This window comes from Phragmites australis, chromosome 15, assembly GCF_958298935.1.
Source record: "Phragmites australis chromosome 15, lpPhrAust1.1, whole genome shotgun sequence".
In the NCBI taxonomy this organism is placed as follows: domain Eukaryota; kingdom Viridiplantae; phylum Streptophyta; class Magnoliopsida; order Poales; family Poaceae; genus Phragmites; species Phragmites australis.
Window position 1 is genome coordinate 26608707 of NC_084935.1, and position 126245 is coordinate 26734951.

General features: G+C 42.4%; 8 protein-coding genes, 1 long non-coding RNA gene and 1 pseudogene across 10 annotated transcripts; 5 read left to right on the forward strand and 5 right to left on the reverse strand.

Annotated features, from left to right (window-relative positions):
* Positions 1-34232: 34232 nt before the first annotated feature.
* LOC133892254 (uncharacterized) lies at positions 34233-35078 on the forward strand. The gene is made up of 2 exons (XM_062332942.1): positions 34233-34415; positions 34494-35078. The coding sequence occupies exons 1-2, from the start codon at positions 34233-34235 to the stop codon at positions 35076-35078; spliced, it is 768 nt and encodes a 255-aa protein (XP_062188926.1).
* A 568-nt stretch (positions 35079-35646) lies between these two features.
* On the reverse strand, positions 35647-37182 carry LOC133892255 (uncharacterized). The gene is made up of 4 exons (XM_062332943.1): positions 36923-37182; positions 36469-36857; positions 36111-36372; positions 35647-35674 (listed from the first exon to the last, which is right to left on the reverse strand). The coding sequence occupies exons 1-4, from the start codon at positions 37180-37182 to the stop codon at positions 35647-35649; spliced, it is 939 nt and encodes a 312-aa protein (XP_062188927.1).
* A 454-nt stretch (positions 37183-37636) lies between these two features.
* Positions 37637-41229, reverse strand: LOC133893200 (pentatricopeptide repeat-containing protein At4g20740). Of its 2 annotated transcripts, none has more exons than XM_062334174.1 (2): positions 38875-41229; positions 37637-37971 (listed from the first exon to the last, which is right to left on the reverse strand). In XM_062334174.1, the coding sequence occupies exon 1, from the start codon at positions 41075-41077 to the stop codon at positions 38897-38899; it is 2181 nt and encodes a 726-aa protein (XP_062190158.1). In that variant the 5' UTR covers positions 41078-41229; the 3' UTR covers positions 37637-37971; positions 38875-38896. The 2 variants fall into 2 exon arrangements, with proteins under 2 accessions (XP_062190158.1, XP_062190157.1); XM_062334173.1 differs by having other exon boundaries at positions 37637-38010.
* Positions 41230-46127: 4898 nt separating this feature from the next.
* On the forward strand, positions 46128-47064 carry LOC133893202 (high molecular mass early light-inducible protein HV58, chloroplastic-like). The gene is made up of 2 exons (XM_062334176.1): positions 46128-46368; positions 46456-47064. The coding sequence occupies exons 1-2, from the start codon at positions 46243-46245 to the stop codon at positions 46921-46923; spliced, it is 594 nt and encodes a 197-aa protein (XP_062190160.1). The 5' UTR covers positions 46128-46242; the 3' UTR covers positions 46924-47064.
* A 761-nt stretch (positions 47065-47825) lies between these two features.
* Positions 47826-48544, forward strand: LOC133893203 (uncharacterized). The gene is made up of 2 exons (XR_009904454.1): positions 47826-48166; positions 48243-48544. It is a non-coding gene; the product is annotated as an uncharacterized LOC133893203 (long non-coding RNA).
* Positions 48545-49577: 1033 nt separating this feature from the next.
* LOC133893201 (heat stress transcription factor A-2b-like) lies at positions 49578-52319 on the reverse strand. Its single transcript, XM_062334175.1, has 3 exons — positions 52090-52319; positions 51364-51996; positions 49578-50873 (listed from the first exon to the last, which is right to left on the reverse strand). The coding sequence occupies exons 2-3, from the start codon at positions 51673-51675 to the stop codon at positions 50091-50093; spliced, it is 1095 nt and encodes a 364-aa protein (XP_062190159.1). The 5' UTR covers positions 51676-51996; positions 52090-52319; the 3' UTR covers positions 49578-50090.
* A 1746-nt stretch (positions 52320-54065) lies between these two features.
* LOC133893230 (ETO1-like protein 1) lies at positions 54066-59524 on the reverse strand. Its single transcript, XM_062334205.1, has 5 exons — positions 58726-59524; positions 56897-58609; positions 56511-56802; positions 55620-55929; positions 54066-54587 (listed from the first exon to the last, which is right to left on the reverse strand). Exons 1-5 carry the CDS (start codon positions 58854-58856, stop codon positions 54367-54369), a joined length of 2667 nt encoding a protein of 888 aa, XP_062190189.1. The 5' UTR covers positions 58857-59524; the 3' UTR covers positions 54066-54366.
* Positions 59525-80184: 20660 nt separating this feature from the next.
* Positions 80185-81758, forward strand: LOC133892554 (protein LIFEGUARD 4-like; annotated as a pseudogene).
* Positions 81759-82797: 1039 nt separating this feature from the next.
* On the reverse strand, positions 82798-92700 carry LOC133892553 (MMS19 nucleotide excision repair protein homolog). The gene is made up of 19 exons (XM_062333402.1): positions 92465-92700; positions 92083-92145; positions 91944-91998; positions 91279-91376; positions 89860-90018; positions 89707-89766; positions 88680-88868; positions 88500-88553; positions 88218-88304; positions 87388-88114; positions 86634-87009; positions 86472-86543; positions 86056-86158; positions 85061-85923; positions 84246-84321; positions 84021-84132; positions 83702-83778; positions 83530-83610; positions 82798-83243 (listed from the first exon to the last, which is right to left on the reverse strand). The coding sequence occupies exons 1-19, from the start codon at positions 92540-92542 to the stop codon at positions 83118-83120; spliced, it is 3456 nt and encodes a 1151-aa protein (XP_062189386.1). The 5' UTR covers positions 92543-92700; the 3' UTR covers positions 82798-83117.
* A 26101-nt stretch (positions 92701-118801) lies between these two features.
* Positions 118802-121267, forward strand: LOC133891998 (PHD finger-like domain-containing protein 5A). The gene is made up of 2 exons (XM_062332734.1): positions 118802-118951; positions 120661-121267. Exon 2 carries the CDS (start codon positions 120686-120688, stop codon positions 121016-121018), a length of 333 nt encoding a protein of 110 aa, XP_062188718.1. The 5' UTR covers positions 118802-118951; positions 120661-120685; the 3' UTR covers positions 121019-121267.
* The last annotated feature ends 4978 nt before the right edge of the window (positions 121268-126245 follow it).

Here is a 126245-nt window from a genome sequence, read left to right on the forward strand (position 1 = left end):
CACCTCTATTTATAGTGGCAAGAACGGGTTGCACTATACACACAGAGACGTCAAGACCCGATATCGCTGGGCGTGATGGTGAGGCCACCTCGGTCGTGCATCTCATCTAGCAGAAGTCGAGGAGTCACTGCGGCATTATGACCTGTCTAATCTCTATAAAGAGGAGCGCATAGTCATGATGACATGTCAAATCAAGGGTTGCGGTGAAAACGAGCACGAGAGGGAGTGGATTTTCAATGCTCACCCACCCGCCAGTTTGACGTCACTTGATGATCATGGAACGGTCACAACCGTAAGCTTGGGGACTAGTGCTCTCGAGCGTGTGGTCAAGAGTAATGTGTAGATCCTTACGCCCCTTTTCTGTCTTGGTTATCATATCGACCAGAAAGCCGGAGGTTACATCGCACATTTTTTATGCTTCTGCTCTACTCTCCACTCGATTCATTCATCGAGTAGAGAGCTGGGGGCTACATCATATAACTCCGATTCGATGCTTTTGCTTCACTCTTTTTCACTGGTTATCGCACCATTCAGAGAGCCAGAAGTCGCATTGTGTGAATACTTATGCTCCATCTTTTACTCGAATTCAGTCATTGAGCGAAGAGACAGGGGCCATGTCAAGTATATTTTGATACTACGGCTTTACTCTCTACTTTTATTATCACATCAAGCATAGAGTCAAGGGCTACACTGCATAGTTCTGATGCTACGACTTTACTCTTCACTCTATTCCATCATTGAGTAGATAGTCGAGAGCTATAACAACATATATCTTCAATGGTACATGTATATCATTTTTCTACTCTTAGATTGAGTAATTTTCTCCTCGACCACAGAGTCAGGAGCTACATAATAATACCATACTTTTGTAAATTTATATATTTTTTGCAAAAGTTTATCTGGCTTTGCATTGACTGCTTTGGATAATAGCTAGTAGAGGCATATGTCAGGTTGATGATGGACAACTACACCTAATAAAGCATAACGGCACAAGAGATTGTCAAACATCTCACACCTAACGGCTAAAAAAGGTTCTAAAGTTCTAGTCAATCCCATGTGTGCCCTCTGTCGAGTTCATGTCCGAACGCTGGTTAAACACGCAAGTTAGTGAAAGTTTGCAAAAGACCATCATGTTTTCTGTTTAGTTTTACACTAGTTCTTTTTCATTATTATTATGGTCTTCTTGAGTGTTCACTTGAGGGTTGCACATCAAATGACTTGTTTAGTTGATTTTTTAGATACCAATGGATATTTGATTAAAGTCTTAAAGGTGGTCCACACGCCTACGGATCAAGATTGTATCAACTCGTGCTAACTCTACTTCATCGATAAGGAAATAGTGACAATAGCATGTTAGATAGGCAAAATATCAGTAACATTTCATGGCTATCATCAAACAAAGGCATACCAAAAAGCTTACTGTTCGACTAAGGAGAAAGTTTTGTTGATATCCATTTACAAGAACGCCATTTGAAAAGTTTCGTTGATATCCATTTACAAGAACACCATTTGAAATTCCCCTCAAGAGTTTTTATGGTCCTGAAAATATCGTCTTGATAAGAAACTTCAAGCACGTCATAATTGTCCCGGTCGTAAGCTGAGTTCATTCGGTGGAAGCTGATAATTCGACTAGGGTTGGTAACTCCGTGTATTGATGGTACAACATCGAAGGTCACGCCCAACAGAATTGATCTTTCTATCACCCAAGGAACAACCTCCCATTCTAGTGGCTCCCAAATATCATTGTTGAACGCATGGAGGGAGATTGGCATCAATGCACTGTGCTCGGCTAGATTATCAATTTGTTTGCTAACCTTCAGGAAAAACATGCGAGATTTGACCAGGAGCAATCGAGAACCATTCAGACCAGGTTGCCAGATCTCAAACTTGGGTATCGACTGTTCCAATGTCGCCACAACTCCTGATGTATCCTCTGAAGCCACTCCATCCAGAAAATCCAAAATACGCCACCAAAACCTGCCACTAGAGATCTGAAACTACTGTGGTGGTCCGTTGATAAGATAAACATGCACTCCCTTTGTCATCTGAAGATGAAAGCATGACATCCTTGGCACAATGATGATGAATAATTTCCCATCCTGCGCACTGCAAACCCCTCCAGGTTCACCCAGAACGCATCATAGGAGAGAAATGGCAGATCATAGAACCATCGAGTCACCAGGTTAATTACCCTACCTTTGATCTGATGCCCTCACTCGATGACAATCAAGAGCCCATTCAAGTCCCCGATCATCTCCTAGTTATCACCGACTAAATCCCGGAGACGAAGATTGAAAACTACTTCACTTCCCAGGCGATGGACCTCCATCAAGCCATCCTCATGCATGAATGGTCCATTCAGGATCCAAGGAGTGAATTTCACCGTCCTACACACTTCACGCCATGGGGTGCAGACACAATGAAAGAAGGCGAAATCTTCTGGATGTCGTAGCTTGTTGGAGATAATGTCAAGCACCCCTAAGGGAAAAGTTGCCCAATCGGGGGTTTCCGTCATCAGATCTATAACACCCTAATTTTACTTTTGCAATTTCCTAAAATTTTCTAGGATTTAATTAAGGTTTAAACAAATAGAGTAGGTTAAAACCTATTTTCTATATTAAATCCAATTTTGACATAGGTTATATTTGTGTATATGCATTCATACTAGAATTAATCATCCAGGGTTTCCTTCGTTTTGTTTGGTTTTGATTTGAGGCTTATGATTTGAGTTAAATTTGCTTTTATTTGTTTTCTGAAGGTTTGGAGAAAAATGATTTGAGTTAGAACAAAGTCCCTCAGCCGTTTCCCACCTTCACGCTCGCCTTCGTCTTCGAGTCATGTCCGAGTGCTACATGAGTCCGCTGTCGCCTTGGAGTCCCAGACCGCACCGATCCTCTTTCACCCACCTATATAGGTCCCTGCCTCCTCCTCTTGTTTTCCCCAAGACAAATTTGCTGCCTCCCGAGCCAACTCACTGAGATCCAGAGCCGCTGATGCCATTGCCACCATCACCTCAATATACATCGTCGCGGCACTGTTCTATTGCCGCTTCGACCCATCCAAGCCGACCAACAGACCCGCTTGCCTTCCCTAAAGCTTGTGCCACCACCAATTTGAGTCCCTGGCCACCGGAACAGCCCCGCCGACATGATCCTGAGCACCTCTGTTTTCCCCGCTGTCACCGACACCCACCTGATGTCACTCTGCCCTCGGTAAGTATACAAACGAGATCCCCGTGAGATTTTCATCGTATTACGCCACTTGCCATCGCTACCGGCGAGCCGGAACACAATTCTAGCAAATCTCCAACGTGTGCGCCACCGCTCTCCCCTCGGCTCTACCGTGCCTGCTATCTGCTCCGACCGCCCCTCCTATGAGCCATAGGATCTATAGTGCATGGTCTTGATTAGATCCATTAGATACCCCTTCATCCACCAATAGGAAGTTGCCGTGTGTCAACATAAACACAGTTTGTAGTTTTGCCTCATCAGCAAGCCACCTCAGTGCCATGTCACCGCTTTAGCTGATGTGTCAGCCCAGTCACACCTAGTCAGCAGCCCAGTCAATGCTTGGGCAATAATTAAAAGTTTTCCATATAAAAATAATTCCAGTAATTCCATAACTAATGTAATTTTACAATTAGGCCCTAAACTCCTCTGTTTTTTTTACAAAAAGGCACCTATTCTTTCTCTTTTATTCAAAACTGGTTCTTTTCTTTTTCAGATTAAACCCTAAACTTGTTTTTAGCATATCTTTTTTGTCGTCGTTCCTTTTTAAGTAATTCATGCGTCGTTGGATTCGTTTTTTAAAGCTCCTGTTCTTAGTGTGTTTTGTTTGTGTGCTTTACCAGTAATTGTGCGATTAGACGTGAACACCCTAGATCAATTTGAGAAACGTCAAGACTGGGGAGCTAGAGTACACTGAGCAGCAGCAAGAAGAAGGTAAGTGTTCTTGATCATCTTGTACATATGTTCTAAATGTTTTGTTTTACAAATTGCATGCAGGGTCTAGTAATGTGATGGGTAGTCACCTATGTTAGGGTTTGCCCTAGTTTTTCCTTTACATCCCTTGAAGCCTAAGTGGTAGATGTATGAGTCTTTTGGGTAGAATTGCTTAGCCATACTTTCGGGATGTTGGGAAGTGTCATACACATGGTTAGTGGTCATATACATTGGTGATGGTGAATTTGGCATAGTAACATGGAACCTTAGGACTTGGCAAAGAGTTGGTAGGTTTATGATGGTAAGTGTGGTGGGCTTGTAGATTCGTTCCAAGCAGTTGTTCTCTTTGGTTAGGATGGTCATAACATCTGTTTTCTCCCTCTTTCTGCTGGTTATTACCCTATTAAGTAATGTTTGCCCAGGTGTCACATATAAGGACCAGTTCATGGATCGTCAACCCAAGAAATACCGTACCAAACACGAGGCCGATATGGGTAAAGCTTAGCATATCAATTAGACACCTAGCTGGCATTCGTTGGAGTACCAGGACCTAATTGATGGACCATGCTTCATAGTGATTTCCTGGTGGGCACCACTGGTGTGTGTTAAGTTTGTTGCAAACACGGCAATATGAATATCACGACTCGTGGATAAAAGTTGGACAACCTCTGCAGAGTGTAAAAACTATCATAACAGCCGTGTCCATGGTTATGGGAAACTTTGATCCTCACATGATTAGTTGGTCATGGTAATAGTTTGGCTATAGGTTGGTGATACTGGTGCTTGTTGGACAGTTATGGTTTGCAGGGTGGTCAGCCTTGGGTGATGCCTAGTTGTTGGGTTATTGGGTTACATTCACTTAATAACTGCTTAATTCTTTCAAATTACATTATTGCTTTCTTTATTTATATTTACGCAAATATACCATGAGTTAGCCTATTCTTGTTTTAAACCTACATATCATTATTTTCTCACACTTGCTAAGTACTTCATGTACTCACCCTTGCTATCTCCCACAATACATATACTGCTCAGTGGAGGACTTTGAAGATTTTCAAGACGACGATCCGATGTACTTGGAGCGTGTCTTCTGGTCGGTGCCTGTGGGGTAGCTTGGTCGCTAATGCTTTCGTCCCGCTACCATCGTTTAGCTTTGTAGTTTGGTTAATAGAGTTGCTTAGGTGAAGTCTTTTTGTAAGAGTTAAACGGTTGTAATTTAAAGTATTGTTTTTTTAACTTCACCTGTGATGTCTTTATGTGTGTTAAACTTCCTGGGCACACATAATCCACACTCGGTTTTGTCCGTTAAAACCGGGTGTGACAAGATCTAAGGAGAAAGGTGAAGTTTTTTAGTAGAATACAAACAATGGTGGATGAGTTCGAAGGGTGAAACTACAGAGGAAGCAATGGGGATAAGACAATGGCGCTCTCCCCTCAGATAATTAAATAGGTCTTACCTCAAGGTGAGATTAGGAAATCATTTCTGCTTCATACGAAAATTGTGATGCTTCGATTGGCGTGAAAGATAGGATGATGGCAACGTGTGAATCTCTGCATGCCCATCTGTATTCTACAAGCATTAAATGTTCCTATACCCGTTGTTTCAAACTTTGAAATGTTTTTTAACTCTACTCAGAGACGGATGTCAAGAAGTCGATATTATTGGACCTTATAGAGTCTCGAGTGCGGATAACAGCAGGGCGCTTGACCCAAAAGTGTTTCCACTCGATGCTCTATATAGAGCATCCTCTTGTTTGATTCTTTTGACTACAAGTCTGATCTATCATACTTGACCAAGCTTGGACTTGGCGGTACTTGAGTAGGCGCTTACAGAAATCCTCCCTGCTGAGTAGAGTTAGGGGGCTACTGTCAAACATTAAACTATGGGGTATATACGCATAAGGAGTATACCATATATAGACAGGGTATACCATGTGCATACTTTACAACTCCGGATATTACATAACCAAAATCTGCAGTATCTGATACTCCCGGAATCTAGAAGGTGCATAATAAGAAGGTCTCGATTGCTTACCCAACTCAAGAAGACTAGTATCCATAACATATTTATCTACTTGGGCGACAAGGAGAACACCCTATCGACTACGGATGGATAGGAGGTGGTACATCACCCCTATATAAGGCGGGGACCCAGATCCCCCAGGAGAGGCTCTCTTTTTTCCGGCAACTCAAGACAAGCATCAAGACCTTGACACAGGAGGAACTCAGTGACTTTAGCCCTAGGTTAGATTAGATCCGATCTACTCCTTATAATAGGTTAGCCACATTGCTTGTACTCGGGTGAATATATATACATAATCATCCACACAAGACGTAGGGTATTACTCTAATAGGAGGCCCAAACCTATATACATTGCGTGTGTCACGCTTCATGTTCGATTTCTGATCCACAAAGGTAACCCCATTATTTTCCGGACATACTATCAGGAACAAATCCTCGACAAAGTCAATGGCGGTACCTAGCAGCACATATTGACTCCTGAGCATACATAAAGAGCATACGACTGAACCTTGATATACGCATGTACCAATCCCTTTAACACACGATACCAGTCAAGCTCAACACGAGATTTGTGCCACCCTTGTGATAGCTCGACCATTCACTCGATCAACTAGTGGATTCGTCATGATTAATTGTTCAATCATATTGGTATATCCATGCACTTTCTCAATCCAACTACCTCGAGGGGCCTAATGATATCTCTCCCGTTATCTAGGAGGGGCAAATTCCATCTTGATCGCTCACATCCCATGACATGTTTCATAATATACCCGAAAGCAACCTTTATAACTACCTAGTTACATAGCGTTTGGAAGCCCCTAAGTGTGTTACTACACATTCTGGAATCAATGACGATCTCAGGTCAAAGGATTATGCAGGTACACCATTCGAGACCTCAAGTAATGGCACTTCATATAACTATCATAGGAGTGTCTTTAGGTGGGTATGTCCAACACCATATTCGCTAACATTTGTCCACATTATTGACTTGATATCTCCATATATATGATCTATGAAACATAATCACCAATCAATACATGTGCTGGTTGTGAATCATCATTGTTTCATATGATGATATGAAACAGGAACCATTTTAGAATGACATCAAACAATGAGTCTCATGAGCAAGTCACATACTTGTTAACCAATGTCTATAATGATCATTCAAGGAATAGAGTAACAAATTACTTGAGACAACACAAACATAGAAGTGATAAATTCATCCCCATGATTGCCTTTACGACATATCACCAAAACTTTCTTACTTACACTAGAGCCAGTCACATAGGTATCCAATACCTATTGCTCGATAGTGCACCTTCTTTCTGGCCATAGCATAAGACAAGCTAACGTATCCAATCCGATAGGTATCTAATACCAATTGCATATATTTACATCACTTCTCCATTCAATTCAAATGATGTATCCATGCCAAAGTACATGCTTGAAATTATGGTGGAACCAATGCACCCAGTGCTAGGGTAATAGGTCAACTATTGACAATTGATATCCATTGGATTGAACACATTGCAAACCACACATAAGTCAGAAACTAATTTTCTGATCCAAGCAATTCCAATGCGACTTCAAAATCGGTGGTGTACTTAACAATAGTTATAGAGTAGGAAATGGTTCTTGCATGGAACATTTCTAGCTCACCGTTCCATCATTTACATAAAACCAGATTCCATACCATGATTCCTTTGTTGGTTTGAAATCTAGCATCGATGTAACCATTTACAATGACATTTTCTTTCCTCCAAAAACCATGGTCACATCATCGTTCTTATCCAGTACTAGAGGATGATTTTTTTTTATGACTATCAATAGGACTTATGAATGATATCAGATTTCTCTGCTCATCAGGTGTCACAACACACTGAGTCTCTCAAAGATTGACACTACATGGCATTGGCAAGAAACCTTACGAACTATTTCAATATCTTGTCAATGTGTGTTCTTTGGCTTAATCTCCTTAGCCTTTAATGGGCATTTTATTCAGGATGTCATGCTCATCAGGTGTCATCATACACTAATTCTCACAAGTGTCAACACTTTGGCCTCCTTTTATCTATCTCTATAGGTCTTTATGCCCAATTTATATTGCATTTCCCACAACTTCATCTTGAAACCATCTCTTAATGAAGATTTGTGATACTTAATGTATTGGATTATCATCCCGATCAATAATATGTCATACATATTTATAGATCAGAAACACAAATGTGCTCCCACTAGTCTTGTTATTAACACAAGGTTCTTATTCACTCCTGATGGAGTCAAACTCATTTGACCACCTCATCAAAGTGAAAATTCCAACTTTGATATACTTGCCTCAATCCATAGATGAACTATCTAAGCTTGCATAGCTTCCTAGCATATTTTAGGATCATCAAAACCATTATGTTGTATCACATACATGGCTTGACTTAGGTTTCTATAAAGGAAAGCTATTTTGATGTCCATTTGCCATATCACAATATGCATGAAGTGCTAAGATGATCCCGATAGACTTTTAGCATTGTGCGACGGGCAATATGTTTCATCATGATCAATACTTTGAACTACCATGAAACTTCTCACCACCAATCGTACTATACAGACGCAAACATTTCCATCATTGTCTACCCTTTTTCCTTCAAACTCATTTACACTTAATAGTTTTTACACAATTAGGTGGATCAACCAAGTTCCAAACTTGGTTTTCTCGCATGGATTCTAATTCGGATCTCAAGCCACCTCTCAAAGTTTGGTCCCATCATTGCTTCTGTATAGTACTTGGGCTCATTATTGTTCAACAATAATATATAGCGTTGCTCTATGGTTAGGAACATAAACCCCTCAGGTGCACAACTGACCATTTCCGATCGACATGGGGCTGGTGTCTCCACAACATATTCTGCAACATCCAGTTGTGATTCAGTAGGAACTGAAACATTTTCTGATGGTTCCTAAATCTCTTCGAGTTGCACCATGCTCCCACTAATTTTCTTTAAGAGAAACTCTTTCTCTAGGAAAACACCATTTCAAGCGACAAACACTTTGCCTTCTTCCTGATTATAGAAATAATATGCTTTGGTATCCTAAGGATACCCCACAAAGAAGCACTTATCTGATTTGGGAATGAGCTTATTAGATGTCAAACGTTTTACATAGGCTACACAGCCCTAGATCTTAAGGAAAGACAACACGTAATACTTCATGGCCTATATCTCACATGGCCTCTCCTCTATAGACTTAGATGGAACCCTATTTAATGTGAAAGCAATAATTTCTAGAGCGTATCCTAGAAAGACAATGGAAGATCAAAGTGACTCAACATACACCGAACAATGTCCAAAAGTATGGTTCATCCGTTTAGACATCCATTTCACACAAGCATGTCGTGCGGAGTCAACTGTGAAACTATTTTGCATTGCTTTATATGACCATCAAATCAGGGCCCAAGTATTCATCTCCACAATCCAATCGCTGGAATGTAATTATTTTGCCCATATGATTTTGTACCTAATTCTGAAACTACTTGAACTTTTCAAAGGATTCAGATTTGTACCGAGAACCACTTTTAGCTATAGAGCTCCTCAGCCCGCATACATCTGTATGTACAAGAGATAATAACTCACTCTCCCTTTCTCCTAGACCAATGAAAAACAACTTAGTCCTCTTGGCAAGTAAACAAGATTCGCATATGTCAAATGATTCAAATCAAAAGAATATTGAAGACCATCTCTATGGAGCTTCTCCATGGGTCTCTTATTCATATGACACAAACAACAATGTCAAATAAAAGTGGGGCCAATCAATGTTATAGATTCACATATCCTCAAAATCCATTCACCAATGGATCATGACTGGACCAAGTTGCTAGAAAGCTAAACAATATTTGTCCGCAATCCTCTACTTCCAAAGCAGATTTTATGGCCATAGTCAAGTCAAGATAGGAATAACAATTATTCCATTCAAAACTCCAATGGTAATAATGAAGCTATAGTGCCAATCAGCCAACACAACAACCATTTGCTATATTGCTTATACATATATCAACTTCACATTTTGCCAAAAACTCAAGTTTGATTCTAGTATCAACTACCCAAGAGTTATAAGAGAAAATGGCAAGATCCAAGTCTATACCATTGGTGTCTAGGTCTAGAAGTCATACTTCCTTTCCTTTCTCGAGAACTTCCAAGTATTCCCGGTTTCCCTTTGAATTATCATCGTATGACTATGGCTCTTTAAGTGTTATGCCCCACTTTCTGAACATATAAATAAGTGAGGCTTTCATGATCAAGTATCATTTAGCCAAGCTTGGTTCTCCACAAAGCAATATGCCCTTCGATCATATTGAAGTCATATTCAATGTGAGGCAATGGACATAAAGTGAGTAATCATGGCGTTTCTTATAAACTCCATAAGTTACAAGATAGTATCTTTAAGCTAGTCCATCAGGACAAGAACCTCTAGAACACATCATATCCGTCATTGAGTGAGAACAATTCCCAATTCAATTTCATATCAATCGTTACAATTTAATCTGGAATTGTAAGGGGAGCTACTTCCAAAATCTACAACAAAAATATATGCAACACTTCAACACCATGTTTGTGTGTATCCTCCAATAAATAATTTATCAGAAGATACTCCCACTATAAGTTTTGAAATTGTTTCCCTCTAATGCCATACAATGAGACAAGATCCATATTCAACTAGGTTCTAGTGAGCTTTGACATCACTGCTAGAAACCTAGGTGACATAGGTAAGCAACACATTGCTAATCACATGTCTATGTGACTCTTGTTTGTTGGGTAGCATCCAATGCCTTGGCGCCCAACACCATGCCCCAAGCCTAAAACCATTTTGATAGCTTGTTAAGTAAACCAATACTATACATGTAGTCTGATATCCACCCTAACTGGTTAAGATAAATGATGGCACCTTGCTTTGGCTAACCTACCAAACAATGATCAAAACCTATGTAGGTGCAGCTAATGGAAGGGCATCAATTGCTCTTAATTTTTCTAAGGGAAGTTATTCCATCATGGTAATCATATCCATTGCATATAAAACATAAAGTAATAGTATGACAGGAACATAGATAAACATCACAGGCAATCATATTAACTATGACAAAGTATGACCCCTTCACATGATGATCTCCATCGCCACGGTCTTGTCCTCCAGGTCATCATGCTCCAAGTCTTCATAATAATGTGCTAGTATATCACACCTAATAGCACTAAATGAATTACATGAGAAAAATAAGCATCACAAGTTGGCACGCAAGCCATTATACAATAACATGATAGCCTTTAGCTGCAATTAACCATGACATGTGGGCCATGAAATTACACACATGCATCACATACATAATAAGGCCATACCAGTCACAACATTGTCTGCAAAAATAAGTTAAGCATAGAAATGAATTCTAATGTCGCAATGTCAACATGTTATTATAATGATCTATGCATGTACGCTACACAACTGTGGATCACTTTGAAAATCTCATCGAATTGATCATATCAAGCCGATTCTGAGTCATTCATAATGCCTCAATTTCCACTAGATCACTCATGTTGATCATCACGTGAGGTTATTTAGAAACGATGATAACACACACAACCTCAATATGTTGTTCTTCCAACCATGCAGCAATGCACGCTGTTATCCCGATGGTGATTCCAGCCGGTAGAGGCAAGTCGCACACGTGGCCATGGGGGAGATCGAGCTAATCTTTTTGGTCGTGTGATTCCATCGACTCACACCTCATTTTTTATCCCAAAATTACCAAACTGTGCATCGACCGATCCATCTCATGAACAATAATAGATCCTATCTATTACTACCATAAATCATCTATATGTGACCGATCTAGATCAAAAACTACGCATGTAGGCTCTAATACCACTGTTAGGGAATAGGTTGGCTACGCTAGCCTAAAAAAATCTACTGCATTCACCCGGGAAACCATGTAAGTAGAAGATCATAGATCATTACCACTTGACACACAGTGCAGTGGAAGAAGAGTTGAAGTAGACTGATCCAACATCGTGTGTGTCAAACTCCTCGAGCAGCTTCTAGATTAGATCCGCGACCAGCCCCGCATAGATGGTCACACTCCTTGACCAGCTCCGAGCAGGTGGTCACTCTCCTCGACCAGCCCCACGCAGGTGATCATGCTCCTCGACCAGCTCTGAGCAGGTGGTCGTGCTTCTCAACCAGTTCCTCGACCAGTTCTGACCATGGGCACCACGTCCTCAACCAGCTTTTCAACCACATAGAGTAAGTAGTCGATCATGTCGACCACGAATAGGAAATCTCGACCACATCTTAGATCATGATGAGGAAGTAGTCGAACCCGTCCAAGTGCCTTTATCACCGATCAGCACCGCAGCAATCGCAGCAATACCTCTACAGTATCTACACATACAGAGATGGAACACCGTACGCTAGTGTGCTAGCACCGCACCCCAGACTAGGGTTTCGTAGGGAGTTAGAGAAGAGGTGGCGGTCAGGGTTTTTGTGGCGAAATCAACTCTAGCGTCCATGGCCCCTGCCTCATCTTATACAGAGTACGCTGATAGGCCTTTAATCACATTAAATCCCATCATGACTCTAAACTCTAATAGACATTCAATCATATTAAATCTCTTACGCAAATACAATCTGCATACCCGATCGCCGCTAAGGCATATCACCAACATGCTCCCCCTAAATGTGTGCATACAAATGTTGAATACTTGTAAAATATATGCACTTGTTATTGATAACAATGGGGAGGGTACCCTATAGATTGGTTCCTGACACATAATGGATACCAATTGAAGAACTAGTATCATGTAAGTAACCTACAACTAATAAATCATGTAGGTTACACATAATATAGAGAGAAACACAAGCAAGCTATCATATGAAAAACATACACTAGGCATTGCAATAAATTGAATTTAGAGCATGCAATCCTAGACAAGGAAAAGTTACAAATTGAAAGAATTTTATATTTAGTACCTTTCACCTTTGGATGAGGATTTGAGTATATGATGATCATGATCTTTATCTATGCGCCCAATCTTTACACTTGGTTTCTTTGTTTGAATCTTCACTTCATCTTGTGAGCCAAGTCTCTGAATCCCCGAACCACGTGGACTTCAAGTCTTCTTTGAAACACAAACTAATTAGGGCCCCTTCATGTTGGTGATGACTTACTTGGACACCAAAATGGGTTGGTTCCACCTCCAGTCCTTTCTCCCAACAATGTGTGCAACCACTTTGTCATTATCCTTCTTCTTGAGCTTAAAGTGGTTGCTCATTGTCTTGATCTTGTAGTTAGGCTTGGTGTAGATGTGGGAGGTCTTATTGAAGAGGTTCTTCATCTTTTTCTTCTCCTTGGTCTCCTTCTTAATTTGCTTGCATTGGAAGGACTTGTGGCCTTCTTAATGTCACTTTAAGCATGTCACGGTGGACCCCTCCGTAAGCTTATTCACTATGCTATCACAGTTATCTTGAGGAGGTTGGATATGTCCTTTGCCCTTTAATCTTTCCAAATCTTCCTTGAGCTTCTTTACTTTTGCTTGAGCTCATCATTCTCTTGTGCAATGAGTTTATTTGATGGTTCTACAACAACATTCTCAACACATGTCTCATTATAAAGGGGTGAGCTAGATAAATTAATCAAATCATCATAAGAAGTAGAAGCATATATCTTAGGATTGAAATTAAATAGAGAGGTAGATTGTTTTAAAATAACCTTAGATTGATATTCAATGCACTCAAATTTTTTCTTAAGCTCTTCATGCTCCTTGTTTAGCAATTTAAATTTGCTCAACAATTGTTTATAATTGAAAACAAAGGTAGCATGAATGTCATTGAGAGCTTGAATCTCTTAAGTTTTTTAGATTATTTCTTTAAGTCTCTTTGTTTCTCATTGATCAAATCAAGAAATTCTTCATGGGTGGGAGAATCCTCATCAGATTCATCATCACTTACATCACTTATCATACCTTTGGCCATAAAGCACTTGAGGGATGATGGTTTGTGTGATGACGACTTGTGTGGTGATGACCTTAAGAAAGAGATTCTCTTGGATGAGTGGATGATGAGACTTCCATCACTTAAGTTTGACTCTTCATCTTCACTCACTCATCTTTCTATGCTTCCAAATGCTTTGGCTTTTCCCATTATCTCTCTCTTGTTCTTGATCTTCTTTTCCTTCTTGATATGATCAATTGTTTTGACCAAGTCCTTCTTTGGGATTGAATGATCAATCTTGGCATTGATCCTCTTCATGTTCTTCTCCAATTGTGAGATGAGCTTGGTGGCCTTAGGATCCATCTCCTCATCACTTAAGGTGATTCGCTCATCTTCTTCATCGCTCTCTTCATCTTGATCACCATCATTTTTGCTTGAGCTTGACTCTTGCTCTTGTCTCCTTATCTTTGCTTTCATATGTGAGCATGGTACTTGCTTGCTTGTGAGGGATAGGTTCTTGGCATCGGATAAAGTAGAAGTTTCAACCCACATGTTCATGGTCATCTCATGGGTGGTGATCTTGCTGAGAACTTGGCTTGGAGTCATCTTGCTCGTGTCATGGTTGTCGTAGATGATGGAGACAATTAGCTTGTACTTAGATAGAAGAGCTTGAAGTATTATTCTCACCACTTGAGCATCTTCAATTTGTGTCAAACCTAGCTCAATGATCTTATTGACAAGAATATTCAACCGTGAGTAAATATCATTAGTATTTTCCTGTAGAAGCTGTTTAATGCCATTGAGCTTAGTGAATAGAACATGATATTTCTCATTGCACACATCATTTGCCTTCTTGTATTTCAATGAGACTAGTCCAAATATCATGTGCATTGGTGAGAGAATAAACACTATTAAATGCATCAATGTATAAAGATAATAAAAAGATATTCTTTGGCAATGCATCTAATTGGTAGTGACACGTGGCCTCATCCATTCTTCAGTAACTCTACAAACATCTAAACATTTAGCTTGCAAATAACAAGTCATTAGAATTTTCCATCGGGGGAAATTAGTGTTGGTGACGTCCTAAGAGGGGCGGTGAATTAAGACAATTAGAAACTAATGGCTCAAAAAACTTCACAAGATAAACCTATCTCAATTTCTATTTAAATGTGATCTAGGTTTATCTAGTGTGTCTACTCTACCGCTCAAGAGGATTGCAACCTACTCTAGCAAGGTGAATTACAAATATGTAAATACAAAAACTTAAATAAGGTAGAAAGACTAACTCGGCACAACAGATTTTTATCCCGTGATATCGGTGGCACACAAGCCACCCCTAGTCCACGTTGGAGCACCACAAAGGATATGCTCCCGGTGCCAAGTCTCTTCCAGACACGACTCTTGAGCTACCAGGTCACCAAGACAAGGCCTTAAGCATGATGAGCCACCAAGGCACTAAGGCAAGATCTCACCACTAACCTCTCTTCCGGTCACTTGTACACCGTCTTCACTTTGAAGCTTTAGTCACAAAGACAAGAGCCTCCGTGTCCTCACACAATCTTCTTAACGCCGCTCCACACCAAGTCGAAGGGTCAACAAGTTACCGGTGAGTCACCAAGACTCCAATTCATCGATGTACCTCTCGGTACATGGTTGGATCACTCTTTGATCGACTCTCTAGTTTGCAGCACCTAGCAACACTTCTTTCTAGGCCTATAAACACTAATCACTCTCTAAACTTATGCTTAATCATCTTGGATGATCACTTTTATCACTTTAATGGCTTGGATATCTTCTCAAGTGTATATCTGCTTCTCTAGACTCCAGGAACTTCAAATGACTGAGTCGACGAGTATTTATAGCCTCAACTGTAGGATCTAGGAAACCGACTAGAAGGGGGTGAATAGACGATTTTAAAACTAATTGCTAAGCGATCAAGAAAACTTGCGGAAATAAACTAAAAATTACTAGAACAATAAGAAACAACTAAGAGTTATGTCAAGGTTTGCAATCCTAAGGTGACATGCAACAATTTATATTCTAGGAAGATAATTGCATAAGGTAAATTGCATGAAAGTAAATAGCTCAACAATAAAGGAAATAGCTCAAGAGATGACACTCGAAGTTTACCCCGTGGTATCGGTGATTTGTCGATCGCCCCTAATCCACGTTGAGGTGAGTTCAAGCTTCTAACTGCTTCTCTATCAAGTATCTAATTCTCACACGGAGAAAGGGCTCACACCGAGCAATTTGATCTTAAGACAGAATAGAGCAATGAACTACTCACTACCTTGATTCAACTAGAGTAGCACTTCACCACTCCGGCAAGGCATGCTCAAAGCCTCTCACAATCACTGTCGTGGCTCTTCACAATCTTTTTTGAAGGGCTCAACAGCACAACAACCTCCAAGCCATCTAGGAGGTGATAAACCTCCAAGAGTAACAAGTCGATGACGCTTGCCTGAAGGATCACTAGTGCCTCAATGCTCAAACTCTTTAAAGTTATGCACTAGATTCTCTCACAATCTCAAGTATACAATCACTAAGCCAAGAGAAGGAGAAAAGGAGGGCAAGAACTCAAATATATTACGTTGAAGTGCTAGAGAGCTCCCCTGAACCAGCTAAGTGACTATATATAGGCCACACTCCAAAATGTGACTGTTTCTATTGATTTGACACCTCTGCGACACTGGCGGTCAGACCACAATTCAACTAGTGGTCAGACTACCGGTCGTTCAACGGCTATAAAGTCATGATGATGACTTCTGACACAGGCTGGCGGTCAGACCGCCAACCCTCACAGTCAAACCGTGAGAAGGGAACAGAGTGTCAAAACTCTCTGTTCCCGGGCGGTCAGACTAGCCATGCCCAGCAATCAGACCGCGAGCAGACTCTGTTCCCAGGTGGTCAGACCGACCATGTCCGGCGGTCAGACCACCAGCAAGAGCAAAGGGTCTGAGCCCCTCTATTCCTTGGCAGTCAGATCGGGCCACACCACGGTCAGATCGGTATTGAGGTCCGAACACATCTCAAACATGGTTATACAACAGTCAGACCGACAAAGCACTTCGGTCAGACCGTGACACTTAAAACTTGAACAAAACAGCCTTTGCTATACAGTGGTTAGACCGGCCGTTCTAGTGGTCAAACCGCCACAACTTAGAAACACCCCAAAGGCTGTCTTTCTTTGGTTTCTCTCAAACTAAATTTCCCACTCTATATGAAATGCAAGTTTGAGCAATTGTGACATAATAAATGTCTCACGTAAATGCACATCAACTCCTCTTAATAGTACAACATGTATCCTATTAATTCGATCAATTTTCTTCTCTAATCTCCTTTGACTGGTAAAAGAAAATACCCTACAATTATACCTATTCCTTGAGCTAGCCATTTTCATGTTTTTCACACATGCTTCTTCTAACTTCGCAACACCTTTGTGGCTAACCTTTTCATAACTCAAATAAATATATTAGTCCACAAATTTCTTAATGTCATTAATTACCAAAACATGAATTAGGGGCCTAGATGCTTCATCAACCCTGTGGACTAGCCGTCATTCCAATGGCTCAAATTCTCTGTATATGCTAGATGTTCCGGTGTAGACAGATTGTGCTCACCCGGAAAATCCGCGCGTGTACACCTTCCAAAACTAGTCGTTGGAACTCCACTCAAAACCAATGTAAATATCGGATGTTCTGGTGTGTTCATTATCTCCATCACCAGACCTTTCAGCGTGTTCAATTGAGCTATCCCGCGCCTTTCTCAGTGCAAACTTCTCTGGTATTGCTTTGCTTCATCGTCGGACCCTCTGGCATGTTAAACTACACCAAATCGGACTTTGACATCTTCTCTGCAACAAATACTCCAGCGTATACTCCAGCATGCACACTTCAGTCACCAGACCTTCTGGCATCTAATTCTTTGATCTTCCCACTGTTGCAATCCTCTCCGGAACAATTGCTTTGACGTATACTCCGATGTGCATACTACTGATCGTCGGACCTTCCGGCGTGTACCATCCTTGAGCTTTAACTCAGAAATACTCCAGCATTCATTTCTCACATCACCGGATCATCTGGTGTATAAAAACAGCAGGCAAGAAAACACTCTAGTGTTCACAACTCGTCAACGCCGGGCCTTCCGGTGTAGTTATTTTTCCTGAAACTTCTCTAATTCAACCAAACTTTATCCCGGCTGTGGTGACTTCTTTATGTATTGCATCAATGAGACCTACTAACATATATTCCTGACAAACATGTTAGTTCCAGTGACTATATTGTCATTAATCACCAAAATCACAATCATGGCTTAATAGGATCATTTTTGCTACAAATGTTGGACGAATAACCAAAGTGAACTTTCACACTGTGCAACAACTCGTAGAATTCTTTTTTCTCCTTCTTGGAAAGAGTGATAGCTGCTTGTCGGTGTATCAGGAATCGGGGGTCCCCGAATCCCGAGGCCAAGCCAGCCATCCGACATGGTGCCATGCCACGGGGTCTCTCCTGCAAGATGAGAAAAGATCAAGTCCCGGGAGAATGCGCTCGGGGCCACAGTCAGTGGCCCCCGAGTACCCCAATTCCCCGATGATCCATGAAATCTAAGTACCGGGAAGAAAATGCTCGGGAAGGTATACGGTGGCCCCCGAGCACCCTAGTCCCCCGACGACCAGGAGAGTTAAGTACCGGGAGAAACATGCCCGGGGCCGCCGGCGGTGGCCCCTGAGCACCCAAGTATCCCGAGGAATCACCGAAGGAAGTTCCAGGAGAGAGTGCTCGGGGCTGCGTGCAGCAGCCCCCGAGCACTCGGTTCCCCGAGGATCCGTACAAGTGTGCCCGGGAGAGAGTGCTCGGGGAGGTGAACAGTACCCTCGAGCACTCGGTTCCCTGAGGGCAAGAAAGGGCGTTCTCGAGAGAGAGTGCTCGGGGAGGTGAACAGTACCCCCGAGCACTCAGTCCCCCGAGGACAAGAAAGGGCGTTCTCGGGAGAGAGTGCTCGGGGAGGTGAACAGTACCCCAGAGCACTCGGTACCCCGACGACCCAGAAAGTACCCTGGAGGAGGCCCCCGAGGGGCCCACCGATGAGGTGTCAACCAGTCAAAGGCCCGAGGCCACATTTAAAGAGCGTGCATGGCCTGTCACCTCCAACTGCTCCCGCCGCGCTCAGCGTCAGTTCCTGTCACGTTCTGGCAGAGAGGCATGGGGTTATTAATTGCACGGGTCCCGTCCCCTGCCATCCGGCCCGTCTCAGGATAACGTCGTAAGGACTAAGACGTTCCGTCTGCCACGCTGCTGTGGCAGGGGAACAAGACAGGGCGGGCATGCCTGGTCGCTCTACGGCTACCCGGTGGGCCCTCTCCATGGCGCCCGTTGCCAGGGCATTTATTGTGACGGATGACCGGGCGTGCGACGCATTTTCCACCCCCGGTCACTTCGCCCAGAGGAAATGATGACGCCCTTTCTATATATGGTGTCTCGGAACTCATGCCCCCCTTCCGTTCGGGGCACGTTGCGGCCGGCGGGTACTTAAAGCAGCCGGCGGTGCAAAAGAAGGGACGACGGTTGAGAGGCAACGGATAGACAAGAACACATCGCAAGAGAAACAACGGCAGAGAAGTGAGCAGCACGAGACAGGCCGAAGAACACAAAGCCTCAGGCTCTTAGATAGATCAAGATTCTTGTAACCAGCAACATCCTTGAGGGACTTCCTCAGGACAGTTATAGTATCCATACAGGAGTAGGGTATTACGCCCCCATGCGGCCCAAACCTGTCTAAATTCCGGTGCATTTACTTCTTCTTGCACTAGGTCAACACCCCCACCACCTGCCGTTGCATTCATTCCCATTTATTTCTCCGACAAACGTATTCAGGATCATCCCCTCGGCCGAATCTCTAAAAAGGGGTCTCTCGGGATCCCCGCGACTGGAGTTAATCCTCCGACACTGCTGATGTTAGGTGTTTTTCTTTGTCCGTATCATTTGCATGGAGCTCCAGCTTTAATCCCATTTCTTCAAGGTCAGCTCGTGCGTTCTCATGATCTTTTCCTTTTTCCCTTCATTTGGAACAATGTACAGATCAGACTCTAGCAAATATTCTTCTTTACATGTATGTTGTCAATAGAGTAGCGAACATGTAATTTTTTTCAATACTCTAGCTTGAATAGTATTGATTTCTTGTTCCACATTCCTTTTTGTTCTTCATCCTTCGAGGATTGTTTTTGCTTGACAAGGACAACATTGATATTCTTAAACTGATTATGGACATCTTCCCCGCTGAAATCCTTGGCGATAACACTTCCTCCCTTGTGACATCGAATTATTTGTCCATGTTTCGATACAAGTTATTCTTAGGAAGGAAATGTCGATGTCGTATGTACACTATTTTCTTTAAGTTGTTCAACCTCAAACTGCATGTGTCATCTAAGCAATGGAGGCAAGCTTCACCTTTTCTTTTGCTCTGACCTAACAACTTACGAACTACTAGCAAATCATTGACCTGACACCAGAGGAGGCGACCACGTGCGGCGGCCAGTCGGCGCAGAGGTGCGGACAACACAGCAATGGCGTATGTACATGCAGCGGCAAGACGGCAGACAGAGGCTCAGTGGTGGTGTGAAGGTCATCGTTGGTGCTAGATCTGCTCAGGGGACACTTTTGGCATGGCGGAAGCTGGTCCTGCAAAGCGGCAGCTGGTTTCGGTGCTGGGCGACATGGCCTTTGTGCCCAAATCGACGAGAATCAGCATCCTACGCTTGGTGCCCAGGGGTGAGGTCCTAGCTCAGGGTGCAGATGGCGGTGGTGACCAGTGGTAGCAGTGATGGCGGCTCATATCAGCTCTGGGATTGGACCTGCTGAGGTCGCGTGCTTGGTGGATCGGCACCAGGCCAGTCATGGATGATGTGGCGGCAACCAGAAGAAATCGCACGTGTGTTGGCATGGCGACTTGCAGCGGACTGCAACGGCTAGCCCTGCCTGGCAGTAGCTAGTATGGTGTGGGACAGCATCGATAACGGCACAAGGGGCAACGATGGCGTGTCGGCAAGAAGGCTTGCAGCGGACTGTGGCAGCTAGCCCTGGTTGGTAGTGGCTAGTTCGGTGTGGGACATCATCGCAAGACGACGCACGCAGCAACGATAGTGCGTCAGCATTTTGGCTATGTTTTGGCTCAGAGGCTGCGAGGGTGGATGTTATGGCAGTTGGTCCCGCAGGGCGGTGGTTGCTTTGGCATAGCAACCAAGAGGCCAAATCCACTCGGAGGTAGCGTCCAAGACGAGGGGAACGCGTATATGGTTGCAAATAGCGGCCGAGACGAGGGCGTGCACGCGGTGGTTTGTGGGCATGGCTTATGTTTGGCAGAGAGGTAGGCGGCAGCAAGGCAAGGACGTTGCTATGGGCGACCACGAGAAATGGCACGATGACTGTGGTGGGTCGCGGAGGCCAGCAGAGGTGCGATGTCGCTATGGCTTGCATGGCGTAGCGGCAAGCGGTCCTGCATTGTGGTGGCCACTTCGGTGCAAGATGACCTTCGTTCAGTGGCTTGAAGCGGCCAGTTTGATGCAGCCGGTGTACTCGGCGAGGACATGGACGGTTATGGCAGCCACACGCGTGTTGACATGGTGGCTTGCAATGGACTGTGGCATCTAGCCCTGCCTGGCAGCGGCTGGTATGGTGCGGGACAGCATCGATGACGGTGCAAGCGGCAGTGATGGTGCGTCAGCAAGAAGGCTTGCAGCGGGCTGTGGCAGCTAGCTTTGCATGGCAGTGGCTAGTTTGGTGCGGGATAGCATCGCAAGATGGCGCAAGCAACAACAATGGTGTGTCATCTTGCCGACTATGTGTTGGCACAGCGGCTGTGGCTCCCTCTTGATGGCGGTCGGTTTGGGGCTGTGTGCATACAGTGGTTGACCCTGGTCGGTAGCGGCGAGTTCGATGCGACACGACTCCCACTCAAGTGTCGATGGTGGAGGAGGCGGGAAGGCCAATGTTGCGGCTAGCCTCCTTCCATTGGAGCTGGTGGGGCACGGTGGCACGGCAGCGGTCGGTCACACATAGCGGCGGCCGATTTCGGAGAAAGACGTATGTGCCCGGCGATATGGAGAAGGAAGTCATGGTGGTTCGTTATAGTTATCGACGTGTGTTGTGATCCTTTTATCCAACCAGTCGAGTATAGTTGCTACAGTTATTTTTTTTAGTTGTTGCTTTTTTTTGTTGTTTTTCTTTTTCCTGATTATAGCTTTCTAGGGCTATACTTTTGTAATTATTTTCCTACTATATCAATAAAAACGGGCACTATCTGGTGCCGTTTGTTTCTAAAAAAAACACACGAAGAAATATGTAGCATCCTGATCGAGGGCATGGTGAACTGAGATATGAACAGCAGATATCTAATATGGATGCACATGCATGTTACTCCTACACAAGCACATGTCATGATAATTATGATACCTAATTTGGTATCACCACACAAATAAACAGGACTGCTAACCTCTCACACAGACTACATATATAGTACAATAATTTACAAAAACAATAGGCAATAAATAGCTGATCAACTAAATCCCGCATCTGATTGACTTTCTGTTGCCCTCCTGAATGCATCAAGTTTTCAAGGACCAATAATTTCTGTAACCAAAAGGTGTGGACTTGCACACCATGTACCTGTAGATATCACATGCATATGTATTGTACACATTCTCTTTCTCCAGTACAGTCACAGCTATATAACTGACAAAGGTGTCCACATTATTAATATTTGCAACAATTATATATGTGTATATATACATACGCATCATCACAAATCACACTACAAAAAAAGACCTTTCAATGACAGCTCCAAAGGACCCATCAGCAATGGTTTTGCATCTAGTAGTGATGGGTCGGCACTAAAAATCACACCCAAACACTGCTGATTGTACAACCGACACGTCTACCGCCGCCATCGCATCGACTCGTCCCCCCCCCCCCCACCCGATCGCTCAGCTCGCCGGCACAATCTTGCTTCATCCTGCACAAGAAAACGCGGGGCACAAAGGCCGCTGCCACACAACACGTCGACCACGCACTCCTAATGACGCGAATTGTGCCGAGGAACACTGTGGAGACGGCTGCGGGGAGCCAGCCACCGTAGACAGTGAGGTAGATCTGTATGAGGATGGCACTGCTGAGGCCGTTGTACCCCTTGAGCAGGCCGAGCACGCAAGTGCCTGCGAACGCGAGCGAGTTGATGCCGTTGTACCCTTTGAGTATCAGGGCCGTTTCAACCTGGCTCGATCATCAATCGAGCACGAAAAATTATGAACCGGTACTGATACTTTATCAGTACCAGTTTATACCTAATCGGTACTGATGACCTGGCTCAAATGACATATTCTGTTATAGTGTCATACATGTGCAATGCCAGCTACCATACGGATGACAGATTTCAATCCACGGGCGTGCGTCTCGCTTTCCTGATTGCTTGTGACCAAGGCCACCACCACTTCGTGTAAAACAAAAAAGAAAGAAGGAAATAAAAGACCACCACATTTGACCAGTAAAATTATCTTATTACCCCCATTTCGAGAGTCGTAATTCATCTGTTCAACGAGTAAAATAATAGTGTAATCATATTGTGAAATTTCCCACTCCCTGCATAATAGGGGTATAAGGTCTTTCCTCATTATTTCTTCTTCCTTAGACTTATTGCTTCCTTATAGCACTTACAGACAAATACTGTGAAATTGAGGGGAGTGCAATTTTTGGTGCACCGTATATGTCACCAATTCCGCACGCCGTTCATAACAGCCATGCACAATGCAAGGCTTAGCAATCTTTAAGAAGCCAGAAAATTGCAAAAGGAATTAATTGGAACTAAAAAGGCTGTCCATGAGTCAGATTATGATGCCCTATGCACATAATAGAATCATAGAGCTAATTTGAACACTGTTTTTTTTAATATGTGTAGATTATGTGTAGCAAATAGATTTCAGAAAGCCTAACAGAAAGGTGGTGGTTAGGGAGTTTGACAGTGACATAATGTATTGCACATTGGGACCACCACATTAGTTAGTTGTTACATCAATCTAGCTAGAGCTAACTAAGCAATCCTTCAACTTAACCACCAATATAAAAAACTGGCCAATCACATGATTTTGGATCCACTTCTATATAAGCTAGCCTCTCTCCCCAGCCTTCATCCCTCCTCATCTCTCTCTCTCTCTCTCTCTCTCTCTCTCTCTCTCTCTCTCTCTCTCTCTCTCTCTCTTCAATTGTTGTGGTGCATTCTCTAGGAGCTGAAGCTGCCAGCCTGATCTGATGACCATTAGTTACGTACGCAAGCTGATTAACATCAGATCATGCTGTGCAGTTTCATCTGCTCGTGGATGCACAGCAGATACTGCGGCCATGTGAGAGGGCGTAATTCGCAAATTTCTCGCAGCAGATTAATTATTTCATTATTTTCAGTAAAATTCTTGGAGTTTCAAGATATCGGAGGAACATCGATCGGAGAACCAAACAAACAAATCAATAATTGAAGGTGAAAGTTCACATAGCTGTAAGCAAGAGCTTTGTTCTTCTCCATTTCTTTTTCTCTTTACTTGCATTATTATCGATGCACCACTAGCTTCCCCAACTACTTTTCTTGCTTCTCCAATAAGATTTGCAGCTATATATGGGATCAGTAACTAGAGTGGAACCTGTTCTTGGTGTTGCAGAGGGTCTATTCTGATGCAAGGAAGGATACTCAATTGAGAAGTGAATTGATCTACATACTTTGTGACGGCTGGTCAACCAATATGAAGCTTGCAATTATTATATATCTATAGTGCACACTTATATTCATATGTGTTTGTGTATGCTTGCTACGTGAATCTAATATGGTTTTTCCTTTCTTTTTATCAATAAATTCAGTAATTTAATGCCACATATAAATATAAGTCATCCAATTTTTTTGAATTAAATAGAGGGGCTAATTAAATAACAATTGATTGATTAGTCGGTTGATTGGTGTGTACAACATTAGATTCTCTGTCCCTTTCTACGACAGCCGAAAGTTGGGTGTAGTCTCTTAATATCCAATAATGCCAGTCCTACTCAGTGGCGAAGGAGATCTGTGAGATTAGTTGTGTGTAAATAAACAAATAAATGGAGAGGAGAAAGATTGGTTGATGAGAAGAAGGAAAATATTGTGGCAACGGTAGCTCACGTGCTGCATACAGCTACTAACGACATGCAATTGTTTGTCATGTCGTAATAATCGTCGTCCATGTGATGAAATGAATGATTATGTGCGTTGATTTGATTTATATTGAAGTTGAAGAGAAAAATACATGAGAATTAATGCCATATCATCACCGTATTTTCCCCCATCGTCCGATCTCTATCGGATTGATGTAACGTACCTTTACTAGTAGACAACACACTAGTAGTTTTCTAGAGTCTACAGTAGTGGAACTTCTACTCTTTTCTCAGACCAAATAGCAAATACTCTTTGTTGAATTGTTAGGACTATAATATACTGCAAACACTGCAATATTAATAAGAAAGGTGAAAGTTCTACTTGGAAACATTACTTAGATAGCGCATCTTCACTTGTAGTATGTTCACCCGATACTATTTGACTTATTAACCAATTTCTCATTTTCAAAAAGGACGATATATACAAAATCCAAGTAGATGACTTATTAATTAACCAATTAAGCGGTGAGAAATGACACAGAGGGGTGACAATAAAAAAATGACTAGCTGGATTGTGAATTCTAATGGTTGCACTTCCTCCCTAAATTGTGAATTCTAGGGGTTGCACTTCCCCCCAAATTATAAGTCTTTTTTGAAACTTTTTTCCAAATTTAATTTCTATGGGAATTTATTTCTTTAATTTTTCATGGAACTTTTGCATTCTGAACGGGGCTTAATTAGGTAATCTTGTAAAAGCTTCCAAGAGCCCCAGGCATATGGTTAGTAGCAATCATATGCATATGATGAAGACATGTAACTTCGACGCACTACCGCCTTCATTCCACTTCGTTCACATTGATCTTTAGCATGTTTTAAGCTCTAAACTTTATAGCCATTTGCACGGTGTCCTCAAAGGATTTTTGTATGGAGCTGGACATAGTTTGATGTTTGCTTTCATCATGACACGAAAATCCAGTAGTAGCTTACAATGCGAGCATGCATCGTGAATGCTATGCTTGACCTTTGCCATATACATTTTCCCTATGCTCTTTCCTTACGTTGAGATATTCTTTCCTTGTGAGCATATGTAGCCTAGTCAAGAAAGCAAGAATGTTCTAGATTAATAAATCGTCTCTCTTTGCGGCAATTAGGAGTGCAAGGTTAGTCATCGCCTGCCCGTAAGACCGACGCTGATGGGTACAGTGAGCAAATTGAGCCGATTGAGTTAGTTGTTGCATTATATACACATGATGATGGTTCATTCTGGTGGGTTAGCACACGGTTGGTTAAAAGAGTTAAAAGTCTTTTCATAGGAACACCAGTACAACTCGCAGACGTACGTACACACTCACACAACACCTACTGAAGATCGGAGATATAGAGCTTAAAAATTAACAAAGTTCCAACATGCACCTCGCTATCGACGGGTAGTTGCCTATTATTGAAAGAAAATTTTACCTTAATAAAACACACAAAGAGCAAACATAGGGTTTCATCCCTAGTGGATAGGGATACGACCACCTCAATTAACCAAGCTTTAAGCTAAAGCTTAGTTCTCAAATGAGTTAAAAGTCTTGATCCCGGCTAACCCACCCGTCCGGTGTTTGGTAGGGCAAGGTCTTAGTCCACCATTTTTTGAGTATTCTAAAGCACAAACAGGTGCTTGTGCTCGCCACATAGCACACCTTAATTAGCTAGGCAAAGTATAGTTGTTCGTCGGAACCAAATGGGAGCCATGCAGTGTCAAGTAGGCCAATTAGCTTGCTGTAGCCTTTTATTAGTCCACTAGATTTGTCTTTGAGCCTTGCTAGCCGATGGGATCTCCTTGGAGCCTGATAGCAGCCAGGGCTAGTTTCAACAAGATTTAATTTCATCCCAAAAGTTTCGCAGTTCAGAGAGTTTATCCAAATTTCAGAAAGGTTTCATGTCCAAGTTCCAGAGAGGTTGCATGGTAGATTCGAGGAGATTCCGTCGCAACGTGATCCTGTTCTATAGACTCTTTGGCTTCTGTTGGCTAGATAGCGATGCCAATGCTGATAGCATGCATACAAGGGTGTTCGGTGAGATGACGGTGACGACTAACCTTTGCCCATTTGCGTCATTTTTGCTGACTCTAATGGACAAACTACCATTAAATTCACGGTGATCTGCCAAATCCAAGTGAAAAAAACTAGTAATAAATAATTAAATCCACGGTGATCTGCCAAATCCAAGTGAAAAAACTAGTAATAAATACATCAATTTCGACAGACACTCTACATTTATCTTTTAGTTGGCACACGTAGCATCATCCTATCACGAAATGCCATCCAAAATTGCATTGAACTCTTGATAGACTCAAGTAAAAAAAAACAGAGACAAGGAACAAATCCGAATAGTCGACATTTGTCCCAGGCTACAAACCGGGTCCCACTACGCGTACAACGATCAAACCACTCACATCACAATGCTCATCCTCGCAAATTATTGGTGAACAATCAAGAGGAATGTACACAAACATCCACAGAAACCTCTCAGCATCACGATGCATTAAAGGTTATACCAAAAGCTATACGCCAACATGTCACCATGTCCCACATGCGGCAGATCGGCCCCAACTTCGCTTCAAAACAGGCAGATAAATCACACTGCAAAAGACACAGATGTCTAGTATCTAAATTAGTGTCCCCAAGCATGTAAGGTTATATGTAGCAACAATGGTATGCCAATTGTTATGATGAGGGCAAGCTAAGGCTCATTTGCATGGATAGGATAAAACCATAGCATGTGTTCTTGGTGGTGATGACCTAGGAGTCCTATGCATTTGACCAACTTTAGATCAATGATCAAGTGGGGGAAAGGGCACTCTTTCCAATATGAAAAAACACCGATGGATAAAACTTTGGGTTCCTTACAGAAATTTCCAGTTACCTCTGCATCGACTTTGTAGTTAGGTTGCACATGGACCTCGCTTTGCTGTCGAGTGTCAACAGCCAGGACTGTTTTTCACATCATCCAGGGGATGCTCAAACTCTAGAGTTTTGCAAACAAGTAACCTGATATGAAGTTATAGAAGGTGTGAGAACCAGTGGGTAGCATGACGCTGTGGCAATACTTGCAACTACTATCCATTGATTAATTGGTAGTGCGAATCTTGCAAAAAGGATTTAATTTCCACATCCCTTCTTTGCAATTTCGACCTCACGACGACATAGCCCTGATGCTGCCCTTTATAATTGGAACGCTACCATTAGCATGGTTGTTACGCGGCGTGGCGAGACACGACGATCCATCATCTTCACAACTTTACAGCGTCATGACGCATGGCGTGACGACGTCATACACACGTGGTGAATAAATATATTATAATCTAGGATATTAACAAATAACAATGTAAATGTAGCTTAACAGTTATAATCTACTATATTAGAAAATGTAAATGTAACACAAAAGGCAAATAGCAATGTAAATGTAGCACAAAAGACATATAACTATCTCATCTCTCAAAGTTGTACTGTTGTGTCATTGTGTGCTAGTGTGTTTAAACTACTATTATGTGTAACTGCTTAGTGTGGTACTTTACTATACGTGCTACAGCTTAGACCATCTCCAACAGCTACCTTAAATTTTCATCCTCAAAAATACTATTACAGTATCCCCTATCACTATTACAGTATTTCTTATTTTTTTCATCTCCAACAACTACCCTATTTCTTACCTTCTACTACTCTTTTCCTCTCTCCGGACTCACAGGCAGCCTCTATCTACAGTATCGCTACAGTACCTCCAGTGTTTTCCTTCCTCCAGACCCACGGTCAGCTCTGTGAACAGTACTGATACAGTACTGCGGGTGCTACAGCGCTTCGTCTCTCTCCGCAACACTGTAGTAGCACTGTAGCGCACTGTAGCACTGGATACGAGATCTGTTAGAGTCGCTACAGTGGCCGCAAGTACTGTAGCACTGAAATCTGAAATTTTGGGGATTCCGTTGGAGTTAGCCTTAGAGTATAGCTACTGCCTACTCCCTGCTGTTATGTGTGCCTAGTGCAGCAGTGCTTGAGCTGTGTGCTACACTGCTACTAGCCTACTGCTACATGTCAATGTGTGCTTAGCTGCTTGACCTGTGTGCGTGCTAAGTGCTCAAGTGTGCTACACTGGTACTACTAGTGTGCGTGTGCTACTGGCATACTGCTACTATGCTAGTGTGCATGTGCTCATAGTGTGATACTGGCCTGTTGACTGCTAGTGTGCGTGAGAGTTGAAACAGGAAAAAAAACACAATAGAAGAGGAGCCGAGGAGCTACTCGATGGAGGGCGGCCGGCTCGGGAGATGTCAACTCGAGGGTGGGGGCCACCAGCGAGGGAGACACCGAGGGCGAGGCCGACGGAGGGCGAGGGCGGTCGGAGATCCGAGGCGGGGGCGGCGAACATAGCGGGTGCAGGGGCGGCGAACTTCCAGGCAAGGGCAGGCGGAGATCGACTGTCTCGCCTCCACCGCCGACGGCTCAGGCTAGGGTTCCTCAGTCCTTGCGAGCTCTTGATGGATGCAGATAGAATGGTGCGGGTGGATCCCTCAGTCCTTAACTGGATTACCAAGTAAGTCACCACCAATCTAACCTTCTATTACGCCCGCCACAGAGCCGCCATGTGCCACAAGACGCCATACAGGCGCCACGGGGACGTCATGGCGATATGGTGGACGCCATACACGACGGAGTTGTGGCGTCCCTGTGGTGACAAGGGGATTTCCGTCACAACGACATGTCATCGTTATGGCGACAATATCCTGACGCCATAACAACTATGACCATTAGCATCCTGAAAGAAGCTGAGAATGAGCTGTAATTCACCTCAGTGCCAGTGTGCCAGAAGGCCAGAATAGGGGTCAGGATCAAGGAAGCAGTTTTCTGTGACTGCTACCAAATACAATATGTTTTGTCCATATATCTAAGTGACTACAAATACCAAGTACAAAATTGTAACAGCCCAAGTTTTGTAATCCCAAAATCTTTGTCAAAAGAAATGGAATAAAGAAATAAATAGGGTTTTGAGGAAGGAAAACAAAAAGGAAACAAAACAAAAATCTTTCTCGGGCCCTCTCTCTTTTTCCTCCCTCAGCCCGCCCTCCCCTCTCTTGGTTCGGCCCAACCCAACCGACCCCCCTCTTCCCCCATCCTGGCAGCGCGCCGCTCTCCCTCTCTCTCATGCGTGCTCAGGCCCACATGCCAGGATCGTCCCCTACCTCATGCCACCCTCCTCTCTTTGTGCCACGACCGGCACCCCGCCTCAATTAACGCCGAAGAAAGGAAAAAAGATTTCGTGCGACCACTTGTATTCGCTGTTGAAGTCGGAGTACCGTGGCGAGGATTATGCGTTCTCCGGTGAGAACGCTGCCACGGGAAGACGTCACCGGAGCCATCCATCGTCGGATCACAGGTAGACACGTCCTTTGTCGTCCGATCACCGTTGCACGGCCGTGATTAGATCATGCGCATACTAGTTCGCCTTTTAGATCTCGTTTGTCCGATCTGAAACGCGTACCCTAGATTTAAATAGACTCGAGCCCAATTAGCTGCGCCACGCAAGCATGCCACACTAGCGTTTCATCCGACGTGGCCGCCTATTCAGCGCGGTTTTGCCTAGTCAACAGCCTTATCAGTCTAATGATGTCATCCTTGCACAATAAATCGGTTTTTCCATAGAAAAATAATTAAGATAATTATGTAAATTCGAAAAAAGGTTTTTATTTAATAGAAAATCTAAAAATGATTTAATAAATTATAAAAAGTGTTTTATCATTTACTAGCTAAATAAATATTTTTAATTCTTTTTATGTGTTTTAAATATCCTTTAGTGATAAAATAATTAGAATAAATTGTTTAATGTTTCAATAGGTTTTCTATAATGTTTTTATCATGGAAAAATAGTAAATAATTTAGAAAAGGGATATTCCTTAGTAAAATAATTTGGAATCATCTTTTTTAATTTTTTTATTGTTTCTTTAATTAAGAAAATTCCTTTTAAATTCCTAAAAATTGCTAGAAAATCTCAGAAATTTCTAGAAAATACCAAGAAAATTCCTACACTCTTCTTTCACTCTTTCCAATCCATATCTCCACTATCGCAACTCCAATCTAATCATTTCCTTGCCAATAATTCATCAAAAATCATAAAAATCATAAATTGAGTTGTTCTGGTGTATTTTTGTCTCTTTCTTGGTTATTGGTGTTTATTACCTTGCTTTCTTTTGCGATTAGACGCCGCCATCCCAGAAGAAGAATTTGTAGGTTTCCAGGACCAGGACTTCGAGGATCCCGCTGAACACTATTTTTTATATATATTGTAATATCCCCAGACTAAGACTATAAGGGGTTTCTTGCATATTATCGCATGTACATGTGTATATATACTGGCCTATAGCCTCTAGGGAATACAGGTTCTTATTTCTAACATAGTATATAGAGCCAAAATTTAGGGTTAGGGTTCCTCTTCTCCTTGCGTGTTGCAACTTCACGCGTCACTTCTTTCTAGCTACTGTTCATCTATAGTAATCGCCAGATTCGTCTTCCTCCACCATTTCTGCCCTTGCCGTTGTCTCTCCTCTCCGCATCTATTAGGATCTGCCCGCCAATCGCCGCCCACGGCCGAATCTGTAGGCCCCCACCAGATCCAGTCAGGGCCTCGGCAGCTTGGTTGTGATGTCTGTCGCCAGGCCTGCTATCCGCATCCACGCCCCACGCCGACCGGAGCTCCTGCGCCCGCCGTCCGCATCTCCGCCCCACACTAGCCGGAGTTCCCGTGCCCATCGTACGCATCTCCACCTTGCGCCGACCGGAGCTCCCACGGTGATAAAGTTGTAGTTTTTTTAACATGTATCAAAATAGTTGTAGGTTTTTGAAATATCACTAGAAAATATAGTTTTATGTAACATATGTCAATAGTTATAGGTTTTTAAAATTTACTCTTTTGTTAAAGTACATGACTTAAGTCTTGTTTTTGGATATAGAGATTCATACAACTTCTCAACATGGAGACCGTGCATATATTTTCGCTTTTCATCTATTTAAATGCATTTTATCTAAGAACTTCAACTGGATGGATGATGGATTGCTTCAGATAGGAGATTGTAGAACCAATAGCACAACTTATCTCCAGCTCTACCCATATCTTATATTTGGTCTAACGCACGTCATATCAATTCAGCCTTCTTAGACCGACTCCAACGGAGTCCGTATCCGGTGCAGCATCGAACTGTTGTGGCCGATTTGTGGTTCGGGGCGCCCGCAAACGACTCCAACGGAGTCCGTATCCGGTGCGACAGGGATGCGGGGTGGGGAAGACATTCGGCAAAGGGAGATGGCTCTGTAGGAAGCATTTTCGCGAGCGGATAGGAGAGGGGGCGGCTGCTCCCGCGAAGCTGCGGAAGGGGAGCTGGCGAGGCGGCGCGGCGGTGAGGAGGGCGGGTTGGGACTCCGGCGGAAGTGCGGAACATCAGGGACCTCGGCGGCGGTCCCTGCGGAGGAGGAGACGTCGGAAGCAGATCCGGTGGGGGCATTTGGATCTTCCCCGCCGTTTGTGATCTCGGCGACGGCACCAAGAACGACGTCGGCAGCAACGTAAGTTCTCGGGCCTCTAGATCCAGTACTTGCGATGGCCGACAGGGGGAGCATGGTCGTGTTGTCGGCGCTAGGGATTGGGTGGCAACCGGCCTGTAGAACCAAAGTTTGGGAGTAGATTGGGTATGAAGTAGCACACCATGAAGCTTGGTTCTAGCTGGGGTTCGTCGTCACAGATTGACAGATTGTAGGCTTCAATCCTGTGCTTGTGGGAGTAGAGCTTTGGTGTCCAGATCCATGTGTGCCTCGGTTGGACAAATTATGTAGCGGTGTGTCCGCATGAATCAAAGTATACTTGAGAGTATGGATTGTAGATTTGCAGTAGGCATTCAGAAAACTTTAGTTGTCACTCCTGTGCTTGTCAACGTATACTTCACAGTATGCAGTTTCTTTGTTGGTCATCTTTTATTTCGTTGCCAAATGATGTATATGAAGTACACTATGGTTGCAAACATGTACTTGGACGCCTTGGGATAGCATGCCATTGTTTCTGTTTTGTTTCCTTGGCAAGTTCAATATATGCAGTACGCATTGTTTGTGTTTAATTGCCTTGTGTCATGTTCCATATATGCAGTACTGTCCCTGAATGAAATGTTGTTCACTATGCTAGTTGCCCCTGCATACAACTCGTCACAGTGTTGACAACATGTATATGTAAATGGTCTACTTGTGCCACATAATTTATATGTTCTTCTTGTGTAGTGGTCAGTGACACATGCTCAGTCCATAAATTTGTTTGACATGCATGCTTTTGCTATGCTCATTGGTCAGTCCAAGTTATGGAAAGTGTAGCTGTACCTGTAACCTTGTACGATGCACATGTATGAGAACCACCAGCTGATTTGAAGGTACCCTTGCTGCAAAGGCATATGTTACAGTTGTGTATTAGTTCGTGCAACCATGTTATCATAGTCAACATCTCATTTTTTGCATTTTACATATATTGTCAGTATATGTGGCATCTTCTTCTCGCAGTGCACCTTTGCTCCTTAATCAACCTGCAAAATTACATGAAAGTGAAATGTACAGAATGTATGCATGATTGGTAGGTAATAATAATAGATTCTCAGTTTAGCCATCGCTCTCATTGGTTGTAGATGGACGCCGCTTCGCTTGCCGCTCTTGTCTCAAAAATGCAGGACCAAGTCGAACAAATGGCGACGGAACTGAAGAACGTCGTGAAAGACAACTTGAGTACGGAGAGCACCCCCGCTGATGTCGACCTGAACCGAGCTCTCCTTCAGGTCGAGAACATTGCAGGGGAATTGGAGATGCTCGTCTTCCAAGTGGAAGATGCGTTGCAGACCGGTGCCGACCGCAAGCAAGTGTTACCCACCAGCACTTTGGACGAGGAAGGGTCCGGTTCACAGGACGTCGACTGCAACGACATTGTTCCTGTGGATTGGAGCGCCGATGAGCTGTTGTGTGGAGATTCAGTGGACTCTATGTCTGTAGAATCCGATAGGTCGTGGCGTCTGCAGTGAAGTGCTTTATGTATATTGTTGTCCGGTTAGTGGTAATAAACATAGTGGGGAGCAACCAGAGTATGGGGGCTTTCTGGCAGAGGATCGAGTCATTTTTCCACGAGCACAAGGACTTCCCTAGCACTCGGAACAAGAAGTCTCTTCAGGGTAGGTGGACCTTCGTCAACGGCATGGTGCAGCGATTCTGCGGCCACTATGCTAAGGCCCTCCGTAATAAGAGGAGTGGGATGACAGAGGCAGACACGGTAAGCATCATTATTTTGAAATATGTAGTCTCAATTCATGCAATGCGTTCAATTAAATCTGATTTCATCCCATTTCAGATTGCTGCTGCATGTAAGATGTTCCAGGTAGTTGAGAAAAGGGAGTTCACATTGATGCCCTGCTGGGTCGAGTTACGTCACCATCCTAAATGGCAAACGGAGTCGTCTCGCAAGAAGCAGAAGACTGGGGCAGAGGGAACCCCGGTATCTACGCAGGAGGGAGAGTCCTCCCCCGGCTGCAACGAAGGTGAAGGGGCGACTGCCACGCATACCAGCGGGAGCAACCGGCAGAATTGGCTAGCAGGCCGCAACAAGGCCAAGGACCTCGCTCGCGGTTCGTCTTCATCTACCTCGATAACAAAACCAGTGCTTGAGATGTTTGACAGGCAAATTGCGGTGAAGGAGAAACTTGAGAAGGAACGAGCTAATCGCTTTGCAGAGATGTTGAGAATTGAGCAGCAGAGGTTGCGCCTTGAGGAGGAGCGTGTGCAGCTAGAAAAGGTCAAGGAGGAGAGGCAAAAGATCAGGGAGGAGAGGGAGATAATGAGCATGGACAGTTCGCAGATGGACGAGGACCAGCAGGCATATTACAGGAGCCTCCGCCGAAGCATAATTGCTGCTCGCCAAGCTGAATCTGCCCCCTGAGTCCTGTTGCCCATTTTTGCAAACTATGTATCCTTTATGTACTTTATGGTTGCTGTATTTGTTGAGGATAGAATTTTCCATCTACGGCATACTTTGTGTTCAATTCCATAGGACCTTGAACAATTTCTATGTTCTGCCTGTACTGAAACTGCTTCATACCTGGAAGTATGCATGTGCACTTGTTGCTATACCTGTATGCAGGTTTAATTCTGTACCTGGAAGTAGCTGCTGCCATTTTGCTGCTATACCTGTATGCAAGTTCAATTCTCGACCAAGTACCTGCTGTCATTTTGCTGCTATCATTTTGCTTCTATACGTGAATGCATGTGCACTTCTGGACCAAGTTGGAACTATCATTTTGCTACTGTACGTGTATGCATGTGCACTTCTGGACCGAGTTTGAACTAGCATTTTGCTGCTACCATTTTGCTGCTATACGTGTATGCATGTGCACTTCTGGACCAAGTAGCAGCCGTGGTGCTTGAACTATGTACGTACTGCGACGAGAAGCTGTGAAATGCAAGTGCTCAGGGATGTGTTTATGAGGGAGAATCTAACCATACATTGTTCACTTATTAAGTGTAGCTGAAAGTACCCTATGACAAAATAAAACCATGAAAGCCACATCAGAATCTACAATACCTGGACATAAATTTTTACACGATGAAATGCGACACATAACTACGTCGAACCATATTACATTTATTTAAGCACATTACACGATGGAAATAGGTCTACTGTCCTCCTTGCATCTGCCACAGGTGCTCCACTATGTCGTCACGGAGTTGATGATGCGTTGGTCGGCTTCTAATTTGCCCGTACCTTTCCATAAATGCTTGAAGTGGGGGGGGGGGGGGGGTTGGTTCGTGAGACGGCATCGCGTCCTCGCCCGAACCCTCGTAGACGTATTCGAGAGCCCCTCCCGGTCTCTCATCCTCGATTATCATGTTGTGCATGATAACACACGCTGTCATTACGTCGCTGAGGGTTTCTTGATCCCACAACCTCGCCGCTCCACGGACTATGGGAAACCTGGACTGCAACACTCCAAATGCCCGCTCAACATCCTTTCGTGCAGCCGCCTGCTGCACCATGAAGTGTTGACGCTTCCGGCCTACTGGAGCTGGTATGGGCTTCACAAATGTCGCCCACTCCGGATAGATCCCGTCTGCAAGATAGTACTCCATCATGTAATGGTGGCCATTAATAGAGTAGTGTACCTTGGGTGCTACTCCCCCAGCAAGGTTGTCAAGGAGATGAGACCGGTGCAGCACATTGATGTCGTTCAATGAACCTGGCATTCCGAAGAAGGCATGCCAAATCCATAGGTCCTACGACGCCACGGCCTCTAGAATGATAGTCGGTGCATTGACATGGCCCCTGAACGAACCGGACCACGCCGTGGGACAGTTCTTCCACCTCCAATGCATGCAATCGATGCTTCCAAGCATCCCGGGGAACCCTCGACGCTGGTTCATATCCAACAATCGAACAGTATCCTCCTCGTTCGGAGCCCGAAGGTACTCGTCACCGAACACCTCGACAATGGCACGCACGAAACGCCGCATGCTCTCGATGATGGTGCTCTCCCCTAGCCAGAGGCACTCGTCGAGAGAATCTGCAGGAGCATCGTAAGCTAATATACGGAAAGCGGCAGTTACTTTTTGCAGGGGTGACAGCCCAAGCTCTCCGGCAGCGTTCCTCCTTTGCTTGAACCACGAGTCATGGTCCTCAACCTCCCTCACAATCTTGCAGTGCAAATCGCGTTTCATCCTGAACCTGCACGGCAACGGATCAGTAGTACTTCATACATCGTCCGTACGTACACCAACGTACAGTGTTACCTGCGCCGAAAAATGTAGTCAGGGTACACTGCGGACTCAGCAAAGTAGTCGTTGTACAACCGATTGTGTCCCTCCAGCCGATTCCTAGGTATGCGCCGGTGCCCGGGGACGGAGCCGCCCCACGGCCCTCTGCGCGAAGCTTCAACGTCGGCATGCCATGCGGTAAGCGTCGCTAGGACCAACTCATCTTCCTCATCGGATGAATCGGTGGAGAAACATAACTCTCTCATGTACTGTTTCCATGCTGCACGAGGCTTCATTTCGTGGCTTGCAAATGAGAGGCCCTCTTGCACCTATATATAGTGCCCGACCGAACCTTCCAAGGGAAGGCACTTGTACTCCTTCCCTTACAAGCCACTTCATCGGAGGCTTCGGCCGCAAGCTTGCTTGTTCCTTGCTTTGCACGATTCCTTCTACTGCAAGACACCACAATTTATGTTGTTCGAAAACAATGATATCGTACTGCTTATTAACTGGACTACAATTGTAGACCATGACAAAATTGAATTATTTCGTACCAGTGAAACGGGATGCTACGTCGGCGGTTATGTCGGTCGGATGTTAAATATTGCAAAATAGGAAAGAGAAGATAGAGGATGAAATAAAGGAGATTCTGTTGGAGATGAAGGAAACAAGGGATGCTGCAATAGTGATAGGGGATGCTGTAATAGTATTTTAGAGGATGAAATTTTAAGGATTCTGTTAGAGATGGCCTTAAAATACTTTGTCCATGGGTTGGGTCATAAATTATAATCCCTCAAACCTAGCAGGAACTTGTTTTGCACATTACCTATAAGCTAAGTTTTTTACATACACTGCCATCACTGCATATTAGAGAACTTATAGACTCACACTGTTACGTGTTACTTAGTATTGTTGATGACTTGTGCTGGGAAGGGGCAATTTGCAGATCAGCAACAGTGAGGTGATGTGATCAGCCCATCCATCCGTGTCCCCAATGTCAGGTCCACCACTAGCTAGTCAATGCTTCAATATGCGGGGTCATTGAATGGACCTTTGCCCTCCCACAACCTTGTCAAGATACGGATCTTCAAAAACAACTGCCAATAATTATACAGTGCTAGGACCTAATTTGTAAAATAACACCAGGATCAGGCTACTAGGTACCATTGAAAGAGGCCATATCATCTTCGAGTCTATGATAATTTTAAATCAATACATATCTACCAGAATACCAGTTCTATCATGTGTGCAAACATAAACATACAGTAATCCACCATTATATCTACGATCTCGTCCAAATTTATGCGAAGTTAATATGCGCTTAACTTACCAGCATATCTGTAACATCTTAACATGAGTGATAAATATCGATACACACTTAATTCACCATTATGTATGCAACTTCACTATCCCTATGTTGGCTTCGATATTTCAAACAATTATGGCCCAAAGAAACCTAAATTACTAAGATATTGTAAAAATTTCTTAGAAAACCATAAGAATGTTCATTTTTTTTCTCTAGGGGAGAGAAGGGGAATAAACAAATTTTTGTAACCAACAAAGTGTCCCACGCAACATTAGTAATGAAGCAAGCCACCCTGGCTCATTGGACTTGCAAAAAATGCTTTTGAGAAGGTTGATGAAATGCATGTTTCTTTTGTTTTAATTGTTCTGTGATATTTGACTGTAGAGGACATGCTGATGAGCTAGGTTGAAATACAAATAACTCAACCTGGAATAAAAAGTATACTGACATCTACTATTGTTAGCCATATACTACTGTTGCAGGGAATCCTGGAATAAAGCAGATCTTGGAATTCTCAGAAGAGGTTAGACTAGTGGTTGCGCGGTTGTACTTACTAAGCAATGCAACATTAAACTTACAGGAAGTATGACATTGGTTCACATAAAACGCCATAAATTGAAAACATATATATGCATATAACTTTTAAACCTCACAAAATAGATGTGAGAGAGGCAGATTGTACCAAGTAACTGCATAAAGATTTTTCAATCAATTCTGCTTCTCCATTTCAATTTTGATTCAAGGTCGAAAAACTTCAATCCAGATATCACCAAGTCTGCGGTGACCTTCTTCAAGTGCTCATTCAGCATGTCCTCATACACAATAAATTTGGCTTCTGACAGAATCTTTCGATCTCTCATAATAGCGAATACCTTTCTTGCCTCAGTTGAACTTGCATACTTGCAGAAGCCATAGATGATAGCAGAATGTATTATCTCTTCCATTGAACAGCCTATGTCAATCATCTCATCCACCACTTTGATGACCTTCTCTGGGCTTTTTGATCTGCAAGCTTCGAGAATAGTCAAGGTGTATTTGAATTCAGTTGGCCCATTTTCTACATTTCCAAGACAATCTTTAACAAGTGAAATGGCTGCATTGACCTCCCCAATCTTGCAAAGACCTTTCACAAGAGCACAATAGGCTGAAATAGTTGGTATCCAATTTGCCTTCATCATGGAGTTATAGCATGAGCAGGCCTCTTCGACATTTCCTCCGTCCACAAAACATGGGATCATATGACAATATGTACATGAATCCGGCTTGTAGTCAACTGAACCTTGCATTTCTTCAAAAAGCAAAAGTGCTTTTTTACTCTCTTTGATCTTCAGCAGATTCTCAATAAGAATGTTATAAATGCCCACACTACAATATTGTTTGCGTCTCAAATCCTCGAAGACTTCCACAGCCTTCAATTCTCTACCGTCCATGCATGCAAAGAGCTTCAGAAAATCCACTAAAAATTCGATGGCAGGCAAGCCCAGCTCCACCAATTTGTCGACCAATCCAAAAAACATAACCATTTCACCCTTATCAGCATAACAAACTAGCAACGGTGAAATAGTCTCAGAGCTTGGCGTGAGCTCCTCCTGAAGCACAATCTGAAACATCTTATGCGCCTTATGCTCCCAACCTATCCCACACAGTCCACCAATGAGTGTGTTATAGATTCCCAGGTCAGCCCGGTAGCCAGCATCCACCATCTCCTTCAACACCCTACACCCATCCCCAACTCTCCCAGCGGCAACATACCCATCAATGAGCGATGCGTACACCATCCTGTCGACCAACAACCCTTTGCTCCTCATCTCCTTGAACAACTCTGCTGCCTCCTCCACCATCCCGGCCTTGCACAGGCCCCCAACCATCGTAGAATACGCCATTGAGTCTGGCTCCACCCCATCCGTCTCCATCTCCTCCCACACCCTGATGCAGCCATCCATATACCCCCTCCGCACCATTGTCTTCACCAGCGTGGTGTACACAAAGACGTCAGGCCGGCACACCTCTTTCCGCATCCTCCCAATCATCTCCAGGAGCCTCTCCGTCATCCCCGCCTGGGCCAGCACGCGCACCATGATCGCAAATGTCACCGGCATGGGCTGCACACCACCCTCTGACATTTCATCGAACAGCTTGAGTGCGTCCTCGACATGCCCCGCGGCGGCCAGCGCGCCAAGGACGCGGTTGCAGGCGTGTACCTGGGGCTGGACGTCGAACTCGTGGCGGAAGCGGCGGAGGGCGTTGAGCGCGCGGAGCGGGCGGCGTGCTGCCGTGTGGAGCCGAACGAGGAGGGTGAGCTGCGGGTGCGAAACGGGCTTGCCGTGCGCGCGCATGAGATCGGGGAGCTGGTCGGCGGCGGCGGGTAGGCCTGCGGCGGAGAGCAGCGAGGCGAGGGCGTGGAAGGCCGGGAAGCAGTGGCGGAAGCCCTTCTGGCGGCCGGCCCAGAGGAAGAACGGGAGCGCGAGCGGCGGCGGCGGCGGGGGCCGCGCGCTGAGGACCTCGGCTACGAGGGTGGGCGGCACACGGCGGAGCTTGGAGAGGTCGGCGACGACGGGCGGGCCCCAGCGTTGGTGGCGGCGTAGCGCGTCGAGGAGGAAGCGCGCGAGCGGGGAGAGGCGGCGGGCCGTGGCAGAGGCAGAAGGAGACGGCGGGGAGGGAGCTGAGGAGGAGGATGAGTGTGGGTCCCAGTCGGGGAGGCGGAAGGGGGTGGTGGTGGAGGATGAGGGAGAGGGCAGGGGTCGAGGGGTGGTAGCGCTGAGGTCAGCGAAGAGGCCGCAGCGGACGGTGGGGCGGTGCGGAGACGCGCGGCGGTGGCCGTGGTAGATCGTGTGCCTGCGGCGGCGGGAGCCGGCGGCCGGAGCGGGAGGGGAGGGGGAGGCCATGGCGCGGCGGTTGGAGGAAGCGCTGGTGGACTCGTAAAGATGTGAGCTCGAATTAGACCGGGCCGGGCCGCACGGATAGAGGGCTCGTAGGTCAACTCGTACTGGGCTGGGCCGTACGGATATGGGCTGGACTCTGGACCGTCCCACTTACATGTTACATGGGCCCGGAGTATCCTGTGTTCGTGTCGAACGACGTTTAAGAAAAATAGTATTATTGATTAAATTAAAGAGAGTCATTGATACCTTTAGTTAATTAATTTGAACCCCTACAACTTTATAACAATTACGTGTACAAGACCCCAGGGTTGGTAGACCATTTTGTGTTGGCTTGTATACAAGACCCAAGGGTTGTTAATTTGCAGGTGGCCGACGGTTTATGGTTTTTCTCTACAATTTCCTCAAATGGCCAAGGTTTTTTATATAATTTGGATATTTCCTGACGGTGGAAACAAATCACTAACATAACATTACCAACCAAGAATTATCGACAAAGGCCGATAAAAAAAAAAGAATTACCGACAAGGACATCTCTATACAAGAAATTTTATAACAAATGTACTAAATCGTCGAGCGAATCGTATAACAAATGTACTGCACCGTTGGACGCCACATCAAGAAATTTTATAACAAATGTAGTACATCGTGGGCCATTTAAATTTATAACTCTACAGAAAAGTCAGATATCGTGTAGTAGTTGGTAAGATCTACGAATTTCATGTTGGGACTTGGGAGCACCATTTCCACAAATCAATAGGAAAGAATGGCAGATTAAAAAAAAAAGCAAAGTAGCATTATAAGGCCACGCAGTAATTTATTAATTTTTGAGAGATTAAGTCCTAGTCCTTTTTTTACACTTTCAACTTTTTCTCTTTGTGTAAATAAAGCCCTTTTAGTTCATTCTTTGTACTACTTTTAGTCTCTCAAATATTCGGTTTTATTTGTTTGGACTTTTTATTATTTGAATTTGTATAATCAATTTTTCTAAAAAAATCTTGTTCACAGCTAAAGACATAACCATAAATTGTTGTTGAAATCTTAGAGTACACCATCCCGACAACACCGTTATATACACATCGGGAACAAGAAAGCTCGTAATATCAATCCGTTCCATAGATTGATAGGGGAGGATTGAGGAGTGGGTTAATCACAAAGTTTCGTGCATGTGCGGTAGCATGCAAAATTTGTGATTTAGTCGGGGATGCTAGTGCCCAGATGTCCGATCCGAACTTAGCGTAAGATAGTTCCTTGAAACACTGTTAAAGAATTTCTGTAACATCTAAAAGATATTTTTTAACATCGGAAATTAACTTTTGCAACATCGAAATATATACATAAAAAAGTAATTAGCGGATTCGAAAAAATTATCTATTTAGGTTAATTTTGTCGGATGATGTGTAAAACATTCTCGAATAACTTCTGTAACAAATTTTCATAACGTCTAAAAACATTAAATTTAAACGTCTGAAACATTAAAGATGCGAAAATATAGGAATTAACTCGAATGGATAATTTTTTTATCCGAATCTGTATACAAGAGACTTTAGGATGTAACATACAAAAATAACTATGACAATAAATTTTTATAGCGTCTGAAACATTGGAGATGCGAAATATAAGAATTAAATCGAATGGATAATTTTTTCGGTCTGAATCTGTACGAAAGAGATTCTAGAATACAGCATAAAAAAATAATTATGGCAACATATTTTCATAACGTAAACATTAACCTTTAACGTTTGAAATATTAAAGATAAAAAGTTAACTCAAATAGATTATATTTTTGAGTTCGAAGGACATGACCGGATCAGCAAAACATCCTATCGCTCCGGATGTAAGTAGGAAAGCATTTGTACTTGTGCGGCAGCATGAGAGACAACGATGAAGAGAGAGAGAGGTGATAAGGTTTATGGTTTTAGGGTAAAAAAAAATTAGGACCTTCTAAGTATGAGTCGGCCCTAAGAGGATGCATTTTTTGCTGTCCACACAGTAGACGCGCCCCAAAGAAGTTTCCAGCGATTATATTTTAGAAAATGTGTAAAAAAGAGCGCTACGACATGTGCAACCATTTTTCTTTTTTATAACTTCAGTACAACTCAAGATCCAGCGGTTGAAATCAATTGGACGACACTTATAAATGCATTAGATGGTTTAAATGCGTGATTTGTACTCGAGCTGTACTTAAATGGCTGTCCACGAAATATTTTTTATAAGAAAACAACCAATTCCGGATTACACACAGAGTAGAAAAACGACCGGTACGGTATTACACTGTGTGCAAGTGCACTTATTGCTGGGCTAGGTCGTTACGCAGTCCAAAGAAGTTTTCAGGCGATTTAAAGTTAAGCGAAGGTGTAAAAAAACGTAGTGGCACAGTGCACACCTCCTTTCCGTCGCTGGCGACACCCTACGAGCAGTGACGAATCACAATTTTTAGGTTGGGTATGCAAGATTGTGAGAGAGCGAACTAGTGAAGGGTAATTAGGTTAGTAGGTGACTAGGTGCGTTCATGCGTGTGCCGTGGACCGATGAGAGTATACGGAAGTAAGGATGGATCGACAGTAAACGTATAATAAAAAGCTAATGTTGTGAGTTTTAATTTAATTAGCTATGTATTACATATATCTAATATATACTATATATAATTGATTTTTTTTCAAAAAATAGGTATATAATTACATACCCATGCATAACGTAGGTCCGCCGTTGCCTGCGAGGTAGGGAATGGAAGGTGGCTGAAGGTCCAAAGCGGTGGCAGGTGAGGATGGAGGCGCTAGTGCTGATATGTAGTCTCCAACACCAACGATCGATGGATCAAGGCCTGCATTCTTCTCGTGTGGCAGCTCTGGTAGGTAGCAGCTTTAATTATCACGACAAACTTTGCACGATGATATTTAAGAGTGAACAAAACCGAAGAATTTAGATGTTAAAATCAACACAATCAGAGTTAGGGATTATAGTGCTACTTTTTATATATAAACTCCAAGATATCTCTCCTATTTAAAATATTTGCTAATTTCCTATTGTCGTGTGTGGTCTACCATCCGTCCATCCCACACGCTCGCGTCTCCTGCGTGGGCCCGCGTCCCGTGCCTCTACGTGCGCTCTCGTGCCCTCTAGCGCGCGTAGCACCCTCCCGGGCCCTGCCTCTTGAGCGCGCAGCGCCCCACAACATCCCCCATCCCGCCACATTTTTCGTCGCGTGCAAAGCACGGGCAAAAAACTAATATATTGCAAACAAAGTTAAGTGCAACGTCATATTTGGGAATTAGGACTTTCTAACCGGGGGAGGATCTTCAAGGCCGCGGGGCTCAAAGGCCCCCTACCCTCTGGTGTTCTATAGGGTGGAATGTGAGATAAAGCAAGAAGAAGGGAGAGAGTAAGAAGAGAGGAGTTGGAGAGGGAAGAAGAAGATGAGCCTCCTAATAGAGGTGGATATCGAGTTGGCTCGGCTCGGTTCGGTCGATCTTGTCATGTTAACAAGCTGGCTCGGCACAACTCGTTTTGGAACCGAGCTAAAAGTCAAGCTCAGCTCGGCCAAGCTCGTTATGTGGCTTGGCACAACTCGTTTAGGAACTGAGCTAAAAGTCAAGCTTGGTTCGACTTGAGCTTGCGAGCCAGACCACAGGGTCGCGAGATAGCACAATCAGATCATGAAAATCCTGGCATTAGTTATTCCATTTCCATGTATATACATCAAGGCGTCAGGGGTGGTCGGTGGCAGGCGACGAGATGTCGAGGACTTCAGGTTGATGTCAGGTACTGGAGGCAAGGGTGACTAGGGCAATTCCCCTAGCAGTTCATTATATGTCTGCCATTAGCTGTAACCACTATAAAGATAAAACAGACACATAGAGAAATCAGACGAAACAAGAAATGAGTGAACAAAATTGAAGAGTTTGGGATGCTAAAATCTGTTGAGAGATGACAGTAATCAACAATCGAATATATAGAATTTGTATGTTTCATTCATTGATATTCATGTATATTTATACATGATGGAAATATGCTCGTTGGGGAGACATTCCTTCCCAATGAGCATTAGGACAACCATAGTTCATTGTGGTTCTACGGTGAAGAGATCATCTGCAACAAAATCAACACAATCAGAGTTAGGGATTATAGTGCTACTTTTTCCTGTGTAAATTCCAAGATATATATTGCAAACGAAGTAAAGGGTAACATCACATTTGGGAATTGGGACATTGTAACCACTAGAAGGATCTCAAATGAGAGATATCAAATAGGGCAAGAAATGGAGAAATTTTCATACAATGATACGCATGAATGGTTTATTATTATCGTTCATTTACGTTGAGATTCGTATTGGAATATAGGTGAAGAAAAATCATAGGATAAGTAAAAATATCAACAGGTATATAAATATCAAAAGATAGAAATAGACGAACGAGATTGACATATATGCACAAGTGAATGTTACATTTCCTGAAGAGATGAGGCACTCTTCACGTCCATGGTGGAATGAATGCTGGAACGAGGTCATCGCCGGATCTGAGAACAAACGAGAAAGACGCCGGATGGCGGGCCGTCGCATGATCGAGGCCTGCAGGTACGTTCCAGAAGTCTCAGCCCCGTCCGGTTCGTTCGTGTTCAACCAAATCACACCTCGAGTAAAATCACAGTAGCCACACACATCGATCTCTTTTGGCTCTCCTGCTTGGCAACTTCCATCTCGACACTAACACTCGTACACGTACGTACGTACACGCATGCCCTCCCTGTCCCTGCGTGGTTCTGGAATCTTCTGCCACTTTCGGGCCAAGGAGCGAGCGAGCGAGAGAGCCAGCTCGTCCGCGCCTCTGCACGGCGGCCAGGCCGTCCACGTCGACGGCGACGCAGTCACCCAGCTCTCTGTGAACCCGCCTCCCTCCACGTAGCGCATGCAGATGTACCAGCCAGCCCTCGTACTCTCTCACCTGCGGTTCCATCAGCTCAATCCACGGCCGTGAACCTCCCGGCGACGTGGCCCCCGCCGCGGCCACCACCCTCCACCCCGTGATCGATCACGAGCTCGCTACCTATAAAGCCGCCACCCCCACTCGCAACCATCTCACCACAGCAAAACAGCAGCAGCAGCAGCGATCGAGCCACTTCCTGCAACGACTCGTCGATCTCTGCTTCACCCTTGCACGTAAACTCACTCTCCAATGGCGACAGCGGTGATGGCCTCCATGAGCTCCCTCGCCTTCACCAACGGCCGCCTCCCCGCCCGGCTCCCGGCGGCCGCGCTCGCGCCGCGCCGACGCGCCCTGGTCGTCAGGGCCCAGAGCGAGGTAAGCACTGATGACATGCCATCGAGTCACTGAACTGTTTGCTCTGCTTAGTTGTGCTAATAGTAGCTTGTGCCTGCGTATCTGCAGCCGGATGTTGAGCCAACGGAGGAGACGACCGCGGCAACCACCTCCTCCTCCTCGCCTTCTCCGACCCCAGCAGCGGCGCCCACCACCCCGACGCCCAAGCCCAAGGCGAAGGCGGCGAGCCCGGGGCTCTGGGACGCGCTGGCGTTCAGCGGCCCTGCTCCCGAGCGGATCAACGGGCGCCTCGCCATGGTCGGCTTCGTGTCCGCGCTCGCCGTCGAGGCGTCCCGCGGCGGCGGCCTCCTCTCGCAGGCCGGCAGCGGCTCCGGGCTGGCCTGGTTCGCGGCTACGGCTGCCGTGCTGTCCGTGGCGTCGCTGGTGCCGCTGCTGAAAGGGGAGAGCGCCGAGGCCAGGAGCGGCGGCGTCATGAGCGCCGACGCCGAGCTCTGGAACGGCCGCTTCGCCATGCTCGGGCTCGTCGCGCTCGCCGTCACCGAGTACATCACGGGCGCGCCGTTCGTCAACGTGTGAATACGTCGTAGCCTCGTAGCCCCTGCGTACGTTTGTACGTGTATGTATGTAATAGCTAAATTCGATACCTGGCATGTTCATAATGTCGTTCTTTGAAATACCTTAAGTGCTCAAAAGGCTGAATTATTTGAGATCTAGAAACATAGTCTTGCAAGATAGAATATTATATGCCAACCAAAAGACCAAATAGGATTAAAAGCATCTGATTTTTTAGTCAAGAATATATGTCTCGTGAGCAGATGGCTTTTTAAGCTGTTGAATGAGGAGGGGTGGCAATCGCTCCTTAGAAACAAATATTTGGGCACCAAAATCCTCACACAAGTGGAAGAAAAACAGAGAGAGTTACATTTCTGGTTAGACTCTAAAAATCAAAGGTGAATCCTAAAATAGAGAACCTTTGAAAACAAAGATGGTTGGCAAATAAGATTATTTGAGGATACATGGCCGGACAACAACTATTATATGCAGAAGGCAATGTAGCCGTCGCAAGGAAAGGAAGGGGCGGCAACGGCGGTAGCAATAGGGAAAGAATCAGATTAGGAGATAAGTTTTCCTCTTGCTTAAAGAAGGTTAAGTTTAGTAGGAAATATATTTGATTTGGTTAGAGATGAGATTGTGTTAGTTTCTAATTCAACATTAGTTAAGTTAGAAAAGTAAGATTTAGAGTTGATTTATTATTGTAAGATCCTCTATATGAGGATAGGTGATACTCATAAAAAAAAAGCAAGCAATTATAATCATGTTTCCTCCCTCTACCCCCCACTCTCTCAGCTTCCTGTTCCAACAGTACTACAACGGGGAGGCGACGGTAAGACTAATCATACCCTCTCGTCGACCATACCTACACTACAACATAATTAGTCATCTGTGTCGGCTCATCAGTATCGGTTAGGCTAGAACCGGCACTGATACCAATACCAGTTCTTAATACAAACCGACACTTATAGTACAATACCGGTTGTTAATAAGAACCGGCACTGAAACTTGCTCCGGACCCAAGAGTTTTATACAATCCCGTTTTGGCTCGTTTTGTTTACGTCCGGCTCACCACATCCACTCGTTATCCTCACGACCGACAGCCACTCGACCACACCCGTCCAGACCTCACTCTTATCTCTTCGTTCATCTAGCCTCTCTCTTGCTCTTCTCGTCACCGCCTCCATGGATCCCGTTAAGAGCTCGAGCCCGTCCAGACGACCAGACCTCACTCGTTCTCTTCATTCCACTCTCTTCACGTAGCGAGGTAAGCACCAAGTCAATTTGCTGGTCCGTTTTCGAGTTGTGTGTTCGTGTTTGTGACCACCATACGTACGTCGCAGTGAGTAAGCTGCTACGCTGCACACGCTATGACCCACGAACCAGGCAGTCGGTGGAGGGGTGCCGAAGGGCGTCACTTTCACGCCGCGGACAGAGCTAGAGCGCGCCGACAGGTAGAGCCGGAGAGTGGCCACGAGGAGTCACGCCGTGCCACAACGCTCTGAGACCGGTCGGGGACCGGTGGCTGCTCCAGGCCGGATGCCTGCTCCCGCTTCGTTTTGATTGTTTTCTTTGTGTTTGAGATGAGATGAGATGAGTTGATTTGTGCTTGTGTTTGTATGGATGAGATGAGTTAATTTGTGCTTATGTTCGTATGGATGTGATAAGTTGATTTGTGCTTATGTTCGTATGGATGATATAAGTCTATTTGAGTATGCGTGTGGCAGTGGTTGCGGCGAGAGCACCGCGTCGAGCGGCAATAGGAGTAGAGGAGGTTGACGGAGGAGCGCGGTGCGGTCAGAGCGGGCGCAACGGTGAGCGCGACGATTTCTGGTGCCCATGCATGGATGTGCACCCCCTTCCAGGCAGAGGCGGATGCGGAAGTGCATGGCCGCGCCGAGGGCTCGACTCAGGCTCCGCCATGGACGCACGTCAAGCTCCAGCCCGCGACGCTTGATGCATCCCTGCTTGCGGAGTTGCTTTTCCCCTGCTTGTAGGCGTCATCCGCGTGCTTCTTGTGTTGGAACTTGATCAAGAATGCTTCCGGCTGGTGGTTGGACACGGTCACTTCGCCACGACGGAGGTGAAACTCGGCGAGCTTCGCATCTCCGACCTCACGCGCACCCGCGCCGGGCGGGATGTGGTGCGCCCAGGGCAGTGCCCTCCCACTCCCTCAGCTCGCAGTCGACGTCGTAGGAGGCCGGAACGTAGATGGAGTCGTCGTTCGGTCGCGTGCGCGGATCACCGAGGCGTGACATTGTCGTGGACGCACGCGGCCGCGGCGGAGGCGGTGGCGTGGATGAGCTCGGCAGTCCACGAGGACACGCCGTGTTGGCTGTGCCGGCCTGATCAAGCCCTACTCGCCCTTGGTTTGTTTAACACGTCTTCAGGACCGTTGATTGCTACCAACAAATAATCAGAGATTGTTGATGGAATCCGTATTGAATTATTTTGGTACCATAAACCGATAATCAGTGTTAGTTCATATATGCTGGTTCAGGACACGACATATACAGCACTGAATGAGACATTTTTCTGAATTTGACATGTCGTTTATTTCACAAATTTTATTTGATTCCGTTCAGTATTTTTAAGCGAAACGCGGTATTTTACAAACAAATTGAAGATGCAGCCACTATCCAAACAAATCGACAGAATTGCACAAACATAATCGAAGATAAGAGGAGAAATAAGATGGATTGCACCTAGCAAAGCTGCTGTTACATTGAGATATTTTGAGTTCACCTACAAACTCTACACCTTTAACATCAGAATGCCAATACAACAAAGTATACACTGCACACATTAGTAAAGTACACAAACGACAATTAGGACAGCGCAGACCGAAACATGTAGGGATCAACAGTATTTCTCACTGTACATGCTGGCAGGCATAAAGCCCTAAACAACCAACAAATCACTTGTTGTATACAAGAGTGACGAAGGTGGCAAGCGGGAATCACTACAGTCAGTCAGATAAGATACACCTGCAGTTCTCCCCCGGACACCATGGGGGATGCCCGCGATTTTCATGGAAGAAGCCCTCCCCTTGACAAGGAATTCAGCAGGCATGAAAAGAACCCAAGTCGCGGAACAATTGCCATCTTGCTGACACATAGAACTCGGAAGCTGCAGATCCTGGTACGATGAACATGACAAAAAGTGATGGAAATGTGATACAGCGAAAGAAATTATTTCCTGGATGTCGGGCTATCTGATTTGAGATAACCCATCTTCTCGGATAGCACATCCATATCATCCTCGATAGCAGGGTTGTCGTTCTCCTCACCAAGTCCTTCATTCAGCAGTTCCTCCCAGAAATCTTCGTTCAACTCCCCCTGGGGCCTATTATGCTGCGGTTCAGAGGTACCAAGATCAATATCCCGTGGCTCAACCAGAACTTCAGCATCCAAAGCTGAATTCTCGAGATCAGTTGGAATCCCATCAACAAGGAATTCAACTGGCTCCTGGCGATCAAATAGAAGTGGTGAAGCTTGCTCTAGGCTGCTACTAGCACCCAAGTCATCAACTTCAGGTCCTTGGTCAATGCGACGCCTTCGTTTCTTTGAAATGGCTTCTTGGAGCTCCTTTCTCATCTCATTCTGGGACATCAGTTGCTTTAAGAACTCAGGATTCCGCATGACACGTGCCATGAACGCCATCATCTGCTGTTGCTTCTGTTCAGTCCCCTGTAGTCTATCCTCCATGGCTTTGAGATTTGCCTTTGTGTTCTGCTGTTCCTGCCTTAGCTTCACCACTTCTGCCAACAATAATTGCTTGTCTCTCTTCAGCCGGTCAATCTCTGTATCATAGCCAAAGTGCCCCACCTCAAGGTATGGCCCAAGGGACTGCTGGTTTGGAGCATTATGAGAAGGAGGTTTTCGGCGCCTAATGTTCTTCAGGAGATGCCTCTGTCCCCGTAAAAAACCCTCATTAGCAAATTCCCACCGATCAGGATCCACCTTCCTGAAACCCTGGATAGGCCAACAAACAACTTATCTGGCAAGGGCTAGCATAAAAAAAACCTCAATGCAAAAAGATGAGACTGGTTTATTGGCAGTGAAAAAGATGGTTGGTTTTTATTTAGATCACAACAATAATAGCTAAAATGTAATTACACAAAGTGCATCCTATATTTACCTCTTTAGGATATGTTCCAATTCACTTCGCACAGTTTCAGTTTGCATGGTTTTCAGTTCTTTCTTAAATTTATTTGTTAACTTTCTGCTTCAATATTCATCCTTCTCTATTTTTTTGAAGGCAAGTTAGAAACCAATCATTTGTTATCTCATTCAAAAGCAATCTCCAATGCGTAATTAATTCTCAATCCGACGACTTATGCAACAGTCGATAGCATCGCATTTGAGAGCTACAGGCGCAGGAAAAACAAGCCACATTCATCCTTCTTAACATCAAACATTATGGAGCTGAGCCGCATGCCTCAAGGGGGAAAATAGTACTTACATAGGTGTTGAGCTGCCTGACGAAGCTGGAGAAATTGCTGTGCTTGAAGTGCATGGGCAGCAGCACCATGGCGAAGGCGTGGGGATCCCACACCACGAAGCTGTTGTTGGTGGCGCTCCACGACACGATGTGGTCGGTGGTCGAGTCATCGACCATGTCATAGGTCTTGGTCAGGAACGGTGGCGGCCCCACGTCGTGCAGCCCCTCCATCGGTCTCGGTGCCGCAGCTGCGGACGGCCCATCCCCTGCCGCACCCGAGAAGCTTCCCTCCCCATGGCTCTCCTCCTTAACGGGGTTCGGCATTGGGTCCATACCCAAAATCTACAATAGTCCTAGCCAATAATCAACACTAGAATCTACAGTCTGATGCCAAAAATGGTCACAGGAAGCTCATTTGTAAGCCAAGAACTGTAACAAGAAGCTGCCCTCTTATGCAGGGCACACATACACACGAGCAGCTTCTGTGCGACAAGGGGGGGCTAGCATCTAGCATGGGCAGGGGGAACAAGATAAGGTGCAATTCGGCCAAGAACACCACACCATCTCCCCCACCCGCAAGTGCAGGTAAAAAAAGCAGGCGACAAACCGGGGACCAAAGCAACACGCCAGGAGGAAACCAGAGGCGCGGAGGACCTGAAACCAACACGAAGAAGTGAGCTTCAGCAGCCGAAACAGGAAACGGGGAGGAAAAACTTGGAGCGCAAAGGCGGGAGCTTTGGGCGAGACCTCGAAGCCGCGCCAAGACGGGATCTTTACGGCGCCCGGAGCAGCGGACGGGTGGTGGCCACGAGCGCGAGGAGGAGGGTAGTAGGGGGGGTGGGTAGGGGTGGCTATTTTGGGAAGGAAGGTTCTGGAAGGCGAGGGTCGTCGAGCGGCGGGGAAGGGGAGGCCGGGAGGGGAGAAAGACGAGGGTCGCTGCTTCAGGCCAGCGAGGCGAGGGGAGGGTGCAGCACGTGGCGAGACGGGCCACGGCCTGGGCCGCCAGGGACAGGTGTCGCCGTGCTCGTGTGGGTCCAGAGCTGTTTGCCCAAAACACTTCACTGCTGCAATAGTCGATAGTACTCGAAACATTCCGACTTTTTGCACGTTTTATTATTATTATTATTTGACGAAGATTAAATAAGCGAAGTTCGAAGTTTGATAAAATAATTAAAAATATCTTATTATTAATGAGCGTATTGTCTATTGTAAAAAAAAATCATCTGTACAAGATAAGTAGTGAATAAATATAGGGTTTGATATGTAATGAGTAAGAATATAACTATCTCTACTAATCACTCAAGGTAAGGCTTGATTCATTGTTTTTATATGGTACAGAAATCGCTCGTGGCGTGGTTAGTGCTCTATAAAGACCCAAGGCAAGGTACTCTCCGTTCGCAATATTTGTTATCTTAGTCGTCACTTTTGTCCCAAAGGATAAACAAGAAAAATCTAGTTACGTAGCTTTAGGGTCACTGCGTTGATGAGGTCCCGTGCTGTGATTTTTCTTTCTTTTTAATTTTTCTTTTTTGTTTATGTAAACCGTGCTGTGAAGTCTAGGGGCACAAAATTCATACTCCACGGCAAAGCTGAAACCACTGCAAAAGCTGAAACCAGCCACAAAACTACAACAGATGGCTTGCAAACTCTGTCCATTGTTATCGAGCTTATCATCGTAAACTCTAGTTTAACACTGGCATCAGCTAGACGGACTGAACCTGCTTAACAGTAGCATATACAGCACAACTGCACAAGGGATAACCTTACCGGGGTCAGCACGCCGTTGCCATCATTTTCAGCGTAAGCACAGGCTGCACAACACAGCAGCAAACGAATGGCTTAAAAGTGTCAATTTGTGAAACAGTAATGAGCAGCGCGTGACAGTAGCGTCAACGGTGCGATTCGCAGGCTTGCTTCGGATGATTTCACAAGAATCAATTGGCTCCCACCCACCCGCGTTCATCCTTCGGATGGAGAGAGAGTCTTATAGAGACTTGTTTTTAATAATAATTTTTTAGATAGTCTTAAGTGTTTATTGGCTATATTAGGAGGAGGGCATACTTATCGTTTATGGACTATAAAGACTTTGTGAATCTCTTCAGTAGTCGTGGGTGAGTATAGGTTGTATATCTAACGTGTGTATATGTATAAAATATGATATGTATTTAAATGTTATAGATATTGTATCTTGTACTTAGTATTGTGGTTTTAAAAAAGAATCAATTGGCTCATGGGACTTAAGGCTGCTGCATGGCCGGTCAAGCGGAGCATCGCCGGTAAATCAGCCGTCCCCATGGACTTAAGGCTAGTCTACACTTACTCGTATCTGAATCGGCTGTAAATCGTATCTAAGTCGGTTTCTAAAAATGTTATAGATATGACATGTCTACACATAATATACGACATGTCAAATTTTGCTATCAGCACTCATGTCAGAAGATCACATCTGTCAATGCACTTGTCTCCGATCTCCGAAGATCTATCTTGACAACAGGACAGCCACTTCCCTAACAGCTGTTCTGAAACTATGCTTGCACTATGCGCATGAAACCTGTATTCGTTTGCTTGTCAAACAAATGAAAAGAGCCAATGATTTTGTGATCATGCAGTGCTTTTCTCTGGAGAAAAAGACCTGAATAAGATGCATCATCACAACTTTTATATTATATGCCCTCAAAGTCACTGTAACAGCTCAAGGATAGACATTGAATAGAGAAAAAAAATGAGCGCAAAGTTTACTTTATGGAAACTGGATACAGAGATAGGGGCCCGAAAGTTCCAATATGCACGAAGAATTCCTTTTTCAGGAGACAGTTCAGTGGTTAGCCATTACTTTTACACAAGCCATGTGCATCAAGTGCTAAGCTCTTTACCCATGCTGGCTTTTAAAGAACTAGATACCCTTTTTCCTTCTTGCTGAAAACATCATATTACACTAACAAAAAATGACCAAAAAAAAAATGAATCTAGTCAAACCTACGTGGCATAAATCGTGGTATACAATACACAAGGCACCACAGTTCGTTAGGGTTCTTGGCTGTTCACACGTTTCTGAAGCTCTAGCATTTCTTGGTGATTCGGGTCCAAAGAGAGGGCGGCTCTACAATCACGAAGAGCACTGGGGACATCCCCAATATGTTCATAGAATGCCGCGCGGAGATGCAATAAGTGGAGATCAGCTTTGAATGAAATTGCTCTGCTGAGCTCTCCTATTGCCTCTTTCTCCTTGTGGCTATCCATCAGTACTGTGAATCAAAACCAACAAAATGCTTTAATTACATTAATCTGCTACGGAAAGCTGCACATGAAAAAAAGATGTGCCGTAAAGTATGGCAACAAAAAAGGGTTACAAATATGCAACTGTGACTGTGCAGTTAAGACTGTCAGTCCTATATCTCTGATATATTGGGAAATAATATTTGGAAGACCAGATAAGAATATGACTGCAAACGTGGAATGTGAACGGCGAGGGCTTTTTCACAGAGCAATAAGATGCGCAACTATCTACCATGTACTTGCACATGCGTACAAGTTTCACAAAGATGACTTCCTTACATCCGTGCATGTTTCCACTCTCAACAAAGGGTATATCATTCTACCATAATCTATTTAATTCCCGTCCACTGCACTGATTGAAGTGGCACAGCTGTGCAGGGTCCAAAAATTTAACATGAATCTATATATTCTGGCAAGAAGGTGCAGCGCAAATATGGAACATTGAACCTCAGTTAAAAGAACTTTATGTTAACATAAAATCTGCAAAGTGATATGATCCACGAAAATGGACAATTGTCTGTAGCCATAGTCCATGACTAAAGGAGATAGTTGAACATGACAACATAAATAAGGTAATCCAACAAGGCAAACAATGTATACAGTTTATTGAGCTTAAGACAAAGTTTCAGTATTTACAGTTTTACCTAAGGCCCTTGGCTGATCTATCTTTTCAAACATAAGACCAATGGATATAGTATTGGACATTTTAGGTAAGAAGCATAGTATTTCCATTTCAGTCGATATTTAAATAACTAACTCTGACAAAAAAAAGGTAAAGTAATGCCAGCTAAAAGTTATTCTAAAAAGATGACGGCTACAGAAAAATGTGAAGTGAAACAATAATTGTGCATGATCCTGCATCTTAAGGCATGATGTACTGGTTTTCAATGCAAAACCCAAATAGACATACAAATGACAAAATACAAGGTAGCCTAACATTGCAGTTAAAAAAAATTGGATGTTCTTCACAAACATGAAAACAGAATTCATTTTGGTCTAACCTGCTGCCCGATATCTGTATGGATAAATACGTAAAGGGTCCAATTGGGTGACAATTTGCAAATCTGTCATAGTTTGTTCTCGTTCACAATATTCCGAGCGCTTCTCATAAGCTGAAGCATTGTTTTTAGCTTTCTCAATCAACTTTGTCATTTCATCATATGCAGCTTCCTTGTTGTTCCTGAGAAAATGAATGCGAGCAAGACCTTGATGGGCCCTGGTGTGTCGAATCTTCAGTGCACTTGTATAGCAATCAGCTGCTGAGTCTAACTTCCCACAATCAACATAGACACCACCAAGGTTGTTCAAAGCCTGCAGGTAAAATAATGCACAGAGTGTTCAGGACCCGACATACCACAGTGAGCAATAGGGGCAGACTTGTTGGACCCGATACCAGCCACAAGTATGAATAAATCTCAGATACTGTTGGTACTGTAAAACATTGCACAACATTCTGGATGCTACTGTCTTGGTGGATCAATGTCAGCCAAGATGGAGGTAGAAATGTATTCCTTAGCCACACAAGTTCATGATTAAGTTTAGCAACACCTATCATGTTGTTTGAATTCTTGAAGTTCTATCTCTCTTTTTTTCACTGCATTGCAGTTATCACGCTTCACTACCAAGGATATAAATTATACTATCATATGATTGCCAGGAGGAAGATGTATTTGTGACAGCTATTGTAGATACTATAATACCTTTTCTCCCTCAACTCTCATTTCTCCATGGCAGCTAATACACCAGCAAGTGTCATGTTACATGCTTATATTGACTTCATTCAAAGCGTGTTTTGATTACTTAGTGTCTAACAAAGCATATAAAGTCTTAAAAAATTCACAGGAAGCATAATATCAGTAATCACTTTTGTGTGGGAATACAGCAGCACGAACCTGACCCTTCCGAAGCCGGTCTGAAGGGCACTTCAAAGCATCTTCAAGAAACAAGATAACAGTCGCAGAACAAGAAGGATCAACTCCTGAGTCAGCCAAAACGTAGGCTTTCAGAAAGAAAGCCTCAAATGACCTTTGAATAGAAATAGATTCTTCTGCTTTTTGTAGGGCCTCCTCACAGTGCCCAGTGTCATACAAAAGCCACCCCTCGTATACTAGCCGTTCATGCTCAGTTGCTGCATGTTGTCGTGCCAATTGCAAACTGCGCATTGCTGCTTCAGGACAGTTCAACCTGGAAGCCCAAATATTAAGCATCACCTGTTATTAAATTGGAGACCAAAACGACAATAACAGAATCCTCTGAGAGATATGCTAGTAGAAGTTACCTAAGGAGCAGCAAAGATTGCCTAAAGTACAGAACACCTTTTGCTGCATCTGACTCAAGCATCCTGTAGATCACTGAAAGCGAACCAATATCATCTACTGATGACCAGCGCTCGTACAGTTGGAGCCAACATTCAGCTGTATTCCACTGCTCGACATGTGCCTCCAGAAGTGTGCCTATTTTGGAAGCTGTGACACGTCCTTCCAACATCCTGTACTCAGGAGAAAGAGTAAGAATCGCATGGATATCACAGAGGGCAGAATTAAAGTCTTCAAGAGCCAAGTATAGACAAATCCGGAGCTCCAGGCACTCTAACGCTAGCTTGAAACCCAGGAGTCTGTTGATTTCCTCTAAGGCAAGTTTAGCATCTTTCTTTCTCATCAAGGATGCAGCTCGATACATGTAAGGGTAAGCAAGAGTAGGGTCCAGCTCGGTTGCTTTGTCAAGGTCTGCCAACTTTCTATCACCTTCAGAATACAAAGACCTCTCCAGATACATCCACCCTAGTGGCACACTTGATGTTATGACTGAACCAAGCTTCTCATAAGCCAAATCCTTTTTGCCTTGTATGCCAGCGATTCTAGCCAGACCAGCAATGGAGTACACATGACCAGCAGAGAAGGCAACCTCAAATTGGCGTTCAGCTTCATTATATTCCTTTCTCAAAAGTCTAATGCATCCGAGCTGATGAAAAGCTATTTGCTTCTGAGTAGGAGTAACTGCCAATTGAACTAGCTTCTCTGACAAGCATACAGTTGTCTCTGTCCTCGGATCAATGTTCATTGCAACTTCGCTAAGCAAGCAGTATAACAAAAAGGAGGCATGTCCAGCCATGATATGATGTTGCTGTGCAGTCGCATTCAAGAAGAGGCTAATTACTAACTCGTCAGTTAGACAATTGGGAAGGTCATGTAAAAGCATTTGCAAGCAAGAAGCAGCAAGAACTGGCGCATTTTCTTCAAATGCTAGTGCCATAAGCTCAACAGCATCCTGCCTTGATGAAACAAAAGAAGCCAGTTTCCTATCACAGGCATCTTTTAGCCTGTCACAACAAAATGTGTTTGAAAACACCAGGATCTCCAACAAGATTTCCAAAGGCAAATCCCCTATGCTATATGTAGAACTAAACTCAGAAATAGCTCTCATGCCCTCCAACGAAATACCATTCTCTGACAAATCAACAAGCTCAAGCTGGGACTCAGTGAATGGTCCATTAAGCATGGAGCGAAATGGGATTGACAAAGATGCAATCTTGCACCTATCACATGCCACCCTCCCATCCCGTATTTGAAAGGTCACCATGGAAGAAACTTGAGACGAGGAGCCCGCCTCACACGAACCAATTACCTCACAATTTCCCACGGGCATCTCGGAAGCAACATCAAGTGGCCCAAACTCTCGGCAGCACTTCCTACATGATGCAAGGACGTCAGATATGATCTCCTCCCCCCGCTTCTCGTATCGCAGCCACGCCCCAAATATGATCTTCTCATGCACGGTGCTTGCGCAGCGCCACGCGGAGTGCAGGCTCCTCTGGCGCAATTTCGCCTCCCCAAGGCCCCGAAACACCTGGGACTGGACCAAATACATCCCTGGCCACTCGCTTGGCGTGCATTGCTCGAGCTCCTCGTGGATCCTCGAAAGCACCTCGACATAATCCGAAGGCTTATACAACGGCACTACAGGCGGCTCAGCGATCTTTATGAGTGACTCACTGCACGTAGCAAGGAACTGAAGTTAATAAGGAAATGCAATTCGGCAGCATCACAGTGAATAGTTGAACTCAACTAAAGAATGAGGAAATGGTGGATTGGCGTTGAGCGGACTCACATGGAGGAAGGCGAGTAAGATGACTTGGGCAGCTTCCCCCGCCCCACCTGCAGCCATGACTGAGGGTTGAAGCCATAGCCATGGATGTGCTGCTCGTCGCACGGCGACTCCGACAGGAAGCTGCTCCTCATAGAGCACAGTAAGGAGAAGACCTCCCAAATCTCCACACTCAGATTTTCACACAATCACAGATACAAATCACGAACTAATGGCATAACCACACCAACCGCAAACCACGAGGAGGAAGCCAAGAACCTACAAATCAGAATCTATACAAATCCTAGCTAATCGGGGAAGAAGATGCCAAGAAGGTAGCAGGAAAAGATTGGAATTTGATGCCAAAGAGCCGCATTTCACAGCTCCACCCGACCACGGGAGCCAGAGCAAATCCGACGAAAATGCCCAAATGGCCCGCGAAATCGCGCGGAAACGGCCTCTCCGGACCGAATCTTGACCGGAAAGAAAATGCAGCCTCGAGTGCGCCCGCGAAGCCGCGCGCCGGATCAAATCAAGAACAGGGCAATGGCTGGGGCGAGGAGGGAGGGAGCAGGGAGCGTGGGGCCCACAGCCAGTGGCAACGGACGAGCTTGGATTCGGATCCTGCGAGAGCAGCTTCGTGGAGAGAATGGAGAGGAGGAAAGGAGAAAGACTGAAAGAGAGGAGAGAAAAGGAGAAAATTTCTTTCCTTTTTTCGTATTGGATGTGGAGAGGAATAAATAAAGTATGGTATTGGCCTTAGCCTAGCAGAGAAAATACTTTTTTTATTTGTGTAGGGTGCTTCTTTTCTGAAAAAAAAAAGATGTTGGGGCACATGAATCCATGTAGACACTGTGGAGTGCTAGTCTATTCCTCCCTACCTTACCTTAATGATGTGAAAGAAAAAGACACATTCTTGTTCAAATTTTTAGTAGGCAACGTGGACATTCGTCCGTATAGGTGGCCATGCCTGCTCGGTTTGGCCTGTCCTTGTCGTGCCGTGGCCATCGAGCCATACTCGCTAAGCACGATTAGCACACTATGTCATGTCATGACGGCACGGTTAGTCTCTAGCGTGGCTCAAGTATGATATGTGATATGTTGGACAGTTGTTGTGCCGTATCGACTCAGGCACAGTCAGTCGGTGTCATCTTGTGTTATTGTTCTCGAGCGGGGTTTGGAGGTAAATGAAAATGAAGCGTTGTCGGCGTTGTGCGAGTTCGTTATGGATGCTGAGGGCACCACGAAAGAGAGTAGCTGACACAATTATCACATATATGAGTAGTGGTGTAGCCGTGGGGAATAGGCGAATAGCTCTGATGGTGAAAGAACAAAGGGTGCAAGTAAGGAGTGGTCCGAGGTGGTCGCGAGTGTAGGCAGTGCTAGGAGACTAGCCATCGGTTCGCTGTATTGGTTGCACAAGGAGGGCGACGATACCGAGTTTGATGTTGGCAGCGATATGAGGATGAAGATGATGGTTGAGTGCTTCGGGATAATGATGTAGTTTGGACTAGGACCCTAGATTGATGGGCCTTCTCGAGAGCAAGGTAGATGTGGATGGGCCGAAGGTCTTCTTTCAGTAGGAGATGAGTGTTAGGTTGAGTTTGATGATCTACTAGTTGATATATTAGGCTACTGTGTTAGTTTCAGGCTAGGTCGTGCCATGCTGTTCATCATGCCATGTTTTCAAGCCCGGCACGGCTCGAGCCACGACATGACCATCAGCGTTTGTGCTATGTCGTGCTTTGGATCATGCCAAATTGTCGTGTCTTAGGCCGCCAAAAAAGACTCATCCCAAGTTTTAGCTATATTCGCCCATTAGTTCAAAATAGTATCCTTATGTTAGAATGCAGATAAGGATCACACTTTGTTCGAAACCAATACCATACTTTCACGTTCCAAATACATCTTAGGTGCATTTGTGGTTGTTCATTTAATGACTAAAGTAGCATAAGTGCAGTTATGAACATTCCATGCAACGTTGTCAATTTTTTGTGGATTTTTTTTCCACGAACGAGTACTAAAGTTGGTATTTGTTGGGATTTAAAATTCAGGTTCCATTTAATTGTTTTTTTGTTTTTTATGCTTTTAATGATTTATTGTTTTCTTTACTTTTTCCAAAAAATTAAAAATAAAATCATCTCACGTCTTATTTCCAAATCTGAACCCTCCTCGCCATGTCATTTGTAGTTGCCGCTACAGGTGCTGCCACTCCACTGGAGATGGTGTGGCCAAAAGGTATTGGCAAGTTTATCTTAAAAAAAAAGAAAATGAAAAGTTACTTAGTTTTTTATTTTTGAATTTACTAGAAAAGGGTTTGAATAAAAAAATATTGTATGTGTTAGCAAGTTTGGTAATTCGACTTGTGTAGAGGCAACTGCAATAACCACCTTTAGCCGTACATGTTTATGTCTGTTGCCCTGTTGTTCTGTTGCTGACCTACTGTACTGTGTCGCTATGTTCGTTGTTCTTGTTTAGTAGTCCTAATCAAAATTAAATATAAATGTTTTGGTCCATTGATGATGAAATGGGCGCTTAACCAACCCACTTCTATCATGACAATGTACATGAAAGCATATATGTCCGTAATATGTTCAATGTAAAATGCCGTGAAATTCTGATACTACTTCTCTCAAGGTTAATCGTAGAACTTTTTTTAGAAACCGATGGCTAATAATGTATCAATTTTGGAGAGCATGCCATTTTTTATTACTCGTAGCTTGCAGGAATATGAATTCCAAGCTAAACAATTCAATTCCCTCACAAATATTGGAAAATTCAAGCACATCAAGCAGAGATCTGAGAAAAAAAAACTATTCACCAGCAATAGTACAATGACCAACCAAATATATACTTCTTTTTGTCTACTTGTGCATGAATTGGTTGAGGTAGATGGACCTAGATTGGATTTATTGGGGTCACGAGAATGAGCACAAGTTTTTGGAGTTTTCAAGACCAGAGCAGAGGTTGATTGGAAGACGTGCCTGCATGGAGGGACGGGTAGCCCATGAAAGCTCTCCTGAACCTTCCCTCTTACATTTTTTTTTTGTCATAGATGAAGGAAAGAAAGAAGAAAAGATAATAAGAGAAGGAATAAAAAGAAGAAGAAAGAGATGGATGAGCTCCTATCTGGTTCCTCTGTATCCACCACTGCAATTCATGGATGGATGCATATCACCAAAAGTGTACAGCTAACAAAGTCCCAAGATTAATGAAGACGCTTTGTACAATGAACATGGTTGTTGAGCGTCATAAGGGCTGCCCATATGTGCGCGAAACAGGTGAAAGGTACCCAGGAGCGGGATGAGTGACTTGTCAGAAGGCATTTACTTAAGCACCCCATCTGGCACTTCAAATCATGAATCTTGAGTGTAATCCTGCATTTGCTTAAGCACCCCATCTGGCACTTCAAATCCTGAACCTTGAGTGTAATCCTGCATTTGCTTAAGCAATGAAGCTCTTGATCTCAAAGAAAAATGCTTATGGTACCGTCTTATGGTTTCGAAAAGAATTGGCGTGCAAATGTCCCGAGTAGTCCCTATGCTCCATATATACCAAAAGATCTCAGTTCAGCAACTGCAAATGTTGATGTATATATAAAGCTTTTCCAAGCTTTTTAGGTGCTTATAAAATGACTTGTTTGGTTAGACCGGATGGAAATTGACCTATTTCTTGGAGGGGTTATAGAAAAAATTCAATATTCTCTACTGTATAAAATACGATTTTATTTTCGCGTCACATCTTCTTTCTACTATCCTCTTATTTAATAAAAAACTCTAAAATTTAAATAATTTACTCACTTTTATCATCCAACATCATCCTCTAGTTTCACTACCTTGTTACCAGTTACAGATATAGGACTTTTTTTACTAATAAAAATAAATAAAAAATTAGTAGGAAAATTAGTAGATAATCTTCTCCTCTTTATTTTTATCCTATATGAAATCAAAATACGGTATCGCTCTCGACGTATTCATTCAGTAATGCTCTCATGGTGCATTCACAACTCTATATCTTAAGTTTGTGCATGATGTTTTCGCTACAACGCGTAGTCACTTAGCTAGTCTATGAAGATGATTATGATGGCTCTGACACCGAGTTTGCCCTCCTCATAAGAAGAATCATAAGGATGATATTTAAATTGAGCAATAAAGGCTACAATTATGATCCCAAGAAGAACGAATTTCGCTCTAAGAAAATTAACAAGTTCGATGGTAGAGAGAAGAAGCGCTACAATTATGATAAATATGGCCACATGTCATATGATTTCCCTCATCCCGATAAGAGAAACAAAAACAAGAGCAAGAAGGTTGATACAAATGAGAATAATGACAAGCACAAGAAAAATGGTCAAGACAAGAAGAAGAATAAACTCTTCAACAAGAAGGGTGGAGGTTGCAAGACTTATATTATTGATGAATGGGTCTCCGACGAAAGCTCCAGTGAAGATTCAAGTGATGATGAAGACAAGGACTTCGCGAGCCTCGTCATCACCAATGATGATCCACCGCTACCTGCATCACTTATGTGCATAATGACAAAAGGTAACAACATGGTAAGTAGTGAGGATGATGATAGTAGTAATGATGATAATGGTCTTTTTTCTAATAATCTATTTAAGCTGATGAATGATTATGCTACTATCATTAAGAAGCAAAAAGCTAAAATTAAGTCTCTTGAAAATGTTATTGCTAAGCTTAGCTCTAATAATGATGACTTACTTGCTAAATACAATGATTTGCTTAAGAAATATGATGAAATAATTACATCTAACAAATCTTTTGAAGAGAGCAACAAGAAGCTTAACCTCGAGCATATAGACTTGAAATGCAAATTTCAAAAACTGGAGTTAGCTTATGATGTTATTGATCCTAGCATGAAAAAATTGCCTACTATTGATGCCGTTAAGGTCAATGTATCTACTTCTTATGATGATGTTCTTGATATCTCATACTCTTCTTGATGTGATACTATATCATCTTCTAAGATTAATCATGCAAGGGAACAAGAGCTCATGAATAAGATTGCAAATCTCAATTTGTGTGTGATCTGATTGACTAAGGAGGAGTACAAACACAAGAAAATTCTTATGAAGAATGCCATGTACTACAACAAGAGAGGCCTTGGATGCTTCCCTAACCCAGTGAAGAACATTATCAAGTCACTGGAGATCAAGAAGTGCTTCATCAAAGAAGTTGGTTCATATTGCTAATATTGCAAGGTCAATGATCACCACACAACAGAGTGTCCAATTTCTACTAAACCCCTTCCTATTTTGCCTCTTAAATACAAGCACACTTTCAATGATCATCATTTGCTATTGCATAAGCTTAAAAGTGGAAAAGTCATGGCTAAATTCATTAGAACAAGCTAAGCGTAAATTTCCTAGGTAACTTTGGGTACCTAAAGATCTTGTGTCTCATATGAAAGATACCAAATTTTGTTGGGTACCTAAACAAAAAGCTTGATCTCATGTGTATAGGTGAACTACAAAGTCGGTGGAAAGCATTTAATACTTGATATTGGATGCACACAATATATGACCGACAATATAGAGATGTTCACCTCTCTATAAGATGAAGTGGACGATCATGACAAAGTCACTTTTGATGATAATTCTAAAGAAAATATGGTAGGTTTGAGTAAGGTGGTAATCTCTAATAATCTATCTATTTCTAATGTACTTTTAGTAGAGTCTCTTAGTTTTAATTTGCTTTCCGTAGCCTAACTATGTGATTTAGGCTTCACATGTTTATTTAGTGATGTTGTCATAACTAGAAAGAAGCATAGCGATCCAATCTTTAAAGGTTTTAGATATGGACATATCTATCTTGTGGATTTTTCCTCTAATGAAGCTAGCTTGAGAACATGTCTCTTCACCAAGACATCTATAGATTGGCTTTGGCATTATCAACTTGCACACATTGGAATGAGCCAACTCAAGAAGACGTGAATGGTGGTTCGTTTGGAGGATGTTGTGTTCGAGAAGGACAAATTGTGTAGTGCTTGCTAAGCGGAAAAGTAAGTTGCAAGCTCTCATCCATACAAATTAATGATGTGTTCTACATCAAGAACCTTGGAGTTTTCTACATATGGAACTATTTGGACCAACTACCTATACAAATCTTGGTTATAATATCTATTACCTTGTCATTGTTGATGATTATTCGAGATATATTTGGACTTTCTTTTTAGATGACAAGAACAAGATTGTTGGGATCTTTAAGAAGTTCACAAGAAAGGCTTAAAATGAGTTTGAGGCCACAATTGTGAAGATTCGTAGTGACAACGACACGAAGTTCAGGAACACTCAAATTGAAGAATATTGTGATGATAGAGGCGTCAAGCATGAGTTTCCATCAACCTACACCCCTCAACAAAATGACGTAGTGGAGAGAAAGAACAAGTCCCTGATCACTCTTGCAAGAGCAATGTTGGATGAGTATGGTATGTCAGAGAAGTTTTGGGTGGAAGCAATCAACACGGCGTGTCATGCATCCAATCGAGTGTATCTCCACCGACTTTTGAAGAAGACGCCATACGAGCTTCTCATTGGGAGAAAACCCAATATCTCCTATTTTCAAGTGTTCGGGTGTAAGTGTTTTATCTACAAGAAAAGAGAACGCCTAGGTAAGTTTAAAAAATATTGTGATATTGGTTTTCTTATTGGTTATTCATTGAACTTCAAAGCATATCGAGTATTCGACAATGCTATCGGTTTTGTTGAAAAAATTTATGATGTGGAGTTTGATGAATCTAGTGGCTCATAAGAAGAAGGTATTTCTTGTGATGATGTATGTGATGAACCTTTGAGAGATGTGATAAAGAATATAGCGATTGGGGATATCAAGCCTAAGACGGATGATGATGTACCTTCTACTTCCACTCCACACACCTCCATAGCACCCCAAGTTGATCAAGATGATGAGAATGGTGATCAACTACTTCCATCATAAGATGTCTATATCTCTCAAGAGGAAGCTTAAGCTCAAGCTAAAGATGTTTGACCACCCTAAGATACACCTGAAGAACCACAAGGGAAGCAAACATATTTCTAATGATCACCTAATTGACTTGATCATTGAGAGTCCATCTAGTAGAGTAAGAACTCACTATCGTCAATATGCTTCATTTTGTGAATATTACTCGTTTGTCTCTTGTTTGGAACATACATATAGATGAGACTCTTAAAGATCCTGATTGGGTGATTGTTATGCAAGAAGAACTCAACAACTTCACTCGTAATGAAATATGGATACTTGAAGAGAGGTCTCAAGACAAGCATATGATTGAAACCAAGTGGGTCTTTCGCAACAAGCAAGATGAACATGGTGTGATGATACGCAATAAGACAAGACTAGTCATGCAAGGCTTTGCACAAGTTGAAGATTTGGATTTTGGCGAAACATTCGCTCTCGTGGTAAGGCTTGAAGCCATCCGTACCCTTCTTGCATTTGCTTCACATCATAATATCAAGCTTTATCAAATGGATATGAAGAGTGCATTTTTAAATGCTTTATTGATGAACTTATTTATGTTGAACAACCTCTTGATTTTAAAGATATTAGATATCATAATATGTTTATAGGTTGCACAAGGCACTTTATAGACTCAAGCAAGCCCAAGAGCTTGGTATGAACACCTACGTGACTTCCTCATCAACCAAAGATTCAAGATCGGGAAGGTGGACACTGTATTGTTTACAAAGATTATCAACAATGAGTTTTTCTTGTGTCAAATTTATGTTGATGATATAATATTTAGTTCACCTAACAAAGAGTTTTGCAAGAAATTTGATGACATGATGTCTAGGGAGTTTGAGATGTCGATGATTGACGAGCTCAACTACTTACTTGGATTTTAGATCAAGCAATTGAAGAAATAGACGTTTATCCATCAAGAAAAGTACATGAGGGACATCCTTAAGAAATTCAAGATTGATGATTATAAGCCAATCAAGACCCCCATGCCTACTAATGGATATCTCGATTTGGATGAAATGGGTAAACCTATTGACCAAAAGCTTTATCTTACCGTATCTAGACATGATATTATGTTTAGTGTATGCATGTGCACTCGTTTTAAAGATAATCCTAAGGAATCACATCTTAGCGTGGTTAAGAGTATCATTAGATTTCTAAAGCATACACCTAGTATAGGCTTGTGGTACCTCAAAGGTGCTAGTTTCTTACTCTTGGGATACTCAGATTTAGACTTTGCTGGATGTTGTGTGGATCGTAAGAGTACTTCGGGTGGGTGCTACTTGCTTGGGCGGTTCCTAGTCTCGTGGTCTTCTAAAAAGCAAAACCTCGTAGCATTGTCCACCGGGAAAGCCGAATACATAGCCGCCAGAACATGTTATGTTCAAATCTTTTATATGAAGCAAACCTTGTTAGACTTTAGTGTTCGTCTAGATAAGGTTCCACTCCTTTGTGACAACAAGAGTGCCGTAAAAATTGCAAATAATCCCGTTCAACACTCTCATGCAAAGCACATTGATATCCGTCATCAGTTCCTTAGAGATCATGTGGCTAAAAATGATATTTCTCTTTGTAGTGTAAGGTCGGAAGATCAATTGGTGGATATCTTCACAAAATCTCTAGATGAAGCCACATTTTGTAGATTGCGAAGTGAGTTGAAGGTGATAGATGTTTCAAATTTCATGTGATGTCTTGTCATATAGATGCATTGCTTGTCTACCCTTCTAAAGATCAGACCACTGTTCAGGCAGTCGTTCGCTCTAGGATCATCGAGACTGCCAGACATGTTGACACCTAAGGCGACGGCCATCCACTTGGGCCTGAGACGCAGCTTGTTGCCGAGGATTGGCTATAGAGAGGCTATCGCCAGTTTGCAGTCATGGCTGATCCTCTCTATCCTCACTCACCAATGTTTTGATATAGTGGTCTGATTCTTCGTGAGATTGAGGATGCGGGATGTTTCTGGCTAGATAGCAGTCGTATGCACACTTTATTTCACATTTGCTTGCTCACGCGATCAGGTATCCTGAGTTCCTCAAGATCTACGAGGACTCTCCTACTCAATTCCAGAAGTATATCCCTAGTGCTCCAACAGACAGATGCCATAGTTAGCGTGTCATGGTTAACGCTCAGGAGCAGCTCCCAGTTGGGGAGAGGGAGAGAGCAGTAGCTGAGGACCAGGCCCTAGCAGAGGCCGAGATAGAGATCCCTTGTGCCCTCTTTGACGTACACAGTGATAGTGACTCAAACTCAGAGGACGTCGAGTACTTCCCTCCAGTCGCTAGGTCTCATGACACCGAGGCAGGAGGTTCTTCTTAGGCTGCACCACATACCTCAGTTCCACTCTCTTTAGAACCTAAGATGACATCTTCTATACCTCATGCTGCACCACCTTCAAAGTTTACCCTCTTTCTTCAGCAGATGCAGCAGCAGATGATGATGCAAAAATAGATGGTAGCCCAGATAGAGATTTAGGCGAAGCTTCAGGCTGATATGCTTCGCCAGCAGGAGCAGCAGACGGTGCTCACATAGTCACTCCACTACCAGCAACAACAGGCCATGTTTGCAGCCCTTCAGACAGACAAGGAGAACAATGCTCAGATGTTCTCATTCCTTTTTCAGCATACAGGTCTTCAGTTACTAGCTGCACCTCTATCAACAGCTCTAGCCCCGAGTCCTCTCCCAGGCAGCGTTGGTGGTCTCTTGAGTACTCCGGTGTCAGGCTTCCCTCTTTTAATACTTTTCACCACCAGAGAGTCTTCTCTCTACCTATCGGGACTTCTCAGAAGTCAGTCCTTCCTTCGTTGTCACCACCTCTGACCACTGGATCTCTCAGCTTTGAAGACTCTCTGTAGCCGAGCATCCTTGTTCAGCACCCCTCAGTCAAGCCATCTTCTGTTGTGTAGTCAGCTTTTGATGAGCTTGATGCCACTCATCAGCATACAACAGCTCAAGGTGTCGATACTTCTAGCTCCAACCCCCGTCCCGATGCAGATAGAGGTTCTTGCTCCTCCTGTTATCTGTTTAGCCTTCAGGAGGATCACTCTCTCTTGTCGTCGACACCGTCGCTGAACTCGTCTCTTCTATCTGAGTCCGACGCTTCTCAGTTCGTGGTGCGACCTTCTTCAACAACGTCGCCTCCTTTATCTCCTCTGGCTCCAAATGCTTAGATGTGTTCTCTTTTTGGTGCTTAGATGCCAAAGGGGGAGATTCTAGTGACAGGGGGAGTTGAGAGAGAGAGTCTTAGCATGAGTGTTTACAGAGCTTTTGTTTCAGGGGGAGTTTAGGAGTTTGAGTAGTTAGGTTTGGTTTGTTGGATCTTGTGGATTTTGATGTAATGACAGGCTATTTGGTTCTCTTTATTGATGTGTTTCGCTTGTCATCACATTGTGTTTAATTTTATGTGTGTTTATTTCTCATTCTTCTAGCATGATAGGTTGTTATATTGCTAGACTTTCTTTTGCTTTATTGATATATGATGTTAATTGTATAGTATGATAGGGTGTACTTCAATTCATATATCTATATTCTTTTTTGTGTTGTCACCAATCACCAAAAAGGGAGAGATTGTAGCATCTAGGCCCCTACGTAAGTGATAATGGTTTTGGTGATTAATGACAACCGTATCATTATGACTAACAAATGTGTTTTGAAAGGTATCAAAAAATTTAGTTCACAATGATGATTGAGTATCCTTGGTCCTTAAGGTGATTGTATGGACGATCAAAAGATATGTGCATCAAGATTGAGGATCTTCTAGTTCTAAGTGTCACAAGGGAGTGAAAAGACACTTAGAGTAGTATATACATTCTTTCTTAGTCTTTTGACCGTACTATAAATAGGGGCTAAGAGTAGTAGCTTGATCTAGTTGAATCTAGACTTAGTTTGGTGCACGCTTGTGAAATTCTAGAACTATGTAGCACATATAAGCCTATGGTTGAGATGTCGTGAAGTTAGAGCTCAAGAAAAGATTGAATTGGACGAGCTCAATGAAGTTAGACTCACCGGATAGTCCGATGATATGACTCGTGTTTTCATCGGAGCATTTTTCTTGGTTCAGACAGAAATAACATGCAGCATCACCGAAACCTTTTTTTTGATAACACATGTCCTAAAATTTTTGAAGTGTTGTACCAGATGGTCCGGTGTTGTCCCCCGTGAGAGCACCAGAGCTTTTTCAGCCGAAGCACTTTTTCCTAAGTGTAATTGAAGTTGAACTCACCGGATTATCCGGTGATGGAAAGATGAGAACACCGGAGCATTTCTTGCAGAGAAGAATTTTTGGTTCTAGAAGAAGCTACACTAACCGGATGGTCCAGTAAAGGCAAGGAGGAATCACCAGACTAATTTTTGCAGAGAGGACTGCGACGGGTAGTCTAGCTTAGTTCTACTGATCGGATGATCCGGTGATGAACTAAGGCACATCGGATGAATCTACTGGATCATTTATCAGCAATAACGGCTAATGACAGTTGGCACAGTGGGCTCTGAAGATTGTACTCACCGAATTGTCCGGTGAGTGTGAGGAGAAGTTCACCAGATTATCCAGTACTAACAGAAAGTTTGGTGGTTGTTAAACGACTAGATTTGGATCTTTAGCCTATATATACCCCGTCACTTGGTCTCATATGAATCTCTTGCGACTCCAAAAGAGCTCATACACTGTGTGTATCATCAAAAAGCAAGATATTACACTTGAGTGAATTCCAAAGTTCTTAATTGAAGGTTAAGGACATCTTTAGTGCTTGGAGAGGAGCAAGTGTGCATCTAGCTGTAGTCTAGGCTTGATCATGGTCAAGTAAAGCTGTTGGTTTGTTACACTTGGTGGTTGGCAACACATAACCAATCTTTATTGATTGGAGGTGTCTCGGTAAGCTCTTGAAGTTCTTGTGAGAGCTCCGAGAAAGCTATGTGCTTGGTTTGATGCCCGCCAATCCGGAGATGGAGAAGTGATAATCATGAGTGAGTATTTGAGACTTCGTGACTCAAGGGGGAACGATATCCTTTGTGGATGCTCCAATGAGGACTAGGGGGAGTGCCAACTCCTCGATACCTCGAGAAAAAATGGTCGTTCTCTTGCCCATCACCTTACTTTCCCGTATTTACATTTGAGCATTTACTTACTTGCAAGCTTTTTTTCCGCATTTTTTTGTGTTCTAGCTTGCTTGTTTTTCATACTTCCATATAGTTTGATAGTGTAGTCGTATTTCATGCTACTTGTTCAAGAATTTGGTAGGAGTAAAAAATTTTAATAGCCCAATTTACCCCCTCCCTCTTGGGCCATTCGATTCTTTCACTTAGCCCCCATGATGATTGACTTCCCCTTGCACCTTTCTCCTTCTATATGTCACGTCGACCACAACATCTCTCCTCTCCTTCGGAAACAGCTCGTCCTCAAGTTGAAAATCAGGATACTACTATTTAAAAGTTGGAACATCTTCCCACATCGCGTCACCTGCCGACAGTTCTTCCCATCACACCAACACCTGCCAAACACCCCTCGCAAACATGCTGCGCACCACCTGTGATGGTTGAGTATGGCGCTTCCATTGAACAAAGGAGGCAACCGGGGCTACTCTGAAGGCGGCTGCCCATAGAATTTTTTGAGAACATTGACATGGAACACGTCATGAATCTTGGCGTCGACCGGAAGACACAGGCGATACACAATGTCTCCAATATGCTCCAACACTTGGAAAGGACTATAAAACCTTGGAGACAGCTTCCCTTTTGAATGAGAGGAGAAGGAAGCCGCTAGCCGATTAAGCAATTTGAGCTAAACCCAATCACCTACACCAAACGCAACCTCTATGTGGAAAGGACTATAAAACCTTGGAGACAGCTTCCCTTTTGAATGAGAGGAGAAGGAAGCCGCTAGCCGATTAAGCAATTTGAGCTAAACCCAATCACCTACACCAAACGCAACCTCTATGTGCTTTGCATCATAATAAAGCTTACATACTCCTAAGACTGAAGCAACCAATCGCACATTTCCTGAAGAAACTCATCCCTCTCAGCCATGGACTGATCCACAGCAACAACTCATGCTTTACTTGATTCATATGTCCGTAAGGATGGAGGTTGCAGACTATAAACGACCTTTAACGGTGTATCTTTCAAGGTAGAGTGATATGTTGTGTTATAACAATACTCAGCCCATGGAAGCCATTGCAACCATTGCAACCATTGCTTGGGCCGATCACCTGTCAAGCATCAGAGATACATAATGATCACCTTGTTAGCAACCTCAGATTGACCATCACTCTGCGGATGAAAAGCAGAGCTCATGTGCAACTTTGTTCCTGACAATCTAAGCAAGTCCTTCCACAAATTACTAGTAAAAACAACATCATGATCAAGACAATAGAAACCGGTATCCATGGAGGCAGACTACTTCATCAAAGAATGTGCGGGCAACTGAACTTACTATGTACGGATGTCCCAAAGGAATAAAGTGAGCAAATTTTGAGAGACGATCGACAATGGTAAGAATGACTGACTTGTTGTTCACTCGGGGGTGGACTTCAATAAAATCCATTGAAATGCCACTCCAAATTTGAGTTGGAATTGGTAGGGGCTGCAGCAACCTAGCCGGTTGCAGATGACTCACCTTGTTTTGTTGACACATGAGGCACTCCCGCACATAGGTCTGCACCAAGGATTTATCACTGGGAATACAAAAATCTATCTGCAGTCGCTGCAATGTGCGATGAACGCCTTCATGGCCCATATCACGCACTTGAGCAAGCAATTGGGGCACTATTGGTGATGAGTTAGGAACGTAAATTCGTCGGCCGACTGTAATTAACCTATCAATAATTGCCCAGGTCGTCACCTTGCCACCTTCAGCGATGTCACTGATGAGTTGTTGAAGTGTAGGCGCTAAAGCTACCTCTTGGCGTAAGGTTGTGAAAACATGGAACAATGGTGAAGATAATGCAAATGCGGTGGTCACCATTAGTTTACTGATCCACCTATGTTGAGGGATAGTGGAGAGACGTTGATCCAGGAGGTATTTAAGACTATAGTGATCGGTCTTGACGATAAACCGACGACCCCATAAGTATGGCTGTCAATGCTTAATGGCCTGGGCTAGCCCAATGAGCTCCCGTTCATAAGCTGACAGACCTACATGATGAGGTGCCATGGCTCGGCTAAAGAACGCCAAGGGGCCTTGCCCCTGGTGTAGCAGGGCACCAATGCCAGTTCCCGACGTGTCGCAATCAACGATGAATAAATTGCAAAAGTCTAATAGCTACAGTACCAGAGCCGATGACAAGGCTTGCTTGAGGGCGTGGAATGCCTTGATCGTCTCCGCAGTCCAGGAGAAAGCTTCTTTCTTAAGAAGGTGAGTCAGAGGTGCAACGAGAGTGCCATATCGCGCAATGAACTGTCAATAATACCCTGGGAGGCTGAGAAACCATGTACCGCACAAGCCGAATGAGGCTCGGGCCAGTCGGTGATGTCCTACACCTTCTGTTGCTCCATGGAGATGCTTGTGACTGACACAACGTGCCCGAGGTAGGACACTGATGATGCCCCGAACATGCACTTAGAACGCTTGATGAAGAGCATGTGGTGGCGAAGCATCTCGAGCACCAAACGTACATGATGCAAGAGATCCGCCCATGATGCATTGTAGATCAGAATAACATCAAAAAAGATGAGCACAAAGCAACATAGGTACTGTTGTAGTACATCGTTCATGAGCGCCTGAAAAGTGGCCGGGGCGTTCGTCAAGCCGAACGGCATGAACAAGAATTCATAGTGGTCGTGATGGGTTCGAAACGCCATCTTCTCAATGTTGGCCACATTCATGCGGATCTGATGATATCCCGAGCGAAGGTCAAGTTTGGTGAAGTATCGTGCGCCATGCAATTCATTGAGAAGCTCCTCTACCACATGAATTGGAAATTTATCCTTGATGGTTTGAGTGTTGAGAGCCTAGTAGTCGGTGCAGAACCATTGCACTTCTTGACCAACAACACCGGTGAAGAGAATGACGACGTGCTGAGCCGGATGATGCCCTGCGCCATCATGTCAGCACATTGCCTTTCTAGCTCATCCTTCTGCAATTGAGGACATCGATATGGCAGCACTACCACCGGCTAAGCGTCGTGCAGCAGGTGGATACGATGATCCTAGGCACGAGATGGAGGAAGGCCACGCGGTTCGATGAACACCCTTGAATTCATGCAGTAAGCATTGTAGTAAGTCGCCTTGTTCATCTGTGGAATACCGCTGAGTGCCGCTCGATCCAAGCACCCTGTGCTAGGTGACCATTCGGCCTTGGAGATGGCAGGACATTGTCAGCCGATCGAAGTCCCACAAAAAAGCTCTGAGCGTTCGGAGCCACTGCATGCCGAGAATCACATCATAGCCGCCCAGAGGCGCATCGTAGCAGACCACGGTGAACTCATCGCGATCAAATGCTGAGGCTGACATGGAGGTTGGGCTGGCACAGAATGCCGAGGTGGTGCACGAGGTCGTCCCGGATGAAATTGTGTGACGAACCAGAATCAACCAACGCCAGTAGTGGTGCGCCACCAATTAGGACCCTCAGCCACTCGGTGTTAGCCTATTGAATGCCTGCCACTACGTACAAGGAGATGTGCGGCTCGGTCAGACCATCCTCTGACACATTCCAGTCCTTAGTGTCCGACGCCGAATCATCGTACTCAATGAAGAAAAGATGGGCACACTGATAGCCACGGACAAATTTATCACCGCCTTTGAAGCAAAGGCCCTGCCGGTGGCATTCCACCATCTCGGATGGCATGAGTAAGAAAATTTGACGTGGCACTGTGGTGTCAGTTGGTACTAAAGGAGCAACGTCGGAAGTTCCAACGTTCGTTGGTGATGTGCGCTGCATTGACGGTTTGTCGTGATCCACCATACTGCGACACACGGGTGGCCTTCTTCTCATAAGCGTGGGCCAAGCTTATGGCCTTCTCGAGATCGCCTGGGTCCTACAACTCGACATCGACCCGCAGGTCCTCCACAAGGTTGGATGTGAGCAGCTGGTGCTCTTGACGCTTCGTCAAAGGATCCGCACTGCTGAGAAGCACCAAGAAGTGGCTCTGGTAATCTTCCACACTACCAGTATGTCGAAGATGACGAAGTTTTGCCCAGTGGGTTGCTGCGAATTGGGGGCCCCAAGCGCGTGTTGCATAGGGTCTTGAACTCGTGCCAAGGTGGCTCGCTGTGACTGCGCTCAAGGTGAAAGTACCAATGGTGCACATTGCCATCCATATGATACGACGCAAGCCGTACCTTGTACTGCTCCTCGGTCTTTTGTTTGTGGAAAAACTCGCATCGGGTCAACCAGTGTAGGGGGTCATCCTTGCCATCATAGCGCGGAAACTCTAGCTTAAAGAAGCGGGGCACGACACCGGTGTTGCTTCCTCCCATATCCGCCCTGGTGTCTGTCATCCTGTTGTTGGGCGGTCGTTGGCTGCTACCTGGAGTCAGTCCTGGCATGGAGACCGACGGAGTGGGGCACGGTCTTCCGTCAGGTTCCCCCCGTCGCTCAATAGAGGAAAAGGCGCATGTGGTGGTGGCATCTGGTTGGCTACCGATAAAGCAGAATCACCCGTGCCTTTTGGACTCTTGTTTTTCTCCAAGGCCATCATGCGATCCATGAGACTCGCCAGGATAGTCTTGATCTCGCCCATTATGTTGTTGACATCCATGAAGCTTGTCTGAAAGCTCTCGTCCTACGCAGCGATCAGCGTCTGGACATGCTCGTTCTCAGCACCCAAAGACATGGTCTCTGATACCAAGTTGGCATGGCCTTGCGGAAATGACTGGATTGGATATGAGTGGGAAGTGCCAACTTGTCTTTTGCTGTTTTCCCGCCCGTGATGTTGAAGGGGATGACACCAAGGGCGTCTGCTCGGCGACAAGATTGGTAACAACAGGGAGAAGAGATAACAGAGAATTGGGATGAGAAAATATTGATTGATTGCTTAATCTTTGACAAGTGCGTACTGCCCTTTATATAGAGCTACTGCCCTTTATATAGAGCTGTAGTCAAACACAATCCTAACTGATTACAACTCAAACTTGCTATCATATCCATACTAAACCGAATTGGATTTATCTCTTATTTGTAACCGACTAGATCTAATTGGAATTTCCTAACTTACTAGAACCTAACTGTAGCAACTCAAGCCGCCACGATGATTGACTTCCCCTTGCACCTTTCTTCTTCTATATGTCACGCCGACCATAACAATATGCTTGTCTGAGTCAGAAGCATTTGGAATATCGCCATCTTGTGGAATTGGTCATTTTTTTTAATTCTTTTAAAGCACCTGGCTAGAATACCGTCACCTTGAGGTATTGCTTTTCTTCCTGTTGTTTCTTCTTTTGCCTAATTTTGAAGTTGACACTTGACCGGGTTCTGCCTTTTTAAACTTGCAAATTAATAAATCATTACTCTTCAGTTTTCATGAAACATTGGTTGAAACGTGCAACTTGAGGAGTTACTCGTATTTACTATTTGTTTATGGCTCTACTTTATTTCTTTTTGCAAGATGCATCATTTCGCGATGTAGTTTAGTTGAATATGCGTTTATTTGTCCATGAAAATAAACTACTGCTTGGACACAGTTCTGGTGAGATTACTGTTTAGGGTGGGGGTACTGTTTAGCTGAAAATCAGTAAGAAAACAACAGGGATTTTCACATAACATCAGATTGTTATAGACACTACACTAAGAGATGATTCAGATAAAAGCTGCTTCGGCCATCCCCTGGTGGGTTAATCTCATTCGATTTAAGTGATGCTGATTCATTATGTATACTGTCGTTGTGGGTCAATCTGTGTTTTTGGAAACTTTGTGATCTGTCTGCCATGTGCACTGGCAACAGCAGCACTTGGTGCATGATGTGGGTTCTTGCATTTTGGTGTTACTATCTTATACACCCGAAAATTTGTCAATAATTAGGATATCCAGTGTTGTACACCCTTTTTTTCTTTCTTATTTTAATATGCACATATTTTGTTGGATGGTGTAGCTACGTGAAGGTTGCTTGAGTAAAGAGATGCACAAAGCATGGCTTGAAACCATTTTTAAGTTGTCTTAATTGGCATTTTTAGTTAAACTTATAAGTTGTAACCCTACCTATGTTCTGATTGGCATCTTCAGGGCAGCTGATCGACTAGGCGCATTCGCACCCCGGCTTCTCATTCCATCTACGCTTCTGATCTCCTGTTGTGAATACCGTTGGCCCCTGAATGCAAATGCTCGTGAGTTAATCTCCGTGCCCAGAACTCCCAGTTCCGAGAAGTGTATAGCTGCGTTGCCACTAGTATATTGGTCCTCGTCTTTGCTGACTTGAGTTATCTACGTTGGGATCGCCAAAGGAATGTATCTTGATGATTCTATGTGCGTGGATGTGATGCCGGATTTGGGTTGCTTATAACCAGTGCCGGAGCCGATTTCATCGCTGGTGTGTCCGTTCGATTTTTTTTTAATTCAATATACAAGTATAAAATTTGCTAAAAGTACAATGTAAATATATTAAAAATTTATAAGTAAAACTAAGTCATGATTTAACTATAGCAGTGTTGAAAGTTTCATATTACTTTAAAAAATTACAGCTAATTAGTTATTATTATCTAAACCACTACCAACTAAGGGTATAAGAAATTGAATATATTAAGATATCGGTTGCTTGAAGTCCCTATCCGATGAGGTAATGTCAATTCTAAAACATTTCTGTAAAACCTTATTTTGGCAGTAAAATGTAACATCAGTAGGTAGTAGTAGATACTAGCACAGAGCACTGTATAATTGTAGCGAATATGATCCTCTTAGGGTATGTATGTGATTTTGATGATTAATGATAATATAGTCAATGAGACTAATATGTTTGTCAAGTATATACTTTAGTTGATCTCATGGATGCTATACATGAAAAAGTCACGGCAGCCGGCACAAATATTGATTGAATTGGAGAAGTTCTAGAAAAAATGATCTCACCAGATGGTCCGGTACTTCATTGGTGCTCCCACCGGAGCATTTTGTCTTAGAAGATGTTCTGTAATTCAACACACCAGATGGCCCGGTGTAAGAAGAAGTGAACACATCAAAATATTTTACAGGAAAAGTTCAGTTCTCAAAAGAAGAAGGATCAACTCACCGGATGGTCTGGTGATCACTGAGACAATCTCATCAGAGTATTTTCCAAAAGGAATGTTTTAGTGCAGAAGATTTGTTCACACTAGATAGTTTAGTGCTCAAAGAGAATATACACACGAGAGCATTTTCCAAGAGAAAATCTCAACAGCTAGTTTGGCTTGGGAGTACATGCTGGATGGTTCGGTGTCCTGAAAATCTACACATTGGACAATAGATAGTGAAGAAAATGTGGCTCAGTCAACTCAAGTATACACACTGGAATATCCGGTGTTCACAATGAGTTTGAGTGGGGTTCCAACGGTTAGTTTTCTACTGGTGTATACACCAGATGGTTTGGTATTTGGACTGCTATTAACGTCAGATCATCTGGTGTTCACAGTTTATTTGGGCTGTTGGAGTAACGGCTAGCTCGTGGGTTTGAGGTTATAGATACCCCTCATTCGGTCATTTGAAGGTGCTGGAGTCCAGGGAAACTTATAGACACTTGAGAACACATACAAGCCATCGAAGTGCTAATAGTGATCATCCAAATCAATTAAGCATAAGATTAGAGAGTGATTAGTGCTAATAAATTTATAGAGAGTTGTTGCTAAGTATTACTTCCTAGAGAAGAGATCAAGAAGTGATCCTACATTATATCAAGTGTACACCGGTACCTTGGAGTCTTGGTGACTCACCGGCACCGTGAGCCTTAGTGGCTCATACTTATTTACCCTCCGACTTGGTGTGGAGCGGTGGCAAGACGCTTGTACGTGGACGCGAAGATTCTTGCCTTGATGGCTTAAGCTCCGAAGTAGACAACGACAAGTGACTAGAAGAGAAGCTTGTTGTGAGACCTTACCTTGGTGGCTTGATGGCTTATCCGACTTGAGACTTAGGTGGCTCAAGAGCCATGATCGGGTGCCATCCGAGAGCTATACCATAAGTGGTTGCTCCAACGTGGACTAAGGGTGACATTTATGTTAGCGATATCATGGGATAAAAATCATTTATACCGAGTTTACTCTCTCTACACTTATATTTCCGCATTTACATACCTGTAATCTATCCTTACTTGTTTACCTTACTAGAGTAGTTTGCTAGGATTAACTATAGGTTACAAATTTTTTGAATGGTAAAGTAGACACACTAGATGAACCTACAGTATATTTAGATAGAAAGGGATATAGGTTTATCTTGTGAAATTTTTGGAGCCGAATAGTTTTAAGTGTCCTAATTCACCTCCTCTTAGGACGTCACCGATTCTTTCAATTGGTTTCAGAGTCGGAGCTCACATCTTTCATAACGATACGCTAATTCAAGTGGCATTGAGTCGTGTTCTCATTTTATTGGTTAAGCTTCACACCTAGTGAGTTGTAACGTTTGGAATAAGGATGGATACCAGTAGTGCTTCATGTTTTGATGACACTTATTTTCACAATTGAAAAATTCTAATGACTTATTATTTGTAAGCTAAATGTTTAGATGTTTGAAGAGTTACCGAAGAGGGATGAAGCAATGTCATAAATAAGAAGAGTCAATTCGATGCCTTAGCAAAGAGTATTCTTTTATCATCTCTAAACACTGATGCATTTAATCGAGTTTATTTTCTCACTAATACTCATGATATTTGGACTAATATCATTGAAATATATGAATGCACAAATGATGTGCACAATGAAAAATATCATATGCTAATCTTTCAACTAATAGCATTAAATAGCTTGCCTATAAAAATACTAATGGTTGTATTCACATTTGAATATTTTTGTTAATAAGATTAATAGGCTAGGTTTGATATCAATTAAAAACGATCAAGTAATGAGAAGAATAGTTTAAGCTCATTTTTCCAAAGTATAAGTTGATAGTCTCCATAATCTACGATAACAAAAATATTAACAAGATAACTTCAAGCCAAGTTCTCGGTAAGATCACCGCTCATGAGATAACTAATTTGTAAACAATTTTGCTGCAAGTAAATTAAAAAAACAAATTGGTTTAAACTCATAAGTAAATTTATATACTTTCAGAGCAAAATATTTGTACATGTCAAAAGAATACAATGCAATTTTTAGATTTTACCTTTAAACTAACCAACCTCTGATGTAGCACGAAAAGAGCTGCACGACCAACCACTAGAGAACCGTAGAAACCAATCAAGAATTGAAAAAACCTCGCGCCATACTCTCATTCCCGCCATCGCTCGCCAAGCCTCCCGGCCGGCCTTCTCTCCGTCGTCCAAACTTCCCGCAGCGAGACACCTCCGATTGATCCCAAGCAACCGCCGGCGAGGCCGCGCGGCGGCGACGTACGATGGGCAAGGGAAAGCACCACGACGTGGAGGCGGCAGGCGTCTTCCCGCGTCCGGGCGCCGGCGCCTGCCCGTACATGATAGAGAGCCCGCAGCTGCGGTGGGCGTTCATCCGCAAGGTGTACGTGATCGTCGCGATGCAGCTGCTGACCACCGTCGCCGTCGCCGCCACGGTCTACTTCGTGCCGGCCATCCGCCAGTTCTTCGCCGCGCGCACGCCGGCATCGCTCGCGGCCTTCGTGATCATCATCGTCGCCCCCATCATCGGTGAGCGGCCCTCGATCGAGCTATGATCCACCGATTACCGATGGTTGTTCGTGCATTTGGTGAACGCTGGTAACTGATTGTGTTGACATGGACGGAGCAGTGCTACTGCCAATGATACTTCTCCGGAAACGGCATCCGCTCAACCTCTTCCTCCTCGCCCTGTTCACCATTTGCATGAGCTTCGCCGTCGGGTTAGGCTGCCTCCCCGCGAAAGGTGATAACCGTATAGAAACACAAGAATTTCCCTAGTCTTCCTACTGATCATATATACTACTTCTACAAAATTCTTCCAAATTCATATGAAATTAGCAAGTGGCCTACGATAATAGCGTGGCTAGCCTCGCTAGAATATTTTACCACGATAATCTTTTATTAATTGTATTTTTATATGAACTATTTATCTACGTATTTGATTTTTTATAATAATTTGATTTTTAAGACTATATTTGATATTGATCCTTTTTTCTATTCTAACTCCAATTTCAATTATTATTTGTTTTATTTTATTTGGACTCTTTATTTAGATATTTTGCTTTCCAAACTGTATGAAAATCTATAATTTTTAATTCTGAATTTAGCTATTTATTAATCGTATGTGATATGGACTCTTTTGGTTTAATCTAGATAGTTTTATGTTCGTAACAATGAGTTATCTAGATTTTTTTTCGATTAACATGATAATTTTGTGATCTTGAGAGCAAATATGATAACTCCTTTTAGCACTTAAAAAATAATATAATAGATTAATATATTCTAAAATTCCTAGGAACGAACTCACCAACGAGAACATAACATTCACTTTGATTATTTTTCTCTGCAACCAAACAGGTATTATCATAATCGAAGCAGCGTCCCTGACATTCGTGGTGGTCTTCGGCTTGACAATCTACACATTCTGGGAGGGGCCATGACTTCAGCTTCCTCGGCCCCTTCTTGGTCGCGGCATGCCTCATCCTAATGCTCTACGGGCTCCTTCAGGCAGTCAACCAAACACCATCTCTATTCTCTGACAAAACCCAACATCTCAAACTCTCTGAACTTGAAGCTCGCTCTGCAGATGCTGCTGCCGATGGGGAATGTCGCGACGACAGTCTCTGGGTGAGTCACCGCGCTGGTGTTCTCCGGGTTCATTATCTACGACACGGACAATCTCATCGAGAGACACACCTACGATGAATATGTCACGGCTGCCATCTTCCTGTATCTCGACACCGTCAACATCTTCATGGCCATCGTCACATGCCTGAGCGCTTCAGATTCGTAGCTCTTTGTACATGTGAGAGATGCTGCTGTGCTGGATCTCCAAAACTTCTTTAGAAATGAAATGCGCCACTTCGGAAATGAGATGCATCGAATTCGGTGATTTCTCATGCCTGCAACCAAAGAAAGTGTACATTTGCGATGAACAATTCATGATGGGAATAAGCAAAGGTCGCCTAGTTGATCAACCTGTGCCATCAACAATTCATGACAAATAGCAGTAGCTATCAAATTGTTTTCCAACGTTGCTGTGCATTTCAGACGAGAGCTATGGTCCTTACAGTACATCGAAAATTATATGAGACAATAACTTACATACTGCACAACTTGCTACAATCTAATCGGTATTAGAAGTAACTTTTCCAAGTGCTCAAGCCATATATACATTGATGAGATCGCATTTAGAGTCTACTCGAAATATGAAAGGAGCAACCGATTGTCAATTTTGCATGGGACAACATTTCTGTGACATGCTTGTATTCTCCCATAATTGAGAGAAGAACATGCAAGGCATTAGGGAGACCAGGGTTACTTCTCCATTGGTCCTTGAATAGTTTTGTATCCTAGAGAAAGAAAAAAAATGTTTGGGATCAAGAAAAAGAACACAGCTCTGACCAGATTGAGCACAAATCCCAGGCACAAGCATTTTCTCCCATGGTTCGTGGTTCGTCAGAATTTTCCTCCATTCAAGACTTGACAGGATCCAAAGAACAGATACCAGACACGCAACGAGCTGTACTGTGCTCTCACGTTATGTGATGACGCGCTGACCCTGGTATATTCGATGAGCTGAAAGGTAATTAACAACCTATAATGGTATTGCAATACCCAAGTCTCAAGTTAAAATGACCGAAACATAGAAGCATGACATACCTATCGTGTACATCATACTCAAGTACCAACAGGATCGCCCAATAAGCTATTCCCAACTATGGGATACCATTGAACGAGACTCCCTTAAGAAAATGACTGCCTGCACGTATTGAAGGGAAACAATTCATAAGGCAAGGAAGGGTTGTCGGCTCCAAAAATTAAATTGGTTGATTCCCAGCAAAAATTACAAACCATGTCTGTCGACATCGAACAGCCTCTTGACGAACAGCTCTTTTCTTATCGTCGAGAGCCTTGATTGCTGCTTGTAGAACCTGCATGAACATATTATTCTAATATGAGTTCCTTTTTTAAGGACAACTTCTTTCTCATGTAGATGTAGCAACAGTTAGCTATATTAAGTGTTACGGCGTCGGCATCGTGGAGATCGCAAGGTAGAACGGAGCAGGAGTTGGGAACGAGGCAGAGAGCGGAGAGGATATCGAAACAAGGGCAGGTTCTCTTCGCCGGCCGGAGGAACATCCTCAGCCAGCTCGAGATCGGCAACCTCCTCACAAGGAGCTTTATTCACTGATGCCAAACATCAGTACTGCTGAGGCCTTTATAAGATTAGGCGCCCGTGATAACAACCTAACAACTCTCAAACAAATTGATTAACTAACAATGAAAATCCTAACTCCTTGTGCTTATCACTTTGCCGCCGCCCATAATGCCTAGCCACTTCTGGAAGCCGTCGATTGATTCTGCCATCTTCTGTACGTGCGCCCTACAAATGCGTCGATGACATTAAGACACCCTAATTCCTAATAACTTCCCTCTGAGTTCTGCCCTAAACTTAACAGCATGAACTTAGTCATAAGATATATTGCATCTCATTTATCTTTCTGTGCTGGAAGTGAACAGCTGAAACATGAAGCCTTATTATCTCCCTCAGTATGGCCCACGAGCCATAATACAGTATAATTTCAATATTTGGGCAACCTTATAGTTACTCTGATGGACATATTACATATATTTTGCCAATAAAAGACATACAAAAATAGAAAACTAACCTTTCGCCAAATAGGATAAACTTTTGAGTGAGAAAAGGTAGAAAAGGCTACTAAACATTGTAATGCTGTCTCCCGAACAACCTAGGGGAAAATGTTATGAAAAATATTAATTCACAAATATAACAAAAGGAAAATTAGTACAAATGGATAAATATAAATAACGCTAAGTCACCATCATGTGAGGATAGGAAACAAGTTGGGTAAGAACACTGATGGTAATATGTATATTGTCCAGAATGCATTCTTTGCCTGGTTAGGAAAAGAATTACGAAGTTAATAACTGGATCAAATAAGATGCATTAGATAAGTACCAGAATAAACATGACTGGATTTCAATTTGCAGAAGAAAAGAACAAAATGAGGAACTTGAAGGCCCATATCAAAGAATGCACAGCTATTTATCCATCAGGAGGACATAACTTATTTTGTTAATACCTATAAACTAGAAACATGGTAAGAATGTAAAAATAAAGCAAGATAAATGATCTCACCTTTTTCATCCATCAACATTCCAGATAAGACAAGTAACAAACTGTACACTAGATTCTTGTCGTGAATATCCAGACTTAATTTAGCTAAGCTATCAACCATCACGAGTAAAATCTGCAAGATGGGAAATAAAACGATGGGTCAATTAGTAAGCTCTGACCCAAACAAGACTGTATTTGCTAATATTACATGGGCATAAGTATGTATCATAATCAAAGAGCTGTAACCTGATGTGCTTCTGTTATAACTGCGGGTACTGGAGCATTGGAAATGATATGCCCAAAAGCTCGGTACAGTGCCAATCTGCAGTTGGTGGCAATTTTTTCTATCATTTTAAAATATTTCGAATTGGACAAGGCCAAAAATGATACACAAACAATTGCTAAATTCATAACTAAAACACCAAAATATGGCCATCGCCAAGCAATAGCAACCAACATTTAGTTGAATAAGCATTTCTTCTAATATATCATCTCATGACGAGACAATTCATGAGGAAAAGGGCAAATTTAGGTAATGCTACGTAGTTTTTAGGTTATAAAATTACATTACTCAAATTAACGTGCTGCCGTTAATGCTTTTCCCAGATATGCAGAGCATAATGAATTCCTCCACTTCTGAAGTCATGCCAATTCAGTCCATTTCACGGTGTCAGCACCAAATTTTTGTTAGACTAACATATCGGTATCAGAAAGGTTCCACTAAATGTCAATGCAGAAAGAGAAACGAGTGTAAGGGTACAGTAAGAAAGCTTCCCAAAACCCTTGGCATTTTACACAGAACAAATCGCAACTAGACGCACACAAGCTCCTCATCAGAATTCCAGAACAAAGGAGGATTCAATTTTCCAACTGAAATGACAGCATATATTTATCGACATGTCCTCAAACTAACAAAAAGAATACCACTAAGAAGAAAGATATAATATAAAGGGGGAATAGTAATGAAGGAGCAGGACAATGTCAGAGAAGCATGTGACTAGAAAAGTACACAGTAATCAATAAAGGATATAAAAATAAATAATAGGAATGTTAATACCTACTTTGTTTTCATTGCAGTGGATTCCTTGATTTTAGAGAGGAAGATCGGCATCAGTATTGAGAAGAAACGCTGCTTATATAATGGCTTAATTCTTGCGTGAAATTTTTTATTTAGGCAGACTTCTGAATCATTCATCATTACACGGAAGGCATCAGCTGCAGATGTTGCAAGAGAAGTATCTGATGAATCACTGCCAATATATTCTTCCTGGTGGGATGGAACACTAGCCAAAGTCTGATCTGACCATAGACACTTAAGAAGAAACATTGAAATGTCCTTCATCTTCTCGTCTCCTCTCATAAGCAATCCTTTGCCAATCCAAGCCAAGCCAGACAAGGTATCAATCTTAGAAAGTATGCTTCCAGATGAGCTGTCTGAGCAATTAGCATCATCTGAAGTGTCAGCGGAACAGTGAGATATCTTTGAATAGCTGTTGAATACTACATTTGAGAAACACCTCTCAAGAATAACATCAAGTATTTTATCGAGCTGATTGTCATGTGAGAACTCTGGATTATGTAGATATTTATTGAAAATTGAAGCTAATGCATGCGCAGCTGGCATTTGTCCTTTCAATAAAAAGACCGTAAAGAGGTTAATCATCATCATCATATCTGGTACAGGTGTTAGAGGCCGAAGGCCAACTATAACCGATGAAAGCATGCCAACAAGAGCTGTTTCTTGAACAGTGTGTGAAGGAACTAACTGATCAACAGCCAAAATATGGTGTGCCAGTGATTTCAGTGGGAGTGACAGCAGCGATGATATTATGCCATATGCTTTCTCAACAATCAATGATTGTTGCTCCTCTGTACACATTCCGACTAAGAGCTTCATTCCCATCATTAGTGAGTCAAGGAGGCCCTGAAAGAGAGAGAGATTGGACTGCCATCATTACATGAAAAATACTCTATTTATGCAACATGTACCAGCAGAGCACCAGGTACTAGTAGGTCAACTTAATTAACAGAAATGCTCAATTTCATAGAAGTTCACCTGCGAACTGATTCTATTTAGCGTTGCCAAGTCCTTAATATCATCCCAGAGACGCATAGTGAAGCTGAACGCAAGTTCATTGGCACCACCAGATGCAAACAACCTGCCATAAAGGAGATTACAGAGGGAAAATTAAGAGATAAATTACCAACATATATCATGTAAAAGGAATAGCAATTAGTGTCGGTCACAGGTATCAAGCATGTCATTGCCACTCAGGTTCATTTAGACTAGTCCATGTTTGGGAAGCCAATAACAGAACATGATGACCTGTTGCAACTATTTAATGGTCAAGTTTCTGTAAGTTTTTTACAGTTAGGCTTGCTCAATCCTAGGCATAAGTTTTAGATCTCAGATTTCTCTTAACCCATGTCTCTTAACATAGAATTACATACTAAAAACCAAAGTTGGTGTACCAAGGAAGGACCCGATTAGAGTAGCACTCAAGTAAATGGACTGCATGTTCAGCACACTCTATTCTTCCATTAGCCTGCATCATCGGAAAAAAATCTTTGTTCAGTTACTTGTGAGAATAAAAGGTGCATGAAATAAGAAGACAATAGGGGGAGCAGTTACAGGCCTCAGAAATATTGGTGACAGCAGCTTCTTCAAGTGACCTAGCAACCCTTAACATATAGTTCAGCCCAGCAGTACCAACTTCATAACTTGCTTCCAGTTTTAGGTTGAGAGGCATTGAAGTATCATAAGATTCAACCAAATAAACAATCTTGTCAACAACAGTTCTGTTGTAAATCACTTCCTTTTGAGAAGTATGGAACTCCATGATAGATGAACCAATTCTAGTCAACGTTTTCAATGACAATCTCCACAAATTTATATTTTCATACTTGCTTGTAACTACTGAAGTAAGCATCAGCAGAATATCCTCATAAGCTTTTGCCGGCAGGAGTGAGCATTGTTCCGGGAATGTTGCAAGTATTAGCAAGCCCTTCACTGCAAACCATTTAAAGAAAGACTGAATTAGGATAGATAGCTTATTTTCTATGATTTTAAAAAAGCACTGAAATTTATCTAGAGCAATTTACATTTAAGAGTTTTATTAGTTAAATATTAGAACTAAAACATGCCCTCGATGCACAGAGATGACAATACGTACAACATTGACACATAATAGGTAGACTGGAAAAGTGCAGACAGTTGGACACCACATGTACTTAGTATTTGTGAACTTGCAACTTTGGCAATATGGAGCTATCTGAGGCAATTCTACACGCATGGATCAACATGGTTTGGAGAAATGTGAAATGCTGAACAGGTATACACCTCACAAAACATGGCATGTGGTAAATCATATGTAAGATGTTAACATACCAGCACATGAGACATACTCTTGTCGGAACATAGATTGAGAAGCGATAGTAAAAAATGATCCAAGGATATGGATTAATTGATCCAACTTTTTCTCTAAGATAAGGCACCAGGACTCCTTTGCTAATTTAACAGAAGAATAATCTTCATAAGATACCAAAGCTACTTCTCTACAGGATGAAAGCATTTGAACAGATAAATAGAGTGCTCCATAGTTGTCAGGAGCAGATGATGATCTATTACAAGTATTCAACTGCTGAGATTCATAGCTAGCTGAGGTTCCCAAAATATCGACCATGTGTGTAAAATGCTCTTGAAGAACTCTAGTACATAAATATGTAGATGATTCAGCAAGAATAGAAATGACACTTCCAAGGGCATGTAGTTGGACCAGGTCTTCCAATGAACTCGAAATGAACTTTTCTGCACTTGATATAGAACGGATTTTATTCACAATCTCCTTATCCAGCAAGATCAAATTGATGAAAAGATCTTTATCTGAAGAATCAATATACATAATAGCAGTCTTCAAACAATTCAGAGCCTCTGAAACTATTTGATTCTTATTCTTCTCTGCGTCTTTAGGAGATCCTGATGTTAATAAAAGTTGATCTGGAGAAAGGTTAAAAATCACCTCTTTCAACTTAAACCAAATAGCTGATGCATGTCTAACCATTCTATCAGCTCCATAGAAGTGAATGCAATTGTCCAGATATTTTAAAGAATCAAGCTGTAAAGAAAATCAAAGAGGAGTTTTGAGCAGAAAATCACTGAGGGTGTTCACTATGGTAAACTGCTGAAGTAGGAGCAATGCAGAAAGTGAAGCTGCTTACCTTTGCTAGTGGAAGGGAGGACGAAAGTTTATCAAGAAGCAAAGGTATGGCAACGGGCTCAAAATATGGGGTTGAACAAAAAGCATGCTGCAAAGATTTAAACATATTGTTAGCCAAGAAAATGAAATAACAGGAAGCCTTCCTCACCAACAATTCAACAAACATGACAAGCAGATCTAGTAACAGAAAACTTCAACTACATTATAGAAAGGGTTCGGTAATGCTAAGACATATCTTTAACCTTCCTGAAATCATAAATCCGGTGAAATACTATATTCATACCATCAATGCTCTAGAAAGGTCATCCCTTGTAGCATCTAACTCATCACCCACCCCCTGCATACATAAATGACGCACATAATTATGATCCCACTTTGGATAAAGGAAGGTTAAGAGCTACTGAGTAACATAATGATAGAGCAAAGAAAATGCTTTGAAAATCAAAATGTTCCATTAACATACATGTGTGAAGTAGACAGGAAAATACTTGCTCAGAATCTCAAAAACATCACTTGCAAATTGTGCTGCCAAACCAGATGGATCGGGAAATAGCTTCATCACAGCTTCCACTACATGAAAAGAAAGCTTCAAACATTCTGGGTCCTTTTCTTCATCAATTGCTTCGCAGATCCCATACAGCTGTTCACCATCCTAGACATATCAATTGAATTTATGTTCATTTCAAATCATCTCCATAAATCTAAAGAAAGGGAAACATAAACTTACTAACAGACTGACAGTGAAACAGAAATTAAGCCTCCATGTCAGAGGCTCAGACGTGAAGATACCCAGTGTTCTATTAAATAATTGGCACTTTTAACCAAAAAAGGCTGTATATAGTATATAGATACTTGTCTAGTTGCCTTTACCAATTCCCATGGTATACTTCCCAAAGTACCCCTAATCTACCATCTCAGCTTACTTTGCTACCTTGTTGTTTCTGCTTGCGGTAGGGGTTGTCAAATTTAAACCAAATATAATTATATAACATCTAAAAAATCATAATTATACTGATATACATGATTTGGGAAAATAAAATCCAAGCATTTGAGAACGTAAGGAGTACCATGTGCTTGTTAGTGCAGTAAAATGGAATAAAGAGGAATAGTCACAACATTTAAAAAATTGATATTCTTTTCATTGCTAAGAAAAAAAACAGACAAGATGACTACATCCCCGTATAAAGTTGTCTCTTGCTCTTGTCAAATCTGTTTCTTCTAAACCATCCATTAGTAACTGAAAAACAAAGAGACCAGGTTTTGTGGAATGTAGCATGCACTAATTGAGTAGGGGGATTGTAGTAAGATATAAGACACAAAATTCTGTAACATATTGGCATCAGATAAAAAAAAACTTTTCCACTCCTAAAACATTTAACAAAAAAGAACAGAGATTGATATATGCATTCTTTTTCATGCAAGGATAGTAACTATGTTTTGACATGATGGTAGTGAGCCAGTGTTTTTCAGATAATGAGCAATCCCCACACCATTGTTTTGACAGCTTCTGGGTATTGATCCAGTATGCAGCTCAGAATTTGAAAGCAAAGCTGGAAGAAAATAGAAAGATGGAAAAGGTATCAGAATATTAGATTAAGATCTATACTTATCTAAGGATCTTTGCACTGAAGAATCAAATCAACCTTGCGGTCAGCAGCTGCAAGTGATTGCACTTGAACATTCTGTAAGAAAGACTCAACAAGCCTTTTGACATCAGCAATCACAATACTACCAACACCTTGCTTTCTGTGCAATAGAGCCAGGCAACCAACAAGTGCTCCCCGTATTGCTTGCCAATCTGACTGATATGCCAAAGAAAAGAGTATTGCTAAGATAATAGAAGGATGGGCAACCTAAGGTACAGATAACTAGTAGCCAAAAGACAGCATTGAACAAATATTACGCTTAAAAAAATTATGGATCTTCTGCATACCAATTTGGTTCACTAAATATACCCTTCAAACAAAAGTTAGATACATAACTAAATCTTAAGAAAAAACTTGGGTCTAACCTAGGGCCAAGCTAAATTACCGAAATACCATGCCTGATCTAGACCTCAAGCATGAGCACTTAGGCTAACATTTTTCTTTAATCAAATGAAAAACCTGGATAAATTGCTTATATGCTACCTAACTTCTAAAACGGTAACTGGTTAGTAGTTTGGAGATGTGAAATCAAAAAAGTTACGACAATATTCAGCAGCCTGGTTTAGTTGGGTTTATTGCATCTCACTGAGATACAAAGCCCTGCTTATGTAAAAACAAATTTACTGTCATTTTCTCTATCTACACTTAACAGCACACGAGAGAAGGGTTCACTCTGGCATGAAATGTTTAAACAAAGATTGAAAACACAATTCTGACAGTTCTGCTATACGGAACTCATAGAAATGAAACATGGGTATATAACTTAGAAACCAAATAAAGTGTCAGACTTTGATAGTGATGATTTTGGCCAAGGGTTAAGAACATGAAAACAAAGATATAGTTAAAGTTATTTTTTTCGAATGTAAAGGCAAGGTAAGTATCTCGAGCCTACCCCAACTTGCTTGGGACAAAAAGATGTTGTTATTTGTTGTTGAAGGCAAGGTATGCATCCCAAAAAAATATATTTTGGTCTACTTAAAAGAAGGCCTTTTACTATTATTACTATTACTAATACCATTTTACTTTATATCCTCGTTTGTGGCTCTTGTTGGGTTTAATCTCTAGACTACCCCAACTTGCTTGGGACAAAGAGGATTCGTTGTTCTGGTTGTTGTTTTTGTTGTATTTAAAAGGCCTTAGTCTAATCAGAACTCGGGTATCCTTATTACCCAGATATTAATCTCTCTCCTTGTTTGCAATAAGAAAGTCGCAAGACCAGAAGGTAATATTTGCTAACTTAATATCACGTGGAAATGGGAAAGCATCAGACTATTATTCGAATTGTCATCATACACAAAACTTACTTCAATAGATCCATGATTCAGAGTTCTTTCTTTTCTGTCCTTTTCACACTTAAATTCTAGGACAGTATTTTGAGAGGGAATAACCATGATTCACATAAAGTGTCAAACTTACCAATCTTGATATAAAGAAATCTGACAATGTTGTGATGGTATTGACATCTAACCATTTGAATGAAATTCGAGACAATATTTCCCCCAGGAGCAGGATTCCTGCAAAAAAAAAATTAAAAAGTAAATCACCAGCAAACAATACGCATGTGCCAGCAGAAGGTTAAATTGTGCCAGTAGAAGGTTAATGAGGTTCAATTTAAATCTATCATGAAGAGATGCCAAGAGAGAGAAGCTTGGCGGGTTAGATTGAAAAAAATAATGAACATAACGAAGTTCAAATCTCAAATAACGGAATAATTGGTACAATAAAGTGGCACACTCTTTTTCTTTTCCTTATCAGTTTCTACAAGCAACCAGTGTGTGGGCATGCATGCCCCCTGTGTGCTTGTATTGTCAAATAGAGTTCGCATCTGTTTGAATAGACAGAAATGCGATAATCTTCACAAAAAAAAAGGGAGAGAATTTGACTTATGCATCTTCTAAAAACTTAACAGTAGGAGCAACTCTAGCACCTTTTAAACTTGGCAATCAGGCAATAGACCATACCTTCTACCTAACTCATAAATAAGGTTCTAACTTTTACTTGCATTGTTCGATTGTTCCTCGAGAAATCATGACATATATAACATGGAAGGTAACCAAAACAAATCATAGGCAAAAAAGAACCTCTTGATCTAACAATGTGGTCTGTCGTTGTGAAATACATCTCCATCTTGGACACCTGAACAACACACAACATCAACCACCATTCCCAATAATGGTGGAACACGGTACAAAATGATAGTATCTGGGAGATGGGGCATACCAAATCGAAGAGTGTCAGCTTGTCCTTGTTCACCAGGGCCGCAAGGGCGTCCACACTGGCAGACTGTTGCACACGCACATCATTACAACATTAGCATCCACACGAAACTAGTCACAGGTCTAACAGAGGCACCATGTCTTTCAACGCGTTAAGGTAGCGAACAATAGCATTCGCCCTACGCGTTAACCAAGTAGCAGTTTCCTAGCAAATTGCGTTATTACTACGCGGAATCTGAAAAATTTCTATCAAATTGCACACAGAACCAGAAACTTTCCTCCAGCAAAACAACTCGTGCTACAGCTAGTCCAAGATACTCAAACTGTAACCGAATCGAAACAAAGCTCCAAGCACCGGGAATCCAATCGGAGTAGAGGTGTCGTACGTGCTGGGTGGGAGGGCGGGAGACGTCGACGTAGGCCTCGACGTGGGGGACCCACTCTCCGGGAGGGACCCTAGCCATTGCCGCCGACGTCACCGGATACGACTGCGGCGCCGAGCCTTAGCTCCCCCAGGGTTTATTTAGGGTTCTGCCTTTTTGGGGCTGCGAGACGGGAATGTCTTGGAAGAAGAGAGAGGATGTTTCTGCGGGAGAGCTTGAGGTGTTGCCGACGGGGGGGGGGGGGGGGCGCAGCGATGGCAGGTGACGGAGCCGGCACCGGCGACGGAGGGGGGCGGGGGCAGCGCAGCAAGGCGGAGCCGGATGTAAAATGCAAAAAAACCCCTCAAACCACTTGGATTTTAACTTTACCCCAAAAGTTGTTTTTTTAAAAAAACCGTAAAGGTTTGGTTTTGTTAAAAAAACACCTCAAAAATTAAAAAAAAATCATAAAAAATTCTAAAAAAAAGTAAAGACAATTCTAAGACCTTTTGTAAAATTTGTTTTCAAAAGTAATATCCTTTACATCATATTTCATAGAAAGAAAGTTTGAAAAAAAAAAATTAGCTCATTTATTAATTCGAGTTAAATGCATAGTTAATTATTTACTAATCCAAAAATTATGAAACAAATTTTTTTAGTCTTCTTACATGATCCTCTTATCTTATAAAAATACATAAAATTTTGAAATAGTTATTGTAACGTGCAGGATTGAGTAAATGTGTTACAGATAGATTAATTCATAACTAATCCATAACACTAAAAATTAGTAAAACCACTTTTATTAGTTTACTTAAATAATTATTTGTGTAGAAAAAATAATGATAGACATGATAAAGTTAAAACAACATGAGTTAATAAATGAGCTGCACATTTTCTTTTTTTTTTCAAATTTCATCTCCATAAAATATGATGTAAAAGATATTATTTTTGAAAAAAAAATTCACATAAGGTCTTAGAATTATTTCTAGTTTTTTAAGTTTTATGATTTTTTTTTATTTTTTTGAATTTTGGGGGGTTTCAACAAAGTCAAACTTTTTGGTATTTTTTTCAACAAACAACTTCTGGAGGAAAGTCAAAATATAAGTGACTTTTTACGGGGTTTTGTATTTTCCCCCAATTAGGGTTGAAGTTATTGACCGGAGCTCGGTTACCGAGCTCCGGCGGTAACCGAAAATTCTCGATAACCGCGGTTACCGGTCAAAAATTCAAAAAAATTCGGAGAAAATTCATTTAGCAAATTTTGCAATTTGGAAAAAAAAATCGCGATTTTAGCCGTTCGGTACCCGGTCGGTTTGGACCGGTTACCGAGCAGTTTTTGCGATTTATCGAGCGGTTTTCTCAAATTTTCCGCATTATCAGTAACCGCTCAGTTTTCTCAGTAACCGCTCGGTTTTCTCGATTTATCGGGCGGTTTTCTCGATTTTCAGTGAAGTTCAATAAAAAAAACTCAAAAATTATCTCAATCTTCTAAAATCAATAACTAATTCATCTGAGCTTCAAATCAAGTGAAACAAATTTTGTTGGTTTTCTTGTGATATGATCTACATGATAAAAGTATTTATACTCATAAAAAAGTTCAAAATTTTATGTGAGAAATTGTATTTGTTAAACCAAGTTAAATGCATAGTTTACTCTTTGCTAATCCAAAAATTATGAAACTAATTTTGTTAGTCTTCTTACATGATCCTATGTCTATTAAAAATATATGAACTCATGAATTAGTTATTGTAACATGCATGATTGTGTAAATGTGTTGCGACTAGATTAATTCATAACTGACCCATCACACCTCAAAAATTAGTGAAACCACTTTCATTAGCTTATTTATACTATGATTTACATAGAAAAAATAATAATAGACATGAAAAAGTTAATTACAGTGCTGTTTCTTAACATATTCACTTTATACTTGTGAACTTTGTAAAAATCATAGAGAAATTAATAAAACTCTAAATAATGTGTAATCAAATTTAAAGATTCTCTTAAAATACGTTTTACACAAGAAAAATATGTGTTTACATGTTACACTTTTCCTTAACATGAGTTAATAACTGAGTCGCACGCTTTAAATTTTTTTTATTTTTTTCAAACTTCCTCCCTATAGAATATGATGCAAATGACATAAATGACATTATTTTTGAAAAAAAAAATTCACAGAAGATCTTAGAATTGTGTCTAGTTTTTTTTATTTTGAATTTTTTTATTTTTTCGAATTTTGGAATTCAAATTCGGTTACCGTTCGGTTTCTAAAACTAGACCGAACCGAGAAGTTCGGTAACCACTTAAAAATCGCGGTTACCGACGCATTTGTGAACCGTGCCCCCAATACGAAGAGGTTTTCATCTTGCCTCTTGGAAATAAAATTCCAACACATAGGACGCATTTGAATTTTGGAGAGCCAATCCAAAATCGATCTCCAACAATATATTAGTCGGCTTATTAGCTATAACATTGCTCGTGTTACGGTACATAGCATAATAGACAGTCTCTTCACTGGACCAGCTATTGCATATTTTTCAAAACTAATATGGATCCATATGTAATAAGGTTATAGAGTTTACATGTGTCTTGAAGTAGGTAGTTATAGACTAACTATTACTGCTTTCAGTTTAAAATAAGTGTTGTTTTAATATTAATACGGTCACTAAAATATAACTTTGACTATTATTTTTTTAATATATTAATAAGATTTAGCAAAAGTATATTATTATAAAAATATTTTTTAGACAAATTTATCCGTGTTATTTTCAAAGATCCAAACTTAATATATAAAAAGTAATTTGTAACCAAACGTTGAAATGTTGACTGCACACAACCCAAAACAGCACTTATTTTAGACTAGAGAGAGTAGTTAGTACTTCTTCCGTCTCAAAATAGATGATGTTTTAGAATTGAGAACATCTTACCCTCTTTAATATTATTTATTACGTGAAAAATAAAACTTGTGTTAGAAAGTAAGTTATGCGGTAAGATTGAAAAAATTGAAGTAAAGTTATCTCGAAATTGTAAAAAGTAATATAATCTGAATATTGTATAAGAGGTTAGAACTTTATCTGTTTTGAGACAGAGGGAATAGCTAGATTTTATCTCTCCTCCCTCGTTCCTCCACTTAGGATAAATGATGATATGGATCTCTTATAGCTAGTTGAGTCACCCTTGTTGGAGACGTCTAAGAGAGGGATCATACCAATTGCCAAATTGCACCCTTGAGCCTATCCGTGTTGGCAACATGTCGCCCTAAAATGGGAGACTCCGCAAACACAAGCATATCAACATATATATGTGTGAATTATTTCTTATCGTTAACTGTACCATCAGAATAAACACAGACAACATGATTCATCTCCACAACACAACTGTTGGAAATAAATTTAAAAGCAATTCTTTGTTAATGGCAAGATTTACCGCAAGTTAGTTGGTTCAAGATCATGTACGGACGTAATTGTGTACCACAACTTGGGAACAAAGATAACGATCGTGCCTTATTATTGTGTACATATGCTTAATCTGATTCGTTCATTCCTCGTATGTAATATCTATTCCTCTGTTAATTCTTTTATCTACTTATAATTTTTTTCACCTACTTCTTCAATATAGATCTCAACATAAATAAATTATGATGATACCATATATTCACATTCAGGTGTGAAATTTTTGTTCCCTTATTGCTTACAATGAGACATGTTTCTAAGTACCTAAATAGACGACTTATAGAAGTGCTTCACATTATGACATATGCGTTCGACCCCTATACGACCATAATGTGCCTGCAATTGTGCTTGTGGGATCACAACCTGCCGTTGTCATTGGTCGTAATGCAGTCAGAAGAATGTGTCGTATGCATAGCAATCCTCATAGAGGGTTGTGGGGGTGGCACACAAGTATAGTGCAAAATGTTGACTGAGCACACAAGTATAGTGCAAAATGTTGACTGAGCACACAAGTATAGTGCAAAATGTTGGCAGATGGATACGTTTGGGTATAAATTAGTTCCTCAGTGACCTCATTCATGAAAATCCTAGCTCTAGGTCGATTGAGCCGAGAGCTCATATCAGTCTATCACCTTTTGAGATTCTTCAAGGGAGCCGACAGAGATGGTTCTCTCTTCCTACTTCAAGGAAACCGTGGTGGGAGAGGGGGTCAAGTGGGGCTGAGGGTTGAGGAGTGGGGAGGGGGAGCTGTCGATGAGCGCAGCAATGGAGTCTCAGCGATGAGGTAGATGAAGGAGGAAGAAGCAGAGGGTGTGTTCCCCACCCCTGAATTACTGATCCTAGCCGCAACCGCCATGGCTGGACACCATGAGCTCGGCGCGGTCCAGCTTGGGATCATTGGGTGATGGTGAAGGGTCGAGCTATGCTGAGCATCCACGCTGGACGATTTTTAAAAATTGCTCGGACAATGAGTGATTTTTAAAAATCGCCCAGCTTGAGGGCAACAAGATGAGGTGTCACCACGACAGCTTAGGTGGAAAGGCACTGCCGGTTATATTGCCAGACGTTTGGGTGACAAGGACATGTCATCCAGCGTTCAGCGACAAGGAGTTGTCGCCTGTCAATGGGGTGACAAGGAGTTTTCACCCAGTAATTAGGTGACAAGGTCCAGTTGCTTGTCAGTGAGGTGACTAAAACTTGTCGCCCAATTGCTGGGCGACAAAATCAACCTTAGGGTGACAAGGCAAAAAAATTATTTTTGAAAATAGAAGATATTTTTCACAGTTGTTGTAGTATGAAATTAGAGGAAGTAGTTCACACTTAAACAAAGAATGTGCATGAGTTGTAACATCGATCTGGAAAGGATATACCATAAGTTGCTAGGAGTACCGTTAGTTGTAAATGACAAAATAAAGAACTCGGTACATAATATGCCATAATAATAATATCATACAAACAATAACATAAAGTCATAAAGCTGTAACATGGTCGGATAAAAGAAAACCTAATGCCTCCCCTACTTTGGGGGCACCCGTCAAATACTCCTAACTTGGGCAGATTACACCAGTATCCCTCACATGGTGGGTAGAGTAAGTGAGTGAGATCTGAGTCAGGAGATCTCACATCCCGGATGGGCCGAGGTGCAGGAGTTGTTGTGCTAAAGTCATCCTAAGATGGCTATGTAGGGCGAGGGGCGCACCTCCTAGTTGAGAGTAACCAAATGTGTTATGTGAAGGGTAGAGAAGAAAGCGTTGATGTCGAAGTGCACCTTGTGACGTCCAAACCAATCTAAGTGTGTTGCAGCCTCATCCTCGTCAAAGCCCGTGACCTCAGGAGCCATGTGTGCCATCTACACAGATGAACCTGGGATCTCTGATGGACTTATCCGCGCGCCTACCTATGGGCCTGCACCGATAAAGGGCTCAAGTTGTGAGGACAAAAGTGATAAAGATGCAATCAAATAAAGTGCTTGGACAACATTACCTCCAGTGTATGAAAGGTCGCGGAGAAGCTGCACTACGCTGAGCAGAAGTGCATGTGTACAAGGCGTTGTATCCTATGTGTGTAGTGCACCGGGTGAAGAATGTGTCGTCCATGCACAGGATATGATGGCAATGCTTGAAAGCATTTATGCAGGTTCGTAGTGAAAATAATGCACGTTGAAGCATAAACTTTCCTAGCTTGTTCACGTTCGGGTATTTCTTTATGTCATGATAAGCTCCAACATTTCTCGTGACAATGGTCCGAAGCAAGTGTGGTAGATTTTCATACGATGTCTCAAATGTTCCAAATCTCATCTCGACTACCTTCTGTTTCGCCCTCCAAACCTTTGAATAGCTTATGGTGTACTTCCAATCCTCCTCTGTAGGATCTAGGATACTGATTAGAAGGGGGTGAATAGACAGTTTAAAAACTAATTACTAAACGATCAAGAAAACTTACGGAATTTTTACTTAGACCTTTTGGCATACTTTCACAACCACTATCACTATCGCTATTGCTATATAGGAGCTTGAGTTGTGATTTTACCTTGTGCCCTTTTGCCATGAGACAAATGGGTGTATCGTCGTCGTTGCTCATGTTGCCAAAAATTGTTTTTGTTCGTGGAGAGGAGCGGATGGCAATGGTGGCGACCCCTTCATCATCGGAGTTGGAGTCCCACTCCTCTTTGATGTGAGCTTGACCCTATATATTATTGTAGGTCTTGTGCTTGTGTTTCTTGTAAGGCTTGCAATTCTTCTTCTTCTTATCCTTGTTCTTCTTCTTGTTAGGACACTCGACGATGAAGTGGCCAACCTCACCACACTCATAGCAAGCCTTCTTAGATGGTCTTCTTTTAGACTTGTCTCTCTTCTATTTGTTATAGCCATCCTTCTTTATGAATTTCTTAAACTTTCTCACAAAGAAAGCAATTTCTTCATCATCAAAGCTCGATTCTTCACATTTCTTGATTTTGCTTGCCTTCAATGTAATATATTTAGTCTTGGAGGTTGAGATTTGCTTGACAAGGTTCTTTACTTCATTTGCTTTCTCCTCTATGAGCTCATAAGCAAGAATTCTTCCAACTACATCACTTGGAGTGAGTCTCTTGTAATCTCTTCTTTCACGGATGAGTGTTATCAAGGTGGGATTCCTTAGTGCGAAAGCTCTCAATAGTTTTCTTACCACTTTATGGTCATCTATCTCTTCATTTTCAAGCCCTCTAATCTTGTTCACTAGCACTATCATACAGTCATACATCGCTTGAGGGGTTTCATCATCTTCCATTACGAATCTTTTCAATTTTCCTTCAAACAACTCTATCTTTGATTCTCCCACACTTGTGGTGCCTTTATGTGCGACTTAGAGTGTATCACATATCATTTTGACCTCCTCAAACCCATCCACCTTGTTGAACTTATCGGAGCTCAAGACACCAAGCAACACGCTTACGGCTTGTGCATTGCGGTGGAGGTTTTGCTCTAGTTCATGACTGAGCTCTATGTCTTCACCCGGTAGTTCAAAACATGTACACACAATCTTCCAAATACTTAGATGAAGAGATATTATATATAATTTCATTTTATGCCTCCACGCGGCATAATGTGTGCCATCAAAATATGACGCACGCTCGGACGACACAGAAATGTAAGAATGAGATGCATTTAATTTATCATAATTGAAACTGATCTCAATCCCTTGTTCTTTCCGTCGCCCGATGTATCATCCTTAGGACTTTCGGGCTTTTCAGACTCTTCTCCCAGATGTCGACATCTTCTAATTCTCCAAACAGTGAAGCCTTGTAGAAAATTAGGCTCTAATAGTAAATGAATGTACTAGATATCACCTAGAAGGGGATGGATATGTGTTCCTAAAAATTAAAATTTCACAGCGTATTAACAGAATCCGGAACTTCCAGGTAACGAAAGTTCCGAGTTCAACCCGGACTTTCTGGCTAAACAAAACAAAATCGAAAATAAATAATGCCTAGGTACTTCTAGCTTAATCTAGTTGTTACCACAGGTTACAAAGTAAGTGTATAGTATTTTCCATCTTTCACCTGTATCCACAAACTCAGAAACATGTAGATCGGGGCAAATCGCCCAAAAGTCAACTAGAGCAACAAAAACACAAAGACAACAAAGGAGACAAGAATTTATTTTCCGAAGTTCGGATCCAACGATCCTACGTCTCCGTTGAGGTGCTCACAAAGAGCTAGATCTCTTTCAACCCTACTCCTCACCAAGTGACCATGAAGATCGAGTTTGGGCTTACTCAAAGTCCTCTTTCCTTGCAGAGGCGAGGATGGGCCTTCACAAACGTCCCGAGGCACTTCACAAGCTTGAGTGTTCGGTGGGCGATGTCTAGCCGTCTAGGAGCTTAAGGCTCCAAGAGTAACGAACGTGAAATCGACCACTTAACGATGAACTCGAGTGCTCAAAGGTTTGAATGGAGCTCGCTAGCACTCAATCACTCAACCCAGCTCTCAAAATCTTACAAGATTTAGTGCCAAAGGGAGTGGGAGAGCTATTTAATGGCTATGAATGCTTTTGTCTTCATGGTTGCTCAGCAGCAAATGTAAAGAGGGGGTGAAGGGGTATTTATATCCAACCCTAAAAAACTAGCCATTATAGAACTTTCTACACTAACCCGGAAGTTTCAGTTTCAACTTGGAACTTCCGGGTTAGCTCGAGACTTAGTAACCTAGGACCCTACTTGGAAAGAATCCGGAGATTCCAGCACCTGGAACTTCCGGATCAACCCGGAACTTCCGGGTTGGTTGAGAAAACAAACCATGGAGCCTCACTCGGAGGTTCTGGCTATCCGAAACTTTTGGATCAACCCGGAATTTCCGGGTTGGATTGAAGAACCAAACCGAACACCCTACTCGAAGTCCCACCCAGAGGTTCCAGCAACCCAGATCTTTCGGGTTGCACCCGAAACTTCCTGGTACATAGAGCAATTTAGTATTTTCTGGTGTTCGTAAGGTGTTTTGTGTCTCTCATCTTTAGGTTTAAAGTGTACTTTGAGCACTGAGATGAGCATTGAGACATCTCCAAGTCAATCTAAACACATCACTCTTGATAGTACGTCATACTTATACTCAAATTCAAAAATAAAATTAATTAAATCCCATTGATTAACCACGTTTCACTTCTATTTTCTTTTTTAGGAATGTCAACGTCGTTTGACTTCTTCAAAGGGACTAATACATATTCATAACCTCATTAATCTTGTTAGTCCCTTAATCCTTTATCATTAATCATCCGAAACCCACATAAAGGGTCTAAATGCACTTTCAAGATGGCGGTTAGGCCGCTAGACACACAAAACACCTAAAGGGAAGGTTTTTCCAATTTCTCTCAAAATGAATTCATCATTCTAGTATGAAATACAAGTTTAAGCAATATGGTACTTTTGATACCTCAAGTAAACGAGCATAAACCCCTCTTATTAGTACGGTATTTATCATATCAATCCAATCATTTCTCTTCTCTAATCACCATTGACTGGTAAAAAAGTGTCCTAAATTTTATACCTTCGCTTTGAGCTAGCTATTGTCATATCTTCCGCACATACCTTTTCTAGCTCCTCAATAATTTTGGGACTAACATTTCTCATAATTCAAATAAACATATTAGTCCACATGTTAATACTGTCATTAATTACCAAAATACAAATTAACAATCTAGATGCTTTATCCTCTGTGATCCTAATAATGAATCTTTGCTCATGGTATATAATTTTCACTATTTGTGAGTACATTTTGTTTGCAATGAAACTAGATGAAATATTCTTGTGGGGTTTCTCTAGTTCTTCCAAGTGGAATGTATGCTCTCCACTATCGAGCACTTCCATCAGTCAGTCCAAGTTCCTTTGTATGCGTGCACCCACCATGGGCAATTAGGAAACATACACTCCCATGGCGCACTATAAACTTCACTGACAGCCAAATTAGAGAAATTTGTATTGTTCCATTCCACAGGGACAGAAACATCATTCTCTTCATCAGAGGAGTCTTCATCACAAACTTTTCTGGTGCTCACGGCCCTCCCTCTCCATCTGTTCTACACAGCTTCTCAGTAGCTTCTCATAAAAAAAAAAGCTACCCGAGCTCCCAAACGGCCTGCTTCTATGCCAATTCTGTGGGTAGTGCTTCTCTCGAATATAATGGTTCCCCTAAAAGCGAAAAGCAGCCTCCCACCAGTTTCTAGCACAAACCGAGGAAAAAAATTGAAAGTGCCCCCTTAGTTAGATATTATTTAACCGCAAATGCCACTGACATACCCCTCGTTTGCTCGCTCCCCTCCCCCACATGCCCGCCCGACTCGCCTCTACGCCGCCACCTTTCCTCCTCGGCCAACGCCGCCCCTCTTCCCCTGCTCCTGCATCACCCTCTCGCCGCCCCAGATCTTGGTCCTTCCTCGGACGACGCCACCCTAGCTCACCGTCCTATCATAGGTCGCCGGATTCCCAGCTCCCGCATTGGCTTAGCGATGGCCTGGCTTGGCCCCCTCCAGCGAAAGCCGAGAAGCCACAAGTAGAGGTACTCCCATCCATCCCTCTTTCCCCTTGCTTACTAAATTGAAAAATAGGTAGACTTATTATTCAATGGATGTATGGATTGCAGCAGGATGCTACCAAATGTGGCTAGAACGTGACTTGATCTCTCCTTAATAGATTTTTGATAGCTTCTTGTATTGATGCTTGAATGTGTTAACTGAGATAGGTGTATCCAGACCTTATGTCTTGGCATTAAAGTTGATAGCTTCTTGTGCTGATAACTTCTTGTGCTGATGCTTCTTGTGGTCACTTTCAGCAATACATCTTATGCCAAAATTGTTCAGACCTTGTCTTGCAATTAAAATTATTCAGATATGTTGAAATTTTGGTTTCAGTTATCTTCTAGGCTTAAATGCTTTCATCATTTGCAAACTTGATATCTCAGTGTATGTATGCAGTACTCGATTTCCTTGGTTGTTTCTTTTTGGTTAACTGAATTGTGTCCAAAATTCAATTTGTTGGCGTACGACTGTCCTTTTTCAGCATTTAGTGATCAGTGAAGCGTTGCCGAATCATTTTTCATTTCCCTTTAATATTTCCCCTATTTTTATGGCTCCTTGGTTATAAGTAGATTTTGTTTCCAAGATTGGTAATATCCCTAAATAGTGAAGGCTATTTTACTATGTACTATTTTTCGATTAGCATTGTAATCTTTTGGTTCACCGATTATTCTCTCATTATTGTTCTGAATAACATGAGGCGGGCTATGACAAATTTGTGGGGAAGGCTGATAGAGAGAACAACTCTATCACTTACAATGAAAATGCTTTCTTGCTGTCATGCAAGTCCATGATGTATGTTTTACACAAGCCACCAAAGGTATGGAATCAGCTCTGAAATTTTTGTGTGGACTGATTTCTCAGAACTTCTTAGGCTCTATGCATATATTTTGAAATAGTTTATATGCTTCAACTGAATTGAGAGGTTTTATTAAACTAGAGAAGTAAAGGATGCTTCTAAAAAAATAAAATGTGTTACGAGTACAGTGTGTGGCGTAAATCTGTACTGATTTAGCTTAGTTCAGTTGTATCACTCAATGTTAAGAAGATATGATGGATCTGTTTCTTTGTCTGAATTCAGCATTTTGTGATGTTCATCAAGGAGCACTTCACTTGTCGTTCCCCACGCATTATGGATGCTTGTGAGACTTATCTTGGTGGCAATCTCGTCGGACATGCGTGTGACGACGCATACAAATCAGAGGCTAGGATCACCGGGGGCCAGTGAACCAGAGCAAGCCTTCTCCTTGCATCAGTTTGCGACATCGGTATTGTAGATTGGCCACAAAATGGGACTGTTTTATCGGTGATGATTATATGTGCATTCTAAAATAAATTGCTGCCTGGTGTATGTGTTATGTATGTCTTGTAAATGTGGAACGGTATATACGCATGATTGCTGAACTGAAAGGTTTCAAAATAAATTGCTGCCTAGTGTATGTGTTATGTATGTGGAACAGTATATACGCATGATTGCTAAACTGAAAGGTTCCAAAATAAATTGCTGCCTCGTGTATGTGTTATGTATGTCTTGTAAATGTGGCTCTTCATAATTTTATTAGGGATAGCGTCATAGATTATACAATTTTTGAAAACTATGTTGTTGAGAATGCGGCCACTCAAAGTACCCAATATATCTTCGATGATGGTAATGCGAGACATGAAAGTGACATGAGCGCATTATGCGATTCTATTGTCGTCATTTTGCTACCATGAACATTGGAACTACACTTGACTACTATTTTGTTGGACTTAGTGGTAATTAACTTTGTTCTTATTGTACTTTTAATTTTATATGAAATTATTCATATTACAATGCGCTTTTGTTTAAATACAAAATTTAATGAAAATAATATCATATATACGATTATTCATATGCCAGACGAGTTCATACGATTTAGGGCCATAACAGTCATTAAACACTCAGGACAGACAACGTGCCTAAAAAAATCAAGGTTGCCAAATGGCCAGCTTTTCCAGCCAGCTGATTCTTCAGGCAGCAGCTTCTCAGAAAAGTCAGCTTATTAGAAAAGCTCCTCAGAAAAAAGTTGTCCCAAACAAGACCTATACCTTGAAACTCTCATCTTCATCTGCCACACCCATTGGTTCCATCTGTGCCATGTTCCGCACATCCACCTCTTCATCTCCCTCAGGTATCACCTTTTCTTCACTCACATCATCTCTGCTAGGGACAACTTCATCTTCCTCGACATCATGTCAACAACCTTCCTATTATATGCCTGAGTAAGCAACATAAAAGGCCACCCTCATTGAGTTGCAAAATCCACATACCGCCTTCAAGTCGATGTTGCATTAAGTGGCATCAACTTCCAAAAAAACCTTGCCTTGCATGGCTAACTACACCCCTTAGCTTCAACTCGTGATGTTGGGCATCAAATTGAAATGTCCGCATCAACCAGTTGTACACCCTCCCACAAATATCATTTCATTTGCTCTAGTTATCCCTCTGAAGACTGACTAAAACCCAGACAGGTCTACCCTTTCGAAACCCTCAACGATCTCCTCTTCGCCATAAAAATTTGGAAAACTAATTTGTCCGACATATCTCCCAAAAAATGATATTGCATCTACCATTATTTCTATACTAAAAAGATAACAGTGGCTAATCTAAACTATGAATCTACTACTACAAGTCTATCCTAACCTTTCACTAATTCTATTTTAAAACTGCACTAAATACTACACTACTCATCAAATCCTAGGTCAGGTGGCTAACCTACCAAGGTATCAATTTACATCTAACTACTATGGCTGCATAACTACACTAGTCTACGACAAATTTTAATCTACATCTACACTAATCACTATGCTACACATCTAATTCTAGGCCACATGGCTAACCTACTAGGTTTAACCAACGTAAGTTCAAAAATATACCATAAACACCACGCACTGGCCCCCTCCTCTCATTCGCTCTCATCTCCTCTCCTCTCGTCCCATTCTTTTTTGATTAACATGAGCTTCCAGCCGATTTTTTGGCCTTATAAAGAAAGGCTTAGTCGCCTAATCATTGAGCAATTTTTAAAAATCGACTACTGTTGGGACGATAGGGTCCACCACAACGCGACATGAAGATCTTGCCCAATGGGCGGTAGGGCCTACATGGCGCGACAGGCTGATGTCATCCAATAGACGTGAGATTTTGAAAAATCTCGCCCAATGGTTGGGCAACTGGTCTCACTGGCACCCCACTAATCCAAGCACTGCCATGGTGGCGTGCCACGTCATAACACAAGTGGATGAAATAAAAATTGACTTATGGAATAGGTAATGTAAATATTTCGCCATTGCTTTGGGCGATTTATTCTGCAGTCACCTGTTGTCCGGTTGGGCAACAGGAGCCTAGTTCTATAAATTTTTAAATGGACGCCTAGTCTGCAAATTAAAAAAAGAAAAAATATAGGAAAACAAACTCGGAGAAAAGCAGCTCATCTATATGCTATCGTTTGAGAAAAAAAACCCATTGCCTGCTCGGGCTAGGACTTCCGTGGGCTTTCTTGACCACCACGTTTTGATGGAACACACGAAGCCCCAGGCCCGCGCCCTCTCTCTTCCTTTATAAATGGAGGCCCGACCCAATAAATTCCTTTGCATTTCCCTCCAGCTCCCTCTCCTTCCCTTCCTGACTCCCTCCCAACTCCATCCTACACGGACCCCAGTCGCCGACATGGAGGCCACTAGCAGCGGCGACAAGCACGGGGGACCCATGAGGCGTCCTGCTGCGGACGAGTCTGTGAGTAATCTAGGTTTAATTTCGAGTCCGTGTGAGATTTTGAGTTTGTGCGGGCGCGTGTTTGTCATTTCGTGTGTCTGGTGCGACCGCGCGCGTGTATGTTTGATTTGTGTCCGTGCTCGCGTGGCGGTGCGCGATTTCGTATGGCGGGCGTGAGTGTGAGGCTTCATATGGCGGGGTTTCTGGGCAAGTGCGTTACTGAGTGTATGCGATTTGGGGTTCGTGGGCGGTTGCGTGTTTGCGATTTGGGGATTTAGGGTTCGTGGGCGTGCGCCTGTATGCGATTTAGGATTCGTGGGGGTGTGCGTGAAAATTGGATTCGAACTGTTAAATTTGTGCATGCATACTGAATCCAAACTGCTCAATTGAACTTCTAGTGCGAAAACTGAAATCGAGCTGTTAAATCCGTGCGTACTGAATCCGACTCGTTGAATGGATTTTTTTTGTGCGAAAATTGAACTCGTACTGTTACAATTAGAGCATGCACACTGAAATGCGAACTTTCTATCGAGTCTGATTTGTAAGACATGAGGGAGCACCAGAGAACGAGAGATCGCAACACACCTATTGAATTGATCATGGATGTATTAATATACATGTACACAAGACTAACTAACTCTCCTATGTGCACTAGTGCTGAAGTAAGCGGGTCACGAAGGACCAGGTACAGGGGCACGCAAAGCATGCATCAACGGTTGCTTACACCCTGCCGCAGACTGAGCGTCACCGGAGACGCACAAGCTGGACTGAAATTCCTCAAATGTCGCCGTTTGCAGGCCCTTGGTCATGGCGTCAGCGAACTAAAGACTTGTCTGAACATGGAGAACACGTAGCTCGCCGAGCGCAACTTTGTCGTGGACGAAATGTATGTCGAGCTCGATGTGCTTTGTGCGGCGGTGACGAACCATGTTGGCGGAGAGGTAGAAGGCTGACACGTTGTCGCAGTAGATGATGGTCGCCTTGTCAAGTGGTGAGTGAAGCTCTTGGAGCAGTTGCCGGAGCCAACAACACTCAGCCGCTGTGTCGGCAAACTGAAGACTTGTTGGAACATGGAGAACATGTAGCTCACTGAGCGCAACTTTCTCGCAAACGAAATGTATGCCGAGCTCGATGTGCTTTTGTGCGGCGGTGATGAACCATGTTGGTAGAGAGGTAGATATGGCTGACACGTTATCATAGTAGATGATGGTCGCCTTGTCAACTGGTGAATGAACCTCTTGGAGCAGTTGCCAGAGCCAACAGCACTCGACCGTTGCGTTCGCCATGGCACGGTACTCAGCCTCTGCGCTGGACCGTGAAACTGTTGGCTGTCATTTCGAAGACCATGATACGAGCACATTGCCGAGGAAGACGCAATAGCCTGATGTTGACAGTTTGTGTCGGGGCAACCGACCCAGTCGGCGTCGGAGTAGGCGACGATGTCGGTGGAGGGCGAGCCGACTATGGTGAGGCTGTGATCGGTTGTCCCACAGACGTAGGGCAACACCCGCTTGAGCATGGTCAAGTGGCTATCTCGCGGGTCGTGCATGTGTAGACATAATTCCTGCACTACGTATGCAAGATTCAGCCACGTTAGGGTCAGGTACTGTAATGCGCCAACCAGGCTTCTATACAAAGACGGATCATAGATGGTGGTGCCATCGGAGGTAGTCAACTTTGGCTTGGTGTCAATAGGAGTCGTAGCATGCGAGCACTGGGACATGCCCATGTGGTCCAGTAGCTCCTTCGCATATTGCGACTATGGCAGGAAGAAGCCCAATGACGATCAAGTGAACTGAACGACAAGAAAATAGTGGAGAGGCCCGAGGTCCTTCATGGCGAATTCTAAGGTGAGTTGAGTCACAACCGAACGTAGCAATGAAGGTGTGGACGCAGTAAGCACGGTGTCGTCGACATAGAGCAAGAGGTAGGCCATGTCGGTGCTCCGCCGTAGGACGAAGAGGGAGGAGTTAGAGCAAGTCGTCGTGAAGCCGTGCTTGCAGATGAAGTCATGGAAGTGAGAGAACCATGCTCGGGGCACCTGTTTTAGTCCGTAGAGGGACTTTTGCAAGTGACAAACATGGTCTGGGAGGTCGCGATCGACAAAGCCAGCCGGCTGTGCACAGAATACTTGCTCAAAAAGCACACCGTGAAGAAAAGCGTTCTTCACGTCGAGCTGGTGCACGGGCCAGTTGCGTGAGGCAGCGAGGGCGAGGACATGCAGACGGTGCCAGGCTTGATCACAGGACTGAATGTCTGGTCGTAGTTGAGGCTAGGACGCTAGGAGAACGTGCGCACAACCCACGTGCTTTGTAGCGAGCAAGTGAGCCGCCAGCGTTGAACTTATGGCAAAAAATCCACTTTTCGGAGATGACATGTGCACTGGGGGACGGGGAACGAGCTCCCAAGTCTGGTTCGCGAGTAGTGCATCATACTCGTCCAGCATAACAGCGAGCCAATGGGCATCATGGAGGAGGCATGAACGAAGGAGGGTATGAGAGAGATGGCTATGGTCATAGTGACCATGGCATAGCACAGATTGGGTTTAATAATGCCGCGCTAACGTCGAGTGATCATCGGATGCGATGCATGAGGAGGTGAGGGCGCGCGTGGTTGAGAGGCTAAGCAAGGAGGAGGGGAGGGGCTGCGGCGGAGTGAGTTGTCCGACGCAACACTGGGAGGGGAGTAGATGGCCGAGCGTCTATTAGACCGTAGGCGGCGTGGGCCTAGGTAAGTGGTGCGTTTGTTGCACGTAGCACGTAACAAAGCTGTGAGAGGGCGAGGGATGCGCTACTGCGGCCGATGGACGTGGGGGATGCATGCATGGTGGGGCCGCAGCGCATGCAGGTTCAACAAGTGGCGCGATAGGAAATGAGGGGAGCGAGACAGCGTCTGGTGTGACGCACGTGAAGGGAGACTAGAGCTGCGAATCAGTAGAATAGGAAGGAGAGGAGATCATGCAGAATAGAAAAACCATTTCTTTGAAGTAGACGTTGCGAGAGATAAGGATCTGTTGGGTTGTGAGATCGTAACAGCAATAACCTCGGTGCTCATGAGGATAGCTGAGGAAGACGCATGTAGTCGATCGTGGAGCCAGTTTGTGGGGGCGTCGTGGAGGATGTGTTTGGGTAACACAAACAACCGAAAATGCGAAGGAGACCGAAATCTGGTTGGACGTTGAAGAGAAGCTCGTAATGGGTGGAGAGTTTCTTTGTCTTGCAAGGGCGTCTATTTAGGAGATACGAGGAAGTAGACAGGTCCTTGACCCAAAACGAGGGGGGGGGGCATGGACGTATAAAACAACAGAGCATGAATGCCATCGTTCAAAGTCTGAAGAATGCACTCCGCCTTGCCATTTTATGGCGAAGAGGATGGGCAGGAGAGATGAAGGACTATGCCGTGGAAGGAATAGAATTGGCGAAGGGTGGAATTGTCAAATTTCATGCCATTATCTGTTTGGAAGGCAAGAATGGGGCAAGAGAACTGGGTCTTGGCGTAGGCATGGAACTCAAGAATTTTTGACGCGATGTCAGATCTTCGACACGGCGGAAAGGTCCCAAGCATAATGTGTAAAATCATCAAGGAGTGCAATATCATATTGATAGTCAGATATACTAAGAACATGGGATGTCCATACATCACAATGAATTATTTGGAATGGGGAATGATATGTAGAGGTAGACGTGTGGTAAGGTAGTCGAACATGTTTGCCAATGTGGCATGCATGACAAGTACTGGACACATCTTTATTACATTGAAAGGGAAAACTACGTAATGACCGAATAAATGTTTCACATCTCGGATGGCCTAGGCGTTGATGCCTAAGATCAGCGGTGGTGGAGGAGAGGTAGGCGGCCGGCGGTGGAGTGGAGCGAACGGGATATAGGTCACCGGTACTATCACTGCGGAGAATCACCATGTTGGTTTGCCGATCCTTAACATAAAATCCACGATCATCAAATTCAATGGTAATAGGGTTATCACGGGCGAGAGCACAGACAGAGACAAGATTCTTGACAAATGAAGGAGAAACAAGAATTTTATGGAGGAACATATGAGAAGAAGTAGTAGGCAGAATAGAAGCACCAGTATGGGTAATGGGCAAAGCAGAATCATCGCCAACGATGATCCTAGAAGAGGAGGTGTAGGGAGAGGGATGAGAGAGTACTGGAGGTCGACGTCATATGAGAGGAGGCGCTGGTGTCCATAAACTAGTCTCCACCGCCGTCGGAAGAGTACGGCTGGATGAAGATGTTGGATAGTGCCGCAAGGAGTTGTGGATCGCGCTGCGGCAATGGCGAAGAAGAACCGGTAGCCTACTGCGTGACATGGGCATGTGGCATTGAACCGACGGGTCGCGGACCGAGGATGCCAGTGCCAGGCAGAGCGAGCGCGGACACTGGCATGGGCATCAGCCAAGCCTGGACCATACCGGTCCAGGGGTTGAAGCCCGACCAAAATGTGGGCGGAGTCGGGGCATTGTGCTGGCTGCCAGCGTCGGACGAAGATGCCGACGAGGCGTTCTTCTTCTGAGACCCTTTGGCTTTCTTGGAGTCCAAGGCGGCCAGGCGAGTGTTGCTGGAGGAGGCGCTTGGGAAGCCAGCGGGAGCCTGGGGCGTGGGTGGATGCGCATCGGCACGAGTGTGGGCGAACAAAGCATCCACGGCCTGAGTCTTGGCGGACTCGGTGAGACGTTGCTCCTTAAGCATGAGGAAGGAGCGTGTCTTCAGGAAGGATGGGAGGCGACGGCATTGTGTGATATGATGGATCACGTTGTGTAGCCGAGGGTTGACACCGTGGAGGATCATGTAGATGAGATCCTTGTCGGCGACTGGCGCGCCGAGATCGGCATGGGTGTCTGCCTTCTCCTTGAGACAGCCTGAGTGTCTTTGTTGTCGCGAAAGACGCGGAGGATGAAGTGCCAAAGAGAACAGGCAGTGTCGTTGTCACCGGAGACCGTGTGGAGCAGAGCTAGGGTGACGCGGTTGTAGAACCAGCCCACGATCGCTAAATTGTTTTGGACCCAGTCCAAGTCTCCCTTGGCCGGCGATCCATCGATGTGGTCCCGAAGCTGAACTCACTAAAGAGAGCGATAAAGTAGCAGCGCCACGAGCGGTAGTTCGAGGTGTTGACATCGAGGATGATGGGGACGCGGGAGGTGATGTGGGTGCTGTGGACAAGAGAGGGGCAGGGGGTGGGTGTGGTCTCGACCTTGAGGCTGACGGCGACGTGAGGGGAGCTGGAGTGGAAGGAGTTGGAGGAGGAGTCAGAGGCAGAGGAGGAGCTCATGTTGGCAGCGGAAGTATTTGGGGATCGTGGAAAGACTGATACCATGTAAGACACGAGAGAGCACCAGAGAACGAGAGATCACAACACATCAATTGTATTGATCATGGATGTGCTAATATACATGTTCACAAGGCTAACTAACTCTCCTATGTGCTAGGCTAGTGTCGAAGTAAGCATGTCACGACGGACCAGGTACAGGGGCATGCAAAGCATGCATCAACGGTTGCTTACATGATTGTCTGAATGTAATTGGATAGTTTCTCTGTTTTTGTTGGTTGTGTTTTGATGGGAGTCTCGGTGTTGCCGTTTTCTCCTATAATCCCTTGTTTTGGAGCTGTAATGTTGGGGCTTGAATTGTGAATCAGTTCATTGATTCATGGAACTGGGGCTAGCCCTTTTTAGTGCGCAGAAATTTAATTCTATCAGTTAAATTTTGCGAAGCTGATTATGTATGATTACTGGACGAAGTCTACAGAATCATCTACGCTCAGATGAATGTGTTTGTGTAATGTGTAGAAGCTGATAATATTAAGATCAAATGGGAAGTGATCTACATGTATGTTTCTAGAAACATAATTTGTATTTGTTTAAGTAAAATAGAAGATGCATATGTTCTTAAAATGAATAGCTAGGGTCACACGGTGAGTTTGCTTGATCAGAAGCACATGTCTTATTTGATACAATTTAATCTGATTCATACAAGCATTGTTCATACGACTAACATGTAAAATACATAATGCATACAACAACTTGTGCTTTAAACTAAAAAGAGGAGTTGATCAGAATTTATGTATGTTGGTATATGCATCATCTATGGTTGTGATGCCATGCCTATTCTGAGAACATGTGGGGGGCTAGTGTTGACTGAAAACATGAGCCGTCATGATGAGTGCTGAGTAGGAACTGTGTTTTCAAATAGTGAAATATGTGCTTCAAGATGCAAAATCCTATTACATTTTGATTCGTTAATACCATTGTTGTCTTTACGCAGTTAATGCTATTCCAGAAACTGAAATATGCAACTGCTTGATTGTGCTTATCATGGATTGATATGTATGGTTTAACGTTGTCAGCTAATTGCCTTTTGCCAGTACTGAGGTAGAATAAATGTGTGGTATTCTCAGGAAAGACTAACTTGCTATTATGCTGTGAGGCGTGAGCAATGCATTGCTTTAGTCCCGGATTGTATTGTTAACATGTATGTGCTGTGATTTAACAAAGAGTAGTAATTTGTGTTCAGCAGTGATTTAACATGGGTGGTGCATGTGTAGTTTTGCTGCAACTTGTTGTTCAACAGTGTGGACTTTGGTCAATATTTTTTTTTTGCTCCACGACTTACATGTGTATGTGTATCAGTGTATTTACTATTTTAATCATTTTGGTTCTTGTAGTACACTTTTATTATATAGGTACAGTCTGATCTGTCAAACTTAACTACAATGCAGGAGGCCAAGGGTTGTGAAAACTTTGAGAAGTTCTCTACTGTCCAAGAGTTAAAGAACATAAGAAGGCCTTTTCAAGCCCAATTAGCTGAGGTTGTCGATGAAAACACTCATTTTATCTTTACAAAAGGCAATATTAACTTTTCAGTTAGCCTTTTCAATATTAATGTTTTGTCTTCATTTTGGCCCAGATCAAAATGCAGACTAACAATAACAGCAAAGAACAAATGAAGGTTCAAGAACTTATGGTCCTGAAACAAAGGGAGATTGAAATCAATGAACATCATTTTGGGTTTTGGTCCAGAGTGGTAAGTTACCTTGTAGTAAGTTTAATCTGCATTAGTTCCTAGTATTCAGCTTATTGCTGCAGATATCTGTGTCACCTGGCCTTCACCGGAGGCTGCAATACTGTTCACGGTGTATGCGTGTGGGTCTAAGGGAAGGAGAAGAGTAGTGAAAAATAGGAAATAAAGTGACTGTTGAAGATAAAAAAATAATGTAATGTTATAATAGTGTTAGGAGATGCTGTAATAATATTATAAGGGATGGATTTTTAGAGTTTATGTTAGAGATAGTCTAAGAAGCATTTCTTTGGAGTCGACCTGCAAATGTTTGAGAAGATTAAAAGCATACGAGTAATTGAGAACCATTTAGCTACATCAATTTGATTTGTAAGTACATTTCAGTTCTGCTATTAGTTCCATAAATGCTAGGAGTGATATTATGTAGATTACTCTTTGAATACAGGATGTTAAGGAAAACAAATACTTCCAGAACACAATATTTCTGAAACTTATCCCTTGGGAGATGCACTGGTCAAGTCTTGGGAACTAAAGTCATCTGGAAGCCACGAATGGTTAGTAATATATGGCTTATTTTCTTGGCAAAACAATGTCTCCTCTATGTATTTTAGGATCCTGTTGAGTGGATCAGTTATGGAGAGAGCTTTTTCGAGTGGTTCTGTGACATGACACCATTCCAAGATGATGTTGTAAGTCAATGCCATGTCTGCAAAATTTATGCTCTATTACAAATTGAAGTTATTGTTAATATAACTCTACTTGCAGGTGGGCCAAGAAACTGTGAGGCTTTACAAGGAACCACTGCATGGTGTACCATCATATGAGGATGATTGGATCGGCAAGGGAGCTGAACCATTGGAGGATACGCTGTCAGATCAGGATGATTGGATCGGCAAGGGAGATGGTGTGCAGTCCTGATGAACTCCATATATCCTGATTCTGATAGTATTCATGACCGGATCATTCGTTGAAGATGTAATTGGCACTAGAACTCAAACAGCCCGATGGTGCACATACAAGTCACGACAGAATTATTGGTTGGAGGTGTAATTGCCTGTAGAACTCCATACACAGTCTGATAGTGTTCGGTACAAGCCAGGACCGAATGCCTTGTTGGTAACCAGTAGCGGCACATACTGGTTAAACTTGAATCGTATAGAGTTGCTCGTTTTGGTTGGATCATAAGTATTTCTGATGCCAAGCTTCTCACAATGCTAATGGTCAGTCGAGCACGATCTCACTGAGTTGACTCGGATTCGAGGCTTAGTATCCTCTTAATAAAATTCTAGAGCACGTCCTCCCCTCGGTGCTCATCATAAGTATTTCTTCTGTTTGGCGATCTTGGTTGGATCTGTTCAAAAGCCCAGAAGGGGTGAGCTGTTGAGCGCGCCTGTATTAGGCGCAGCGGCCATGCAACTCGGAAGTCCCGTACGCGCCCACTGGCTTTTGCACCCTGCTTTGAGTTGGGCGTTCGGAAATGTGTTAAGTTTAAGAATCTGCCATGCCATCGAATCATGTTTGTACCTTGCCAAAGGCAATGCCTTCTTTTGGGAGCACATATAAAATGTTGGTACAGAAGAAAGTAATGCGTTTACCATGATTAGCCGAGCACCAAATGAGAGGTAAGTTGCACATCCAAACAATCTTCTCTCTGCTGGCTCGACCAAAGGGAAAAAAATCAGCAACTTCAGTAGTATCCATATCGATATCGAGAGGTAGCCCTAGATAAGTAAATGGGAAAGAGCCAATCTAACACCGAAACATACATGAACGAAGCTGCATTGTAACTTTCTGCTAGAACAACGATTGCTACTAGAGACGATTTGCTGCAATTAGCTTTTAATTTGTAAAGAGGATAAAAGACCCTTCAACAATGAAGTTGTTTTGCGCAGGATGGCATGACTGAACCACAGGGAAATCTGGACAATCTGTTACCTCAATAATGCAGAGCTGGAGAAAAATGGGATAAGTCTTGCATTTGATCCTTTCTTCCTCTTCTAATGTGCAAAATTGTAGTGTCATTATCATTGCTAGGATGCTGTTTTGCTGATATACATTGGTGATCTTGGCTTCGTGTATCTTGCAAGGGGCACACAGGCTCTGCCAGCAGCGGGTTAATCCTTCGGTTAGATACAACGTCGAAATATATTGGTGTATGTTGCTTTTGAAAGCATATAATTACAAAAATATGTCTTCAAGTTTGTTATGGATGCTAAAGTAGCTCTTCTCGAATTCTCATTGATATAATAATCTCCTATTACAAATGCTAAAATAGGAGAAACATATGGTGTGTTTGGTTGATTGAATGAGGTTTTGTAGAGCTGCATCGTATATTTTGGATGAGAAAAAACAGGTTGAGTTGAGTCATATGTGTTGAATAGAAGAATGTTTGGTTGGTTGTATCTGAGGTCGTATGAGCGAATGTAATGAGCTAATTTTCTATTTGGTTGACTGAATCTAAGACCATATGAGCGAATGCAAGAGTTGAGATGGTGATTGGTTACTCGGATAAATATATTTTTATGACACTGATAAATGGATCCGTCTGCATAAACAGATGTAGAGCCTGTATTTGCTCATCCAAGATGAGGAGTGATGCTCAAATCCTCAACCAGGCTGAGGCCATGTATTTGCATAAGTGGATATAGACAGGAACAATAGATATAGACAACAAAACACATTTTTTTCTAAAATTATACGTATCCGCTCGTATAGACTGAGACTAATTCAGGGAACCAAACAGACCTATATATCTTGTTGGCTGTTTGTTATCCTCTGCATTATACATTTCTGGTTGATATATGTACAACAAGTGTTATCTAAGCAATTGCATTTACAGACAGTTGTTACATATCCGGTTTCGTCACATATTATTTTCTGTAGTTACAACTAGTGCTGATGTTTTGTTTTTTTTTGGCTTTCCAATTTGCTAGGCCTGAAGACTCATTTGCATCAAGCAAAAAAGAAAGTGGAATCTTTAGCCTTTGCGTTTATTCCTACGGTGAATCTACTCTCGTTGCATCTGCAATCTCCTGGCGACTGCTCTCTGATGAACTTACAACAATGACACCTCTGTGTTTTCGAGGCCTAGTTTTTATCTAGGTTCTTAGCCTGCTTAGTTTCCCTCGTTTTTTTGCTCCCTTGTGTCGTTCAACCTGGAAGCAATGCTTTTGTGGGGCTGCAGAGCTGTGTCTCTCTTGATGATGATCACTGTAATCATTTTGAGTTCGTTTGAGATGTTTCAGCTCTTGATGATGCGGCATCCTCTCTAGTTCTCTTCGTTGTTTCAATCTACGCCTGGTTTTTCTTTGAAAGGGAGCGGGAGCTGTGCCATTCATTGAAGTAGAAAAGAAGTTTTATATAGATACATCATACATCAAAAGACATACGGCTATAAGCAACCATAAGAAATTAGAATAATTTACTTACAAGAACTAACATATGACACATAAAATAGTCTAAAGGCATGCCAATAGGAGCAGCAGCACAAATCATCCAAGGTGATCTCTAGATTCTCTCCCGATTTGACTCTCATTTCTTCCTTCGCTAAAGATGAAACCTGAATGGCTGTAAGTTCTTTTTAAAGAAAATCTTCCATTCCTCTCTTTCCATATGTTACAGCAAATATAGATAAATGCAGAGTTAACTATTTTCCAATCAGTCTTGGGGATCCTCGCCATTGTCGCTTCTCACCAATCTTGAACTGATGTATAGTGCTACAAGCAGGGTTAAAGTTACCGACCGGAGCTCGGTTACCGAGCTCCAGTGGTAACCGAAAATTCGCGATAACCGCGGTTACCGGTCAAAAATTTAAAAAAATCGGAGAAAATTCATTTGGCAAAATTTGAAATTTGGAAAAAAAATCGTGATTTTAGCCGTTCGGTAACCGGTCGGTCCAAGCGGTTTTTGCGATTTATCGAGCGGTTTTCTCAAATTTTCCGCATTGTCGGTAACCGCTCGGTTTTCTCGGTAACCGCTCGGTTTTCTCGATTTATCGAGCTGTTTTCTCGATTTTCAGTGAAGTTTAAAAAAACCCAAAAATTATCTCAATCTTCTAAAATCAATAACTAATTCATCTGAGCTTCAAATCAAGTGAAATGTTTTTTGTTAGTTTCCTTGTGACATGATATACATGATAAAAAGTATTTATACTCATAAAAAAGTTCAAAATTTGCTGTGAGAAATTGTATTTGTTAAACCAAGTTAAATGCATATTTTATTGTTTGCTAATCCAAAAATTATGAAACTAATTTTGTTAGTCTTCTTACATGATCCTATGTCTTTTAAAAATACATGAACTCATGAATTAGTTATTGTAACATGCATGATTGTGTAAATGTACTGCGACTAGATTAATTCATAACTGACTCATCACATCTCAAATATTAGTGAAACCACTTTCATTAGCTTATTAATACTATGATTTACGTAGGAAAAATAATAGTAGACATGAAAAAGTTAATTACAGTGTTGTTTCTTAACATATTCACTTTATGCTTGTGAACTTTGTAAAAATCATAGAGAAATTAATAAAACTCTAAATAAAGTGAAATCAATTTTAAAGATTCTCTTAAAATACGTTTTACATAATAAAAATATGTGTTTTCATGTTACACTTTTCCTTAACATGAGTTAATAACTGAGCCGCACGCTTCAATTTTTTTTCATTTTTTTCAAACTTCCTCCCTATAGAATATGATGCAAACGATATTATTTTGAATTTTTTTTTTCACAGAAGGTCTTAGTATTGTGTCTAATTTTTTAAAGATTTTTTTTGAATTTTTTTTATTTTTTCGAATTTTTTAATTCAAATTCGGTTACCGTTCGGTTTCTGAAACCGGACTGGACCGAGAAGGTCGGTAACCGCGATTTTCAGGCAGTTACCGTCGCATTTGTGAACCTTAGCTACAAGTGCATGTTTCTTAACTCCGTCCTACCTAACCAGTTAGCAACATATTCTCACACTCTTTGGAATACACATATTGCGCCTGGTTTGCTCTCATGCATGTCAAGTTTGCTCTCATGTACCATTGGTGGCGATTGTACATGTGGCCGTTCAAGAGGAACAAATAAACGAATTATGATTTATTCGGCAGTTGTGGTCCCACAATTTGTTCCCCCCTCGATGGTGGAGCTAATTAGTGACCGGACGGCTATCGTGATCCAGCAGGCTGGCTCGGTACGGGGTCCAGCGCTTCAACAGGATGGTGGCCAACTGATCCACACAGGCACCCAGTTTGCTCTCCTCTCCTCTCCACTTCTCTCCTCTTACTCAATGTCAGAGGCATAAATGAGCATTGTGCTTGATAAAAGAACCAACACATGTCTCTTAAATAAAAAAAAGTGCCACCATTTAGATAGCGATAACTTTTTTTTCTCTACTACTCTATCATACATGACCCTTGGTGACAGGTGAGTGACATCCGATGTTAATATCACTTTGGCCTCGTAACCCAAACTAAGTCTACACATACCTCCTAGGATAATGAACCATACCTCGTAACCCAAACTAGGATATATATTTACAAAACTAGATGTATATATTTACAATTTTTTATTTTAAAAATATAAAATAAAAAAATTCCCTAACCACCTGGGAAACCTAGCTAGACTCCCCAAGGGCCCAACGCAACGCCTTCGGCCGGTCACCCCCTCCCTCGCTCCACTCCACCCGCCGCCGCAGCGCCAGCCCCTCCCTCGGCCGGTCTAGTCGACCGGAGAGGCAATCCGTCCTTGACGCTTCTTTCGTCGGTAAGTGATCCTAGCCTGCTCGCTCGGATGGATGGACTCCCTGATTTCAAGAGCAGCTCTGCTATCCCTCGCTCATGCGCAACTGATGGTGAATCTGTTGCGTACTAGAACTAGCAGATGATTCTGGTTTGATTGTGCTGATATTCGCACATAGGTCTCCCTGGTTGGTCCTATAGCCACTTATCTGAATAATTGTTATCGACACATCAATCGGCAGTTTGGTGGTAGTTTTAGATGTAGTCGCTGGTTGATGAGATCTGTGCTTGTCATCTTGATTCCAAACCGTTGTTGATTTGCGGTGGAATGGAGTGTCCCCGTGCGAAGCAAATTGTTGATTCGAATGTTCATTTTCGTTTACATTGATAGCAGTATAGCACTAGGAGCTTCAAATGCGGTATCTGCATCTACGAGATAAGCAAATTGTTAAGTAATTCGGTTGTTTGTTGCAAACAGTACCAGCTTTGGGTGTAATGTCTCCAAGAGAAGGAAACAGCACTTGAGCTATTCATTTCTATCAGCTTCTTAAAAGTAGTGTTTGATGCAAATATTGGAAGCTCTTTTAGAGCAGGTGGTTCCTCCACCCTTGTTGACGTTAGGTGTCAACCAGGTCCGTGAGTGTAATCAAAACTGACACAAATAGCTGGTGTCAGTCCAAAGTCCAAACCACCAAAATTGTTCCAATATATATTCATTAGCACCATCAAGAAATCTTTGAACTTATTCCCATGAGACATCTTTAGCATCATGAAAAAATTAAATGCTGTAGACTTTTAAGCCACAAAATTAGCAACCTTGCAGTAGTGATAGTTTTAATGTTCTTATGATACAACTAGTCTAGCTTCATATAAGGGCATAAGGTTAGAAAAGCACACTAACATCTTGGCATTCCGCATATTTTAACTCGAGCTTCATTATAGAATGTGGTGTCACCTACCTGTGGGGAAGCAAGAAATGGGCAGAGCTTGTCACCCTAAATGCCACAATACACCTAAGTTTGTGAAAATGCCAATGATATGGTACGGCAATTAGAAGAGACTACAATTCTAAGAATTCGTTAAAATGCTTATCTCAAAATTGAAAACTGACAACAGCATTTCTAATTGGGATGATCACCTAATTTTGCCAAACAAATAATATTTTTGAAGCAATGTACGGTATCCATGTTGCCATGCCTTGCACATCAATTATTGATATTGTTTTTTCCACTAAGGGCGAATTACCTCTTCATTATGCCACTGAAAGTTTCACTCTCTTTTTCACCGCTCTTCCATTACCTTTATTTTTGTTTTGCTATTTTAGACTTGATTTCGTCAGTTAGGGGACATGAAACAACCATTTTCATATAGAAGATGGGATCAGTGGTAGTGAATAGCAATGACATATATAATTAGGGTGGTCTTCTTGTATCTTATGTATGATATCTTGGTTGACATGGAAAGCTTTGGTTCAGTAAAAGTACTGATGGCATTGGCAGAAGAAAAAAATAACTAATGGAAGAGTGGCAAAAATGAAATGAGCAAAATATCAGTGGCATATTGAAGGAGTTTAGTGGCCAAAGCAAAACTTTCCCTACCAATTGAAATAAATAACTGAATCAACAATTTTGTTTGCATTGGGATACTCAACCTTCAAATTGTTTGTGTCTGTTTTCTTGTTAGTCACAAACTATGGCATTGCTTCATTATGATGTATTAACCATTCTACTACAGTTTCTCAGGTTAGAATCTAACAGCCATGGCGAAGCACCATCCCGATCTCATCATGTGCCGGAAGCAGCCCGGCATCGCCATTGGCCGCCTGTGCGAGAAGTGCGACGGCAAGTGCGTAATCTGCGACTCGTACGTGCGGCCGTGCACGCTCGTCCGGGTCTGCGACGAGTGCAACTACGGCTCGTTCCAGGGGAGGTGCGTCATCTGCGGAGGGGTCGGCATCTCCGACGCCTACTACTGCAAGGAGTGCACGCAGCAGGAGAAGGACCGGGATGGTTGCCCCAAGATCGTCAACCTGGGTAGCGCCAAGACCGATCTCTTCTACGAGCGCAAGAAGTACGGCTTCAAGAAGAGGTGACGGAGAAGGATAGAAGATGGAGCTGTCGGGTCCTGTGGGCCTCTGGATGAATTGTGTTCATCGAAACCAAGAGTAGGTTGTCCCGACGGCGGCTTTGCTTTCGCGTCATGGTTTCATGCTAATATGAGGATACACCCAAGCATGTGATGCTCGATGATACTAACTATTTGTTTTGTATGGTCCAAGACTGCTTCTGCAAAATGCACTTGATGTTAACGACGATGAATGCTGGCTTGAGATGTGAACTGAGATGGCATTTTCTGTCGCATAATTCGCCTGTGGTTTTGTAACGACTTGATATGGCTGCAGGGCCGTACCTGCAAATTTGGGGGCCCGGTTCTAAACACAAAATGAGGCTTCACATTCAGAAAATGCCAATGACCACAATATTTTTTCCATATTATATATACGAAACATATACTTTCCTTACAATATTATAAATTACATTAGACATTAATGCTAAAAGAGTATAAAGATGGTCTCCGAACACTTAACTGATATCTTAAATTCTACCGAAAAGCATCATCCGTCTAGTATTCTATGAAATAAAATCTTCATAGTTAATCTTTTTCAAAGCATCATTTTCAAGGACTATTGTTGTTAATTTATTAAATCTTTCTTAGTAAAGTAGAACGCAAGTAAGATTTTAAAAACTTTAATTTAGAAAAGCTCCTCTCTACATATGCAACAGTTACGAAAATAGTTAACAAAATTCTGTATGCAAAAATTACGTTAGGGAAACAGCTATACCGTTTCAAAAACTTCAGAATATCTAGAAATCCTGAGGTTGTGGCGCTGCCGCTGCGCTAATGACTGATCGCACACCAATCGTCACAGCACAGCCCCAATCCAAGCTCATGAAGAAACAACAAATAAATATATGAGAGGGGAGGGCCGGAGCGGACGGATCCATGGGAAACTGCGGTTTAATTGGTAGGAGGAATATTGAGAGGCGAGGTATTGAATTTCGCGGTAACTGAGGAGTTGGGTGTGAAAGCAATGCTGCTGCATTGATTTGGAGAGGTGTGAGAGGAAGGGATGGGGAAAGTTCTTGGCTTTATGTAAAAGGAGATGGGAACGTATTGACCCTGGAATCTGGATCGCTGCTTCCTTCCTGCCTTTCTTTCACCTAATGTTGTTGTAGGGATACTAAATACTCCATATACTTAACTCAAGTTTTTTGGGGGCCTCTGATTTTTTGGGCCCGGTTCTGTTGAACATGCCCATGTACGGGCCTGTATGACTGTCATATGGGGAACAAAAGATTAGCATATGAATAGTAGTTGACATTCCTTATGTGCTTGTCACGGTGCTATCTACCATGTCCTATTGAGAATCGATAGGATTCTAATATAATAGTAGAGAAAATAATATTCGAACCCTATCTTTATTGATTTTTCATTATATTGAGTTTTAAAGTGAGAAGGTGTCTATTCGGTAGACATCCTTCTCGAACGGATGCCTGTTCGTTCAAAGGGTATGGCAACCGCCGGTGGTGGCTGGCAAAGATTAAATAATTTCTAACACTCCCTTTTGATCGATGCTGATCCATGTGTGTATATATTATTTTTGAAAGCTCCTCAAAAAATCATGTGGAAAAAATATGAGAAGAATAATAGTGATATATAGTTAAAACTCCTTTAAAACTCACTAAAAATGAGGAGAAAATGATACATCATATAATGATTGTCTTTTTTTTTAACTCATATGAGAAAACATTTTAAAAGGTTTAATTTGTAAGATGCTTATTTCCCCACTTTGTTGTAACTCATGAGGATAAAACAATTTAGGGACAACATGTTTAGTGATATTGCTCTTTATTTAACTTGTTTGCATCTGAGCAACATAAGTAGTATTATCTTCGTAGATAATAGTAGGTAATTCAATAGAACCAATATCACATGATTTTTTATGTGGTTGATCATTCTGCGAAGCCATACATATTATGTGATATTTCAGAGTGATATGTGGAAGTAGCCTTTGGAATCTGTTTTGATGACTCCTATTAGAAGATTATATCACCATGAAATCAGTCTGTAATCTGACGTTATGGGGATCAGTTATATAGCCAGAATATGGATATCTCACTATAGTTATATATTGATTTTTCTGATAGAAAAATCTAGATCTTTGGTGCCATAAAGATATCTGCGAATATCCTCTTTGACTCCCATCTAATAGTGTTATTAGAGCTGCGCTATTTGTGCTATCAACTCTGCAAATGCAATATTAGACCTGTTGCGATTTGCAAGATACATAAGTACTTTGATGGCACTAAGATATAGAGCTTTAGGTTCAATATATTTCCATCGTCAACCTAAGGTATGAATAGATCTTGATTCATATTTAATGACCATAAGTGTTTGATGGATATAATTGTCCAATATCATTTGGATATTGGTGGACTGATGGATATGCTCAAGTTGTATACTTAAGTAAAATTTGGTTTTTAATTAAATCATTTATATCAAATTTCATCTTAAGATGATTACATACTTTGTCGTGTGGGGTTTGAAGATGATACAAAATCTAATTGGGATTTTATTATGAACACACGTATGCAATCGTCGTATTTGGAGTAATACTTATATAGAAGGAACTCATTTAGTCAGTTGTACCACATTCAACTTAACTATTTGAAATTATAGACATAAGATACTTAAGTTGTACACTATATATATATATATATATTATATATATATATATATATATTATATATATATATATAGTAATTTGTATTTAGATTCAAAATACGAAGTTCTTTAGGGACTTATATGTCCAAATCTACCCAATTCATTTGATCTGCCAATGATATTGAATATGAAAACTTAATTTCCACACATACCATGAGGTATGTAGCATCGTAATTGATGTCAGGTCTCTGCATGAACCCTTGGAGGTGTAAGTATTACTTTCCACACAAGCCTCTCTGTTTCACCACCTTATAAAATGAAAATCCATTTTGCTTCTGTAAAGAAAACATTTGGAGGTGTAGGTATTACTTTTGTTAATACATCTCTTTTTATGAGAGAGGCTATCTCTGCTTGGATTGCATCCTTTCACTGAATCCAGTTTGAACTTTTTTCACATTTTGCCATGGTCTTGAGATCTGGATCAATTTGGAGGTTGTACAATCGTAGTGGAGAAGTGTCAAAAATTGTAGTATTTGATATTAATTGATTCTATGGAATCAATATAGTTTGTGAAAATATTATCATGTTTAACTTCATGTATTTCCCTAAACAATGGAATTAGGGTGTTCCAATGACCCAGTGCTTAAATTTGTGTACACATTTATGCTAGACATTTGGATGCTGAACATCCATAGGCATATGGATAGTGAATATCCATAAGGTGTCTATGAACTTGAAGTTGATTTACATTTACTGTCTTGGAGGATGTTCTTCCCCTGTTTCCGAGAATACTTACAAGAAGTTGTATTCCTTGTGACCATAATTTTCTCCCTCTTATTTTAATTTGGGAGTTGAGTGGTTTTATTAGGTACCTCCGCTCTTTTTGGCACATTTATAGCAAAAATCGGATTTGATGACACCTTTATGACGAGTAAATGCATCTGGCAGATTATTTGCAATATGATGCAAATACATGATGTTCTGATTAAGGATTCTGATCTCTCGTACGTGGATATGAGGACTGAATATGAATGCGTGTGACATTCTCTTTTGATTCCTAGCATTCTTTGTGGTATTAATCTCCCCCTAATGCTTGAAATTATCCTCAAAATGTGATGAGCATACATGCAATGAATATGTCCCTTGTGAGGGACTCAAGGTATTATTGATGGTTAGTTATACCTCATATAGATCTCCAATATCCTTTGATGTATGTTGTAGGGTGGTGATATTGATACGTGCAGAACATAACCGATTCGCAGATGGAAAATACTTGGCTAGGTCTAAATTTCCACGTACTAACTGCAATGGAGGGAGCCGTATGATTGCAGTTGGATAAATTTGGTTTAATGATAAGGTGTGTAAAGCCGCATGTCACCAACAAGACGTTGACTAATTGCAATTTTATGGTTGGTCATGCAAATGATTTGATTCTTTTGATGAGAGATTCAGCTAAACCATTATGACTGTGCACATAGGGTACTTAATGCAGTAGTGCTCGAAACCAAACAATAATTGAATTCATGTTAAGGAACTGTATTATCCATGTGAATAGATTTGATCCTGCGTCCAGGATAATTTGCTCTAATTTTAATTATTTGAGCAATAAGTTTAGCGTAAGTGTGGTGCCTTATATATAAGGGACACATGTGAGACCATTTTTAACAATCAATATTATAGAGTACCTAGATGGTCTATAAAATTGTCGAATAGATTCACATGTATGTTCTTGAATGTGTTCAATAAATTGGACGGCGTATTATGAATTTTAAGGTAAGAGTGTCTTAAAATTAAATTCCCTGTAATACATACGATGCACACAAATTTAAAGATTTTGGGAATTGATGCTATGACCAATAGAATTATTAATAATTTTTCTCATCATCTCTAAGTTAGAGTGACCAAGACAATCATGTCAAGTCTTAATTTGATCAAGATAGAAAAAATATTTTGTACGCAATATATAGTACATGTTTGATGTATGTGTAATACAATTCATATGGTATATAGGGAAGCTTGCCATATCCATTGATTAAGAGGACAAATTTCTCTTTTGGTGTCATCATGGGTTTCGATATGAAAACCATTCTGACGGATATCTCTATAACTTAGTAAGGTACAGGTTGAATCGGGATATAATAGAGTATCAGCAATTATGACTTGTGTACCCATATAGAGAATAATTATGACGCAACTAGAGCCAACAATCACTGTATCGTGTTCAACGATTGTCAAAATATTTTCTTATCTCTTAGTAAGAGTTTGGAAATATTTTGATTCCATGTAGTATAGAGTTTGTGGTGCAACTGTGCATAATACATATTTCCTCTTCCATCGAATTGATTCCCGTAAAAATCTATATATAGAATTGAAGAATTTGATATAAAATTCTTTATCAGATATATAGAATACATACAATCTTTATGTAGTATCATAGTGCTGATATAATATTGTGACCTACAATTTAGTAAATTGATACTGATGTATTATATTACAACACTTAATAGGACGTAGATAACATGATATCTAAGGAATTAAGAGACTAGATAATGTCTCCAAACATATCGTGTGAAGCAAATTCGACAATCATGTTT

Bases quoted from the DNA above. Each gene is read 5' to 3' on its own strand.
- LOC133892254 (XM_062332942.1), top strand. From the start codon at position 34,233: ATGGGGGCTTTCTGGCAGAGGATCGAGTCATTTTTCCACGAGCACAAG. The intron at 34,416-34,493 runs GTAAGCATCATT...ATCCCATTTCAG, and splicing joins GGATGACAGAGGCAGACACG to ATTGCTGCTGCATGTAAGAT.
- LOC133893200 (XM_062334174.1), bottom strand. From the start codon at position 41,077: ATGGCCTCCCCCTCCCCTCCCGCTCCGGCCGCCGGCTCCCGCCGCCGC.
- LOC133892553 (XM_062333402.1), bottom strand. From the start codon at position 92,542: ATGGCTAGGGTCCCTCCCGGAGAGTGGGTCCCCCACGTCGAGGCCTAC. The intron at 90,019-91,278 runs GTAAGTTTGACA...TTGGCATATCAG, and splicing joins ATTTCTTTATATCAAGATTG to TCAGATTGGCAAGCAATACG. The intron at 84,133-84,245 runs GTTACAGCTCTT...CCCATCTTGCAG, and splicing joins TTATAACAGAAGCACATCAG to ATTTTACTCGTGATGGTTGA.
- LOC133892255 (XM_062332943.1), bottom strand. From the start codon at position 37,182: ATGAAGCCTCGTGCAGCATGGAAACAGTACATGAGAGAGTTATGTTTC. The intron at 36,858-36,922 runs GTAACACTGTAC...GTTGCCGTGCAG, and splicing joins GACTACATTTTTCGGCGCAG to GTTCAGGATGAAACGCGATT. The intron at 36,373-36,468 runs GTTCGTTCAGGG...TCGGAATGCCAG, and splicing joins CTGTCCCACGGCGTGGTCCG to GTTCATTGAACGACATCAAT.
- LOC133893201 (XM_062334175.1), bottom strand. From the start codon at position 51,675: ATGGACCCAATGCCGAACCCCGTTAAGGAGGAGAGCCATGGGGAGGGA. The intron at 50,874-51,363 runs GTAAGTACTATT...TGGCCTATCCAG, and splicing joins TCAGGCAGCTCAACACCTAT to GGTTTCAGGAAGGTGGATCC.
- LOC133891998 (XM_062332734.1), top strand. From the start codon at position 120,686: ATGGCGAAGCACCATCCCGATCTCATCATGTGCCGGAAGCAGCCCGGC.
- LOC133893202 (XM_062334176.1), top strand. From the start codon at position 46,243: ATGGCGACAGCGGTGATGGCCTCCATGAGCTCCCTCGCCTTCACCAAC. The intron at 46,369-46,455 runs GTAAGCACTGAT...GCGTATCTGCAG, and splicing joins TCGTCAGGGCCCAGAGCGAG to CCGGATGTTGAGCCAACGGA.
- LOC133893230 (XM_062334205.1), bottom strand. From the start codon at position 58,856: ATGAGGAGCAGCTTCCTGTCGGAGTCGCCGTGCGACGAGCAGCACATC. The intron at 56,803-56,896 runs GTAACTTCTACT...TTGGGCTTCCAG, and splicing joins CAATCTTTGCTGCTCCTTAG to GTTGAACTGTCCTGAAGCAG. The intron at 55,930-56,510 runs GTTCGTGCTGCT...TTTTACCTGCAG, and splicing joins ACCGGCTTCGGAAGGGTCAG to GCTTTGAACAACCTTGGTGG.